The following is a 144,179-nucleotide window of genomic DNA, read 5'->3' as shown; positions in this document are numbered from 1 at the left end:
CTATGATGGGAACTATAGCTTTATAATAAGTCTTGAAGTTGGGTAGTGTCAGTCCTCTGACTTTGTTCTTAACCTTCAATATTCAGTTGGCTATTCTGGGTCTTTCACTTCTCCTCATAAATGTCAATATCCAAAAAATAACTTGCTAGGGCTTTGTTTGAGATAGTACTGAATCTATAAATCAAACTGGGAAGAAGTGACATCTTGACAATATTGAGTTTTCATATCCAGGAACAAGGAATTAATTTAGTTCTTCAATTTCATTCATCAGAGTTTTGTAGTTTTCCTAATATAGACCTTGTACATATTTTATTAGAGTTATGTCTATTTCATATTTGTGGTTCTAATGTAAATAAATGTGTTTTTAATTTCAAATTCCACTTATTAATTGCTCTTGGGACTGACTTTTGTATAATAATCTTCTGTCCTTCTACCACGGTATTCAGTTGGCCTTCCCTACCTGTGGATTACATATCTGCAGATTTAACCAACTGTGGGTTGAAAATATATATTTTTTAACTCCAGGAAGTTCCATAAAGCAAAATTTGAATTTGCCATGCATGAGCATATATTTTCATAACATTTATATTGCATTTACAACTTTTAATGTAGCATTTACATTTTATTAAGTGTTATAAATAATATAGAGATGATTGAAAGTACTCAAGAAGATGTCCACAGGTTACATGCAAATACTTCACTATTTTCTAAAAGGTATTTTCACATCCGCAAATATTAGTATCCATGAAGGTTCCTAAAACCAATTCCCTATGGATACCAAGGGATAATTTTAACTGCTTATTATTTGAGAAGTTTTTTATGTCAATTATTTTACATCTTCTAAAAAGACAATCACGTCATCTGCAAACGAAGCCAGTTTTATTTCTTTCTTTCCAATCAATAAACCTGTTTTTTTTCATCTTATTGCCTTGTTGCATTGGATAGCATTTTCTGTACCATGTCAAAAAACAGTGATGAGAGAGGACATCTGTATCTAGTTCCTGAATTTAATAGGAAAGCATTGAGTTTCTCACCATTAAGTATGTTAGCTGCAGAATTTTGTTGTTGTTGCTGATCTTCCTTTCTAAACTGAGGAAGTTTCCCCCATTCCTAGTTTGCTGAGAGGTTTTTTTGGGTTTTTTGTTTGTTTTTTTAAATCATGAATAAGTGCTAGATTTTTAAATGCTTTTTCTGCATTGATATGATAATGCGATTTTTCTTCTTTAGCCTGTTATGTGATGATGTAATTGATTTTGAAATATTTAACTAGCCTTGAATAACTTGAATAAATCTCATTCCTTTATGGTATTTACTTTTTTATAAATTGTCGAATATGATTTACTAATTTTTTGAGGGTTTTTTTTCATCAGTGTTCATGCTAGATATTGGTATGTAGGTTTTTTTTGGAAATGTTTTTGGTTTTTATTTTTAGAGTAATTTTGGTCTTATAGATTAGTGTATGCCCTCTGATTTGATCTTCTGGGAGAGATTATAATTTCTTCCTTATAATGGTAGAGTTTACTATTGAATCCATCTGGGCCTGGTCATCTTTTTAAAAATTTTTATTGGAGTATAGTTGACTTACAAAGTTGTGTTAGTTTCAGATGTACAACAAAGTAAATCAGTTATATATACACATATATCCAATCCTTTTTAGATTCTTTTCCCCTATAGATTATTACACAGTACTGAGTATATTTCTCTGTACTATACAGTAGATCCTTGTTGCTCATCTATTTTATATATAGTGGTATATATAAAATCTCAATCCCCCCCATTTTTCCCTCCCCACATTTCCCCTTTGGTAAACATAAATTTGGTTTTGAAATCCTTGAGTCTGTTTCTGTTTTGCAAGTTGTATTGTATAATTTCTATTAAATTCCACATGTTACTGATATCACATGGTATTCATCTTTCTCTGTCTGACTTCATTTAGTATGATAATTTATAGGTCCATCCATTTTGCTGCTAATGGTATTATTGAATTTTTGGGGTGGGGTAATGCCTGCAGCATGTGGAAGTTTCCAGGCCAGGGATCGCACCTGTGCCATATCAGCAACCCAAGCCACTGCAATGAAAATCCTTAACTCACTATGTCACAAAAAAACTCTTATCTCATGCTGAGTAATATTCCACTGTATATAGGTACCAACTATTTATTCAATCCTCTGTTGATCTACATCTAAGTTGCTTCCATGTCTTGGCTATTATAAATGGTGCTGCAATGAACACTGGGATGCATGTATCTTTTTGAATTATGATTTTCTCTGGATATATGCCCAGGAGTGGGATTTCTGGATCATTTCTATTTTTAGTTTTTTAAGGAAATTCCATACTGTTCTCCATATTAGTTGCACCAGCATACATTCCCACCAGCAGTGTAGGAGGGTTTCCTTTTATCCATATCCTTTCCGGCATCTATTGTTTGTAGACTGTTTTTTGGTTTTTGTTTTTTTTTTTTTTTGTCTTTTTACGGCCACACCTGTGGCATATGGGGGTTCCCAGGCTAGGAGTCTAATCAGAGCTGTTGTTGCCAGCCTATAGCCACAGCCATATCCGAGCCATGTCTGTGACCTATACCACAGCTCACGGCAATGCCAGATCCTTAACCCACTGAGCAAGGCCAGGGATCGAACCCACCACCTCATGGTTCCTAGTCAGATTCATTTCTGCTGCACCACAATGGGAACTCCTGTTTGTAGACTTTTTGATGATGGCCGTCTGGCTGGTGTGAGGTGGTACCTAATAGTAGTTTTGATTTGCATTTCTCTAATAATTGGCAATGTTGAAAATTTTTTCAGGGGTCTGTCTTTTGAAAAATATCTACTTAGATCTTTTGCCCATTTTTTGATGCCCATTTTTTGTTATATTTTGGAGATTAGTCCCTTGTCAGTTGCTTCATTTACAAATATTTTCTCCCATTCTGTGGGTTGTCTTTTCATTTTTTTATGGTTTCCTTTGTTGTGCAAAAGTCTTTAAGTTTATTTAGGTCCCATTTGTTTATTTTTGTTTTTATTTTCATTAGTCTAGGAGGTGGATCAAGAAATATATTGCTGCAATTTAAGTCAAAGATTGTTCTGCCTATGTTTTCCTCTAAGAGTTTTATAATATCTGGCCTTATGTTTAGCTCTTTAATCCATTTTGAGTTTATTTTTGTGTATGGTATTAGAGTTGCTTCAATTTCTGTAAATCAGTCAATATGATATATTACATTAATAAAATGAAGAATAAAAACCATATGATCATCCGAATATATGCAGAAAAACTTTTGACAAAATTCAACACCCATTTCTTTTCTTTTCTTTTTAGGGCTGAACCCACAGAATATGGAGGTTCCCAGGCCAGGGGTCCAATCAGAGCTACAGCTGACGGCCTATGCCACAGCCACAGCAATGCCAGATCTGAGCCCCATCTGTGACCTACACCACAACTCGTAGAAATGCCAGATCTTTAACCAACTGAGTAAGGCCGGGGATCAAACCCGCAACCTTATGATTCCTAGTCATATTCATTTCCACTGAGTCAGAATGGGAACTACTCAACGCCCATTTCTAATAATAGGCTTAGGTTTTCCTACCCTGGTATAGGTTCTTGCAGAGATTTCTGCTTGTGTGTTTCTGTTCAGGTTAAGTTTTGATCCCATGTATATACTTGTCTATCTCTCCAATTGCGGGCAGCAATTTGCTCTGTAACCTCACTTCTCTGACGGACCTAAGAAGAGTTGTTGATTTTTCAGTTTGTTTACCTTTTTATTTGTTAAGACAGAGTGAATATTTTCAAGATCTTTACATGCTGGCCATAAGACTTACTTTTTTTTTTTTTTTTTTTTTTTTGCCTTTTTAGGGCTGCACGTGCAGCATATGGAGGTTCTTGGGCTAAGGTTGATTTGGAGCTGCAGTTGCCAGCCTATGCTACAGCTACAACAACTCAGGATCTGAGCTGCATCTGTGACCTACACCACAGCTCATGGCAATACCAGATCCTTAACCCACTGAGCAAGGCCTGGGATCAAACCTGCATCCTCAGTGGGAACTCACAGAAGTCTTACTTTTGAAAAATACTACTTTAGATGATAGTATTCTTATTAATATACTCAAAATAACCCTCAAAATTGAAGAAATACAAATTCAACATTATTTATTCAATGTAAAATTTTCTCTTTTCCATGATTGATGCTCTATGCTTAGAATTACATTTGTGATAATTGTACAGGCTTTTTTGGTTACTACAATAATGGTAATAATATACAGATTTATTAATAACAAATAGCATAAAATATATAATCATTAGCAAAAAATCTTTATAGTCTTTGCTTTTATAATAGTATACAAATCCTGTACTTTAACAACATTCACTACATCTTCTTACACAGCATACAAGTATTTCCATTTCTACTTTGAAATGTTATATGTACATAGGCAAATATAAAGAAGTGATTGCATATAAACACGTTTGAGAGCATTATAGTGAAATTATTTTTAATTAAGTCCTAAACAGGGCATATGATATGACATAATAGAATGAGAATATATTATGTAACTAGAATAACAGGTTCAAATCCTAGATTCTGCCATTCTTTAGTTTCACAACTGCATGCACAATATAAGGGCTTTCTATTTCTCAGTTTTAAAAATCAAGATATTAGGTTTATGTCTTTCTTTGAGTTCCCTTCAAAGTAGTCCTTGAGACAAAGTCTGGGGTACAGTTATTCATTTAGAAGATGATTCCAGGAAGCACAAGAGTAGAGAAAGTGAGAGAGGGAAGGAAGTCAATTAGGGATATGTTGATGTGAGGGCTACTCATGTGAGCAACTGATGCCCAGTCTTGCTCTGAGATGTGCAGAACATGTCTCTGAAATGCTCTGCTGATGGACAAGAAAGATAGGATATTCATTGATTTATTATTCTTTCATTGTTGAGGATTATTTTGTGAGAATTAAATCCACTGCCCTTGATTCTACCCTGCCTTCATGCTAAGCAAGCTTCTGAACCACAGGAGAAAGGTCTAAGGCAGAGAAATAAACAGCCACATGTGTTTGAAGAGGGAAGTTTCCACCATCACTGCAGGTGAGCTTAGAGATGAGCCAAATGGATGCAGGATGAGATTATAATTTTTAATATCCTTGAAAAAAAACCTAAGATAATCTATCATATAATAGATACTAGATAATTTTAGCTATTATTTATTATTATTATTTATTTAATTAACTTAGAAAATAACTAAGATAGTATAATGCTTACATCAAAAGTCATTTATGAAATTGAATGTTATGGAATCTTTCAAATAGTACTATTTTCCTTGAGAGCTCAATAAACTTATTGGCAGATTTCCTCTGTGGAAGAGAAGATGGCATCTATATACCTAGGGGTAAAAGTTAAAAAGACCTTTTTACTCCACTCTTGTGACATCAGATTAGACTGTGCTGATTTTGCAAATATAGGCCTCCTTTTACCTCATTACCAGCAATACCCAATGTACATCATATGTAGATTTAGAGTTTAAAATGACACTAAGAACATATCCTGTCTTAATTTGATCTTAGATCCTGCATGGAAGAAGAAATCTAAGCTGATTGTAATAACATTACTTTCATGAGCATAAGAAACTATACCTAAATTCTCAGTCTCTTTGACAGTACAATATACCTCAATCAGGATTCTAGATTTGATTCTTTTAGCCATTTTAAGTGAATTAGGCACTCAGTTGACATCAGTGGAAATTGAAGTTCTCTGTACTCTTCCAGATATCAAGAATTCTGCCATGTAAGCTTTTCAAAGTTATCCTATAACCCTAATCTGGATAGATCTCTTCTAGCAAGGGTGCTACATTCCCTTCACCAGTCTTTCTAATCACTAAGCAGATGTTTTTTTTTTAAACCCATGACCAGAAAAAGATATCCTGCCGGTTATTCAAGGCCTATGGGCCTATGGGAGTCTTGGTGAGATAGACACACGCGCATACACACACACACACACACACACACACACACACACACACACACACAAACACACTAAAACATAGTTAAATAGGGACAAATCTATTCAAACTCCTTTCTAATTGCTTCGAATTTGAACATGGATATATAGTAATGGCTTCTGTATTACTATGGGAAACTGATTACTTCATTAGGAAATAACCATGTGCTCTGTTACAAGTCCTAGGAATCTGATTATTTTATCCTCCCCATGGCTTTCTGTTTTAACAAATGAAACAAAATTATTTGTTAAAATATGCTATAATGGCTTACTTCATAAAACTCCTTGATGATGAGAAGGTCTAGAACCTGTACTTGGATTACAGTACCATTGTATTCATTATGTTTACAGGTTAGCTACAATACTAGATTATGAAAATGTTTGGTTTCCACTCGATGATGAGAATATCATACTGCACTGTTGGAATAACAGTCTGCAATCAAATATTTGATAAAATTACAAAGTAATTTATCTATATATTTTAATATATTATGGGAGAGAAGCTTACTCTTTGCAACCAAGACCCGATATTGAATTTTCTTTTTTTTTCTTTTATTTTTTAACATCAGTATTTTTTTATTTGCCTGAAGTCTTTTGTATTTGGATCCCCCTCTCCACATAGCCTATTTTATTTTATTTTTTATATAGTGTTTTTTATTTTTTTTTAGCTGGCTTACAGTGTTCTGTCAATTTTCTGTATTTTTAACTAATATATTATTTTTCTAGATTTTATAATTTTTTGTAAATATTTCTAGAAAAACTGAAAGTCCAACAATTATTTTGAGATATTATTGTCTAGAAAGAATCTAGGAGGTACATTATACTAGAACATACTTTTGTTTATTTTTATTTGTTTTTATTGTGAGTTGTAACATATAAAAACTGCATAAAATATTTATGTATCTTAACATTTTATTACAAAGCAAACATCTTACAATTATTACTCAGGTCAAGAAATAGAGCACCTTCCTGATCTTATCTTTTAAGAGAGAGTCTCTCTCTCTCTCTCTCTCAGAGATAAACATTACCATATTTTTTGTGAAAATCATTTGTTTTCATTATAGTTTTGCTACCTACTCACATATCCCTAAATAACTACTGTTAATTATCACCTGTTTTTGAACTTCATAAAGTATTGAATATATGTATTCTCTTGAGTCTGGCCTTTTTTTATAATATCATGTTTATAAGATTAGTTCTGGTGTGTAATTTTATTTCATTTTCATTGCTTCATTTTTGATGGATATTTGGTTGTTTCCTTTTGGAGTTATTATGAACAGTGCTTTATTCTTGTTGACATGTATGCATTTAACATATATAATGAGGAGTGGAATTTCTGGATCATAGGATATGAGTGTCCTTAGTTTTATTGGTTAGTATGCAAACTAGTCTCCAAAGTGGTTTTAGGAGCTTACATCCTCACTATCATAATACAAAGTTCCACATCTTAAAGTGATAAGCTTTCAATGTTTTACCACTAAACATGATACTTTTCTAGCTTTAATTAAAAGATATTCCTTATTAAAGAAATTCCTTTGTATTAATAATATCCAAAGTAATCATTAGTAAATTTAGTTTTAAAATGTTATCACTAGTGGATTTACAGTAATTTTTCAGTGTGATGTTATTTTTTTTCTTGATTAATATGGTTAAGCAAATTTTCATATCTTTTGCTGTCCATTCTGATTTTCTTATGAGTTCCTATTCAAATCTATTGAACTTTTTTTTTTTTGGTCTTTTTAGGGCCACACCCACAGCATATGGATGTTCCCAGGCTATCAGTCGAAACAGAGCTGTAGCCACTGGCCTACACAATAGCCACAAGCAACATCAGATCTGAGCCGTGTCTGCAACCTACACCACAGCTCACAGCAACGCTGGGTCCTTAATTTACTGAGCGAAGCCAGGGATAGAACCCACAAACTCATGGTTCCTAGTCAGATTTGTTTCACTGAGTCATGACAGGAACTCTTGAATATATTTTTAAATGTTATTAAAGTATAGTTGATTTACAAACTTGTTTCTGCTATACAGTAAAGTGACTCAGTCATTCATATACACATATTCATTCTCTTTCAGATTCTCTTCCCACATAGATTATCACAGACTATTGGGTAAAGTTCTCTGTGCTGTATGGCAGGTCACCGTTGGCCAATCATTCCATATACCTTAATGTGCATATGCCAATCCCAAACCCCCAGTCCATACCTCCCCAACCCCACTTGTCTCCTTTGGTAACCATAAGTTTTTCAAAGTCTGTGAGTCTGTATCTGTTCTGCAAATAAGTTAATTTGTATCCTTTTTTTTAAAGATTCCACATATAAGTGATATCATATGATGTTTGTCTTTCCCTGCCTGACTACCTTCACTTAGTATGATAGTTTCTAGGTCCATCCATGTTGCTGAAAATGCCATTATTTCATTCTATTTTATGGCTAACATTCCATTGTATATAGTTACCACTTTTTTTTTTTTTTTTTTTTTTTTGCTTTTTAGGGCCGCATGCATGGCATGTGGAAGTTCCCAGGCTAGGGAGCAGATTGGAGCTACAGCTGCTGGCCTACTCCACAGCCACAGGAACATGGGATCCGAGCCACATCTGTGACCTATACCACAGCTCATGGCAATGCCAGATCCCTAATCCACTGAGCGAGGTCAGGGATCAAACCCACATCCTCATGGATACTAGTCGGATTTGTTTTCAGTGCATCACATTGGGAATGCCTGGTACCACACATCTTCTTTATCCATTCCTCTGTCAATGGACATTTAGTTGCTTCCATGTGTTGGCTATTTAAATAGTGCTTCAATGGACATTGGGGGCATGTATCTTTTTGAATTATGGTTTTTTTCTATAATCCCAAAAGTGGGATTGCTGGATCATATGGTACTTTTATTTTTAATTTTTTGAGGAACCTCCATATTTTTTTGCCAGAGTAGTTGTACAAATGAACATTCCCACCTGCAGTGTGAGAGGGTCCCCTTTTCTCCACACCCTCTACAGCATTTACTATTTGTAGACTTTTTGATGATGGCCATTCTGGCTGATGTAAGCTGGTTCTAACACCATATACAAAAATAAACTCAAAGTGGGTTAAAGACCTAAATGTAAGACTGGACACTATATCTTCTTAGATCTACCTCCTAGAGTAATGAAAACAAAAACAAAAATAAAAAAAAATGGGACCTAATTAAACTAAAATTTTTTGCACAGCAAAGGAAACCATAAACAAAATGAAAAGACAACCCACACAATGGGAGAAAATATTTGCAAATGAAGCAAGTGATAAGGGATTAATCTCCAAAATATACAAACATCTCCTGCAGCTCAAGATCAAAAAAACCAAAGAACCCAATAAAAATGGACAGAAGATCTAAAAAGACATTTCTCCAAGGAGGACATAATGATGGCCAAAAAACACATGAAAAGACACTCAATGTCATTAATTATTAGAAAAATGCAAATCAAAACTGCTATGAGGTACCATCTATTGAACATTTTTTAAAATTGGCATTGTTTTGTGTATTTCTAATCTGTATGAGTTTATTATATATTTTGAGGATTTATCATTGTTGGTTATGTGCACTTTGAATATCTACTATTACTCTGTGGCTTACATTTTAACGGTCTTTTTGATATCCTTTAATGAATATGTTTTAAATTTTAATATATTTTAATTTATCAAACTTTCCTTTGTTATAAAAATATTCTCTAACATTGTCTTTTTAAAAGCTCTTAATGATCTTATATCCAGTACACATCAAAAATCTTGTTTTCATTGTAATAGTTTATGTGCAGATTTATTTGGATTTCCAACATATAAAACTATATCTTCAGAGTTCCCCTCGTGGAGCAGAGGAAATGAATCCAACTAGGAACCATGAGCTTGAGGGTTCAATCCCTGGCCTCACTCAGTGGGTTAAGGATCCGATGTTGACATGAATTTTGGTGGAGGTTGCAGACATGGCTTGGATCTGGCATTGCTGTGGCTGTGGCGTAGGCTGGCAGCTATAGCTCTGATGCCACCCCAGCCTGGGAACCTCCATATGATGTGAGTGCAGCCCTAAAAAGCAAAAAATAAAATAAAATAATAAAATAAAATAAAAAAAGTGTCTTCTATAAATAATAGTAGTCTTATTTTTAGCCATTTATCTTTTATTTATTTATATACATAATCATTTATCTATGTATTTATGCCTTAATGAATTGCCTAAAACATATGGTACACTGTTAAATATAAACTGTTATAGCAGTGTTCTTGACTTCTGCTGCTGCTGAGAAAGTTGACTCTGGATTTAAAAAACAATGAAGAAATCTTTAAAAACATTAATATTAACTTGGAATGCAGTGAGTCCTAAAATAAATAAGTTAATGAAATCATCAAGTATATGACTTTTTCTTATTATTTATTGCCTCTTTACAAATTCGTAAATGTTTTTACTATTAACTTGGTTTTTACTGTTTTAAATTAACCTTTTTTCAATTATACTGTGTATGCCAAGTTTTCTTAATTGTAGATAGCTGAACCTTTTTGGAAAGAACTGGGCATCTTCATATTTGTATATTTCCATAGAGTATACTTATCTGATCTATGTAGACATCCCTGGAGGTAAACAGGAATATAGCTACATGGTAACCACAGGCTGCCTTGGGCTTCCTTAACTATGCAGAATGATTCAGTGTTACAGAGGAAGCTGGGAGTATGTAGCTATAAGAAAAAGGTTTGAAATTCTTTTTAGGATGAAATGGTGGTAGTCACAAATGGTTTTTGGGTCTGGATACCAATCCAACACTAATAGGTGCAGAAAAAGAAAACTTTTTTTTTCCTTTTTCTGCCACACCTGCAGCATATGGAAGTTCCCAGGCCACCTATGCCACAGCTGTAGCAAAGCTGGATCTATAATCCACTGTGCCAGAGCAGGAAATCCCAGAAAATCTCACTGTATAAGAATTTAATTTCAGGGAGGATGTCAGTATTTTTAGAAGGGCATATAGATTTTAAAATTGATTTGAATATTTATGCAGATTATTCACATAGTTGCTCATCTTCCCTCTATCAGAACAATTTTAAAGCAGTGGAAATTTCTAACCTATATTTAATGTTGGGAAACTGAATTATTTAACATGTCCTAAAGACAAAGATGTATAGACTCATGTTTACAAATATAGGCTTAATCTTGGGGAATAAATATACATATATTATTGATCATCCTCACATTTTTGTGAATACTGTTCCCCAGTTGTTATAGTGGTGATTATCTCTTCATCCCCTAAATGACCCAAATCTTTTATTCATAGATTAGGGGAAGTGTGACACTTTAGAATGGTTCAGGAGTTAAAAGCACTGTGACTGACACCTCAGGTTACCACTTACGACAAAATCAGAATTTAATTATACAATGTGTTTGTTGTCAAATATACTGGCAGATAAGAGAGAATGAATAGCCCAGAGGGCAACACTGCATATGCTGTCATGATTGGTGATAAGGACAACATTTATTACGTTTAAAGCTTTTCTAAAATATATGTATTTTCAAAGTATATATTTTGAAAGACTTATCTCCAAGTTTCCCTTTATATATATGTGTGTCTTTAAAAATTAAAGAAAAAAAAGATTTTCAATACTATGTAGTTTAGAAATAAGCATATATTAAGAAAAAGAAACACTAGATGCCATTTTAAATAACTGCTAATCTTTTCTTTAGATAGATGAAAAAAATTGCCAAGGAAGAGTGCTTAATTTGCAGCAAATGTAACCATTAGTCTCAGTTCTTGTCCTTTCTGAAATTAGATTAATGATATGCTTGTTTCATTTATTTATCAGTAATTGCTTTGTTGGTTAAACAATTCATTTTACCAGTGACTACAGATACCTATTGAGGGTAACATATACATCAGCCTCATTCCCAGGTGTCTGAATGCTATTTGCTTTTTTGGGGGAATTACATAGAATATTATGTTTCCTTTTTTTTTTTTTTTTTTGGCTTTTGTCTTTTTAGGGCCACACCCACAGCATATGGAAGTTCCCAGGCTAGGGATCAAATCAGAGCTGCATCTGTGAATTACACTACAGCTCATGGCAACGCCAGATCCTTAACCCACTGAGCCAGACCAGAGGTTGAAATTGCATCTTCATGAATGCTAGTCAGATTCGTTTCTGCTGAGCCATGATGGGAACTCTATGTTTCCTTCTCTAACCAGTGAAACAAAAACTATTTCTTTCAATAATGGTCTTTTAACACTTTTATTCTCTTCCAAATACACTTCATTTGGTAAAGCCTTTAAATTTTCATATCTTTATTCTTGCAGTTCTGAGTTAGTATACGCTAAAGTTGTCATAAAAAGTCAGAAAATATTGGAATATTATCTCTATTCTAATAACTCGTTCAAAGATTTTAATTACTTCAACCAGAAAACTAATAATTCGCCCTCTCCTCAAACACACAAACACATAAAAAGAAGCACATACACAAGACACACACGTGTGTGAAAGCTTGCTTATTTGGCATAAATGATCAAATCTATGTTTGTGTGATTTGGTGTTGAGTTGCACCCGGCAGGCCTGCGAGCCCTGTACTTGCCCAGCCTCAAGAATGAAGAAGAGCCCAGAGTCAGCAACAGAAACATCAATAGTTTAATGGATGGGAGAGCTTAGACATCTGAAGAAAAGTCCTGGAGGGATACCCCACTCTGTGTGGTGGGCAGGATTTGTTGGCAGTCTTTGCTGGGTGGTGGAGGTTACCAGTTATAGTGGGTTATAGGTTGGGTCATTGGTTACCAGGGAAACCAACAGAGGATCACTTCACTGCCCTTTGATGAGCTAGTGGAGATATTCTGTCTTAAAGGTTAGAACGACCACTAGCTGGAGCCTGGGGCAAAAATGTAGTCATGTACTGATTAGGTTCTATGATTGAGAGGGAAGGTCAGTCAGGTGAGTAGAATGTAGGTGAAGCAAGGACAGGTCCTGCAGGAGATGTATGAAGAGCAAAAGAATAGCCATCTTGGGTGGGATATGAGCATACTTTTGGATGCCACCATAAAGATAGTTTAAGATCAAGGTAAATTTGGGAGTTCTCACTGGGGCTCAGCAGTAATGAACCCGGGTAGTATCCATGAGGACATGGGTTTGATCCCCGGCCACACTCAGTGGATTAAGGATCTGATGTTTCTGTAAGCTGTGGTTGCAGATGTGGCTCAGATCCTGTGTTGCTATGGCTGTGGTGTAGGCCAGCAGCTGCAGCTCCAATTAGACCCCTAGCCTGCAAAATTTTAATATGCCAATAGTGCGGCCCTAAAAAGACAAAAAAAAAAAAAAAAAAAAAGATCGAGGTAAATTTATGAGTTCCAAGGTGGCAGATGCCAATTTCATTTAAATCTCTCTCTTCTTTCTGGATATTATCCTCCATTTGTAACAGTAAAAAACAAATGTTTGTGTGGTCTGAAGAGAATAGAATATGTGTTTTCCATAACTTGGTTCACAAATGGGTACTGCACACCTTCTATGATCTCAGCTCTGTGATAGATGTTGATAGATGTAACTATTTGAGAAAAGCAGAAAAGAGGGGATCATATTTGAAGAAAAGTGAGTTTTTTTCTGGCATGTAGTATTTAACCTTGTCAACATAATGCACATTTTTTCCTTGGAGATTGTGTTGTAGTGTGAGGATGTGGTATTGTTATGGCCATATAGAAGTGATAAGGCATAAATATTACTCGAGTTATCTACTGAGGGTTTGAGATTGGAGTTTTCCATTCTAATAGGGAACTGTACATATATGGGTTTTAAGATGGTAATCTCTTGTTCAAAAGCTAAAAACAACTTTAGGGACAATAAAGAAAATTGGCAAAATGATTTTAGAAGTGTTCTGAAAAGTTGAACTTTGATCAGCAATAGTTGAGAGTGCCTATTTTAACTACAAGTTCACCCACATTGACTAATTTTTAAACACTACAATTTGATAGGTGAAAATGTTCTCATTAAATCTGTATTTCTTAGCTAGTTACCTTATATACTTGCTATCCAGTTGTCATTTCCTTTTTAAAATATTTGTCTATTGATATATTTTCCCTGCAAACTACCTTTGCCCATGTACTCTTGTACTGATTTGTGTGATCCTTTATATAAAAATAAAGATTGTAACCATTGATCTGTCATAATTGGTGTGAATATTTTCCAGCTTCTAGTTGCCTTTAGATTTTCATTTGGTTAAGGGAAATATAGGAGTAAAATAATAATCTATAAAATGCTATTGAGCTTTAACTTTCATTTATTCTATTTTAAGAATTTCTTAAGTTCGTCCATGTTATCCATTATAAAATCACATTTTTCTTTAAATAAAATTTGGAATATCAAAAAAATAGAAAACTAAAAAAAAATCACACATCCTCCCAAATTCTAGAGAACCTTACTTCATAGCCACTATAAAAATTTTGCTGAATTTCCTTTAAGTACCATTTTTTTCCTCCATGGGAAGATTTTATATTGCTATTGCTGTTTCTTATTAGCAAAATGCATTCTGCTTCATTATATGATATGACATCATAGTATTATATAAGAATCTCTCTTTCTTATCATGTTATGCAATTTATTTATTAAATAAATATATTTATTTACCATCATTACATATCAGTCACTATTCTAGGCACTGGGATACTGCAATGAACAAAATCCCTTCTTACATGAAGAATACATTCTATTGGTAGTATGGTGGGGAAAACTGTGCAAATAACTATAAAATATATCAGGTATTTTTAAATGCTATGAAGAAAAATAAGTTCTCTTAAGTAAGAGGAGTAAAGGGTTTTGGAAGGGAACAGGGTTTGAAGTTTTATATAGGAGGGTGAAGTAAAGCCTTATTTTGTTTGGTGATATTTTAGCTGAGACCTGAGTGATTGAATACAACAATCCATGCCTATATCTGGGTAAAGAGAATTCCAGACAAAGGGATAGGGCAGAGACAGAGGAACTGAGTTAGGAAGATGCTGATTTTTCTGAGAATATTGAAACTATAATGTGATGGGAGTGAGAAGACAGAGGGGAAGAGCAGTAAGATTTAATCAGTGAGGATTAAACTTTGTTGAGTGTGAGACAGACCATCATTGGACATTAAGAGCCAGGAAGTCACATGATCTGACTTATAAAAACTCATCCTGCCAGTTGTGTGAAGAATAAAGTGTAAAATGAGAAAGGTGAGAGCAGAGAGCTCTACTAAGAGTCTGGTGAAATAATCTGAGTGGACGAACTTTAGAGATGATGGTGGTTTGAACTGGGTTGTTGGCAATAAATTTGATAAGTGATATATTTTGAATATATGTTCAAGGCTTAGTTATCCTAACTTCCTGACTGTATGTGAAATGTGAGAAAAATAAAAGAGTCAAGAACAACTCCAAAGTTTTTAGTCTAAAAACTTTGCAAGAAAGGAGCTGTTGCTTACTGAAATAGAGAAGAGAGAAGGAGCAGAATTAGAGATGAGGACATAAAAGTTCAGCTACTATGAAATTTTTATAATTATAGTTTTAAAACAGTTTTTCTATATTAAAAACATTCTACATTTTACTTATAAACTATGTGGAAAAAATAATGAAGAGAAGAAAACAAAAATCACCTACAATTTTATAACCAAAGAAAATTACTCAATGTTTTGATATAACTGTATAGTCTTTACACAAACACACACATATAACACACAGTATAAACACATACATATATACAGAGTATATACATGTATATACTGCATAACACATTTTTCTTACCCAGATGTGATGCTTTTTTACAACCTGATTGTTTTAGATACTTTCATCTACCATCAGTTAAGAAACATTTCTCTATCCAGACATTTGAGGAAAAAAATAACTTATACTGTGTTCTAGCACTTTTATTTTATTATTATTATTATTTTTGTTTAATTTTAAACCTGACTTCATTTTAATTTATTACTGAATGATATCAGTTAATAAGGTGTTTTTTGTTTGCTATGTTTTGTTTTCACTTATCCTAAGTAGCTAAATTTGAGATATACTTTATAGGCCAAAATCTCTAGACTACAGTTTATAGATCAGGAGTTAGAAAACTACGACTTGCAGGCCAAATTTGTGCCATCACTTGTTTTTGTATGGCCTATAAATTACAAAGGGTTTTTACAGATAACACATTTAAAATTGATTTGGTGATTGAGAAAACCAACTTTGAATCCTAATTTAACAAAATGTAATCTCCATAATTTTTCTCATGAGAATTGTATAAAAAATACTTTTCATTATCATTATCATCATTATATTTTGAATTTTGTCAATTTTAAAATGTGTAGGGAGATGTGCAGCTGCTGTGTGGTGCAGCAGTTTAAGGATCTGGTATTGTCTCCCTGTTGGCATGGGTTCAATCCCTAGCTTGATGCAGTAGGTTGAAGGATCTGGCATTGATGCAGACCATGTTGTAGGTCGCAGCTGTGGCTTGGATTGCATCCCTGGCCTGGGAACTTCTGTATGCCTTGGTATGGCCAAAAAAGTAAGTAAATAAATAAATAAATAAATAAATAAGTAAATAAAAATGAAATAAAATGTGTAAAAATTTGTTTTTTCTTGTCGTATAGGTTCCTGGATAATATCTTTGATGCTTCTTCTTGTCCCCCAAAGGTTATCTGGTCCTTTACAGAAAAATTTTACTGATTCATGTTCTTTCTAGATTTGTATAACTATGCATAAGAATCACCTGGGCGCTATGAGAAAAGTGCAGATTTCTGTTGTTCACTCCACCTTCATCACTCTGATAGAATTTGTTCTGGAATGTTAGAATTGCATTGTTTCCTCTGTCCCCGCCCTGCTGTAGCAAAGTGTTGAAACAGCAGGTGTGCTACAAATTTATTAAAGCGAAAGTGCATTTTCAGGGGGAGAGAGAGAGCACATGTATGCAGGCCACCCCATGAGTAAAAGAGGGCCTGCCTCGCTTTGCAATTGTTTTTATATCCCCATGTTGTGGACCTGAGTGGGGAACCAATTTCTCTCTCCCCAGGCCCACTAATTTCTCCTGCCCCTGCCCCCTATGCTGTGCATAAGGGCTGATTGTTGTTCGATCTCTATATGGGACATCTTTGATCTTTTGATTGGTTTATTTGCATGGGGAACAGGTTATACAGAAGCTGGATGAGGAATGGGTGACATTCCTTCCCTAGTAGGGAGTGAACAGCCCAGGTTGCTCAAGGTGGGGGAAGGGGCATTACAATGAGACCTGGCTAGAGGCTTTCGGGTTTAATCTCCTTGAAGGGGATTTGAAGCCTATAACAACAGCTACATCAATTTTTATTCAGTAATCCAAGAGCAATTCCCAGGAATCTCAATTTTAATGAAAACCCTGATGATTCTGATACACTCTGGATCGAATTTTGAGAAACACAGAACGCTGTCTTGTACTAAGCAAGTTTCAATACTGAATTTTTAACTACATGTGGGCCAGTACTTCACCACCAGCAGGCTGGTAAATATCAGCTCATTGTAAAGACATCACTGGTGTCAATTACCTCAGGGCTCATACTTGTCTCTGACTCTTTTCACCTGTTATCATTTGTCCTATCAGCTTTCTTTCAAACACAGCCTTGCCTGGGAACCAAAGCATTGTTTTTAGTGTAGGAGTTCTGAATTTGAACCCATATGATAGAATTCATTATTCCTGTGTTCCATGCATTTGTTCTTTTCTCCCTTAATAATGCCTATTATTGCTTATGCATATGTTTATGTATGTATGAACAAATTCATTCATCCATCCATCCATTAATCCATCCAATTTCCTTTAAACACAAGATTTTAACTTCACTAGAACTAGTACTGCCTCCCTGCCCAATCACCAAACAAAATTTTGATAGGAATGATCTACCATTGTGTCATAGTAAATTTAGAAATTTACCAATGCATGTTGAAAAGAGCAAACGTTGGGACAACTGACTACGAACAATAGAACATAGGGAACTTAAAAAAATCAAAACACTATAGACCATTTCTGAGTTATTGTTGTTGGAAGTTAGAAATTATTGCTGGAATATCTTAGTAAAAGTTAAGCCCTGATATTTTAGGTAGTAAATGCATAATTAAGAAAGGAAGAAATAATTTATCTTCTGAGTCAACTGTGAGCATTAAATCCTGACTCATCATAATGAAGTTTCCATGGGATACTACAAGTTGATATTTCTTTTCTTTTTCTTTCTTTTTTTCTTTTCTTTTTTTTTTGTCTTTTTTTTTTTTTTTTTTTTTTTTTTGTCTTTTTAGGGCTGCACCTATGGCATATCGAGGTTCCCAGGCTAGGGGTCTAATGGGAGCTATAGCTGCTGTCCTATACCACAGCCAAAGCAACTCAGGATCCAAGCGGCATCTGTGACCTACACTGCAGCTCATGCAACGCCAGATCCTTAACCCACTGAGTGAGGCCAGGAATCGAACCCACAACCTCATGGTTCCTAGTCAGATTTGTTTCTGCTGCACCATGATGGGAACTCCACAAGTTCATATTTTTAAGACCAAATATTTCCTCTTTTCTCCACCTCTATATTCCTTTGGGCATCCAGAGAAATGTGGCTCCCTTCTCTGAGTAGTTGTAAAAGTTTTCCATGGAATTTTTGCCCTTTTGTATCCACTCCTTACTTTTTATTTATTTATTTATTTATTTTGTGTGAACCGTCTACCTGGGGAAATGCATTAACTAGTATTAATTCTTTTTTTTGCGTTTCAAAATACGTGTTATTAATTTATCTGAAATTACTTTCTTTTTGCTGAGGGATTCCTAATACTGACTACAATCATTTAACATAGTGTTCTTTATTATATGATAAGCCTCAATTTTGATTTTAGAGACAGACTCTATATTGTTTCAAATATTTAATAACATTTCAATTTCATCTGGAAACCTGAAAGATAGCCTTTTACATTAAGCAAGATTAACAGTTCTACCAAACAATATTTTAAAATGTATGCTCCAAGACCGATTAAAACACAATTCTCACAGCTATAAAATCTTGACCCCAGATTAGAGATAAAATTTCAAGCATGCAATTACTCATATCAGTAATCCAACTTAAACGATCTGTGTGGTGAAACTTGCTATTGAGGAAAGGTTGAGACACCATTTCCTGGTTTATATATAGTCTTAAGAATAGAATATGCTGAGGAGATACATTTGTCTTTGAGAATCAAAATAGATTACATAAATGAATCTCTTACAATCTAAAGATAAAAAAATAGTGAAAACGAACCACTTGTCTAAGAAAATTGTTCTGCCTAAAGTGAAACTTTTTTTCATTCTTTCAGCTTGTTTCACTTTCATCAAGATATAATAGAAGTTTCAGAAAACTGTATCATCCTGTATATTTTTACTCTTTGCCTGAGTTCACATTACTGTGGTTGGTTTCCACATAACAACTAAAGTTTGCATACAGATTATATTCATTTCCTATGTTGCCTAGTCAGAAAATGGACAGTTTTTCTTAGCATTATCTCTTGTTATGCTTGGAAGGTTGCTTTCATATCTCAAAATTTGTCCCGCATTAGCAGTATATATTTTTAGTTCTATTACTTAGTTTTTGGTAATCAGATATTCCAGTCCCTGTATACAATCCAAACAGACCCCACAGCTTCATTGTTTTTTAAATTAGTATCATTTTAATATTTACACTTCTCAAAAAAACATCTTCAGCTAGGTATGTTCATCCACCTATAAGCAGTAGATATTTTATACCATCTACTGTGGCTTAACAAGCAAGTCCTAAAATTTTATCTCAACAAAATAATACCACATCACATACATGCACATCTAATACAAATTTTGAGGTAATGTTTTGGCAACTATGTAAACCAGAAATACCTTACATCAACTTGCGTGGTCCAACAAGGGTGGAGTTGAAATTAGGTGCTGATGCAAGAGAGGAGAGAGGAGCAGACTAGCTCCGATAATTATTTCAGAAATTCACTTAGGCAGAGGGGGCAGAGCAAGATGTCAGAGGAGTAAGCAGTTATGCTCACCTTCTCCCACAAACACATCAAAAAAACACATCTACATGTAAAATGGCTCACATAGAACATCAACTGAATGCTGGGAGAAAACTTAAACCTCCAAAAAGGGCAAGAAAATCTTGAAATTAAAAAAAAAAAGGAGAAATTAAGATAGAGGAAACCACAATTGGAAAGCAGTCATTTAAATAAGCCAGCATAGAGATCTAAACATGAAGATGTTAAAAAGACATCAAAATCATACAATGTGGGGAAGGAAAGTAAGAAAATACAGATTCTTTTTTTTTATTTTAATGATGTGTTTGAGCCTATATGACTATCAGGCAAAAGCAAGCAGATATAAGAAGGGGTTAACATACTTAAAAAACAGGGCAACCACAAATCAAAGCCAAACATTACATTCACAAAACTCAAGCATAAAATAAATGGAAACCACCCAACCAAAAAAAAAAGAAAAGAAGAAAAGAGAAACATAGAATCAACTGGAAAACAAGGTTTAAAATGGCAATAAATACATATCTATGAACAATCACCTTAAATATCAATGGACTGAATGCTCCAATCAAAAGACACAGAGTAGCAGATTGGATAAGAAAGCAAAAACGTTCAATCTGCTGTCTACAAGAAACTCACCTTAGGGCAAAGAACACATATAGATTGAAAGTGAGGGGATGGGAAAAGACATTTCATGCCAATGGACAAGACAGGAAAGCAGGAGTTACAATACTCATATCTGACAAAATAGACTTTAAAATGAGGCCATAAAGACAGACAAAGAAGGACACTATTTAATGGTTAAAGGATCCATTCAAGAAGAAGATATTACAATCATCAATATATATATGCCCCTAATATAGGTTCACCCAGATACCTACAACAAATACTAACAGACATAAAAGGAGAAATTGATGGGAACACAATCATAGTAGGAGACTTTAACACTCCACTCACATCCATGGACAGATCCTCTAGACAGAAAATCAATAAGGCAACAGAGATCCTAAAGGACACAATAGAAAAGTTAGACTTAATTGACATCTTCAGGCATTTTCGACATTACATCCCATAAAATCAGAATATGCATTCTTCTCAAGAGCACATGGAACATCCTCAAGAATTGATCACATAATGGGCACAAAGCTAACCTCAACAAATTTAAGAGTATATAAATTATTTCAAGTATCCTCTCTAACCACAATGGCATGAAACTAGAAATCAACCACAGGAAAAGAAATGGAAAAAAAACTTACTACATGGAAACTAAACAACATGCTACTAAAAAACCAATGGGTCAATGAGGAAATCAAGAAGGAAATAAAAAACTACCTCAAGACAAACAACAATGAAGACACAACCACTCTAAATCTATGGGATGCCACAAAAGCAGTGCTCAGAGGGAAATTCATAGCAATACAGGCCTTCCTCGAAAAAGAAGAAAAATCTCAAATTGACACCTTAACCCACCATCTAAATGAATTAGAAAAAGAAGAACAAACAAAGCCTAAAGTCACCAGAAGGAAGGAAATCATAAAGATCAAAGAGGAAATCAATAAAATAGAGATTATAAAAAACAATATAAAAATCAATCAAACCAAGAGCTGGTTCTTTGAAACGGTTAAAAAAAAAAAAATTGACAAACCTCTGGCTAGACTCACCAAGAAGAGGAGAGAAAAACCCCCAAAAAACTAAATAAGAAATGAAAAAGGAGAAGTCACAATGGACACTACAGAAATACAAAAAAACCATGCAGAACACTATGAATAATTGTATGCTAACAAATGTGACCACCTAGAAGAAATGGACAACTTTCTAGAGACTTATGGCCCACCAAAACTGAATCAAGAAGAAATAGACCAACTGAACAGACCAATCACTAGAAATGAAATTGAAGATGTCATAAACACACTCCCTACAAAGAAAAGTCCAGGGCCAAATGGCTTCACAGGTGAATTCTACCAAACATACAAAGAGGACCTTATACCCATCCTCCTTAAACTTTTCCAAAAGGTTGAAGAAGAAGGAGTGCTCCCAAAGACATTCTATGACGCCACCATCCCCTAATTGCAAAACTAGACAAACATACCACCAAAAAAAGAAAACTATAGGCCAATATCTTTGATGAATATAGATGCAAAAATTCTCAACAAAATTTTAGCCAACCGAATCCAACAACATATAAAAAAGATCATACACCACGACCAGGTGGGATTCATCCCAGGTGCACAAGGATGGTTCAACATATGCAAACACTCAACGTCATACACCGCATTAACAAAAGAAAAGTCAAAAGCCACACAATCCTCTCATTAGATGCAGAAAAAGCATTTGACAAAGCCCAACATCCATTCATGATCAAAACTCTTACCAAAGTGGGTATAGAGGGAACATTCCTGAACATAATCAAAGCCATTTATGACTAACCCACAGCAAATATAATACTCAATGGAGAAAAGCTGAAAACATTCCCACTAAAATCTGGAACAAGACAAGGACGCCCAATCTCACTGCTGTTATTCACCATAGTATTGGAAGTCCTAGCCACAGCAATCAGACAAACAAAAGAAATAAAAGACATCCAAATAGGAAGAAAAGAGGTAAAACTGTCACTCTATGCAGATGACATGATACTATATGTAGAAAACCCTAAGGACTCCACCCCAAAACTGCTTGAACTGATCCACAAATTCAACAAAGTAGCAGGATACAAGATTAACATTCAGAAATCTGTCACATTTCTGTATTCTACCAACGAAATATTAGAAAAAGAATACAAAAATACAATACCCTTTAAAATTGCACTCCAAGAAATCAAATACCTGGGAACAAACCTGACCAAGGAGGTAAAGGACCTATACGCTGAGAACTATAAAACATTAATTAATCAGGGAAATTAAAGAAGATGTAAAGAAATGGAAAGCTATCACATTCTCCTGTGTTGGAAAAAATAACATTGTAAAAATGGCCATTCTACCCAAAGCAATCTACAGATCCAATGCAATATCTATCAAATTACCCATGACATTTTTCACAGAACAAGAACAAACAATCCAAAAATTTATATGGAACCACAAAAGACCCAAAATTGCCAAAGCAAGCCTGAGGAACAAAAACCAAGCAGAAGCCATAACTCTCCCAGACTTCAGGAACTACTACAAAGCCACAGTCATCAAGACAGTGTGGTACCAAAACAGACATACAGACTAATGGAATGGAATAGACATCCCAGAGATAAAGCCAGACACTTACTGTCAATTACTCCTTGACAAAGGGGGCAAGAACATAAAATGGGAAAAACACAGTCTTTCAGCAAGTACTGCTGGGAAACCTGGACAGCCACATGCATATCAATGAAACTAGAACACACCCTCACACCATGCACCAAAACAAACTCAAAATGGCTGAAAGACCTAAATAGAAGACAAGACACCATCAAACTCCTAGAAGAGAACATAGGCAAAACATTCTCTGACATCAACCTTACAACTGTCTTCTCAGGTCCATCTCCCAAAGCAACAGAAATAAAAGCAAAACTAAACCAATGGGACCTCATCAAACTGACAAGCTTCTGCACAGCAAAGGAAACCAAAAAGCAAACAAAAAGACAACTTACAGAATGGGAGAAAATAGTTTCAAATGATGCAACTGACAAGGGCTTAATCTCTAATATATAGGAAGAACTTACACAAGCAACATCAAAAAAGCCAGCAACCCAATGGAAAAATGGGCAAAAGACCTGAATAGACATTTTTCCAAGGAAGATGTACAGATGGCCAATAAGCACATGAAAACATGCTTAACATCTCTCATTATTTGAGAAATGCAAATCAAAACAACCACAAGATACCACCTCACACCAGTCAGAATGGCCATCATCAACAAGTCCACAAATAACAAGTGCTGGAGGGGGGGTGGAGAAAAGGGAACCCTCCTTCATGCTTGGTGAGAATGTAAGCTGGTACAGCCACTATGGAGGTCAGTAGGGAGGTACCTTAGGAAACTATACATAGATCTACCATATGACCCAGCAATCCCATTCTTGGGCATATATCCAGACAAATCTTTCCTTGAAAAACACAGGCACCTGCATGTTCATCGCAGCACTATTCACATTAGCCAAGACGTGGAAACCACCCAAATGTCTAGCGACAGATGATTGGATTAGGACGACGTGGTATATACATACAATGGCATACTACTCAGCCATAAAAAAGCACAAAATAATGCCTATTGAAGCAACATGGATGGAACTAGAAACTCTCATACTGAGTGAAGTAAGTCAGAAAGAGAAAGTCAAATACCATATGATATCACATATCTGGAATCTAATATATGACACAAATGAACCTTTCCACAGAAAAGAAAACCATGGACTTGGAGAAGAGACTTGTGGTTGCCAAGGGGGAGCAGGAGGGGGAGGTTGTAGGGTGCATTGAGAGCTTGGGGTTAATAGCTGCAGACTATTGCCTTTGGAATGGATTAGCAATGAGATCCTGCTGGGTAGCACTGAGAACTATGTCTAGTCACTTATAATGGAGCATGAGAAAAAAGAATGTATACCTGTATGTGTAACTGGATCACTATGCTGTACAGTAGGAAAAAAAACAATGTATTATGGAAAGTAAAAAAAAAAAAAAAAAGATGAGAAATTCACTTATAAAAAGATAATACAAAAACATAAAAAGAGAAATTCACTTACAAATGAAAGATTCCCAAGTCTTAGTTTTACTATAGTTGTCAAATCAGTGTTACGAATAGTCATACATAGTGAATGAAAGTAAATCATGATGCTTTACTGTGAAGGAGATATAAAACTAGGTAGAACTTCATTATCTTGACAGGATTCATTTAGATTTATAATTTTTAAATTACTCTTTATTTCTCTATATTCCTTCTTTTAAATATTTTTGAGTTAATTCGCAAATCTCCCTTTTTAAAAATTCTTCAATGAACAGGGAAACACACATTCTTCATCTTGACTTGCATTGCTTTGTTACTATCCCTGCTATGATGTAATAAAGCTGCCCTGCAACACCAAAAAGTGAAGTATTTACTCCTTAATTTAGCAACATTGACATATAATTTTTTTGTGTGTGTGCAATGGAATGAATTAAGGATATAGGCTGAGCTTCCCGAAACGTTGAAAAAGAAAAGCTTGCAAATTCCTCTTTGTTTATTCTTTGCAGAGATTTTGTCTATCCCAAATCCTGAGAGGTAACTTGAAGAGTCCTTTGCCATTCTGTGTAAATTAGTTTAAAATTACCTTTTAAAAGCCCCTAAATATTGATTTAAAAATCATTGATTTTTCAGAAGCATAATTTACCCTTTTGGAAGTTTCAAATCATCTCAAAAGGATATAAAGTTATTTATTCTACCTCATAAAAGGGTTTATTTTTACAACAAAAAACTCCCATCATCTTGTGTTTTACTTACTATTAGTTCCAAAACAAAGAACTAATTTACTCTGATGATTGACTCATGCCACAGAATATTCGCACTCATCCCTTCTCTTGAAGTCTGTCTAAAGCACTAAATATTTTTTAAATTAAATAAGCTAAACTATGAAGGCCTCAAATTTTGATGAGGAATTTAATGAGAACGTTTGTGTTTGTGTGTGTGCCAAATGGGAGCTCTTTTAAAATTGACTTTTACTTTCAAGGGTGAAAATACTTGGAGCTGTTTTTTTTAAAGTTTTGTGAGAATTGTAACCTGTTTGTATGTTGTGTTAAGCTTTTCTCTTCTCAGATTTCCAGTGGTAGCTAGATTATTTCTAACTACTGGAGCCAAGTGGGATGCATTAACTCTCTTAAGGCTCCAAGAAACCATTTGTTAGGTTACACTCATAGGAAGTAAATACCACCCTTGAACCATGTAAGAATTACTTCATTTCACATGCACAAGCAGTAGTGTCTCAGGGATTACTGTCATTGCTTGGTTCAATGTAGGAGCAAAATCTTGTGTAATAGTCTTGGTTTTGAAGCACCAATCCATTAATTTATTTAAAAAGTGTTACTCTACAAATAAACTTTTATTTAAATTACACCAATTACTAGAAGCTCTATCTAAGGCAGGCTCACCTATCAAGTGTTCAACATTAATGAAAAAAGAAAGCATAAGTGTGAAAACATTGCTAACATCTTGGTATAAGCAGTCTGTTACCAGTAACACTATGTTAGAAGAAACTATGTAAGAACCAATCAGTTCATAATTATTTCTTTGTAGGATGAGTTTAATAAAAATGGCTTATTCTGTAATAATGCATATCTCTTGTCAAATACTAAGAGGATAATTGGAAAGCAAAGAAATGGAGGGGTATAATCCATAGATTATGAACTCATTCATTCAACAAATAATCATGGAATGGTAACTATATTCCAAGTATTGTCATAGGTGCTGGGAACAGCTGTGTCATCTATATTTATTCACTTATTGATACATTTCTAACTATTCCCTTAAATTAGGCCATTTATTAATAGGTAAGATAGTTTTCACACCATTCCTAAATATTCCCTTAAAGAAATCATTATTCTTTCTTTTTTTCACTGGGTTATAAATGTCACTTACACATGTAACATCTTATTTTTCCCCTAACCATAGATCCAACCAGAAAAGGACCAGTATGCTTGAAATGTCCCATACAGAAACTCCTCCTCCAATTAACCTTTACTATGATGTTTTGCAATCACAAAATATGTTCTTAATTTTCTTCTTCCTGGGCATATTTGAACTTTGTACATGTGACTGTTTTGAAAAGCTAAAAGAAAGGAGTTCCCATTGTGGCTCAGCAGAAACAAATCTGACTAGCCTCAATGAGGACGCAGGTTCGATCCCTGGCCTCGTTCAGAGGGTTAAGTATCCAGGGTTGCCATGAACTGTGGTATAGGAGGGCAACAGCAGCTCTGATTCAACCCCTAGCCTGGGAACCTCCATATGCCCAGGGTGTGGCCCTAAAAATGCCAAAAGAAAAAAGAAAATCTAAAAGAAGAAGGAGAAAAAAAAAAAAGCAAAACCTTGTATTAAGAGTCCACTATTAGGTTGATCATTAATAGCATAGTTTTATAATTTGACTAATTATCTTGTGCTAGAAAAAGAACAATAATCTATGCTTTGTCACTGATTTAAGCTGTTCAGTGCTTCCCCTTGGAAGTTTAATTACTAGAAGTGTATTCAATGTAGCTAAAAATGAAAAGTACAAGATTGAAAAACTACCCAGGTGTTTGTGTTTAAACAGAAATTACCTTTCCTTTATACTCCCCCTGCTTTTTACTGCCTGAATTTACAGAGTTCTTTTGACTGACTTGCAGAGTCCTAACATGTATGTTTTATGTATATTTGGCTAAATTTTAATTACTCTTTTTCTTTACACTAACTTTTGGAAAACTGTAATAATTCAACTACTTAAATAATTTCCCCAAAAGTATTAAATGCTTATACTTGAAGATTTTTACTTTCTAGAATCTTCCGTGATTGATCCTGAATCAAAGCATTTGTAAATATCTTAACACTGACAGTTCAGGTTTATAAATTTAAATGAAAACTGGCAAAGGGGTAAAAGGAATAGAGTACATATGAGTAAATAATTACCAGTGTGTTTTAAATTTTATTTGATGCTGCTTCGTTTTCATATATTTTAATGATCACAATGATGTAAAGCAAGTAGTCTCAAAAAATGTGAAAGATTAAATCCCATTAGTTTTCTCAGTTTAAGTGAAGAATATACCTTTAACACTTTTTAAACTTTTGATACATAGATATCAGTGTGATGTGTATTTTTATTTTTCTAGTAGATTTAAGCTTTTACATGCCATAGATATTTTTTATTAAGCTTATATAACTCATACTGTTTTAAGCAAGGATGTTCATCACAGCATTGTTTACGAATGTAGAAAACATTGAAAAACATATAAATCTCATTCAATAATGAACTACTTAGATAAGTGATAGTACATCCACACAATGGAATACTATGCAGTCACTAGTTTATGGTACAGATTGGTATTTATTGACATGAAAAGATTATTATGTTTTAGTTTAAAATAAAAAATATTAACAGTACATATAGTATGTTTCTTTTTGTCTGTAAAACAGTGTGTGTATACATGGGAAAAAAAGCATGGAAGGATATGTACGCACTTAAAATACTAATGCACACAATTAAAAAATTAATAGTGGTTATTTCTGAACTCTGGGAATTTTACTTCCTTCTTTATAAATTTCTGCATTGTGTACTTTTTTTTACAAGGAGTATGTATTATGTTTATAATCAATAAAAGCATCTGAAATATTTGATAATGAATATACAAGCAATTTGTAGATAAACAATACATAGGGATGATTTATTCTCATCATTTTATGGGCAAGTAGCCAATAAAAGTGTTAACAAAATTGTATATTTATATTGTATTATGTATGAAACCAAAGATTTCTATATAAAATAATAAACACTGAGATAGAGGCAAAACGTTTTCTTATGCTTGTATCTGTGGTATGAGTGAATCCTATTTTTTAAAAAATAATTATTTAAATTTTACATAAAGTGGGCATTTATTTCTCTAATTCCAAAATGGATTTGAATGGCATATATATAAAAAGAAAAGCAACCCAAAGAAAACATAAAAGTAAATGTAATATGGATGGAAGGTGGTGGGTGTGGAGAAGGGGGAAGTGGAATACGGAAAATCTGTAATGTACAAATTACAGGATAAATAACACAACTGCAATATAGAACATTTTGTCACAAATTCCAAGCAGTTGGACAAAAAAGAACCATAATGGATTAATAGCTCTCATATGATAGATGCAGGTATGTGATTTAATCAAGAGAGGCAAGCTTTTCTTTAATTTTGAAACAACTGTGAATATTATCTCATGGATATATTCAACAATTTACAATATATAATGACAAGTTTAATAGAAGATGTACTTCAAAAGTAGTTTTCAACATAATTACATGGATTATTTTCCTTTTATATTGACCCTTATTGACACTTAACAAAGGCTGAAGGTAATACTGAAGTTATCTATAAACAAAAGCAATTCAGTGCTGTTATTCACCATTCTTGTTAAACGCGATACAAGTATAGCTACTAAGGAGCTTAGCAAAATGAGAGATAAGACTTCTCCTTAGACTGTCTTAAGACTTCTCGTTAGACTGTCTTCAAATATCAAACCTCTCAGGAAAGGTTTTTAATGAAACTTGGAATCTAACTAACCAATGCCTAAAGTGTTCATTTTCTAAGGTACTCACTGAGGAAACACCAATATGCTTATTTCTCTGGGCATGAAATTAATAAAGAAAACTCTCAACACTTGGTCAAAGCCACTATCAAGTCTATGGTATGCCCACAATATATTAAAGAAAGAAATAATATATAAATAAATAAAAGGAAGAAAGCAAGCTCACATCTTTCAAAAAGAATTTTCATTTTAAATAATAATTTAAAGTGATATTATACACAAATATTTACTGGATCATATACACTTTCCCCTGCTCTACTGATTTCTTAAAAAGTAAGATAGAAGTTTTCACTGTGTAGATTCAGAAGTAAGAACCATTTTGAGGATATTGTCATTGAAGAAAGTAAATTTAGTAGTATTATTGAAATAAGGAAGGAAATATACTCTATTACTTCACCTTGATTGGTTTAGAAAAAAAAAAGGGGGGGGAGGATAAACTTTATTCTACATAGTCCTAAGGATATTATATCGAAAATAGTACAAAGTGACAGTTTTACAATTAGAAATTATGTTCTTCACTAAAATGAACAAGGTTTTCTAGTTCCTTTCACTTTTTTTTTCAAAAGAAAGTATTCACTTAATAAAAAAACCAAACAAACCTGTGAATTGGCATAAAATAAGCTCTTATCACAAAGTAGCCCAAACTAAGTAGGCACCAGCTTAAGGCTGAGACAAACTGAGCATTCTTCGTGTCTCACCACCTGCGCCTGGCCTGGCCCAGGGTGACATGCAGGGGCTTGGAGCCCACTACACGACCATTCATCTCATCTACTGCTTTGGTGGCCTCTTCAAAAGAGGAGAAACAGACGACACCAAACCCTTTGCCTTGCCCCACTTCCACCATCACTTTGGCCCGGGTAATTGACCCAAAGGAAGAAAATTGCTCCTTCAGTTTTTCATCATCGATGGTCTCATCCAGGTTCTTAATATAGATAGGTACCCCCGGAGGCCGACTCTTTTCTTTTAATCTCAGACGCTCAAACCTTCGCCTTAACTCGGCCAGACGTTCAATTTTCTTCTGCGCTCGCCCCACATACAAGACTTTACCATCAATGGACTTTCCATGTAGGTCTAACACAGCCTTTTGGGCAGCCTCATGTGTCTCATACCTCACAAATCCAAAGCCTTTTGATTTCCCACTGGCATCTCTAATTACCTTAACACTCTCGGTTGGCCCATACTCACTGAAGATTTCCTTCAGTTTGTCGTCATCCATGTCCTCGCCAAAGTTTTTAACAAAAACATTGGTGAAAGTTGCCCTATCCCTAGTTCTAACTTCAGCTGCCCGCTCTTCCGGAAATTTGAATCTGCCAACGTATACCTGGCGGTTGTTGAGCCGCACTCCGTTCATGTGCCAGATGGCCCTGTTGGCAGCGGCCAGGCTGTCAAAGTGCACATAGGCATAACCCTTGGAGCCGTTGTCATCGCACACGACTTTGCAAGAGAGAATGTTCCCAAATGCGGAAAATAAATAAAAAAGGGCCCTGTTGTCTATGGATTTGTCCAGGTTTTTGATGAATATATTTCCGACTCCAGACTTTCTTAAGCGGTCATCTGGCTGAGACCACATTAGGCGGAATGGTTTGCCGTTAATCAAATCAAAATTCATGGTGTTCAGGGCCCACTCAGCATCTGCAGGGAATCGGAAGTTAACATAGCCATAGCCCAAGGGGCTGCGGGTCACCGGGTCACGGCAGATGCGGGTGAAGCGCAGAGGGCCAGCAGGCCTGAACTTTTTATATAACATGTCCTCCGTGACATCTGGGGCCAAGTCACCCACATACAGGGCAGCCTTGAGGTACTTCTTTTTCTTGCCAGCAGGATTAGGCTCCCCACTCCCCATCTCTCTGAGCACAGGAAGGAGGCTCTCTCAGGAGAGTTAAAAAAAAAAAAAAAAAAAAAAAAAAAAAAAGGCTGCTTTTCCTAAGCTATGGGCCAAGCAGCTGTTCACAAACAGAAAAAAAGCCAAGGCGAAGGAAGCTAAAAGCAGACTCAGAATCACTGTTGAGGCTGAGAAAATGAAGTTCAGAAACAGCTGGTCAGCAGGCTCAGAACAAACGCATCAGACAAAAAAGCACCCCAATAACGAATCTCTTCTCCCTAAGGGGGCTTAGCATTTCCACCCATTAGTTTCAAAAGCCAGTTGTACCAGTTGTAGGAAATAAATGTCCCTTTCCCTGTTAAAATGTAAGAATCATCAAGCAGCTGTTGACTCCCCACATCTAGCCTTGCAGACAGAGGCCTCACGACCAGTTTTCTGCTTAAATACAGGCCTCAGTCTCATGTGGGGCTTAAAATGATATCAACAAGGGCAGAAGCAGAACGTGTATTCCTCCGCCGGCTGCCTAGCAGGTCTCTGGCGGGCTCGTGGCTCACTAAGGCCGCTACACGCACTCAGCGTCAGCGAAAAGGGCAGACTGGCTCTCCGTGCGCTGCAGCCGGCAGACAGGCTGCAGGCGGCGGATCGGACAGAGAGACAGACAAACAGACACACGCGCGGGGGACCGGAGACCGCCCAGATACCCAAGATGCCCACTGGGTACGGACCGAGTGACGCGCGGTGATTTCGGCAGCCCGAGACTCGCGGCGGGTCCGGAGGGACTGACTGGCAGACGCGCACTGGGTCAGCTCAGACGCGAGGCGGTTCCGCACAGATGCGGGGCGGAGTCTGGAGAGAAGGGCAGATGCGCGGCAGGCTGGCTGAGTGCTTAAGGGTGGACAGGAATTACTCCCCGCAGGACAGACCGACCCAGGGACTAAAAGCCTGTAGCTGTGGTAGGGCGGGCGGGGCACAAGGAAACCCGGAACCTTGCTAAGTAACTTCCCGCTTGCTCTGTGCCAAGATGTAAACAAACAAACAAACAAAGAGAGGGAGGGGAAAAAGAGAGAGAAAAAAAGATAATTGAAAAGGTTTCTAGACTTTTCTTATTTTTGAAAATTTATTTATTATTTAAAAATATCACTTTTAGTCTGCTGACCCCAAAATCAAAGATGGTGATGATCTAGGCAGAAGGAACCCTCATAAGTTGTTTTTCTTTTTCTTTTTTTTTTTTTAAACCAATTCCCTAAATTATTTCAGCTTAGGAAATAGCATGTAGGTTGCATACTTTGCTGAGACCATTGTGAAGTAAACTGACAGCTGCACTGGACTGGAAGTCCAGTTTTATCATAGGGTCAAATAAAACACAGGCTTATGCTGTGGTTGGCCTTTATTCTTACTCCATTAAACTTCTACATAATGGTAGCATTATCCCCAGGTAGTAGGGAGAGTTTTTTTCATTGCTTCAGTAATACTAAGGTTTTAATGATTGGAGACCCATAAACTGGCTTTTAATGTTACTTAGTGCCACAAAACGTTGAAAATGTGCTGCCTTCATAAACACAAATTACAAAATCTTAGTTAAAGAGATAAAAGCTGTAGAATTAACGCAAATATATAATTAATGTTCGCAGGTGAAATAAACATGTAAAGATATAGGCACTTTACATCATTAATTTCTCAGTTCAACTTGGGTTCTCAACTTTAAACCATCACAAGGAACAATGCTAAAAGATTAGATACAACTCAGAGGTTGCCCAAGATGTCTCTCTCTCTTCTTCTTTTTTTTTTTTTTTTTTTTGCTTTTTAGGGCCTCACTCATGGCCTATGGAGGTTCCCAGGCTATGGGTAGAATCCATATGTAAGTTCCCCCACTGGGGTGGAGTCGGAGCCACAGCTGCAGGCCTATGCCACAGGCACGGCCACGCAGGATCCAAGCCGCAACTGTGACCTACATCACAGCTCAGGTCAACACCGGATCCTTAACCCACTGAGCGAAGCCAGGGATTGAACCTGCAACCTCATGGTTCCTAGCCGGATTTTTTTCTGCTGCGCCACAATGGGAATTCTCCAAGATCTCTCTTTAGAATTTGTGGGAGATGGTTTTGGAAAGGAATATACCCTGTCTTGGGAATATTGCCAATGTCCGTAACACACAACTCAACCAGCCCTGTCCACAAGCCATCCCTTCCAAAAGAAAAGCCAAACAAGCATATATCAGTACTGTTAGGCTGGAAAAGATCCTGGCCATAAAAGAAAAAAAAAAGGGGGGGGGAATGCAAGATAGGAGTTCTTTTGTATTGCAGTGGGTTAAGGTTGCAGTGTTGTCACTGTAGCGGCTTGGGTACTTACACATGTTTCGGGCTCAGCAAAAAAAAAAAAAAAAAAAAGCAAAAAAAACAAAAAAACAAGTACTTCACCCTAAAAGGGTGTTGTCTTAAGGAGAAATTCTTAGAATAATAGACCAAATTCATGTGCTGCTTCATTTTCTACAATTTCTATTAGACGGTATGGTTGACTAAAGATGATGGTTTACCTTCATTATTTACTCAAGTATTTTGTCATTTTCTTCACTGAGCTCTTGTGCTTGCTTCCTAGGGTTCTTACTTAGCTAAGGCATGGAGACTATGTGAGAGAAGGCAAATACAAAATATTATAGAGATAGACTAATAAAAACTGGTCTTGAAATATGACACATTCACCAACATGTAGAAACACTTGCAAACATCTGCTTAGTATATTGTATTTTGAACATAACCTTTATAAACATCTTTCCCCATAAAGCTAATTAATAATGGGCTAGAACTTTTATTTTTCTCATTTAAAACTATTACTTCACTGAGAATGCTATATTCAAATAACATAAATCCAAGAGAATAATTACAATATTATCATTGAATCAATCACTATTTTATTTAACCAATTAAATATCCATATTCCAATTCATTTGTACATATTTTCTCTAAGATTATAGAAAGAATTGTGTTGCTAAAAATAGTTATTTTCAAAAGAAATCCCTCTCTACACTTAATAGCCATTTGGGGATCATTGCAGTATAAACATTCTAAACTGTAGTGATAATTTTATCAGGTGAAAAGTCAGAAATTTAGAACTGCTGTGACGTGAATGAATTTTAGTAGAGTTTCCTCTGAGAAGCAAAAGTTTATGGGGAAAAGGAAAGCCTTATCATCTATAATTTGTTTAGTCATTTTAATATTTACATTAAGAAGTGTCTCTGGAATAAAACTCAGATGTAGAACATTTTTCTGTCATTTTTATTATATATTAAAAGCAAGCTTATAGTCTATGTAAATCTTATATATTAAATCCATTAAAAATCCCCACCCAGATTCCTAAGGCAGTTGGTTGAAGCACATCTGAGTCTTTCTAAATCTGAGGAACGTTTTGCATGAAGAAAGAATCCCAGATAACTGGCATTCTAAGTGTATCCTACCACACATTGTTATTTACAGTTGATAGTAATGTGTCAGCATGAGTGGAAGAACAGGAGAGTTGGAAATTTATGTTTTTCAGCCTTGTCTTAACAGGCACTTGATCCTGTGTTTCCAATTAAAAGTCTGAGCTGTGCAATTTGCTGGGACTTCACAATTAAAGTAAATTTGCTGCTCTCTTGAATGAAGTCTGGGATGGCTGAACAAAATATTATAAAATAAAACCTTTATTACCTAAAACTTGGCTCATTTTTTTAGACAAAGAGAGGAAAACTGTCAAAAAAAATTGGCATTAAGAATATGGTATAATAGGCATTTCTACAATAAGTTTTGGAGCCAGTAGCAATTCTTTTTCTCTATTCCCCAGAATTTTATCTTGCACCATGAGTACTTTTGCTCCAGATGATAATCCTGAAGGGACTTTGATTAAATTTATTTTCAGAGTTTCCACCATGGTGCAGTGGGTTAAGAATCCAACTGCAGTGGCTTGAGTCACTGCTGAGGTTCAGGTTCGATCGTGGATGGAACGGTGGGTTAAAGGATCCAGTGTTTCCACAACTGAAGCATTATGTCACAGTTGTAGCTTGGATTCACTACCTGTGCCAGGGACCTCCATTATGCCATTAGTGCAGACACACACACACACCCACAAAAGATTTATTATTGAAGAAAGATTAAAATTGTGTTCATTGGAATGTACTTAAGTGAGAAAATGACCCAAACTGGAAAAGTTTCAACAGAGTTTGTAATGGAAAGGGATTTATGCTAAATTGTCAATAAACCAGAATGTATCATTCTTCAATATTAATGCAAAATTGCATTATTTTTAAATTGTAAAACTATAGTTTAGATATTTATTCAAAGGCTGTACTTATAATTCATGCATTTACAACCCTAGGTGTTTTGTTGGAAATTAAGATTCCTTTAAAAATTTTAACTTTTTTCCTTTTTTCATTTTTCTGATTAAATCCCTATAGAATTAAAAAGTCATTTATTCAGCCATGAAGAAATCTGAGTCTTAAAAACATATATAAAAATAACACAACTTTATGTATCATATATTTTGGTGTCTCCTTATGCTGCTCTTTTAATTAGATCTGTTTAAAGTAAATCCATAGAATACTACAGTGTAAATGTATGCAATTGCTAGGCATTCAAAATCCAGTGTATTTAGAATTTTAGATAGCATATATGATGTAGAGGCATTTTCTCTAATGATGCATTGAAATAGAGTGGGGGTATCACCTGCTTGGCAGATAGTCTTAGACAGATATTTCCTTACTAGGGCTTGTTTACTGAATATATGTCTCATACAGGGAAAACACAAACACACACCACATTCTTTGCTTAAAAATCCTGAGATACAGTCATTTCACTTGATCTAGAACAAGAAATAAAATAATAACTCTTTAAAAATGTAAACTTTATGCTTTATTTTCATTTTCATTTTTTAATTGTGGGAAGATATACATCACATTTGCCATGATAATGATTTTTAGGTGTACAGTTTGGTGGCATTAAGTACAATCATACTGTTGTGCAACCAATATCGTTACCTATCTCCAGAACTCTTTTCGTCTTGCTGAACTGAAACTCTGTACCCGTTAATCCATGCTTTTACTTATTTATTTGTTTTTTTAGGGCCACACCCGTGGCATATGGAGGTTCCCAGGCTAAGGGTCGAATCGGAGCTGTAGCTGCTGGCCTATAACACAGCCTTAGCAACACCAGATCTGAGCCCCATCTGCTACCTACTCCACAGCTCATGGCAATGCCAGATCCTTTACCCACTGAGCGAGGCTAGGGATTGAACCTGCGTCCTCATAGATACTAGTCAGATTTGTTTGCACTGAGCCATGGGAACTCCAATCCATGCTTTTAGATGACAAAAAAATGTGTTAAGCCATTTCTTTTTGTTGGGTATTAAAGCTACTTTTACCTATTTTATTGTCACAACACTGATGCTATTATAATCATCCTTATTCATAAACTTTTATTTATTGTTCTTATCTCTATTAACTAGATTCTCAGAAGTAGAAATTGCACACTTAAATGTTATGTGCATTATTAAATGTTAATAATAATACTGTCAGACTTACATCAAAAGTGCTGAATCAATTTACTTGTTTTACCAACAACATAAAAATTTAGAGGAAATGGTGCATTCTTAGTAAAACAGTAATTATCAAATTTTGATTCAATGGAAAATTGGAAGAACAATTGCCATAGAACAGATTAGAAAATGATTACACATATGCTATATTTAAAAAAGGCACAGATGATTTTGTATTTGAGTACTATTACATAATCTTTAAGAAAATACATGTAAAGCCAATGCTATTCAAACTATTCCCAGCCATAGAAAACTCCCTAATTCACTTTTATAAAATTATCTCCAAGAGAAACTGCTTATAAGCCTAGCTTATGTTTTCAAACCAGGATGAAGTTACAGATTAATGGCAGTCCATTTATTTACCAGTAAAACTTGGATATATATTGTGTCAATGTGTGTATGTGTGGGTGTGGGAACAGGCAGATTGCAGGAGTGAAGTATTACATAATAAGGATTTAGGAGGGGATATACGATGGGAAGATAATTAAAGTCTTCTGGTTTAGAGTGTCAAAACAAAATAAAACATATTCCAGATACTGACCATCCTATCTTGCACTTTTTTTCTTTCCTTCTGGACAATCTGCTCAGAAATGTATAACAGGAAGAATGGTTCTTCACAGATAACCAAAACTGAACACAGATAATTAAGTCAAATTTTTTGCTTGTTTTTCTTGGCATGAAAGTTCAAATGTAAAATAATACATTATTGTTTAATATGTATCAATGAGAGGGCCATAGAGTTTCTTTCTCTTAAAACATTTCACATCCCCAAATCCCTGTCTTGTGGCTGTAGGCTCACTGAGTACTCAGATAATCCCTGTGAAAGCTGTGGGGACTCTTCTTGTATACTTCTTGTTCATCCATATTAATCCTCATAATAAGTAACAGGAACTGTACACCCATTCTGTTCTGAAATCAATCATTATGTTCATGCTTTGATACATTTAGAAGAGTTTTATTAAGCTAACATCAGATTTACAAGGTGAAATACCCACATTTTCCATTTGGCCTTTAATTCCTTAGTACTTCTCCTTTGCCACAATTTCAAACACACTCTTAAAGATAAGCTTCTTTCATGATAGAATTTTCTTTCCATATATTCCTCTTTTTGGGTGAAGTGGCATAACAGAAATATTAATACCTTTATTTAAAAGGTTATGACTATTTTCATAATTATTTTACTAAATTTATATTTTTAATTCCTTACTATGTCCTTTAAATTTAATTTCTGTGCAGAGAGCCTAAATGACAGATTAGTATCTGACAGCATAAAAACTTGCAGAAACTCCAAGGCTTAAACTAATTCATCTGATCTGGAGAGAAGATACACATTCTAATTACTTTGATTTTCCTCAATAAAGAGTCATCAGTAATGCTTACTTTTTGATTTATAGTGTAATCAAAATAATTATGCATTGACTTGGAGCAACACCTAAGATCTAACACTTTTCCATCAGAAATACAGTCCTTTTTGGAATATTTATATTTAGATAGAAGGGATAAACCTACCACAAAATTTCAAAGGATATAAGAGTCCTGGAATTATTACTGTTAAGAATCCTGCTTATGATTCCAATTATTCTCTCATTTCTTTTTATAATACATGTAAGTCTTAATACTAGACTTTAGCTGCTGAAACATTCTTGAAACTGATTTACTACAAAGACTAAAAATCATTCATTAATAATGAGGGGACATTTCTCTTGGTTAATTTATTTACCTATTTGTGGCTCCAATAATATTGAAATGACCTTTAGAATGTTTGGATACATTATTCATCAACTTAAGTGAGCTCTCTGTTTCAATTTGACTGCTAGGCATTTTGTGTTTGCCTCAACTCTCCCCTTTCTCTGCCCCCCCTCCACATTTATTTTTCTTTATAAATTGTTTCAAGAAGTTATCCAGTTTTTAAGACATTTGATATATGATGGCATCCAGATATATTTTAAGGACTATATGTGGATTAGCTATTTACTTCAATAAAATGCAGTTTTTGAGGGTCCCCTATGTGCCAGATACTTTGGTGCTGGGGATAGAATGATGAACAAGATATACCCGGTGCCTGCTATGCATAATAGTTCTTACATTCCTGAGAGGGGAATATCCTAGAGAAAAAAAAATTAAACAAAACGAAGAAATTAATTTCAAATTGTGACAAGATCCATATAAGAGATACTAAACTGGGTGCTGTGATAGCAGTTAATAGTGCAGTGCTGACTAGCACAGTCTATATTAAAATAAAAGAGACCACCATAAACATTTTCAAATGAGCATCTATTTTAAAAACTTATAAAATACTTAAGTGAAATTTATGTTGATAGATATAATGAGAAATTATTACACTGAAGGAGATCTTTAGGTCCCAGATAAGAAGTCATTTCAGCTTCCCAGAATAGCTGCTGAGTGAGAAAGGATGCGGTCATATTGAAAGCAGTGTATGTTTATAATTGATTAAGTTCTTAGTATAGTTTACTAGCCATGGAAAATATAGGTCAATCATTAAATATGCTATATCTCTATTAGACTTTTTCACAAACTGAGTTCTTAGAAGAATTGCAGAGAAGTTAAAATAAAATAATAATTATATAAATAACTATCATAAGGAAATAGGAATAAAATGTTTTAAATTACTTTATAATGTCTTTTTATTTATTTCATAGACGAACCTTTTGAAAATTTTTCTATATGTTTTATAAGAATCCTCCTTCTCATCTTTCCCCTTCCTCTCTTCAGTAATTGCATTACTGAATTATTACATCTACTCTAATTGTAAGTACTATACAATTGCTACACTTGGAAAAATAACTAAAGATGTAAAAACCAAAAAGCAAAACAAATAAAACAAAACAAAAGAAGAAGCCTCTGAATGAAAGAATATTCACTTTTGAATTCAATCGTTTCTACTTAGGCAGCCTCAGAAAGGTATAAAAAGGAAATAGCATCTAGCGTTTGTTACTTATTCATTTTCCATTTTTTACATTTATTTTTCCTGTCTTCTCTCTGCCTTTATAAACACTTCTTCAAGGCCTAGTTTAATTCAATTATTTCAAGATTGGTTAAGGATCCAGTGTTGTCCCTGCTGCGACTTGGTTTGCTGTTCTGATGCAGGTTCCATTTCTGACCTGGGAACTTCTGCCATGCCCCAGGTGTGGCAAAAAAAAAAAAAAAAAAAAATTCTCTACTCCAGTTTTGGCCCCTTTAAATAACTTCCTTCTCATCTTTTAACTATCTTCCAATCTATTTTTTATCATTTGACCATGTTCTTTCTTTCTTATACATCCTTTACTTCTTTTGGGGTCTTGGACTTCTTTTCTGCTTGAGATATGAGATCCTTGTGAATGACTTTTAAATTCTGTACTGAAAACATCACTTTTCTTATTCATTTGGATAGAGTTGAAATGACCTTTATTGGATTGAATTGAGAAAAATTCATGCAGGATCAACACATATTTATAGTTAATGCTTTCTTATATATGAGTGAAAATGCTAAACAACCATGTCCATGAGCCTGGACCTGGTTTCATTATATTTGTAAGCAAAGTGCTATAGGCAGCTACTACTAATTGTAGTATTTAGTGTAATTTATTTGGCTTGAAAGGAAAAGTCTTGTGGGTATCACTCTCTGAGTGTCTTATTTCTTTCTTTAATGTAGAATAAAAAAAGCTATGTTTTTTAAGAAATTATAATTTCTATATCTTGCCATAGTACTGTTAAGAAGCAGGAAGAGTAACCATCATTTTCTGACTCCAAATAAACTTTTGGACCTAATATAATATGAAGATAAAGGATAATTATAAAGCCTGAATGTATACTCATCTTAAAGAAACATTGTTTTCAACTCTGAGTATTTTAACCACAACTAAGTGTTTTTTATTCACCATTTTGTTGGCAAGAAGCTATTGTCATACAACTGTGAACTTGAACATTTTTACTGAACATATATTTCTTTCCATATTATGTGATATCTTTACACCAAGAGACTTGAGATCCTGAAAAAGGGGATTATTTGTAAAAAAAAAAAAAAAAAGTTCTGATCTTATTAAAGGTGTAATGTTAATTTTTGAGGATTGCGAGAGGAAGAAAAACCAGTGAAAAACCAGTTTTGTATGCCAATGTGAGAATACTCACTGCTATAGGAACCAAAGTAAGAAGAGCTAGGACCAAATTATTTGTGGTCGCCACGTTGGGCACCTCTTGCCGAGGCCAGCTCAGCAGGATGGGGCTGAAGAACGGGTACTGTGGAACTTAAGGAAAAAGTTAACATAAAACAAGACACAGAGACATTTATCTTAAGTAAAGGTGGGAACCAGGGGACTCAAGGTCTCGGGGACCAAGAGCCCTGCCTCAAGAAACCACACTGCTTTTTTTGTGCTCTTTAGATGAGATCAAGTGAGGAGTGGCTATGGGTGGATGATATAGGGTTTGTTTACTATTATATAAGTTCTTTTACTATTTTAAAAGCCACTTACATGGTAAAAGGTTAAGCTCTTACTCTGACCTCTAGGCACATAACAGTTCTAAAGCTTAAGTCATTTACCAGCACTGTGACTGTTTTTCCAAGCAGGAAGATGGGATATAAAGTAAGGCAAGAAGATGGGATAAAGTAAAGAAGCTTTTCAAAGAAACGTCTGCACATCTCCCCCTTATTATTTTTGTGGGAAGACAAAAATAGATCTTGCAACTTCTTTTTTCATTACTTCTTAAATCACTCGCTTTGTACATCAGCTTCCAGGGGTGGCCAGAGCCAAGGCTTAGGGATCTCTGACGATGGTGAAGGGAGTCTCTGGAACTTGACCATGAGGAGATTCTTGAGTTGCTGTACAGCCTCCCGGGTGTCCATGTCAGCAGCAGATACAGCCTTCTTCACTCTGATGTGATGGATCCATGGGGAAATACCTGCAACCTTTATAGCAGCTGGGGTTGCCATGCCACCCTCAGTTTCCAAATGTTAATAAATAGCCACAAAGAATGTATCAAAGCCCATATCCCTACGCTGACTACCTGAGTTAAAAATCTGCCTTAATTACCTCCCTTTGAGTTGGAGACTCTAACTGTGGGAAAAGGGGTAACGACCGCTCTATCTTCTTCCTGCTGAAAAGGGGCATCGTTAGGGAAAGCAGTTAGGACTCCACTCACGGAATGGTCAAGTGGGCTTTGATACATTGCTTTGGACCTCAAAGATACATTTTCACCAGGAGAAGGAGGTCATCTGGTTCCACAGGGCAGCTCCAAAAGCTGGAGCTGGATTGGACAGCTCATGAATCTACTGTTGAAGATCTAGCAGGGAATTAGACACATTCTGTGAACAATCAGGAATACAACATTTAGATTTTATAATAGCACAGGTAACTCATATGATTTTTCTGATTTCTCTGGCTGGTTATGAAATATTTGTATGCCTTAGTCGGCATGTGATTGAAAGCTACCTTATGTCCTTGTGAACAGTATGATTTATGGCACCACCTTACTTTTAAAGTTAACTTACTCAAACATATTCTGAACAGTCCCCACATGCACAAAATTCTCTTCTCAGTGTCCATATTAAAAGCAGGCATAAACCTTAATTAGGCTCCATTTGCATGTGCATTGAGGCTTTAACCTCTCACAAAATCTCTTTCTAAAAGAGGAGTTGGACTCTGAAACAATCAGAAAGGTATTGAGAAAAGAAAATGGATTCCCAGTCACAACTCAAAAGTTGTATAAAGAATTTTGTAACTGGCTTGTCAGAAATATAAATGTGGCAGATTCATGAGAGAGGGGCCCAGGATTGGAGAGGAGGACTGAAAAGTGGCTCCATATTCCTACATTTAGAGTCACCCAGGGCTCCTGAGTGGTGATAAGGACAGGAGCCATTATGGAAACATCCTGTCAGTCTTGATCCTGGGCCTGAGGGGTCAACCACAGAGACCTTCGTCTTCAGGGGCAATCCCTCTTCCAGCAATCTCTGAGTCTTGGGGCATTCCCATTTAAAGGATCCCTCTTTTGCACAGAGGAAACATGCTCCAGGCATAGGTCTCTGCCCTAGTCCTCTCACCTTGGAAACTCCCAGGTTGACTCCCTGCAGCGCCATAACTAGAGCCTCAGCCTTTTCTCAGTCTCTCTTCTTGTTCTCCTTTCATTCTTCCTGGCCCTGATTATAACATACTCTGAGGAGGTGCTCCAGATCCTGACCAGGGCCAAAAGCCAATTTTTGGAGCTTTCTCCATATATCTGGCACCGACTGAGCTATGAATTTATCCTTAATAATTATTCAGCCCTCCATTGTTTCTGGGTTCCTTTGTATGTTTTTTCAATGCCTTTCTGAGTCTTTCTAAGAAAGCTGATGGACTCTCTTGTTCCCCTAGTAAACCTCTGATAGTTTTTAATAGGTTTTACTCATGACGCTTTTAATCCCTCTTCTATACAAGTAATAAAATGATTTCTATGCCAGTTGTGAGAATACTCACTGCGATGGAAACCAAAGTAAAGAGAGCCAGGACCAAATTATTTGGAGTGAGAGGCTTTCCTTCTCTTAGTAGATTTTCAGCTTCTTGGGTTAGATGTTTGATCTGACCCCAAGTGGGAAGATGAGCCCTTATCATCCTCCTTCTGGGGTCTGGAGTTGAGGGATGCTTCACAGGCTTGCTCATGATATGGTTTGATTCTTCTTGATGAAATCCATGACCTGGTGAAATAAAAGCATATCCCCTGCCCCACGTGATAAGTTTTCCTGGAGACCAGAAGTTTGTTAATGGATCCTGCCACCAAATCAAGGGCTGTTCAGCCTGAGGAAAGTTAATCTTATTTTGTTCTATATTAAAATGTCTCTCTGCAGCCAGTTTTTCTTCATCAGAGGACAAATTTAAAAAATTTAAAGTGAATAAGATTTTGTTTAAAAGTGTTTGTTGTGACAACTATTTCTGTGTCACCCCCTTTTTGTTTTTGAAGAGCCTGTTTTACATATAAATTGGCTCATTCCACAATAGCCTGTCCTTGGGGGTTGTAAGGGAGACCAGTAAAGTGAGCAATATGCCATGTATCCAGGAATATTTTAAGTTGAGAACTGATATAAGCTGGACCATTATCAGTTTTAATTCCTTGTGGCAGGCCCATAACTGCAAAACAAGCATATAAATGATGAATAACATGTTTAGCAGATTCACCAGGTTGAGCAGTAGCCCAAATAAATTTAGAGTAAGTGTCAATACATACATGAATAAATGACAGTTTTCCAAAAGATGAATGAGTAACATCCATTTGCCAGAGAGCATTTGGGACAAGTCCCCTAGGGTTAACTCCAGGCTCAGATTGAGAAGGATTGTTAATAATTTGACATGCAGGACATTGATGGACAATTGTCTTAGCTTTAGCCCATGTTATTCCAAATCTCTTTTCAAGGTCTCGAACATTTACATGTGTTAAATCATGAAAATGTTGAGCTTCTTGTAACACAGGTGTCACCAAGCAGTCAATTTCTTTATTTCTTGCAACTAGAGGCCCAATATATGTTCTGATACGAGTAATATAAAATGGATATCTTCTTTCCCTTACAACAGTTTTAGTACAACTTCTGCTCTAAGGGATGTGTATTTTTTGTTTGTAAATACACAGACAATAATAACACATTTTTCTTTCTGTGAAGAAAACATTATAATGACCGGGTGTGAGTAAATTAATACTAAGGGAATCTCATATCTGAAAAATGAAAACCTAAATAATTTTACTTTTATTTTTATCAACTCATACAATGTACTCCAACATCGAATTGTATTCTGAAGCAGGCTTCTAGTAAACAAATATTTTGTGTGCTTTTAAGGAAAGTTCTTTTAGAGGCTAACTATAAATTATACTATCCCACTATCACAAATGAAATCAGCCACTTCCGCAAAACCTATCTTCCCTGTTCTCCTGATACTCGGGGACTTGGTAAAAAGTGAATCTTTCTACTTTATTGCAATGTGTTTGTTGCCTTGGAAATCAATCCATCGAGGCAAAAGGTAGCAGCTAGTTACATTTATGAACTTTACAGAAAAATTAATAGACTTTATTTTAGAGAAGTTTTAGACTCACAGAAAAATTTAATGGAAAATGCAGAGTACCACACTCTAGCTCACTTCAAACATAGCCTCCCAGATCAATATACTGCACCATTTTTCTAATGATCAATGATGTTGAGCATTTTTTCATGTGCATGTTTGGCCATCAGTATATGTTCTTTGGAGAAATGTCTATTCAGGTATTTGCCCATTTTTCAATTGTTTATTTATTTGTTGTTGAGTTGTACAAGTTGTTTGTATATTGTATTTATTTATTTATTTATTTTTTACCACCGTACAGCATGAGGACCAAGTTACACATACATGTATACATACTTTTTCTTCCCATTGTTGTGTTGCGATGTAAGTATCTAGACATAATTGTCAATGCTACACAGCGGGATCTCATTGTAAATCCATTCCAAGAGCAATAGTTTGCATCCATTAACCCCAAGCTCCCGATTCCTCCCACTCCCTAACTCTCCCTGCAGTCAGGCACAAGTCTATTCTCCAAGTCTATGATTTTCTTTTCTGTGGAAAAGTTCATTTGTGCTGTATATTAGATTCCAGTCATGAGTGATATCATATGGTATTTATCTTTCTCTTTCTGACTTATTTCACTCAGGATGAGAGTCTCTAGCTCCATCCATGTTGCTCCAAATGGCATTATTTTTTAATTTTTTATGGCTGAGTAGTATTCCATTGTGTATATATACCACATCTTCCTAATACAATCGTCTGTCGATGAACATTTGGGTTGTTTCCATGTCTTGGCTATTGCGAATATTGCTGCAATGAACATGCAGGTGCATGTGTCTTTTTCAAGGAAAGTTTTGTCCAGATATATGCCCAAGAGTGGGATTGTGGGGTCATATGGCAGTTCTATGTATAGATTTCAAAGGTACCTCCGTACTGTTCTCCTTAGTGGCTGTACCAGCTTACATTCCCACCAGAAGTGCAGAAGGGTTCCCTTTTCCCCACACCCCCTCCAACATTTGTATTTGTGGATTTATTAATGATGGCCATTCCTAATGGTGTGAGGTGGTATCTCATGGTACTTTTGATTTGCATTTCTCTAATAATCAGGGATGTTGAGCATTATTTCATGTACTTTTTGGCCATCTGTATATCTTCCTTGGAGAAATGTCTATTCAGGTCTTTTGTCCATTTTTCCATTGGGTTGTTGGCTTTTTTGCTGTTGAGTTGTATAAGTTGTTTGTATATTTTAGAGATTAAGCCCTTTTAAGCCCTTGTCAGTTGCATTATTTGAAACTTTTCTCCCATTCTGGAAGTTGTCTTTTTGCTTGGTTTTCTTTTTGGTTTCCTTTGCTGTGCAGAAGCTTGTCAGTTTGATGAGGTCCCATTGGTTTATTTTTGCTCTCATTTCCTCACAACAGTTAGAATGGCCATCATTAACAAGTCAACAGATAACAAATGCTGGAGAGGGTGTGTAGAAGAAGGAACCCTCCTACCCTGTTGGTGGGAGTGTAAATTGGTACAACCACTATGGAAAACTGTATGGAGGTACCTCAGAAAACTAAATATAGAACTACTATATGATACAGAAATCCCACTCTTGGGCATATATCTAGACAAAACTTTTGCTGAAAAAGATACATGCATCCCTGTGTTTACTGCAGCACTATTCACAATAGCCAAGACATGGAAACAACATAAATGTCCATCCAGATGAATGAATTAAGAAGATGTAGTATGTATACACAATATAATACTACTCAGCCATAAAAAGAACAAAATAATGCCTATTGGAGCAACATGGATGGAGCTAGAGACTCTCATACTAAGTGAAGTAAGTCAGAAAGAGAAAGACAAGCACCATATAATAACACATATCTGGAATCTAATATATGGCACAGATGAACCTTTCCACCGAAAAGAAACTTATGGACTTGGAGAACAGACTTGTGGTTGCCAAGGGAGAAGGTGAGGGAGTGGGATAGACTGGGAGTCTGAGATTAATGGATGAAAACTATTGCATTTGGAATGGATAAGCAGTAAGATCCTGCTGTTAAGCACAGGGAACTACAGGTAGTCACTTGTGATGGAACATGATGGAGGATAATGTGAGAAAAATAATATATATATATATATATATATGTATATATATATATATATATATATACTTGTATCAATGGGTCACTTTGCTGTACACAAGAATTTCACAGAACACTGTAAATCAACTATACAGGAAAAAATAAAAATCATAAATAAAAAAAAAGAGAACCTACCAAAGATTCCATGTCACTAAGGGAAAATATTTCAAAGGTTTTTTTTTTTTTTTCTCAAAATGTTTGTTTCAGAGATAATGCAGTCTATATGTTCTGTACATTCTCATGTGACTGTACTTTAGTCACATTTTAAGTGATACTGTTTATAATTAAAACTGCAAAATAAGAGTCTTAAATACATTGTGAGTAAATAAAATTATTCCAAGCTGTTAAGCCCATGATTATGTCAAGGAACTGAGGCAATTTTGCCATTAAATGATTAAACACTATCTTCATTGTAGGAAAATTTTAATGAGTTCCTAATAAAGTATTATCTCATGCAAAAAAAAATATATATACTGCACCAGTGTGGTGCATGGTAACAATTGATGAAGCAACACTGACATATCATTATCAACCAAAGACCATAGTTTACATTATGGTTCATCCTTGGTGGTGTACCTTCTAAGAGTTTGGTAATATTACTCATGTACCATTACAATTTCATATATAATAGTTTCATTGTACTTGCTTTGCCTATGTATCCTATCCTCTTGTCCATACACTGACAATCACTGGTATCTTTACTGTCTCCATATTTTTGCTTTACCAGAATTTCATATAGACATAATCATGCAAAATACAGACTTTTCAGTCTTCTTTTACTTCATAATATATTTTTAAGGCTCTTCCATATCTTGAAATCTCATTTATTTTATAATACTGACAATGATATTCAATTGTCTAGATGTACTGTAGTTTATCCAACTGCCTACTGAAGGACATCTTGGTTGTTCCAAGTTTTAGAAATTATTAATAAAACATATATAAATATCTATGTGTGAGTTTTTGAGTGGATGTAAATTTTCACTTCATTTGGATATATATCAAGGAGCCCAGTTGCTGGATTCTATGTTAAGAATATGTTTCATTTTGTAAGAAATTACCAAACTGTCTTCCAAAGATTGTTTTATTTTTGCATTCTCATAAGAAATGAATGATAGTTCCTATTGCTCCATGTCTTTGTCGGCATCTTTTATTGTCCATATTTTGGATTTTCACTAGTCTAATAGGTGTATAGTGATATCTTATTATTATTTTAATTTGAAATCCCCAAATGACATATTCTGTTGAGCACCATTTTATGCATATTTGCCATCTCTAAATCATCTTTGGTGAGGTGTCTATTCACATTTTTTTGCCCATTTTTTTTTCATTAAAAAAGTACACATTATATGATCTACTCTCTTAAACTTTAAAGCTTACAGCATATTCTTATTGCCTACAGATATAATGCTATACAGTAGATCTCTAGGGCTTATTCATCTTTCTTGACTGAAACTTTATGTTTGTTGATAATTAACTCTCCATTTCCCTTTCTCTCTGGACTCTCGAAACCATTATTCTACTCTTTAATTCTATGAATTGAATTATTTTTAGCTACCTCATAAAAATGGAATAATGCAATATTTATCTTTCCACAATTGGCTTCACTCAGCATAATGTCAAGATTCACTCATGTCACATATTACAAATTTTCTTCCTTATCTTAAAGGATGAATAGTGTTCCATTGTATATATATATATATATATATATACTACATTTTTTAAATCTACTCATCTATTGATGGACTAGGTTTTTGTACATATTGGTTATTGTGAATAGCGCCTCGGTGAATATGGTTGTGCTATCTCTTCTATATAAGAGAAAATATTTGCAAACCATATTTCTGGTAAGATGTTAATTTCCAAAATATTTGAAGAACTCCTGCAACTGAATAGTGAAAACAAAACTAGTGACCCAATTAAAATGTGCAAAGGACTTGAATAGATATTTCTCAAAAAAAAGACATGCAAATGGTTAATGGTCAACATTGGTAATCTTTAGGGAAATTCAAATCAAAGCTATAGTGAGATATCACCCCACAATTGTCAGGATGACTATTATCAACAAAACAAGACATAAGTGTTGGAAAGAATGTAGAGAAATTGGAACATTTTCACACTGTTGGTGGGAATGCAAAATGTAAAACCATATGGATGTTCCTTAAAAATTTAAAAATAGAACTATCATAAGATCCAGCAATTCCATTTCTGGGTATTAGTCCAAAATAATTGATTTTTTTTCTATTTTTAACTGGGTTGTTTATTTTTTAATTGTTGAGTTTTAAGAATTCTTTGTAATTTAGGATCATTTTGGATAAAAGTTTTATCAGCCATATATTTTACAAATATTTTCTCCTAGACTGTGTCTTGCTTTTCATTCTTCTCACAGTGTATTTTGTAGATAAGATTTTTTATATTTGAATTTATTTTATTTTCATTGAAGTATAGTTGATTTACAGTGTTGTGCCTATTTCTTCTGTACAGTAAAGTGACCCAGGCATAATATATATACATTCTTCTCATTATCTCCCATAATGTTCTTGTAGATAAGATTTTTTTTTAAATTAGTGAATTCTAACTTGATCATTATTTTCTTAAAAGACTCATATCTTTTTCAATTGCCATGCTCAAGTCTATCTAGATTTTTCTCCTCTGTTATCTCTAGGAGTTTTATAGTTTTGCATTTTCTATTCATGTCTATGGTACACTATGAATTAATATTTGTGAAGGATGTAAGTTATGTGTCTGGCACTGCTTTTTAACTGACTCCTTGGGATGTATTTCAGGTAGTCACACTAGTTCAAAACTCAAAAGTGAGTAATTATAATCCATTACACATTAGGCTAAAGAAGAAAAATCACATGAGGGAAACTTTCTCAACTTGTTTAAGAATATCTAGAAAAAACCTATAGCTCAATCATACTTAATGGTGAGCTTGTAAACAAGGAAAATATGTCCCCTTGTCAACATTTCTACTCAACATTTTATTGGCATTAGCATTAACCATAGCTAATGCAATAAGACCAGAAAAGAAAATAAAAGATATACAAATTTGAAGGAAATAAATAAATCTTTGTTCATAAATGATATGACATCTTTATAGAAAATTCCAAATAATTGGCAAAAGACTCCTGAAAATAATAAGCCATTACAACAAGGATGTTGGATCAAAAATTAATATACAGAGGTACCACCTCACACATGTCAGAATGGCCAACATTAGTAAGTATGCAGATGACAAATGCTGGAGAGGGTGTGGAGTAAAGGGTACCCTTCAACACTGCTGGTAGGATTGTAAATTGGTACAACCACTATGGAAAACATTATGGAAGTACCTCAGAAAACTAAATATAGAAATACCATATGACCCAGAAATCCCACTCTTGGGCATATATACAGACAAAACTTTCCTTGAAAAAGACACATGCACCCATATGTTCACTGCAGCACTATTCACAATAGCCAAGACATGGAAACAACATAAATGTCCACTGACAGATCATTGGATAAGGAAGGTGTGGTATGTATACGCAATAGAATACTACTCAGCCATAAAAAGAACAAAATAATGCCTATTGGAGCAACATGGATGGAACTAGAGACTCTCATACTAAGTGAAGTAAGTCAGAAAGAGAAAGACAAGCACCATATAATAACACATATCTGGAATCTAATATATGGCACAGATGAACCTTTCCACCGAAAAGAAACTTATGGGCTTGGAGAACAGATTTGTGGTTGCTGGGGGAGAGGGGGAGGGAGTGGGATGGACCGAGAATCTGGAGTTAATAGATGCAAATGATTGCCTTTGGAATGGATAAGCAATGAGATCCTGCTGTATAGCACTGGGAACTATGTCTAGTCACTTGTGATGGAGGATAATGTGAGAAAAAGAATGTGTATATATATATATATATATATATATATATATATGTGTGTGTGTGTGTGTGTGTGTGTGTTTGACTGGGTCACTGCTACACAGTAGAAAATTGACAGAACACTGTAAACCAACTGTAAGGGAAAAATAAAATTATTATAAAAAGAAATTTAATATATAAAACATGATTGCTTTCCTGTATTCAATTGGAAGTTAAAAACACAATAGCATTTAAATTAGTACTAAAAATGAAGTACTTAGGAATCAATCTAAAAAAATAGGTATAGGATCTATGTGAAGTAAACTATAGAACTCTGAAAGAAATCAAAGATGATCTGAATGAATTGAGACTCTTTTATATATTGTATGTTCTTACCTCCATTATTATAGATTAAATGATCATTCATATGTGGATTTACTTCTGGGCTTTCTATGTTCTTCAACTGATCTATATTTCTGTTTTTCTGGCAATTCCATACTCCTTTGATTACTATAGTTTTGTAGTATAGTCTAAAGTCAGGGAGTGTGGTTCTTTCAGTTCCTTTCTCATGGTGTTTTGGTTATTTGGGTCTTTTGTATTTTCATACTGATTTTAAAATTATTTGTTCTAGTTCCATAAAAATTGTCATTGATATTTTGACAGAGATTGCATTGATTCTGTAGGTTGCCTTGGGTAATATGGTCATTTTAACAACTTTACTTCTTCCAGTCCAAGAACATGCTGTGTCTTTCCATCTGTTTGTATTGTTTTCAATTGCTTTCTTCAATGTCTTATAGTTTTCTAAGAACAGATCTTTTACCTTCTTAAATAGGTTTATTCCTATGTACTTTACTCTTCTTTAATGCAATGGAAAATAAGATTGCTCCCTTAATTTTTCTTTCTAATAGTTCATTGTTAGTATACATAAATGCAACAAATTTCTGTATCTTAATTTAGTATCCTACAAATTTAATGAGCTCATTGATGTGCTCTAGTAGTTTTCTGGTAATGTCTAGGATTTTCTATGTACAGTATCATGTCATCTGCAAACAGTGAGTTTTATTTCTTTTCCAATTTGAATTCCTTTTACTTGTTTTTCTTCTCTAATTGCTGTGGTTATGACTTCTAATACTATGTTGAATAAAATTGTTGAGAGTAGGAATCTTTGTCTTTTTAATAATCTTACAGGTAATGCTTTCAGATTTTCATCATTGCATGTGATGTTATCTGTGGGTTTGTTATACATGGCCTTTATTATATTGAGTTATGTTTCCTTTATGACCACTTTCTGGAGAGTTTTTTTTTAATCATAAATGGGTGTCAAATTTTGTCAAAGCTTTTTCTGCATCTATTGAGATGATTGTATTGTTTTTATTCTTCAATTTGTTACTGTGGTGTATCACATAGATTGATTTGCAAGTATTGAAAAATTTTTGCCCCTTTGGATAAATCCCACTTTATCATGATTTATAATCCTTATAATGTATTTTTGGTTCATTCTGTTAATACTTAGATGAAGATAGATGAAGATTTTTGCATTTATGTTCATCAGTTACATTGGCCTGTAATGATAAGACTGATAAAGGGTTAACATTCAAAAAGTAGAATGGCTCATACAGCTCAACATCAATAAAACAAACAACTCAATTAAAAAGTGGGTAGAAGATATGAATAGACATTTTTCCAAAGAGGAAGTGCAGATGACCAACAAATACATGAAAAGATGCTCAACATTGCTAATGGCCAGGGAAATGCAGATAAAAACCACAATAAGATATTACCTCTACACCTGTCAGAATGGATATCATCAAAAAGAAAACAAATAACAAATATGGAGGATGTGGAGAAAAATAAATACTTGTACACTCTTGTTGGGAATGTAAATTATTACCAGCACTTTGAGAAATGGTAGGGAGTTCTGTAAAAACAAACAAACAAAAAAATAGAACTAACATATGACCCAGCAATTCCACTCCTCTCCTGTCTATATATATCAGAAAAAAAAAGAAACAAACAGAAATACAAACTAAAAACCACGAATTTGAAAAAAATATATGCACCACAATGTTCATGAAAACATTATTTACAATTACAAAAATATAGAAGCCACCTAAGTGTCCAAAAATAGATGAAAGTATAAAGAAAAGTTGATATATATAAACAATGGGTTACTACTCAGCCATAAGAATGAATGGAATTTTGCAATTTGCAGTAACATGGATGGACCTGGAGGACATTATGCGAAATGACATATCAGACAGAGAAAAACAAATACAGTATGATATCACATATGTGGAATCTAAAAAATACAATAGACTAGTAAAATAACAAAAAAAGAAACAAACTCACAGATATAGAGAACAAACTAGTGGTTACCAGTGGTAGTGGGGGGCACTATAGGGGTGGGAGAGTGGAAGGTACATACTATCGGATGTAAGATAGGCTCAAGGATGTTTTGAACAACACTGGGAATATCACCAATATTTTGTAATAACTATAAATGGAAAATAACCTTTAAAAATTACGCAAAAGCTTCATTTTCCCTTAAGTAGCCTGAGGTGACCTCTAAAAATGGTTCGTTATTCACTTGACCCATAAAACCCTACAAAATCATGCAAATCAAGAGGTTAAAATCTTTGTATTCACCTTAAGAACACTCGTGAAACTGCCCAGGCCACTAATGGTATGCATATCTGAAGATCCACCAAGTATTTGAAGGATGTCACTTTATAAAAGAAATGTGTACCATTCTGCTGTTACAATGGTGGAGTTGGTAGGCGTGCCCAGGGAAAAGAGTGGGGCTGGGCATAGGGTTGGTGGCCCAAAAAGAGTGCTGAATTTTTATTGCACATTCTCAAAAATGAAGAGAGTAATGCTGAATTAAGGGCATAGATGTAGAGTCTCTGATCATTGAGCATATCAAGGTGAACAGAGCCCCCAGGAGCCCTTATAGAGCTCGTGATCAGTTCAACCCTTACATCCGTTCTCCTTGTCACATTGAGATGATCCTTACTGAGAAAGAGCAGATTGTTCCTAAGTCAGAAGATATCCCGGAAGAAACTGAAGAAACCAAACTTATGCCCCAGGAATAAATTCCGCAAAAAAATAAATGCAAATAAAAGTATAAAAAATTTGTGTAAAAATTTAAAAAATAAAAAATGCAAAACTATGGCAGTTTTAAAAGACTATATAGGAGGAAATCTTCTGGCACTAGGTTTATTGAACAGCTCTTTACTTGACACCAAAAACAATATCCACAAAAGAAAAATAAATCCAAAAAGGGTAATTCACAATTTAAAGCATTTGCCCTTAAAAGGTCCCTTCTAGGGAGTTCCTGCTGTGGTATAATGGGGTTGGTGGCATTTGTGCAGCATCAGGATATAGGTTCAATTCCTGGCCCTGCACAGTGGGTTAAAAGATTCGGCATTGCTGCAGCTGTGGCATAGGTTGCAACTGTAGCTCAAATATGATCCCTGCCCCAGGAACTTCCACAAGCCACAAGTTGGCCAAAAATGGAGGAAAACCCTGCTAGGTGATGAAAAATAAGTTACAGAGTAGGAGAAAGTATTTTGAATCCACATATCAGACAAGGAACTTTATCTAAAACATCTAAAGTATTCTTAAATGCAACAGTTTAAAAAAAAAGTAGGAAAAAATAATCCAATTAGAAAATGCCAAAATATTTGAAGTGATATTTCACAGAAAAGGATATACAAATGGTAGATAAATACACACAAAAAATGTTCAACACCATGAGCCATCAGGGAAATGGAAATTAATAGCACAATGGTATATCATCACACATCTATTAAAAAAGTAGAATAAATCATTGTGACAATATGTGGCAATATTGTGACAATATGTGTGACAATTATTAAATTATTATTTAATTATTATTATTAATTATTATTATTTAATTATTATTTAATAATTATTTAAATTATTAAATTAAATATTGTGACAATATGTGTGCCAGTGTGGATGCAAAGAAACTCTCTCTTACATATTGCTGGAAAGAATGTAAATGAAACAGCCACACTAGAAAATAGTGTCACGTGTTCTTAAAAAATTAAACCTATGCTTACAATATGAGCCACCAAATACATTTCTATTTCATATCCCAGAGAAATTAGAAGTTTCTATTTGGATCTCCCATCATGGCTCAGTGGTTAATGAACATGACTAGTATCCATGAGGACAAAAGTTTGATCCCTGGCCTCCCTCAGTGGGTTAAGGCTCTGGCGTTGCCCTGAGCTGTGGTTTAGGTCACAGACACAGCTTGGATCCGGCTTTGCTGGGGCTCTGGCATAGGCTAGCAGCTACAGCTCTGATTCGACCCCTAGTCTAGGAAACTCCACATGCTGTGGGTGCCGCCCTAAAAAGACAAAAAAAGAAAAAGAAATTTATATTCTCATAAAAATCTGTACATTATTGTTCTTTTCAGGTTTTTTTTTTTTTTTTTTTGTATTAGCTCCACATTGCAAAAAACCACAGTGTCCCACAACAGATGAACGGTGATTCTTTCACACCATCAAACACTACTTGGCAATAAAAGGAACTAAGAATTGGTACATACAGCAACTTTGATGAATGTTGAGTGTAAAAAAGGTTAAAAAGGTAAAAAAGATTAATTCAAAAAGGTCACACACACACTGTTACCATTTGTGTAACATTATCAAAAATGACAAAAACATGGTGATAGATAATAGTGGTTACCAGCTGTTAGAGAAACTGGGGAAACATTGAGGGTATGACTATAAAAAGGATAGAATGATAGATATATTTGTGATAATGGCATAGTTCTGTATTTTTATTTTGATGATGGTTACACAAATGTAAACATGGGACAAAAGTGGCATAGAACTGTACACCCATGTTGTCCTATGTAAAATTTTTTGGCTTTGGTACAATTGTTACAAAAGATGTAACCACTGGGGAAACCAAATAAAAGGTACAGAGGACCTTTCTCTATACTGTTTGCAACTGCCCATGAATTGATGATTATTTCAGAATAAAAGGTAAAATATGTCCCAGTGAAGTAGGACTTATTACAAGTACATATGGGTGGCTGAAAATGTAAAATCTCATCAATATATTTCACCCCATTAAGAGAAAAATGGAGAGAAATTATTATCTTGGCAAACACCAAAATAAGTTTGATAAAATTTAACTTACTTTTTCTAAATTAAAAATATTTGCAAAATAGTGGTAGAAAGGAAAGCTCAAAAACCAAACAAATGAACAAACAAACAAAAAAAAATACAAACTTCAGTTAAAGAAAGCCAGTTTGGGTTTTTCTTAACTTCCAAGTGCAATATTCCTATCACTGAAGTTAAATTTCACTATGCCCACCCATCCCCCCTTTTTCTTTGCAAAATATTAATGGTCATGAGACAAGGCTTAAGTTTTCCTATCACCAATGATACTATCATGGAATCTTTTTCTCTATGGAAAATTGTAATATAATCCTTGGTCTTTTAGCAAATAACCAAAGACTGTGCTCACTTATGATTATAAAAATCACATCTGCATCCTGACATTTTGAATTCTATTGCAGTTGGTAAACAATTATTTTGAAGTACCACAGGCATCTCATGTTCATGGTTTATGTGGCTATTGATAATATATATAGTATATGTCAACTTTAAAGTGCTTTTTCTATCAGCATTTTTCAATGTGAATGACATTGCCACACTGGTGGATACATCACAGTGTCTAGAGTGGTTGCCCTTAATCATGGAATTTTGCCTTATTTCCATTTCATTCACAGAGACTTCCACAAAAAAGTTGTTATAATGCTAAAAAGAGAACTGTGTATGTATTAATGAATGAATGTTTAACCTAGATTTTAAAGATGTCTGTACTAAATCTAGAGACACCGAATCAATGGGAATAATGGAAACTAGGCTCAAAGAAATATTAAAATATAATCATTGTTTACCAATTTCCACAAAAAAAAGTCTATAGATTTTTACTTCCAAACTGCTTTGTGACTATTCTGTAATCGGTTTCTTAAGCGTTGAAAATTGTTGTTGTAAGAAAGACGGCTGACTCTATAGCACTCCCATGGTTAGAAAAAAACACTTCAAAGAGATAAAACATCATTTGTTTACTATCCCAATTTCCATCCATGGTTAAAGAGTCTGAACAGGACTTAAAACTGGACTGCAGTCAAGGTGTTGGTTAGGGTGTAGTTCTTTGCGGAATTGTGTGTCCTTTTCAAAACTCATCTAGTTGTTCCTTACGGTTGTAGCACTAAGATTTCTATTTTCTTCCTGCATGTCAGCAGCTCTTAGAGGCCATTCACCTGCCCTTGCCACATATGCCCTATCAGAAAGTTGGCAGCTTGCTTTTTAAGGCCAGCAAGAGAATCTTTCATTTTAATCTGATAAAATGGAGTCTTTTATAACCTAATCAAAGAATTGACATTCCATCACATTTGCCATATTCTATTGGTAGAAGCAAGTCACAGACTCTACCCACACTTCAGGGGAAAGAAATGTAGAACAGTGTGAACTCATTAGAGGTCACCTTCATATGTTTCTGCCCATAGCGTATTGTCTTCAACATCACGATGGTTACCACAGATCATTAAAATGTAGGTAATGACAACTGCTAACACATAATTTGCAGAGGCCCTACATTTTCCTAAAAGACAATTTAAAAATACTCTTATTATTCCCACTTTTAGATAACAGAATCGTAAGTCAAAATTCTTAATTTGTGCAAAAGTAAACTAAATTCATAGACACCCATGTGATTAGATTTATCTTTCATCATCTGTTTTGAACTCTCCAAAAAGATGTTTCCTCTCATGCGTATTCTATTGCCTACCACTACCTAAAACAAGTATTTTGCTTCATGGTAGTCATTTAGCTCTTAGTAACAGGAAAGAGAAGTGTAAGTTCTCTGAAATATAGATGGTATTCAGCTTACAGAGAAGCTATCTCTTAAAATGGCCAGTGCGGTATCAGTCACAGAAACTGTGCAGGTGAAAAGCAGATGGATGGAAAAGCAGCCATTTATTTGCAGGGAGAAAGACTGCATCCTGAGGTTTGCCTTGTCAGACTCTCTGACATGCTCTTCACAATGTTTATAGATGTTTGTTCTTTCGTATGCCAAGTGAATTGCTGCACAGTGCTCTGTTGTGAACTGCCTGGTTTGAAGTTGTTTTTCTACCATCTAAATTCCAACTCTGGTTAAAACATCATTGAAGAATATAATTCCTGTTGCCTTTGAATATGTAATGTTCTTTATTGGCTATATTTATAAATTTGTACTCCCAGTTTTGAATTATACTTCTCTAATTATGTGGAAATCAACTTTTATTAAAGAGTAAAATCAATTCCCATTTTTCTCTGTTGTCAAGTCCATAACCATCATTTAGAGCATCTGACCTATCTTCCTCGCCAGGGGTTCTCTTTATTCTGTTCTTTTGATGGAAGTATTTTAAAGCAAAAATAAAAGGGAAAGTAACTATTTTAATTTTAGCTGTATATTGATGGGCCTTAAAGTTTTTTGTGCTTATGAATTAACTAAGATGGCTGACAAAATGTAGATTCCTGGGCTCAACTTCTGGACATCATTATCCAGTATGTTTTGGATGGGACCCAGAAATCTTCATTTTGACAACCTACTAGGGTTATTGAAAGGCAAATGATCCATAGATCCATAGATCCAAGAAACTTTGGAAAAACTTACCTTTGTAGTAGGTTTTTTGTTTTTTTTTTTTTTCATTTTACCTATCAACTCCTGATATGAAACCATAACTTGTTTTACTAGAACCTGTGATTGTGTAAGATTAATACCGGTCTTCTGTTTCCAGTAACACTGGTAGTTACATACCAGACTAACGCTCTTACTGAAAGTAGTCAAAGATGTTGGAAAAATATTTTTAAATATCTTCTTTAAAGGCATTGAAGAATGGACAAGTTAGTAAAAAATTATCATGTGAATGAAGAGCCAAAGATGGTAAGGAAATCACTGAGCTATGTGTGTCTTAAGATATTTTCCCTCAAATATGGCAACATTTAGCATAGATTTTCATAGTCTTGAAGGGTTTTAGGAACTGCAAGCAAAAGCCTGGGAATTCTAAAGATGGAGTGTCAAACAAGAGACACCTTCCCAACAAAACTGGGACCCCAAAGACCACCAGGATAAATTTAAATTAGAAATAAGCTGCTTGTATGTACCCCTATCTCTTCTGCCCTCCAAACAACAGGGAAAGTTGATAAGGTACCAAGCAGTATAGGACCAAAGTAAGGTACCCTAAACACAGTCATAAGCACAAACCAGTTCTTATAGTGTTTTTACCCCCAAATACGTACCATCAACTAAAACTTAAAATCTGTTACTGATAAAGACAAAATGGACAGTGAATGTAAGTGGATGTAGTTCTATAAATATCTTTAGATTTTTATGTCCAAAATTATATTGCTTTATTTTCCTTAGAATCCTTCTCCTCTTTCTGTATTACTAATGTAAATAAAATAATGATTCTTTTTGTAACAAACTAGAATATCTTTGATTCCTTCATTCCTCCCCATATCCAGTGTTTGAACAAATCATATTGATTCTCTATACAATACATATCTCTTACATTTTTTAAGATGTCTTTCAAATGCCAATGTATGTGAGCATTATTTGCTAACTCTTCTGTCTTCGGTTGAAGTTGTTTTTTTATGAGTTTAAAAATATGCCAACTTAATATGGTAAAAGATAAAGGCAGTAAACAGAAAGGAAAATAACTGTTTAATACCTTTATTTTATTTTCAATCTGTAACCTATAACATTTTGAACTTAATGTCAATGAACACTGGATAAAATGCACACCAATAATTGCCACACAGGCATATAGTTTTTTCAAAGTTTAGATAGTACAGCTATTTCTTTTAGGTTTGCTCCCTTAAGTACATCTCAGAACTCCATTGTGAAGCAAATGACATTAGAAAACAAAGAGAATAGATGCCAATCATAGGGAAATTTTAACTCTAGCTTAAGGCATTTTAAAATAAGTTAATGAAACATGATTTTTCTATTTAAAGTGGTATACAAATATTATCTATAATTTATGTATAATTTACTCATTCAGCTAACATTTAAAAAGTGCTTATGTCATTAGGAAAACACCAATCAAAAGCACTAGATACTATGTTACCCTTTTTAGAATGACTATAATCAAAAAGATGGATCACAGGAAGTATAAGCAAGGGTTGAAAAATTGGAACCATCATACACTCCTGGTGAAAATATAAAATTGTGTAGACATTCTGAAAGGACTTCTGGGAGTTCGTTTAAAAGTTAAAAAAAAGTTTCAGATGACCTAGCAGTTCTGCTCCTAGATATACCCAAGAGAAATGAAACTATTACATTCACACAAAAACAGGTACATGAATGTTTATAGCAGAATTACTCTTAATAGCCAGAAAAAGAAACCACCCAAAAGTCCGTCAACAGATGAATGGGTAGGCAAAAGGAGTTTAGTTATACAATGCAATGGAGTTCTGAGATGTACTTAAGGGAGCAAACCTAAAAGAAATAGCTGTACTATCTAAACTTTGAAAAAACTATATGCCTGTGTGGCAATTATTGGTGTGCATTTTATCCAGTGTTCATTGACATTAAGTTCAAAATGTTATAGGTTACAGATTGAAAATAAAATAAAGGTATTAAACAGTTATTTTCCTTTCTGTTTACTGCCTTTATCTTTTACCATATTAAGTTGGCATATTTTTAAACTCATAAAAAAACAACTTCAACCGAAGACAGAAGAGTTAGCAAATAATGCTCACACACATTGGCATTTGAAAGACATCTTAAAAAATGTAACAAAACTAGTGTGATTACACAAATGATAATAAAAACTATCACTGGTAATATGTGGGTTCTTTAATGAGCTTTGAAAGCTATTATTTATTTTTTATTCAATATGGCTATTTTTAGGCAATGAAGCTTATGTCTTCACACTAAAAAAAGAAAGAAAATCCTGTTTGCCTGTGGCAAGTTTAGTTATAAATTGTATCAGGAAACTTCTGACTGTGGTATGAGTGAAAAGTATATAAATCAAAGCTGTAGATGAACTGTTTTTTAAGGAAAACCAATTTGGTTATTTTACTTGCTAGTTCCCATTTTTAAAATGATTTCACTTATATCTGCGATCTAATATATGGCACAAATGAAACTTTCCACAGAAATCATGGACATGGAGATCAGACTTGTGGTTGCCAAGAGGGAGGAGGAAGGACTAGGGAGGACTGGGAATCTGGGGTAAATAGATGGAAACTATTGCCTTTGGAATGGATAAGCAATGGGATCCTTCTGTATAGCACTGGGAACTATATCTGGTCACTTCTGATGGAGCATGATAAAGTGAGAAAAAAGAATGTATACATGTATGTGTGACTGGGTCAACTTGCTGTGCAGTAGAAAATTGACAGAACACTGTAAATCAGATATGATGGAAAAAATAAAAATTATTATTAAAAAATTAAAAAAAGAATGATTTACCAAAAAAAAAAAAAAAAGCCAAGGAATAACATCAAACAAGACTAGGGTCTATAATACGATTCTAAAAAACAACTTTAGTTCAAAAATTGAGATGTTCTCTATTTTTGTCTTCTAGAGAAAAAACCCTGAAGCTAGTCATTGCACTGTGTTCAAAGCACCATCTTAAAATCAAGAGGTATTTTATACTTCAAGAAAACAATGAGTTAGCTATGAGCATTTTAAAAAACCCATCTTACAGCTAATGTGCTATGCCATTCTGCCTTAAGCCTCTCTAGAGAGGAATAAAACTAAGCTTTTATTTTCTAATGAAGTAGAAAGCTATTTATTATCTGTTCAGCCACAGTCTCAGAAGTTTAAAAACACTGAAAATTACTCATTTTTATCCATGCCAGTAAGCTTTTATGAAAGCAGAATTTAGTAAGCTGTTTTCAAATCTACTGACTTTAAAAAAAAACTGATGGATATAAAATTATTCCAATAAAATTTGATATAACCAATTATTGTAATCATTTAATAGTAGTATACTAGAATTCATTGTAATTAGTCTACTTAATATGGTGTACCTTAGGTTCTTGGAAGATCCTTAGCACTGGCAATAATAAACTTCATCACAATCATCTGAGTGGAAGCCATAGGCTCCGTTTGTTATTTCATTTTCATGAGTGAACAATTGAAAATAAGAAGAATGATATAATTTTAAACCTTAGGAAATTTGCCTAGACCTTTGTTCAAATTTTCTCTTTTTGCTAGCAAAATAGTGTAGATAGCTTAAGGTAATATCCAACGATGTTATTGTATTCTCCCCTTACAAATATAATCAACAGAACCACTAGCAAATCTTTATTGAAGGCATATCCTGTCTTTAAATTAGTATTTATGTATAATCACATAATTAAAGTGACTAAAGATTAAGATTAACTTTTATTACTAAACCATGAGTACTTATTATTATCAAGTTAATTAATTGATGTCAGATTTCTAATGTAATTACAGTAAGAGATAACACGCAGCTGCAGTGAGGTAGAAAAAGTATTTTCCTGGCAGTTAGACCTAGAATTGAGCCTTGGTTTTGCCACTAACTGTGTATTCTTGGAACAACTCCTTTTATTTTTCTAGACTTCATTTTCTTCATTTCTAATTTAAGGAGACTACATCCATTTGAATATTTTCAACTGCTGTGTTTTATGAGTCTATGAAAGGAATGTACTCGGTACGTCCCACAAGTGAATATCAGTTACATATTTGTCTTTTCAAGAAGTCTATCTTTAATTAAAAAAAAAAACTTCATAATATGCTAATTGATAGGAAGGCAAAATATCTTATTTGAACTAAAATTATCTTTCATAATATAACTCAAAACACAATCCTAATAAATAACTTACTAATAAATTCATTAATATAAAGTTTATCTTTTCTAGTAACTTAATTTGTTTTATTGGCACATAGTAAGGTCTAGTTGCCACTATATTCCATGCATAATCTACTCAATGAAATATGCTTAATTTGACAGCATTCTGACAGTCATATTTCTGGGCTTTCATTCTTTCAGGTACATGGAAGGATTGCAATTTTGGCTCCCATTGATGTTGATAGGGATCACATGACAAGTTGTGGTCAATTAGTTGTGAGTAGACATCACTTACAGAATGATTATTTAATTGTCGATAAATCAACATTCTCTTTTACTTCTGGTGTAGGAGTGACAATTTTTAAGCTGGTGGTTTCTCTGTCAGCTTTGTCCCTGAGTGACTATGAAGAGCAGAGGCAAGCCTGCGAAGGATGTATGAAAAGAGCAAGAAAAAAAACTGTATTGTTTTACACACACACACACACACACACACACGCACACACATTTATTTCATTTTCCATCAGGTTCTTTCTTACCCGAGACTAGATACAGTTCCCTGTGCTGTATGGGTGACTGGGTCACTTTGCTGTACAGCAGAAATTGAATGAACATTGTAAAACAACTATACTTTAATAAAAATTAAAATAAATACATAAAATAAATCGATACAACCAGTTTGGTGTGAGGCGGGAATGTACAAATAGATTAACAGAACAGAATAATCTATAGGAATTTTTTAAATTTAAAAACAGCTAGGTGCATTGCTGTAGGTAGAATAAAACTTTGAAATTAAAAAAAAACCTAAACAACACAAAACTACCTGTATTGTTTCTGTTACTTACATTTTGGATACTTTCCACAGCATAACTTAACCTGCCTTGATTAATACAGATGGAATATAAAGTGAAGCATTTTGAGTTGGTGCCTTTTCCAGATCTTTTAAAGTATTTCATGCAATATTAAAAAATATTTATTGGGTTTTGACTTTGTCCTAGGCAGAAATCTAGGCACTGAGGATACACCTAAATTGGTGAAAAAATTATACAGTCCCTGCCTTCATTAGAGCATACATTACAATCAAGGAGCATGATGGACAATTCCCCTTTCCTTTCCAGGTCTACTATCTTTCATCCTGTTCCGTGCTTAAGTACAAAATAACAAGCTTTCTCACTCATTGGCTGCTGATTAGATTTTGCCAGTGGAGTGTGAATGGATAGGCAGAGGTTCACAGTTGGGAAATGAAGTTGATGCACTTAACTCCTCCAGCACTCTTACTGCTGTTTAATCTGTGGTAAACTCTGTCCTTTTACCAAAGATCATGAAGGTTATAGCTCAGGTAAGGAGGCACCTTCCATGGAGCTTTCCAGTCTAGAGGCTTGTAGTCAATTTCTCCCTTTTGCCCCTTCAGGACTAACAGTGCAAAGTCTCCCCAGTATTGTCATCCCTGTGATACTGCACAGTCCATTCTTAGTTTCTCTAAATCTGTTCACACTCTGTCATTAATACCTTTATTAAACTCTCCTAAAATTTCTTCTTTTGAGCATTTCTTACCTCCTCCAAATGTCCAGTAAAACATCAGACTTAGTACAGGCACACCTTGGAGATACTGTGTATTTGGTTCCAGATCATTCCAATAAAGCAAATATCACAATAAATCAAGTCACACACATTTTTTGGTTTTCTTTTGCACATGGAAAGTTATGTTTTCACTATAAGTAGTCTACTAAGAGTACAATAGCATTATGTCTAAAAATATGCATACCTTATTTAAAAATATGTATACATGTAAGGATAACCTGACCCCCTTGCTGTACAGTGGGAAAATAAAATAAAAAAAATAGTTTATTTCTAAAATATGCTAATCTTCATCTGATAACACAGGGTTGCCACAAATCTTCTATTAAAAAAATGTAGTATCTGTGAAGTGCAATAAAGCAAAGCACAATAAAATGGGGTATGCAGGTACTTTATTTGCTTCATTAATTTAAATGTATTAATTTGTATCAAAGCATTAGAGTTTGCATCAACTCTCTCAAGATGCTTCAACTGTCACTCCAGTAACCTCTTTCCCCCACAGTACAGTGTTTCAGATACTTCATGGTAACGGTTTTCTCTTTGCATTTGGAGAGTTTCCCTCATGTTAGTCTTAAGTGGTAGAGTTTTTTTTAGATTTTCTTTTTATTCAGTTCTCGATTTCATTCCACTTAATTTAAATGCAAAAACTGAAACTGGTTTGAATTTTGTTTCTAAATTAGGCCCTTGAATCTAATTATCTGATACTGATGCATGTATGCCCTCCTAATCTCTTAGTAAACAAAGACTTTGAGAGCAGTATTTGTTTTTAATTCATCCATTACCACATCCAAACATTCAACATGTAACTAGTGAATGTTTCTATGTACCTTAAAATTGTTAAAGCTGTTATAGACAAGAAAATTATCTGAGCTGAGAAATAAGAGGTGACAAGAGACTGGTGGAATGAAATGTCATGATTTGATTCCTACACCATTTTAAATCATAGAATTTTACTTTGGTTTGAATTATAAATTTCCCTGTAAACTTTCATAGGAATAAAGGGTTCCAATTTTGAAATAATGTTTTATTTTTCTTTGGCAGTTAAAGTGTATACTTCATGTGGACTTCTAAGCTGTATATAATTCATATAAAACACTGGTTATGAATTTCACATGGAGTTAGCCATATATCACAAAATTCCTAGAATCTCAAGATTTTTTTTCTGTTTATAATCTACTGAAAAATATTTTTTTTGGTAAAAAAATCTGTCCACTTACATTACAAAAAGTCATCAAAATTAATAGGAGAATTCAATTATTATTTTTATTTTTTAAATATATGGCTACACCTGTGGCATAGGGAAGTTCCTAGGCTGGGGATTGAATCCAAGCTGCAGCTGTGACCTATGTAGCAGCTGCAGCAATGCAGGATCCTATTTAACCCACTATGCCATGCTGGGGATCAAACACCTCCACAGTGACCTGAGCCACTGCAGTCAGATTCTTAACCCACTGCACCATGGGGGAACTCCAAATAATACTTTATATACCAAGTACTAACCAAGCTAGTCAATGTAGGCAAGATTCCTTGCTCTAATGGAGCATGACAACATGCTATGGGAACAAACAGGTGATGCCGTTAATGCTTCATTATCTTAAAGTGTGTGTGAGGGGATAGGGAAGTCTTCACAAATAAGGTAATTTATTAAATTATTATTAAAATTGAACTAAATTATGGATTTTAAAATTGGTGTGAGTACATTAATTATGTCAGAAAAAATTAATTTTCATTAGAAATAGTATTATACAAATGGCCAGTTCAAGGATTACCAATAGAAATTTTAAGCTCCTTACTGGTTTTCAGACTATAATTGGATAAACTTTTATGTAAAACAAATTCCTCATAAAATGTAAAACAAATGAAAAAAGCAAGAAAACTACATTAAATAATTCAGACCAAACTTTCTGTTGGGGACAACTAAAAATAAACAATTTTTGTGTTTTTTAATTGATACATGATTGACATACTGTGTAAGTTTAAGGTGTACAATCTATTGGTTTTATACATTTGTGTATGACAATATATTTATTGCACCATAGCATTAACTATCACCTCTTTCACATCACATAATTATTTCTTTTTTAGGGTGAGAACTTTTAAGATATAGTTTTTTAAAAAACAATGTTGAAGTATATAATACAATATTGTTGGTTGTAATCACTATGTTGTGCATTAGATTTCCAGAACTTATTCATCTTCTAAATGTAAATTTATACCCTTTGACCAACATCTACCCAATTCCCCCACCCTGTAGCTCCTGGTAAACATCTTTCTACTCTCTGTTTCTCAAGTTTCAGCTTTTTTGATCTCACATAGATGTGATCATAAAATATTTGTCTTTCTCTCTCTGACTTTCCTCACAAACTAAGTGAACTAAAATTCTCTCAAGGTACATCCATGTAGTCACAAATGGCAGGGTTTCCTCATTTCTCATGGCTGAGTAATATTCCATTGCATACATATACCACACTTTCATTAACCATTCATTCATTGATAGACACTTAGGTGTTTCCATATCTTGGTTATCATGAATAATGCTGCAATAAACATGATAGTGAAGATATGTTTTTAATATGCTGATTTCATTTTCTTTGGGCATATACAAAGTGGGGATGCTGGATTATATAATAGTTCTATTTTTAATTTTTTGAGAAACATCTATACTGCTTTCCATAATGGCTATATCAATATACATTTCCTCCAATAGTAAACAAGTGTTTGCTTTTCTCTACATTCTGGTCAGCACTTGTTTTCTCTTTATTTCATAAAAACCTTTCTTACAAGTGTGAGGTGATAGCTTATGTGGTTTTGATTTACATTTCCCTGATGATGTGTGATATTGAGAATCTTTTCATGTACTTGTTGGGATTTGGATATCTCCTTTGGAAAAATGTCTGTTCTCTTCCCATGCCAAATTTTAATCACATTTTTTTGTTATTGATTTTGGGTTTTTTTTTTTTTTGTCTTTTCTGGGGCTGCACTCATGGCATATGAAGGTTCCTAGGCTAGGGGTCTAATCAGAGCTGTAGCTGCTGGCCTATGCCAGAGCCACAGTAACACCAGATCTGAGCTGTGTCTGTGACCTACACCACAGCTCATGGCAATGCTGGATCCTTAACGCATTCAGCGAGGCAAGGGAATGAATTCGCAACCTCATGGTTCCTAGTCGGATTTGTTAACCACTGAGCCATGACAGGAACTCCTATTATTGATTTTTTCGAGTTCTTCATATAATTTGGATAGTAAACTCTTATCTGACGCATAGTTTGCAAATGTTTTCTCACAGTCTATATGTTTCCTTTTCAGTTGGTTGATTGTTTCTTTTCCTATGTAAATGTCTTTTAATTTGGTCATCCCACTTGATTTTTACTTTTGTTACTTGTGCTTTTGGTGTCATATCCAAAAAAATCATTGCCAAAACCAATGTCAAGGAGCTGTTTCCTTGTGTTTTCTTCTATGAATTTTATGGGTTGGGTCTTATGTTTAAACTTTAATCCATTTTGAGTTAGTTTTTGTGAGTGGCATAAGGTAAGAGTCTAATTTTGTTCTGCCTGTGACTAACCAGTTTTTCTAACACTTTTTATTGAAGAGACTGTCCTTTTCCTGTTAAGTATTCTTGGCTCTCTTGTCAAAATATTAGTTGACTCTATATGTGAGAATTTATTTCTGAGCTCTTCATTCTGTTCAATTGGACTATTTCATGTTTTTATTTTTTTGTCAGTACCATAATGATTTAATTATTATAGCTTTGTAATATAATTTGAGATCAGGATATGAGATGCCTCTGGCTTTGTTCTTCTTTCTCAGAATTGCTTTGGCTTTAGTATACATTTTAGGATTTTTTTCTATTTCTGTGAAAAAGTCATTAGAATTTTGATAGAAATTTCATGGAATCCATAGATGGCTTTGGGTATCATGGACATTTTGCATTTGTTTTTCTTCAATTTCTCTCATCAAGATCTTATAGTTTTCATTATACAGATCTTTCACTTCCTTGGTTAAATTTAAAGTTTTTTTGATTGTTTGTTTCAATGATCTCTTTTTTCATGTGAGGGCTGACGCTTAATATAATTGGTTTTTTTAATAAAATGATTTTTATTTTTTTTCCATTACAGCTGGTTTATAGTGTTCTGTCAATTCTCTACTATACATCATGGTGACCCAGTTACACATAAATATATACATTCTTTTTTCTCACATTATCATGCTCCATCATGTTACTAGACATAGTTCCCAATGTCACACATCACATTAACAAAAGAAAAGTCAAAAACTACATGATATCTCAATAGATGCAGAAAAAGCATATGGCAAAGCCCAACATCCATTCATGATCAAAACTCTTACCAAAGTGGGTAAAGAGGGAACAGACCTTAACATAATAAAAGCCATTTATGACAAACCCACAGCAAATGTAATACTCAATGGAGAAAACCCAAAAAGCTTCCCACTAAAATCTGGAACAAGACAAGGATGCCCAATCTCACTGCTGTTATTCACCACAGTATTGGAAGTCCTAGCCACAGCAATCAGACAAACAAAATATTTAAAAGGCATCCAGATAGGAAGAGAAGAGGTAAAACTGTCACTGTATGCCGATGACATGATACTATATACAGAAAACCCTAAGACTCAACCTGTAAACTGCTTGAACTGATCCACAAATTCAGCAAAGTAGCAGGATATAAGATTAATATTCAGAAATCAGTTGCATTTATGTATACTAACAATGAAATTTTAAAAAAGGAATACAAAAAATACATTACCTTTTAAAATTGCACCCCAGAAAATCAAATACCTGGGAATATACCTGATTCAATGCAATGCCTATCAAATTACCCATGACATTTTTCACAGAACTAGAAAAAAAATCCAAAAATTTATACGTATTTTTTGTTGTTGTTTTTGATGTTACTGTGATTGGGATTGTTTTTCTTTATTTTTCAGATATTTCCTTGCTAGTGTTTTGAGATGCAATTAATTTCTGTATATTAATTTTATATCCTGCAACTTTACTGAATTCATTGATTTGTTACTTTTTTTTTTTGGTTGAGACTTAATGATTTTTTATATATAAGATTATTTCATCTGTAAATAATGACAATTTTTCTTTTTTCTTCTGGTGTTTTTTTAGGACTGCACCGGCAGCATATGGAAGTTACCAGGCTAGGGGTCAAATCGGAACTCCAGCTGCTTGCTTATGCCACAGCCACAGAAACATGGGATCCAAGCCATGTCTGCGATCTACACCACAGCTTGTGGCAACACCAGGTCCTTAACCTGTGTCCTCATGGATAATAGGTTCATTATGACTGAACCACGATGGGAACTCCCTACTTTTTTCTTTCTTATGGATGGCTTTTATTTATTTATCTTGCTTGATTGCACTAGCTATGACTTTCAGTACTATGTTGAATATGAGTGGTGAGAGTGAGCATCCTTGTATTGTTCGTGATCTTAGAGGTAATGTTTTCAATCTTTCACTGTAGAGTATGATGTTAGCTATGATTTCATTGTATATGGCCTTTGTTATACTGAGCCATGTTCATTCTATGCCCAATTTGTTGAGGGTTATTATCATGCAAGGATATTGGATTTTATACAATACTTTTTTTCTTCATCAATAGATGTGGTCGTATAATTTTTAACCTTTCATTATATTAGTGTCGTATATCATACTTATTGATTTGTTTATGTTAAATCTCTTTTGCATCTCAGGAATAAACGGACTTGATCATGGTGTATGATCCATTCAATGTGTTGTTGAATTCAGTTTCCTAATATTTTGTGGAGAATTTTGGCATTTACATTCATCAGGGATGTTGATCTATCATTTTCTTTTCTTGTGGTATCCTTATCTGGCTTTTCATCTGGATAACACTGGCATTGTAAAATGAGTTTAGGAATGTTTCCCCCTCTATAACTTTTTGAATGAGTTTGGGTATTAGTGTTAATTATTTAATTGTTTTGGTAGAATTCTCCAGTGCAACCATTTGATCTTAAGACCAGTGCTCTAACCCCTGAGCTATGGAGCCCTTGCTTGAAATCATTTGATCTTAGACATTTTTGTGTTAAGAGGTTTTTGATTGTTAATTCAGTCTGCTAACTACTTACAGGTCTCTTAATATTTTCTATATTTCATGATTCTGTCTTAGTAGGTTGTTTTAAGAATTTATTTCTTTTAGATTATACAATTTGTTGGCATTAATTGTTCATAGTATTATGTTACAACATTGTGTAAATTCTAATCTCTCCTCTTTCAGATTTTCTTTATTTCAGACTTCTCTTTTTTGTGTAACTAAAGATTTTTCAATTTTGTCTTTTTTGAAAAAAAATCAGGTCTTAGTTTCATTGATTTTTCTATTCTCTATTTCTTTATTTCAACCCTGTTATTTCCTCACTTCTGCTCATTTTGGGCTGTTTGTTCTTTTTTTGGTTCTTAAAGTATAAAGTTATGTTAATTCAGATATTTCTTTTTTCTTAATATATGTATTTATAATTATAAACATCCCTCTAAGAACTGCTTTTGCAGTATCCCATAGGTGTTGATATGTTGTGCCTTCATTTTCATTTGTTTCAAGATATTTCTTGATTTTGATTTTGATTTTCCCTTTGACCCATTGGTTGTTAAAGAAAGCATTGTTTGGTTTTCACATGATCATAAACTCTCCAACTTTCCTCTTGGTGTAGATTCCTAGTTTCACACCATTGTGTTTGAAAAAGGTAAACTTCCCTTAAAGGGCAAGTTAAAGTAAAGTGTTCCCTTTATTCATATTTGAGATTATTAATGTTGATGGCATCTAATTACAATAATAATAGTTGGCTTTCTGGTATTATTTAATGGAAATATAAGGATGTAAAATTCCCATGACATGGAGCAAGAGAAAAAGATGTTGCAGCATATCTTAATATCTTATGCCTTTTTGTCTATTATAACATAAATTATTTCTTGAAGATCATCCAGCTTAAGCTTTTCTGTACTCCCCAAGTGAGAGTATATCAAGGTCATCTGTTTTACTCAAATTCCAGACAGTATACCAAGAAGGTTTTACAAAAATTTTTCACATCTCTCAATTTTACCTGTTATTCTTAAATTTAGAGGTAACATTTTAAACCCAATGCAAACAGAAAAGATGGTAAAATATATTTTAAAAATTTTTAAAAATTTAGAGCCTTTGTCATTTACTACATTTTTGTAAAAGTTTATTATCTTACAGGGTACTTTAAAACTATTTTGTTTTGTTAAAAAGGTGGAGCTACATATTTAGCTCATTTAATTCATGGAAAATGTTCACTATGTAAATAAAATTCTCACTGTTAAGACAATCAATGAAGTCATATTTATTTCCTGTCACAGAAAGCCTGACATAAGTGTTCAATATATGATATTGTGTTAAAATATACCCTCATGACAACCACTGCAAGTCCACTTCAGTGTCTGGGTAAGAATTGAACCAATTTCTCACAAATTATTTTAAAATAATTTAAATTATTTTGAATAACTTTTATCATGCTAAAAGCAATGTCTAATGCTCTGTGCAAATTAGCACTCAACTTTCTGACATCTTCTCCTCGTCCCCCCCCAACATTTTCTCAATTTAAATTAGGCTTTAAAACATGACTTTGAAAAATAAAATATCTTATATCTGATTCCCTCAGTAGTCCCATCCATTGAGATATATCACACTATTTTCAATAAACTCTTAACTCAAAATTATATAAAATTTTGATAAACTATAAAATAGTTACATCTCTAGGATATACTTTGTATTATATTTTTTCTTCAGGAATACTGTTCAATTTGTTAATAGTCTAAAATTGATTATGAAATGAGAATGATTAGAAATGTTTTGTTAAGGCATATATTTTACCTAATGCAATTTTTGGCCATAAATGATAGAGTACTTTCTGCCTTACTATAATCTCTGTGAAATACAGTGCGTTTCAGTAGAAAATTATTTTAATTGAAGTGATAGGCTTTGTTTTTAGGGATTTTTAGCTATTAATAGTGCACCTAAATATTTTAATATTTTCTAAAATAACAAATGATTTCCTTGCTTTTACAGCAGGCATTTCCAATTTTATAATGTCTCCAAAACAACCTTAATATATCTACATGAAAATTTTAATTGTGTTTTTCTTTCTAGTCATAACTGTAGCCTCCCTCATGAAGAAAAAAGGTTTATTTATTTATTTAAAAAATTTTTGGATAATAGCTGATTTACAGTGTTGTGTTAGTTTCACCTTACAGCAAAGTGAATCAATTATACATATACATATATCTATTCTTTTCCAGATTATTTTCCCATATATGTTATCACAAGATACTTAGTAGATTCCCTGTGCTACGCAGTAATCCATTGTTACATATCAATTTTTATATGGTAATGTGTATATGTTAATCCCCATCTCCTAATTTATCCCTCTCCCTCCCTTGTTTCCCCTTTGGTAGCCATAATTTTGGTTTCTAAATCTTCAAGTCTGTTTCTGTTTTGTAAGTTCTTTTGTAATATTTTTAAAATTAAATTCCACACATTAGTGATCTCATATGATATTTGTCTTTGTGTGTCTGACTTACTTCACTTCATATGATAATTTCTAGGTCCATCCATATTGCTGCAAATTGCATTATTTCATTCTTTTTATGGTGAGTAATATTCCATTGTATATATGTGCCACTTCTTTATCCATTCCTCTGTCAATGGACATTACATTTCTTCCATGTGTTGACTATTTTAAATAGTGCTTCAATGAACATTGGGACCCATGTATCTTTTTTTTTTTTTTTTTGTCTTTTTGCCATTTCTTGGGCTGCTCCAGTGGCATATGGAGGTTCCCAGGCTAGGAGTCGAATCGGAGCTGTAGCCGCCGGCCTATGCCAGAGCCACAGCAACACAAGATCTGAGCCGTGTCTACAATCTACACCACAGCTCACGGCAACGCCGGATCATCAACCCACTGAGCAAGGGCAGGGATCGAACCCCCAACCTCATGGTTCCTAGTCGGATTCGTTAACCACTGCACCATGATGGGAACTCCACCCATATATCTTTTTGAATTATGGTTTTCTCTGGATAGATGCTCAGGAGTGGAATATCTGGATCATATGATAGTTCTATATTTATTTTTTTAAGGAACTTTCATACTGTTCTCCATAGTTGTTGCAATCAGCTTAAATTCCCACCAAGTGTGTAGGAGCAATCCCTTTTCTCAACATACTCTCCAGCATTCACTGCTTGTAGAGTTTTTGATGATGACCATACTGACAGATGTGAGGTGATATTTCATTGTAGTTTTGATTTAGGTTTATCTGACAATTAGTAATGTTGAGCATCTTTTCATGTGTGTTTTGGCCATATGTCTGTTTTCTTTGGAGAAATATCTGTTCAGATCTTCTGACCATTTTTTTGATTGGCTTATTTGTTTTTTTTTTGATACAAAGCTGTATGAGATGTTTTTATATTTTGGAGATTAATCCCTTATCAGTTGTTTGGTTTGCAAGGATTTTCTCCCATTCTGTGAATTGTCTTTACATTTTTCATGGTTTCCTTCACTGTGCAAGGCTTTGAGTTTAATTAGGTCTCATTCGTTTATTTTTGGTTTTATTTCATTACTCTAGGAGGTGGGTCAAATGAGATATTGCTGCAATTTATGCCAATGAGTGTTCTGCCTATGTTTTCTTCTAAGAGTTTTATAGTATCCCATCTTATATTTAGGTCTCTCTTGCATTTTGAGTTTATTTTTGTGTATGGTATTATAGCGTGTTGCAGTTTCATTCTTTTACATATAGCTGTCCAGTTTTCCCAGCTCCATTTATTGAAGAGACTGTCTTTCCTCCATTATTGTAGATTAATTGACCATACTGCATGGATTTATTTCTTGGCTTTCTATGATCTTCCACTGATCTATATTTCCATTTTTGTGCCAGAACCATAATGTTTTGATGACTGTAGCTTAGAAGACTAGTCTGAAGACTAGCCTGATTCCTCCAGTTCCATTTTTCCTTTTTATGATTGCTTTGAGGTCTATCACTATTCAGGGTCTTTTGTGTTTCCATGTAGATTTAATTTTTTTTTGTTCTGATTCTGTGAAATATTCCATTGGTAATTTAATAGGGATTGCACTGAATCTGTAGATTACCTCATGCACTATAGTCATTTTGATGATATTGATTCTCCCAATCCAAGAACATGGTATATCTTTTAATTTGTATATGTTATATTATATTTCCTTCATCAGTGTCTATAATTTTCAGAGTACAGGTTTTAGACGCTTTAGGTAGTTTTATTCCTATGTATTTTCTTCTCTTTGATGTAATGGCAAAGAGATTATTTCCTTAATTTCTTTTTCTGATCTCATTGTTAGTATGTAGGCATGCAAGAGATTTAATTAATCTCTTTGTATTAATCCTACAATGTTATCAAATTCATTGATGAACTCTAGTAGTTTTCTTGCAGCATCTTTTGGATTTTCTATGTATACTATAATGTCATCTGCAGTGACAGTTTTACTTCTTTTCCAATTTGAATACCTTTTATTTTTTTCTTCTCTGAGTGCCATAGCCAGGAATTCCAAACTATATTGAATAAAAGTAGTTAGATTTGACATCCTTGTCTTGTTTCTGATCTTAATGGAAATGTTTTCAGCTTTTCACCATTGAGAATGATATTAGCTTTGGGTTTGTCATACATGACCTTTATTATATTGAGGTAGGTTCCCCCTATGCACACTTTCTAGAGAGATTTTTTAATCATAAATAAGTGTTAAATTTTGTGAAAAGCTTTTTCTTTAAATATTGAGAAGACCATATGCATATGCATGTCGAGAAATCCTTGCATCCCTGGGATAAATCCCTCTTGATCATGGTGTATGATTCTTTTAATGAATCATTGTATTCAGTTTGCTAATATTTATTTAAGATTTTTGAATGTATATTAATCAATGATATTGGCCTGTAATTTTTTTTTTTGTGGTATCTTTATCTGGTTTCAATGTCAGTGTAATGGTGGCTTCCTAGAATGAGCTTGGGAATGTTTCTTCCTATGCAATTTTTTGGAAGAGTTTCTGGAGGACAAGTGTTAACACTTCTATAAATGTTTGTTATAATTTACCTGTGAAGCCATCTGGTCCTGGACTTTTGTTTTTTTGGAAGCTTTTAAATCATAGTTTCAATTTCAGTATTTGTGATTGGTCTATTCATACTTTCTTCCTGGTTCAGTCTTGGTAGGTGTTCCTCTGTACATTATTTGCTGCTTTTCTCTTGTTGATCTTAATATTTTTTCTTCATATTTAATTTTTGTAAGTTTGATTACTATGCAACTCACCATGTTCCTCCTTGGATTTATCCTGTGTGGGATTCTCTGTGCTTCCTCAACTTGAATGAGTGTTTTCTTTCCCATATTAGGGAAGTTTTGGGCTATAATCTCCTCAAATATTTTCTCTTGCAATTTCTCTCTCTTCTTCTGGCATGCCTATGATGTGAATGCTGGTATGTATATTGCTGTCCCAGAGGTCTCTTAGACTCTCCTCAAGTTTTTTCATTCTTTTTCATTTATTCTCTTCTGTGACAGTAATGTCCACTCTTCTGTCTTCCACCTCACTTATTCATTCTTCTGCCTCCATTATCCTGCTATTGATTCCATCTTGTGTATTTTTCCTCTCAAATATTGTGGTATTCATCTTTGCTTGCTTGTTCTTTAAATCTTCTAGCTCTTTTTAAAACATCTCTTATAGTTTCTCAATCTGTGTCTCCATTCCTTTTCTGATATCTTGGATCATCTTTACTATCTTTACAGAATCATTCTGAATTATTTTTCATGTAGATTGCCTACCTCTTCTTCATTTAGTTGTTCTTTTTGTGTTTTTATATTGTTTCATTGTCTGAAACATATTTATCTGTCATCTCATATTGTATAACTTTCTATATTTGTGCTCCCCTTTATAGCAGGTGTCTAGATGCAGTGGGTCATGCCTGGTCTTGGAGTTCTTGGTGGTAATGGCAGCTCACAAGCACCCAGCATGCAGCATAGGAACAGAAGTGGCTGACTGCCTCTCCTGGATATGGGTGGATGCTGGGGATGGGGTCCATTAAGGATGTAGTAGCAGTTCATAGGACTTGTTTTGGAGTGTGTGGGTGACAGCAGCTCTGAGGACCTCTCCCAGAGCAAGGCAGCTTTTGTGACCACTCTGAGTGGATTGCTCTGGCATCAGAAGCTCCTGCAGCCTGTCTGTTAGGCAGGTGACGCCAGTGACTGCTCCCTGTAGCTAACTGTGGCTGCTCCCCTCACCTCTCCTAGAGCCAGGCAGCTTCTTGTGGTATCACTCCTGGAGCTGGTCGTATGCAGTGTCCTGCCACCTGAAAGCATGTGCAGAGAACCAGGTCGTAGTGATGGATCCCACCCCTTCCCTCCTGTACCCCAAAACAATGGCATCTGGCCTCTATGCCAGTCTGAGTTTTCTTAGCTTACACTCTCAAATGTCACCCCAGACTCTAGCCCCTACAGGCTGTTTCTGTGCTGCCTACCCCAGTTCTCACCCTGAGTCTGATTTCCAAGGCCCAAGTTTCAGTTCCCAGCCCCTGGCAGACAGTCTTCTTGGGCTGGGGAGTGCAGGGTGATAGCACTGGCCATTTGTTCAGGACTGTTTCTATTTTTATTTGCTACAAACAAATAGCTGTGTTCTCCTCTGAGACTCTGAAGTTCATCTTCTGTCTTGGCTGATCTCCCCGCTGGTGGAGAGACATAACAGTGTCCAGGAACTTTTCTTCTTTCCCAGTTTCTTCCTAGGGGTGCAGGTACCATCCACTTCTTTTCTCAGTTTCTTTTTTTTTTTCCTTTTTTCCTTTCGTATTACCTGGTTACATGGAGATTTTTCTTGTTCTATGAGAATCCTGAGGTCTTTTGCCAGTTTTCAGTAAATTTTCTGTGTAAATTGTTCCACATGTAACTGTATTTTTGATGTATTATGGATTGAGATGTGCTTCACATCTTATAACTCCATCATCTTTGTTCTCCTGTCTTAAACATAATTTTAATTTTAGAGTCTGGATATTTTGTAAATAAATGATGGCTCAAGGGAGACTGATTCATATAAATATTTGAGCATAATCCTAAGAAATTTCACTTAGGATTTTTTTTCTTTTTTTGTCTTTTTGCCTTTTCTAAGGCTGCTCCTGAGGCATATGGAGGTTCCCAGGCTAGGGGTCTAATCAGAGCTGTAGCCACCAACCTACACCAGAGCCATAGCAACACAAGATCCGAGCCACGTATGCAACCTACACCACAGCTCATGGCAACGCCAGATCCTTAATCCACTGAGCAAGGCCAGGGATCGAACCTGCAACCTCATGGTTCCTAGTTGGATTCATTAATCACTGAGCCATGATGGGAACTCCTCACTTAGGATTTCTATACTCACTGTTTGTTATGGTAAGAACACATATAATGTGATCTACTATTTTGACAAATTTTAATATGATGTTCTTAATTATTTGCACAATGTTGTACAGTAAAACTCTAGAGCTTATTTTTGATTAACCAAAACAAGATACAACAAAAGTTGAGATGTTAAATGAAACTTTCTATTACTCTCATTATTCTATTTTATATCTGAATCTAGGACATATCAACATAGGCCAAGATGCCACATTTTCAATACCATGCTTTGCAAAAACTGAAATATGCATAAGTCAAAAAAAGAATCTATGTGCTGACCTGGGTTAATAGGGAATCTCCTGGTAGATTTCTTTCATCACAGGCTAGAAATTTAAATGGTCTAGGTTTGTTTTGTTTGTTTGTTTGTTTTGTCTTTTTAGGGCTGTACCCATGGCATATGGAAGTTTCCAGGCTAGGGGTTGAATTGGAGCTGTAGCTGCCAGACTATGCCACAGCAACAGCAACACCAGTTCCAAGCCATGTCTGTGATCTACACCACAACTCATGGTAACATCAGATCCTTAACCGAGGCCAGGTATTGAACCCACATCTTCAAGGATACTAGTTGGGTTCATTACTGCTGGGCCACAAGAGGAACTTCTTGGTTTGTTTTTTAGTGAAGTAACTCAGTTCCTCATGACTAAGGTGTTGTAATTGTTGGTTTTCTTAACTCCTTTTTTTTAAATGTGGTAAAATATACAAAATAAAAATTATCATTTCAACTATTTTTAATTAATTTAATTTTTATATTTTAAATGACATTTACTCATTTATTACAAGCAATATGTTTTCATTTCAGACAACCAGAAATACCTAAAATTAAAATTTAAAAATTAATAATCATCTATAATCTCCAACCCCCAAAATAACCATATTAGCATTTTAATGCCTTTCCTCTCTGTGTCTCCCACTTTTTTTTTAGGGCCACATATGCAGCAAACATAAGTTCCCAGGCTTGGTTTTGAATTGAAGCTGCAGCTTCTGGCCTATGCCACAGCAACAGCAATGCAAGATCTGAGCCATGTCTGCAGCCTACACAATAGCTCATAACAACCATAATCCTTAACCCACTGAGCGGGACCAGGGATCAAACCTGCTTCCTCATGGATACTAGTTGTGTTCATTACTGCTGAGCCACAATGGGAACTCCCTAGATTTTCAAAAGTTGAAGTATAATTAGCGTATAACTCTATGCTCATTCCAAGTACACAACATAGTAATTCAATATTTCTACACATTTTAAAAATGATTAGCATAATATGTATACTTACTATCTCTCACCATACAAACATTATAATTGTCTATATTTTCCATCTGTACATTTAATCACCATGACTCAGTTATTTTTTAAGTGGAAGTTTGTACTTCTTAATCTCCCTCATCTCTTTCACTCATTCTCCCAACTTCTCTGGTAACCTCTTGTTTGTTCTAGGTAGCTTTGAGTTTCTTCTGTTTTGTTATGTTTGTTCATTTGTTTTTCAGATTCCACATATTAGTGAAGTCATACAGATCTGTCTCATTCTGACTAATTCATTTAGCATAATATGGCTGATCCATGTTGTCAAATTGGCAAGATTTCATTCTTTCTTATGGCTGAGTAATATTATATGATATATATGTTATGTCTTCTTTATCCATTCATGTATCAATGAATACTTAGGTTACTTCCATATATTGGCTATTTTAAATAATTCTTCAGTGAACATGGAGGTGTATATAAACTTTTCAATTAGTGTTTTCTTTTTCTTTGGATAAATACCCAGAAGTGAAATTGCTGAATCATATGGTAGTTATATTTTTAAATTTTTGAGGTACTCTACACTGTTTTCTATAGGAATTATACAAATTTACCTTCTTGCTAACAGGGCATAAGTATTCCCCTTTGAGTACATCCTTGTCTAAAATTGTTATTTGTTGTTTTTTTTTGATAATAGACATTCTGATCAGATGCGAAGTAATATCCCATTGTGATTTTGGTTTGTGTTTCTCTAGTAATTAGTGATGTGCATCTTTTCATGTGCCTGTTGGCCATCTGTATTTCTTCTCTGAAGAAATGTCTATTCAGTTTTCTGCCAATTTTTAACTTGATTGTTTGATATTGAGTAATATGAGCTCTTTGTATATTTTGGATATTAACTCCTTATCAGACATATCATTTGAAAATATCTATTTCCATTCAGTAGGTTGTTTTTTCATCTTCTTAATTGTTTCCTTTGCTGTGTAAGTCTCTTTAGATCAATGTAGTCCCATTTGTTTTTGTTTTTATTTCCCTCGCCTGAGGAGAAACATCCAAAAAAAATTTGCTAAGGTAAAAGTGAAAAAGCATATTGCCTATGTTTTTATTCTTTGGGTTGTTATATTTAAGTCTTTAATCCATTCTGAGGTATTTTTGCATAAGATTAGAGAAAGTAGTCCAGTTTGATTGATTTGCATGTAGCTGTCCAATTTTCCCAAAACCATTTATTGAAGAAGTTGTCTTTTCCCCATTGTATATTTTTGCCTCCTATGTCATAGATTAACTGACCATATAAGCATTGCTTTATTTCTAGGCTTTTTATTTAGTTCCATTGGCATATCTGTTTTTGTGCCAGTACCATACTGTTTTGATTACTGTATCTCCGCAGTATAGTTTGAAATCAGGGATTATGATACATCCACCTTTGCTCTACTTTCTCAAGATTTTTTGGCTATTAAAATTTTTGTGTTTTCATACAAATTTTAGAGTTATTTGTTCCAGTTCTGTGAAAAATGCTATTGGTATTTTCATAAGGATTACATTGAATCTGTAGCTTGGCTTGGGTATTATGGTCATTTTACCATTATTAATTCTTCTAATCCATGAGTATTGTATATGTTTTCATTTGATTGTATCACCTTCAATTTCTCTCATCAATAATATAGTTTTCTGGTTACAGGTATTTTACTACATTGTGTATGTTTATTCCTAGGTATTTTATTTTTGTTTAGTGATTGTACATAAGATAGTTTTCTTAAAGTCTCTTTCTAATAGTTCATTGTTAATGTGTAAAAATGCAACAAATCTCTGTATATTAATTTTGTATCCTGCAACTTTACCCAGTTCATTTATGAAGTCTAATAGTTTTCTGGTGGCCTCTTTGGGAATTTCATTGTAAATTATCATGTCATCTTCAGTGACAGTCTTACTTCTTCCTTTCCAATTTGGATTTCTTTTATATATTTTTCTTGTCTGATTATTGTAGAAAGGACTTTTGATACCATGTTGAATAAAAGTGTCAATAGTTGTCATCCTTGTCTTGTACATGATCTTAGAGGAAACGCTTTGAGTTTTCCACTATTGGTTGTGATGCTATATCTAGGCTTGTCACAAATGACCCTTGTTATGTTGGGTGTTGTTCCTACTATACCCATTTTGTCGACAGTTTTTTTTAATCATAAATAAGTAGTCAATTTCATCAAAATCTTTTTTATTCAATTATTGAGATTATCCTCTAAATTTTATTTTTCAATTTTCTAATGTAATTTATCATGTAGATTGATTAATGGATATGGATGCAAACTTGCATCTCTGCGGTATTTCCTCCTTGAGCAAGGGGAATAATCTTTTTAATGTATTGTTGCATTTGGTTTGCTAATATTTCATTAAGGATTTCTGTGTCTATGGGCATTGGTAATATTGTCCTGTAATTTTATGCTTTTGTGGCAGCTTTTTCCAGTTTTTGTAACAGGATGATGCTGGTCTCATAGAATAAGTTTATAGAAGTTCCCTTCTCTGTAATTTTGAATTGTTTGAAAGGGTAGGTGTTTTTTTTTTTTTTAATATTCGATGATGGGTTTATTTAACTTACTGTGAACACAGGTACAATAAATTATATGTGGATTTTTGATAAAAGAAGAAATCTGTAATCCTTTCTATTAACTTGTATTCTCTGTACCTGTTAACCTTTAAGAGTCCCTAAGTCGTATTAGCCATTGTGTCAAGTAAAATTTCCTTATTTTTTTTTTTATTTTCCCACTGTACAGCAAGGGGGTCAGGTTATCCTTACATGTATACATTACAATTACAGTTTTTCCCCCACTATTTCTTCTGTTGCAACATGAGTATCTAGACATACTTCTCAATGCTATTCAGTGGGACCTCCTTGTAAATCTATTCTAGGTTGTGTCTGATAAGCCCAAGCTCCCGATCCCTCCCACTCCCTCCCCCTCCCATCAGGCAACCACAAGTCTCTTCTCCAAGTCCATGATTTTCTCTTCTGAGGAGATGTTCATTTGTGCTGGATATTAGATTCCAGTTATAAGTGATATCATATGGTATTTGTCTTTGTCTTTCTGGCTCATTTCACTCAGGATGAGAGTCTCTAGTTCCATCCATGTTGCTGCAAATGGCATGATGTCATCCTTTTTTATGGCTGAGTAGTATTCCATTGTGTATATATACCACTTCTTCCGAATCCAATCCTCTGTCGATGGACATTTGGATTGTTTCCATGTCCTGGCTATTGTGAATAGTGCTGCAATGAACATGCGGGTGCATGTGTCTCTTTTAAGTAGAGCTTTGTCCGGATAGATGCCCAAGAGTGGGATTGCAGGGTCATATGGAAGTTCTATGTATAGATTTCTAAGGTATCTCCAAACTGTTCTCCATAGTGGCTGTACCAGTTTACATTCCCACCAGCAGTGCAGGAGGGTTCCCTTTTCTCCACAGCCCTTCCAGCACTTGTTATTTGTGGATTTATTAATGATGGCCATTCTGACTGGTGTGAGGTGGTATCTCATGGTAGTTTTGATTTGCATTTCTCTTATAATCAGCGATGTTGAGCATTTTTTCATGTGTTTGCTGGCCATCTGTGTATCTTCTTTGGAGAAATGTCTATTCAGGTCTTTTGCCCATTTTTCCATTGATTGATTGGTTTTTTTGCTGTTGAGTTGTACAAGTTGTTTGTATATTTTAGAGATTAAGCCCTTGTCGGTTGCATCATTTGAAACTATTTTCTCCCATTCTGTAAGTTGTCTTTTTGTTTTCTTTTGGGTTTCCTTTGCTGTGCAAAAGCTTTTCAGTTTGATGAGGTCCCATGGGTTTATTTTTGCTCTCATTTCTATTGCTTTGAGAGACTGACCTGAGAAAATATTCATGAGGTTGATGTCAGAGAGTGTTTTGCGTATGTTTTCCTCTAGGAGTTTGATGGTGTCCTGTCATATATTTAAGTCTTTCAGCCATTTGGAGTTTCTTTTTGTGCATGGTGTGAGGGTGTGTTCTAGCTTCATTGCTTTGCATGCAGCTGTCCAGGTTTCCCAGCAATGCTTGCTGAATAGACTTTCCTTTTCCCATTTGATGTTCTTGCCTCCCTTGTCAAAGATTAATGGACCATAGGTGTCAGGGTTAATTTCCGGATTCTCTATTCTGTTCCATTGGTCTGTCTGTCTGTTTTAATACCAGTACCACACTGTTTTGATGACTGTGGCTTTGTAGTATTTCTTGAAGTCTGGGAGAGTTATGCCTCCTGCTTGGTTTTTGTTTCTCAGGATTGCTTTGGCGATTCTGGGTCTTTTGTGGTTCCATCTAAATGTTTGGATTGTTTGTTCTAGTTCTGTGAAAAATGTCCTGGGTAATTTGCTAGGGATTGCATTGAATCTGTAGATTGCTTTGGGTAGTATGGCCATTTTCACAATATTGATTTTTCCAATCCAGGAACATGGAATATCTTTCCATTTTGTTACATCTTCTTTGATTTCTTTGATTAAGGTTTTATAGTTCTCGGCATATAGGTCCTTTACCTCTTTGGTCAGGTGTATTCCGAGGTATTTGATTTTGTGAGGTACAATTTTAAAAGGTATCGTATTTTTGTATTCCTTTTCTAATGTTTCATTGCTGGTATACAGAAATGCAACTGACTTCTGAATGTTAATCTTAAATCCTGCTACTTTGCTGAATTTATTAATCAGTTCAAGTAGTTTTGGGGTTGAGTCCTTAGGGTTTTCTAGGTATAGAATCATGTCATCTGCATACAGTGACAGTTTGATCTCTTCTCTTCCTATATGGATGCCTTTGATTTCTTTTGTTTGTCTAATTGCTGTGGCTAAGACTTCCAAAACGATGTTGAAGAGCAGTGGTGAGAGTGGGCATCCCTGTCTTGTTCCAGATTTGAGTGAGAAGGCTTTCAGTTTTTCCCGATTGAGGATTATATTTGCTGTGGGTTTATGATAAATGGCTTTGATTATATTCAGGAATGTTCCCTCTATACCCACTTTGGCGAGGGTCTTGATCATGAATGGATGTTGGACTTTGTGAAATGCTTTTTCTGCGTCTATTGAGATGATCATACGATTTTGACTTTTTTTTTGTTAATGTGGTGTATGATGCTGATTGATTTGCGTATGTTGAACCATCCTTGTGAACCTGGGATGAACCCAACCTGGTCATGGTGTATAATTTTTTTGGTATGTTGTTGGAATCGGTTGGCTAAGATTTTGTTGAGAATTTTTGCATCTATATTCATCAAAGATATTGGGCGATAGTTTTCTTTTTTGGTGGTATCTCTGCCTGGTTTTGGAATGAGGGTGATGGTGGCCTCATAGAATGTCTTTGGGAGTATTCCTTCTTCTTCAACCTTTTGAAAGAGTTTAAGGAGGATGGGCACCAATTCCTCTTTATATGTTTGATAAAATTCACCTGTGAAGCCATCTGGTCCTGGACTTTTATTTGTAGGGAGTGATTTTATGACCTCTTCAATTTCATTTCTAGTGATCGGTCTGTTCAGTTGGTCTGTTTCTGCTTGATTCAGTTTTGGCAGGCTGTAAGATTCTAGAAAATTGTCCATTTCTTCCAGATTGTCAAACTTATTGCCATATAGTTGTTCATAGTATTCTCTTATGGTTTTTTGTATTTCTGCTGTATCCGTTGTGATTTCTCCTTTTTCATTTATACTTTTGGTGATTTGGGTTCTTTCTCTCCTCTTTTTAGTGAGTCTGGCCAGGGGTTTGTCAATTTTGTTCACCTTTTCAAAGAACCAGCTCTTGGTTTTATTAATTTTCTCTATTGTTTTTTGAGTCTCTATTTTATTGATTTCTTCTTTGATCTTTATAATTGCCTTCCTTCTGCTGACTTTAGGACTTTTTTGTTCTTCTTTTTCTAATTCGTTTAGGTGGAGGGTTAAGTTGTCAATTTGGGATCTTTCTTCTTTTTTGAGAAAGGCCTGTATTGCTATAAATTTCCCTCTGAGCACTGCTTTCGCAGCATCCCATAGATTCTGAGAGGTTGTGTCTTCATTATCATTTGTTTCAAGGTAGTTTTTAATTTCCTTCTTGATTTCCTCATTGACCCATTGGTTTTTTAGTAGCATGTTGTTTAGTCTCCATGGAGTAGGTTTTTTCTCTTTGCTTTTCCTGTGTTTGATTTCTAATTTCATGGCATTGTGGTCAGAGAAGATACTTGAGATAATTTCTATGTTCCTAAATTTATTGAGATTCGCTTTATGTCCCAATATGTGGTCGATTCTTGAGAATGTTCCATGAGCATTTGAGAAGAATGTGTATTCTGCTTTTTTGGATGTAGTGTCCTGAAGATATCAATTAAGTCTAACTTTTCTATTGTTTCCTTTAGGATCTCTGTTGCTTTATTGGTTTTCTGTCTAGAGGATCTGTCCATTGATGTGAGGGGGGTATTTAGGTCTCCTACTATGATGGTATTCTCATCAATATCTCCCTTTATGTCTGTTAATATTTGTTGTATGTATCTGGGTGCTCCTATGTTTGGGGCATATATGTTGATGATAGTAACATCCTCTCCTTGGATGGATCCCTTAATCATTAAGTGGTGTCCTTCTTTGTCTTTCTTTATGTCTTTTGTTTTAAAGTCTATTTTGTCTGATATGAGCGTTGCGACTCCTGCTTTTCTGTCATGTCTATTGGCATGAAATACTTTTCCCCAGCCTTTCACTTTCAATCTATATGTATCTTTTGTCCTAAGGTGAGTTTCTTGTAGGCAGCATATTGAAGGTTTTTGCCTTTTTATCCACTCAGCCATTCTGTGTCTTTTGATTGGGGCATTCAGTCCATTGACATTTAAGGTGATAATTGATAGATGATTATTTATTGCCATTTGATCCTCGTGTTCCAGTTGATTCTATGGTTCTCCATTCTTCTTTTTTTTTTTTTTTTTTTTTGGTTGGATGGTCTCCTGTTATTATCTGCTTGAGTGTATTTTTTTTTTCATTTTTTGCAAATGCAATATTTGGTTTTGGCTTGTGGTTGCCCTGTTTTTTAAGTATGCTAACCCCTTCCCATAATTGTGTGTTTTAGCCTGATGGTCCTGTAAGTTCAAACACTTCATTATTATATTAAAATTAAGAAGAGTGACATACATACAATCAAAAAGGATTATTTACCTCCTAACATCCCTTGCCCACATTTTATGGTTTTGATGACTCTTTTATTTTTTTCTTTTTAATTTTATTTTGTTTGAAGCATGTTCATGATTAAATCTGTATGCTGGCTTATTTGAGTGACTGCTCTCTGATTGCGGTTTCCTCAGTCCTAGTTCTTCCTCTTCTTCTTCTTCTTTTTTTTTTTTTTTCTTTTCTTTTTTGTTCCCTTTCCTTCCTTTCTTTTTGGTTTAGAGAAGCCCTTTCAATATTTCCTTTAACCTGGGTTTTGTGTTGCTGTATTCTTTAAGTTTTTGTTTGTTGGGAAATATTTTTATTTCCCCTTCTATTTTAAATGATATTCTTGCTGGATAAAGTATTCTAGGTTGCATATTGTTTCCTTTTAGCACTTTAAATATCTCTTGCCATTCCCTCCTGGCCTGTAGTGTTTCTGTAGAGAAATCTGCTGATATTCTTATGGGGGTTCCCTTGTAGGTAACATTCTGTTTTTCTCTTGCTGCCTTTAGGATCCTCTCTTTATCACTAACTTTTGCCATTTTTATTATGATGTGTCTTGGTGTGGGTCTGTTTGGGTTCAGTTTCTTTGGGGCCCTCTGTGCTTCTTGTATCTTGAATCCAGTATCCTTTAGATTTGGGAAGTTTCCAGTGATAATTTCTTCAAATATATTTTCCATTCCCTTATCTTTTTCTACTCCTTCTGGAATTCCTATTATGCGTAGATTGGCCCGTTTTATATTATCCCATAGGTCTCTTATATTGCTTTCCAGTTTTTAGATTCGGTTTTCTGTCTGTTGACCGAATTGAGTGATTTCCATTATTCTATCTTCCATATCACTGAATCGTTCTTCTGCATTATTCATTCTGGTTTTTACTGCCCCTAGTTCAGTTTGCATCTCTGCAAATGAATGTTCTAGTTTTTCTTGGCTCCTCCTTATATGTTCTAATTCCTTTCTGAGGGTATCTGCATTACTGTTCATATCTTCTCTTCATTCCTTCAGTATTTTCAGTATTTCTCTTTTGAACTCCAGGTCTGTCTGACTGCAGAGATCTGTTTCATTGTTGACTGTTTTAGGTGAGTTCTCCTGTTGGTTTGACTGGGGGTGGTTTCTCAGCTTCTTCATCTTGCTTGTTGTCTTCTTTCTCCTGAGGGAGTTGTACTCTCCGTGATCGGGTAGTGTTTGCCTTGTCACTGCCGTGGAATATTTCCTGAGGGCTGGCGTTTTTGGTCAATCTCTTTTGAGGCAGTGTGGCTTTTCTGGAGTGTTGATGGGACTAACAGTGTTTCTTTGAAGCAAAGGAGGACTTCCTGAGGGCAGACAGGACTGGGAGGTCCACCCCACGATGGTAGTAGATTTCACTTGGTTCTCAGCACCCCCTGGGGTCTTGGGCGGGGAGCAGGGCCCTTGGAGACTCAAGAGGCTCCTCCCCAGGGCAGCCTGACTCAGAAAGACCCTCTGAGATCTTTTCCCAACTTGGCCAGGCTTGTTGCAGCTTTTCTGGGCTGCAGGGTGTCCTGCCTGGAGCTGGCAGTCCTATGCAGCTGGTCCACTAGGTCTCAGCATTCCCTGGGGGCTTGGGCGGGTAGCAGGGCCCTTGGAGACCAAGAGGCTCCTCCCCAGGGCAGCCCGACTCAGAAAGACCGTCTGAGATCTTTTCCCAACTCGGCCAGGCTTGTTGCAGCTTTTCTGGGCTGCAGGGGGTCCTGCCTGGAGCTGGCAGTCCTATGCAGCTGGTCCACTAGGTCTTAGCACCCCCTGGGGTCTTGGGCGGGTAGCAGGGCCCTTGGAGACCCAAGAGGCTCCTCCCCGGGGGAGCCCGTCTCAGAAAAACTGTCGGACAATTAGGCCGATCTATTCACGGCCTGGCTAGGCTTGTTCTAGCTTTTCTGGGCTGCAGGCCTTTTCTCGGGGGCTGGTGGTGTTTGGTGCTGCTCTGTGGAAGTGTAGCCCCTCCAAAGGGCAAGCAGGCCTGTGCAGGGAGAGCCCCTGCGGTGGTAGGCTTCAGGCAATTGTTGAGGCCAGCCCTCCTGGATGGCAGGCAGCCCCAGGTTTGGCGAGAGCGTAGGGGGTGGTGGGGGTGGGGGGAGGGAATGCACTGGGAAGCACAGCTTTCTGCTAGCTAGCGGGCCTGTAAGCTTGCTGTGGCGTGGGGGGTATTCTATGGGAACCCACCCCTTCTTCTCTCCCCTCCCCAGCATGGGCGCAGACCAGGCTCTTCTCCCAGGTTCCCTCTGAGGCGGCTTTCCACTTCCCCGCCCCTAGAGTATTGCTCCCTTCCTCTGCAACGGCTTTGTTTTCTAGTCTCCCAGGCAGTCTCTGCCCTGTCAAATGGTTTAGAGACCTCCCAAGCAGTTTCCGCTCTTCCCCGCCCCCCTAGCCGGGGACTAATCTCTGGAGCCGAGGTCTCCATGCCCAACCCCCACCCAGGCATCCCCCCGGCCCTTTCTTGGGGACTAACCTTCGGAGGCGAGGTCTCGGTGCCCAGCCCCCACCCAGGCATCCCCCGGCCCCCTCTAGGGGACCAACCTTCAGAGGCGAGGTCTCGGTGCCCAGCCCCCACCCAGGTGTCCCCTGGCCCTTTCCCGGGGACTAACCTCCGGAGCCGAGGATTCGGTGCCCAGCCCCCACCCAGGCGTCTCAATTTTTGGTGACTGTGCCCGTAGTTCAGATGGTCCGTTGGGTTCTTGATCCGTTTTTCCGTACTCCGACTTACTGCTACACTCTTCTCTGCATCTGGGGATTCCTCCGGTTCATTTGATCTTTCACCCGGTAGGTGACTTTCCAGGGTGCGGGATCCCTTTCTCCTCCGCAGTTCCCTTTCGGGAGCGCCCGTCCCGCTGGGATTCACCTTCTCTCACTCTCCTCTTTTCTCCCGTTCTGCCCAATAATGTCACGAACTTCTTGCCGTTATTGGAGTTTAGGTTCCTCTGCCAGCGATTGGTTGCTGTTCTGTGCGAGTCATTTCTTCTGTAGATGTGCTTTTTTTTGTTGTGTTTGTGGGAGAGGGTGCGCGTGTCCCCCTACTCCTCCGCCATCTTGTCCTCTCTCCGGATAGGTGTTTTAACTCTTTTTCATGTTTGGTAGAATTCACCTGTGAAAACTTCTGGTCCTGGACTTGTTTATTGTGAATTTTAAAATTACTGATTCAATTTCATTACAGATGATTAGTGAACTCATAATCTTTATTTCTTCCTGACACAGTCTTGAGAGGATGTGCAATTCTAGAGATTTGTTTTTTTTTTTTCTGTGTTGTCCACTTTATTGGCATATAGGTGTTCATAATAATTTCCTATGTTCCTTTGTATTTCTGTAACTTCTATTTCATTTCTGATTTTCCTGGTTTGGGCCCTCACTCTTTTTTGCTGATGAATCTGGCTAAAGTTTTATAATTTTTAAAATCTTTTCAAAGAGCCACCTTTCATTTTCATTGATATTGTCTGTTTTTAATCCTTATTTCATTTATTTCTTATCTAATCTTTATTATTTCTTTCATTTTACTAACTTTTCCAGGTATTTTACAATTTAGTTTTTGATTTTCTTACTGAACCATTGGTTGTTTAGAAGCATATAGCCTCCATGTGTTTATATATTTTTTTGCAGTTTTCTCCCCCCTTGAGTTTGATTCCTTATCTTAGCGTTTTTGTTGGAAAAAAATTATTGATATAATTAAGTCTTCTTGAATCTCCTGAGACTAGTTTTGTGACCTAATATGTGATACATCCTGTAAAATGTTCCATGTATACTTGAAAAGAATGTGTATTCTGCTATTTTGCAATGGAATGATCTAAATAGCTATAAGCCATTTGGTATAATGTATTGGCATTGTTTCGTTATTGATTTTCTGTCTCCATGATCGGTCCATTGTCATAAGTGGGGTGTTAAAGTCTCCTATTATTAATGTGTTACTGTCATTTTTTTCCTTATATGTCATTTAATATTTGTTAATGTATTTAGGTGCTCCTTTGTGGGGTGCATATATATCTATAAATGCTACATCTTTTTGTTTGACCAATACCTTTATCTTTATGTAATGGCCTTCTTTGTACCTAGTTATAGGCTTTGTTTTAAAGTATTTATTCTGATATGAGTATTGCTACTCCAGCTTTCTAGCTTTCTTTCAGTTTTCTTTTGCATGTAATTCCATTTTCTATCTTCTCACTTCAGGCTTGTCTGTGTCTTTAGATCTGAAGTGAGTCTCTTGTAAATAGCATATATACAAGCATAAATATAATAGCATATATATATATGTGTATAAATACATATATATGGAATAAATCCAATAGTAAGAAGAAGGAAGGAATTAATAAAGATCAGAGAGAAAATAAATAAACACATGCTGTACAGTAGGAAAAAAAAACTGTATTGGTGAAATAAAAATTAAAAAAAATTTAAAAAAGAGACTCCCAAAAAAGAAAAAAGAGAGGAAAAATAGACAAAATGATAAACCTTTAGCCAGGCTTATCAAGAAGAAGAGAGAGGAGCCCCAAATAAAGAAAATTAAAAAAATGACAAGGAGAAATAACACAGACAGATACAAAAAGTCATAAGAATACTATGAGTAATTAAATGCCAACGAATTAGACAACCTTGAACTAATGGGCAAATTTCTAGGAACACACAACCTTAAAAGACCAAATCAGGTAGAAATAGACAATCTGAACTGACTGATCACTAGAAGTAAAATTGAATTTGTAATAATAATAATAAAATAACTCTCCTCTCAAACAAAAGTCCATGACAAGAGGACTACACAGGGAAAATCTATCAGACATATTAAGAATACCTATCCTTCATGAATACTATAAAAATTGAAGAGGCCACAACATTAATAAATTCATTTTATGAGGTTACTATAACCTGAAAACAAAACCAGAAAAAGAGACTACAAAAAGAAAATTACAGGCCAATATCTCTGATGAATATAGAGGTAAAAATTCTCAACAAAATATGAGCAAATCGAATTCATCAATATATAAAAAAGATCATGTACTACAATACAGTCAAGTGGGATTTGTTCCAGGGATATAAGGATGATTCATATTCATAGATGAATCAATGTGATATACCACATTAACAAAAGGAAGGATGAAAATCACATAATCATCTCAAAATACCCAGAGAAAGCATTTGACAAATTCCAAAACCCAACCATGATAAAAACTCTCATCAAAGTGAGCACAGAAGGAACATACCTCAACATAATAAAGGCTATTTATCGGAAACCCATAGCTGATATCATAATAAATAGTGAAAAGCTGAAAGTTTTTTCTCTAAAATCAAGAGCAAGGCATGGACACCCCCTCTCATGATATCTACTTAGCGGAGTATTAGAAATCCTAAAAACAGCAATCATATAAGAAAAAGAAATAAAAGGCATCCAAATTGGAAGAGAAGTAGTATAACTGTCTCTTTCTGAAGGTGACATGGTTCAATATATATAAACACCTAAAGTCTCCCCCCAGAAAAACTATTATAATTAATAAATGAATTCAGCAATGTTTCAGGATACATGTTTAATATACAGAAATCTGTTGCTTTTCATTATATCATTAATGAACATTCAGAAAGAAAAATTAAGAAAATGATAACATTTATAATCACATAAAAAAATAAAATACTGCAGTTCCCATTGTGGTACACTGGAAATGCATCCAACTAGGAACCATGAGGTTGTGGGTTTGATCCCTGGCCTCACTCAGTGGGTTAAGGATCCAGTGTTGCCATGAGCTGTGGTGTAGGTCCCAGAAGTGGCTCAGATCCTGCATTTATGTGGCTGTGGTATAGACTGGCAGCTGTAGCTCCAATTTGACCCCTAGCTTGGGAACCTCCATGTGCTGTGGGTGTGGCCCTAACAAAAATAAATAAATAAATAAAAACTAAAAAATAACTAGGATTAAGCTTAACCAAATAGGTTAAAGCCCTATACTCTGAAAATTATAAAACACTTATGAAGGAAATAGAAAAATGATACAAAGAGTTGGAAATATTTCCTGTCTTCTTGGATTATAAGAATTAGTATTGTTAAAGTGGACATATTACCCAAAATTATCTACAGATTTAATGCAATTGCTATAAAAATACACATGACATTTTTTAACATAACAAATCAAATAAGTTAAAAGTTAATATGGAACCACAAAAGCCTTAATTGCAAAACCAATCTTGAGAGAAAGAACAAAGCTGAAGTTATCTTATTCCTTGATTTCAGACTATAATACAAAGCTACTACTATGGTAGTAGTTTTGGTATATAAACTATCAAAATAGCACATTATTCACACACACACACACACACACACACACACACACACACACAACACCTAGATCAATGAAAGTGAATAGAGAGCCCAAAAACAAACCCACACTTTTATGGTGAAGTAATCTATGACAAAGGGGGCAAGACTATACAATGGAGAAAAGACGATCTCTTTTGTAAGTGGTTCTGAGAAAATTGGAGAGCTACATATAAAAGAATGACATTAGAATATTTCCTCACACCACATACAAAAATAAACTTGAAATGGATAAATTACCTTAATGTAAAGACCTGAAACCACAAAACTACAATTAAAGAAGATGGGCTGATAATCATTTGACATAAGATATAGAAATATTTTTGATCTATCTTCTAAGAAAAGGAAATAAAAGCAAAAATAATCAAATGGGCCATAATATTGAAAGCTTTTGCACAGCAATGGAAATAATCAACAAAACTAAAACACAACCTACTGAATGTGAGAAAGTATTTGCATATTATATGACCAATAGGAGGTTACTGTGCCAAATTTGTAAACAGCTTATATAACTCAATATCAAAACAAAGCACCAAATTAAAAATTAGAAGACATGTATAGATTTTTTTTTCAAGAAAGATGTAAAGATGGCCAGTAGGCACATGAAAAAATGCTCAACATTTCTAATCATCTGGGAAATGCAAATGAAAACCACAATGAAATATCACCTCATGCATGTCAAAGTGGCTATCATCAAGAAGTCTACAAATACAAATACTGACAAGGATATGGAGAAAAGGGAATCCTAGTACACTGTTGTTGGAATTATAAATTGGTGCAAACACCACATTAAGCGTAGTACTTTATAGTAGATTTGGTATATAAAATGTGTTAAAATATTTTTAGCATCAAATTATGAATGTGGGTTTTGTAACAATGAATCTATATGTGAGCTCATTTTCTGAACTGTGTGAGCTCACTTTCTGAACTCTGTCCTATTACACTTATCTATTTCATCCTTTCTGCCAAAATGACACTATTTTTCTTATATACCAGAAATTAACTATAAGAATTTGAAATTAAAAACACAGTGCCATTCACTTTTACATCTCAAAATGAAATACATTGGTATAAATCTAACAACATATATTCATGGAAAACTAAAAACCCTGATGAAAGAAAACAAAGGGGAACTAAATAAATGGAGAAATATTTCATATAATAGAGAGGAAGTCAATATAGTGTTAAAATGCCAGTTCCTGCCAACTTGATCCATAGATTTAATCAAATCACAATCAAAATGCCAGCAAAAATTTTAATTATTTTGTAGATATTGACAAACACACTAACATTTATATAAACAGGTAAAAGATCTTGAATAACCAACACAATATTAAAGAAGAACAAACTCAGAACATTGACATTGCCCAACTTCAAGACTTACTACAAAGCTACAGTAATCAAGACAGTGTGGCACTGACAAAGGTATGGGCCAGTGGAACAAAATAGAGAGCTCCAAAATAGGCCCATGCAAACATAGTCAACTGATTTTGACAAAGGAGCAAAGGCAATACAATAAAGGAAGGATGGTCTTTTCAACAAATGATACAGAACAACTTTTTTTTTTTTTTTTTTTTTTTTTTTTTTGCTTTTTAAGGCTGCACTTGCAGCATGTGGAAGTTCCCAGGCTAGGGGTGCAATAAGAGCTGCAGCTGCTGGCCTACACCACAGCCACAGTAATGCCGGATCCAAGCCATGTCTGAGGCCTACACCACAGCTCACAGCTGGATCCTTTAACCCACTGAGCCAGGGCAGGGACTGAACCCTCATCCTCATGGATACTAGTTGGGTTCAATACTGCTGAGCCACAATGGGAACTCTGAAACAACTTCATATTCACATGTAAAAAAAAAATAGAATCTAGACAGATCTTACACCCTTCACAAAAATTAACTTTAAATTTATCATAGATCTAAATGTAAAATGAAAAACTATAAAATGCGTAGAAGACTAGAAATAGTCCTGGCAAGACCTTTTGCCTTCTCCCCACGTTTGCTCATTTACAGCCCTGGGCTTGGAATATTCCCTTATATAGAGAGTGGTTGGATGCTTCTCCCTTAATAGGAGAAATCATTCCCTGCTCTAGGTATGCAGTAAACATGTTTTTTTTTTTTCTTTTCCTTTCTTCTTTTTCTTTTTTGTCTTTTTAAGGCCACACTTGAGGTATATGGAAGTGCTCAGGCTAGGGGTTGAATTGGAGCTGTAGCTGCTGGCCTATGCCACAGCCACAGCAATTCAGGATCTGAGCTGTGTCTGTGACCTACACCAAAGCTCACAGCAACACCAGAGCCTTAACCCACTGAGAGAGGCTAGGGATTGTCATGATGGATACTAGTCAGGTTCATTACATCTGAGCCACAATGGAAATTCCTTCAGTGAACTTCTTTGTACTGCTTAAACATTGTGCATCATATGGCAACTGGCCAACCCCAATGATATATCCTTCCCCCATGGGGAAGGAACAGTGCATATTTACCTATATCGCAAGTGAGGTGCATCAGCTCCATAGCCCTACATCAGCTCTTATGAGGGACTGATCATAGAGGACCAGTGCACATGACAAGAACTTACCTTGCTGAGTCTTTTCCTCTTTCTGTGAATTAAGTTTTGTCCCCACTAGCACCTTGCATGTCAACAGAAAAAGAAAAACATGAGCAAGATGAATAAGCTCAGAAACCATTCCCAGTTAAAGACATAGGATTCACATGAAGCAGACAACAATGAAACAGACATGGAGTTCAAAAAGGAGGTACCGAAAATATTTAAGGAATTAAGAGAGGATATGAACAGTAATGCAGATTCCTTTAGAAAGGAACTAGAAAACATGAGGAGCCAAGAAAAATTAGAAAATTAATTTGCAGAGATGCAAACTGAGCTAAAGGCAATAAAGAGCAAAACAAATAATGCAGAGCAACGAATCAGTGACATGGAAAATAGAATAATGGATATCACAAAATCGAGACAGCAGACAGAAAAACAAATGAAAAAACATAAAAGTAATATGAGACCTATAGGATAATAAAAGTGGGCCAATCTGTGCATAATAGGAATTCCAGAGGAGAAAAAAAATAAAAGGAGATTGAAAACATATTTGAAGAAATTATGGCTGAAAACTTTCCACATATAAAGGATATTAAGATACAGGAAGCACAGAGGGCACCAAACAAGTTGAACACAAACAGCCCAACACCAAGACATATTTAATAAAAATGGCAAAAGATAAAGAGAGGATTCCAAAGGCAGCAAGAGAAAATCAAAGCGTTAATTATAAGGGAACCCCCATAAGGCTATCAGCTGATTATTCTACAGAAGCACTCAGGCAAGGAGGGATGGGCAAATTTGTTTAAAGTGATGAAAGGAAAAAAATTGAAACCTAGAATACTCTATCCAGCAAGAATATCATTAAAAATAGAAGGGGAAATAAGGAATTCCTCCAACAAACAAAAGAAAAAAGAGTACAGCACTATGAAACTCATTCTTAAGAAATACTGAAAGGGCTTCTCTAAATTTAAGAAAAAAAGAGAGAAAAAAGAAAAAAAGAAAAATTAGGATGGAGGAAACCACAATTGGAAAGCAGTCATTTAAATAAGCCAGCATAGAGATCTAAACATGAAGATGTTAAAAAACAAAAACAAACCAGACATCAAAATCATACAATGTGGGGAAGGAAAGTAAGAAAATACAGATTCTTTTTTTTATTTTAATGATGTGTTTGAGCCTATGTGACTATCAGGCAAAAGCAAGCAGATATAAGAAGGGGTTAACATACTTAAAAAACAGGGCAACCACAAATCAAAGCCAAACATTACATTCACAAAACTCAAGCATAAAATAAATGGAAACCACCCAACCAAAAAAAAAAGAAAAGAAGAAAAGAGAAACATAGAATCAACTGGAAAACAAGGTTTAAAATGGCAATAAATACATATCTATGAACAATCACCTTAAATATCAATGGACTGAATGCTCCAATCAAAAGACACAGAGTAGCAGATTGGATAAGAAAGCAAAAACGTTCAATCTGCTGTCTACAAGAAACTCACCTTAGGGCAAAGAACACATATAGATTGAAAGTGAGGGGATGGGAAAAGACATTTCATGCCAATGGACAAGACAGGAAAGCAGGAGTTACAATACTCATATCTGACAAAATAGACTTTAAAATGAGGCCATAAAGACAGACAAAGAAGGACACTATTTAATGGTTAAAGGATCCATTCAAGAAGAAGATATTACAATCATCAATATATATATGCCCCTAATATAGGTTCACCCAGATACCTACAACAAATACTAACAGACATAAAAGGAGAAATTGATGGGAACACAATCATAGTAGGAGACTTTAACACTCCACTCACATCCATGGACAGATCCTCTAGACAGAAAATCAATAAGGCAACAGAGATCCTAAAGGACACAATAGAAAAGTTAGACTTAATTGACATCTTCAGGCATTTTCGACATTACATCCCATAAAATCAGAATATGCATTCTTCTCAAGAGCACATGGAACATCCTCAAGAATTGATCACATAATGGGCACAAAGCTAACCTCAACAAATTTAAGAGTATATAAATTATTTCAAGTATCCTCTCTAACCACAATGGCATGAAACTAGAAATCAACCACAGGAAAAGAAATGGAAAAAAAACTTACTACATGGAAACTAAACAACATGCTACTAAAAAACCAATGGGTCAATGAGGAAATCAAGAAGGAAATAAAAAACTACCTCAAGACAAACAACAATGAAGACACAACCACTCTAAATCTATGGGATGCCACAAAAGCAGTGCTCAGAGGGAAATTCATAGCAATACAGGCCTTCCTCGAAAAAGAAGAAAAATCTCAAATTGACACCTTAACCCACCATCTAAATGAATTAGAAAAAGAAGAACAAACAAAGCCTAAAGTCACCAGAAGGAAGGAAATCATAAAGATCAAAGAGGAAATCAATAAAATAGAGATTATAAAAAACAATATAAAAATCAATCAAACCAAGAGCTGGTTCTTTGAAACGGTTAAAAAAAAAAAATTGACAAACCTCTGGCTAGACTCACCAAGAAGAGGAGAGAAAAACCCCCAAAAAAACTAAATAAGAAATGAAAAAGGAGAAGTCACAATGGACACTACAGAAATACAAAAAAACCATGCAGAACACTATGAATAATTGTATGCTAACAAATGTGACCACCTAGAAGAAATGGACAACTTTCTAGAGACTTATGGCCCACCAAAACTGAATCAAGAAGAAATAGACCAACTGAACAGACCAATCACTAGAAATGAAATTGAAGATGTCATAAACACACTCCCTACAAAGAAAAGTCCAGGGCCAAATGGCTTCACAGGTGAATTCTACCAAACATACAAAGAGGACCTTATACCCATCCTCCTTAAACTTTTCCAAAAGGTTGAAGAAGAAGGAGTGCTCCCAAAGACATTCTATGACGCCACCATCCCCTAATTGCAAAACTAGACAAACATACCACCAAAAAAAGAAAACTATAGGCCAATATCTTTGATGAATATAGATGCAAAAATTCTCAACAAAATTTTAGCCAACCGAATCCAACAACATATAAAAAAGATCATACACCACGACCAGGTGGGATTCATCCCAGGTGCACAAGGATGGTTCAACATATGCAAACACTCAACGTCATACACCGCATTAACAAAAGAAAAGTCAAAAGCCACACAATCCTCTCATTAGATGCAGAAAAAGCATTTGACAAAGCCCAACATCCATTCATGATCAAAACTCTTACCAAAGTGGGTATAGAGGGAACATTCCTGAACATAATCAAAGCCATTTATGACTAACCCACAGCAAATATAATACTCAATGGAGAAAAGCTGAAAACATTCCCACTAAAATCTGGAACAAGACAAGGACGCCCAATCTCACTGCTGTTATTCACCATAGTATTGGAAGTCCTAGCCACAGCAATCAGACAAACAAAAGAAATAAAAGACATCCAAATAGGAAGAAAAGAGGTAAAACTGTCACTCTATGCAGATGACATGATACTATATGTAGAAAACCCTAAGGACTCCACCCCAAAACTGCTTGAACTGATCCACAAATTCAACAAAGTAGCAGGATACAAGATTAACATTCAGAAATCTGTCACATTTCTGTATTCTACCAACGAAATATTAGAAAAAGAATACAAAAATACAATACCCTTTAAAATTGCACTCCAAGAAATCAAATACCTGGGAACAAACCTGACCAAGGAGGTAAAGGACCTATACGCTGAGAACTATAAAACATTAATTAATCAGGGAAATTAAAGAAGATGTAAAGAAATGGAAAGCTATCACATTCTCCTGTGTTGGAAAAAATAACATTGTAAAAATGGCCATTCTACCCAAAGCAATCTACAGATCCAATGCAATATCTATCAAATTACCCATGACATTTTTCACAGAACAAGAACAAACAATCCAAAAATTTATATGGAACCACAAAAGACCCAAAATTGCCAAAGCAAGCCTGAGGAACAAAAACCAAGCAGAAGCCATAACTCTCCCAGACTTCAGGAACTACTACAAAGCCACAGTCATCAAGACATGTGGTACCAAAACAGACATACAGACTAATGGAATGGAATAGACATCCCAGAGATAAAGCCAGACACTTACTGTCAATTACTCCTTGACAAAGGGGGCAAGAACATAAAATGGGAAAAACACAGTCTTTCAGCAAGTACTGCTGGGAAACCTGGACAGCCACATGCATATCAATGAAACTAGAACACACCCTCACACCATGCACCAAAACAAACTCAAAATGGCTGAAAGACCTAAATAGAAGACAAGACACCATCAAACTCCTAGAAGAGAACATAGGCAAAACATTCTCTGACATCAACCTTACAACTGTCTTCTCAGGTCCGTCTCCCAAAGCAACAGAAATAAAAGCAAAACTAAACCAATGGGACCTCATCAAACTGACAAGCTTCTGCACAGCAAAGGAAACCAAAAAGCAAACAAAAAGACAACTTACAGAATGGGAGAAAATAGTTTCAAATGATGCAACTGACAAGGGCTTAATCTCTAATATATAGGAAGAACTTACACAAGCAACATCAAAAAAGCCAGCAACCCAATGGAAAAATGGGCAAAAGACCTGAATAGACATTTTTCCAAGGAAGATGTACAGATGGCCAATAAGCACATGAAAACATGCTTAACATCTCTCATTATTTGAGAAATGCAAATCAAAACAACCACAAGATACCACCTCACACCAGTCAGAATGGCCATCATCAACAAGTCCACAAACAACAAGTGCTGGAGGGGGGGTGGAGAAAAGGGAACCCTCCTTCATGCTTGGTGAGAATGTAAGCTGGTACAGCCACTATGAAGGTCAGTAGGGAGGTACCTTAGGAAACTATACATAGATCTACCATATGACCCAGCAATCCCATTCTTGGGCATATATCCAGACAAATCTTTCCTTGAAAAACACAGGCACCTGCATGTTCATCGCAGCACTATTCACATTAGCCAAGACGTGGAAACCACCCAAATGTCTAGCGACAGATGATTGGATTAGGACGACGTGGTATATACATACAATGGCATACTACTCAGCCATAAAAAAGCACAAAATAATGCCTATTGAAGCAACATGGATGGAACTAGAAACTCTCATACTGAGTGAAGTAAGTCAGAAAGAGAAAGTCAAATACCATATGATATCACATATCTGGAATCTAATATATGACACAAATGAACCTTTCCACAGAAAAGAAAACCATGGACTTGGAGAAGAGACTTGTGGTTGCCAAGGGGGAGCAGGAGGGGGAGGTTGTAGGGTGCATTGAGAGCTTGGGGTTAATAGCTGCAGACTATTGCCTTTGGAATGGATTAGCAATGAGATCCTGCTGGGTAGCACTGAGAACTATGTCTAGTCACTTATAATGGAGCATGATAGTGTGAGTAAAAAGAATCTATACACATATGTGTAACTGGGTCACCATATTGTACAGTAGAAAATTAAAAGAATACTGTAAACCAGTTATAATGAAAAACATAAAAATCTTTGTATAAAAATTTAAATATACAGAAATCAGTTATAATTCTATGTATTAGCATTGAATAAGTGGATTTTGAACCAATTGATTAATGATACCATTTACAATATCAGCAAAAAATCTGAAGTACTTGGGTATAATATGACCAAAAATCTCTATCCTGAAAATTAAAAAGCACTGATAAAATCAATCAAAGATGTAAATAAATGAAGGTGGATTGATAGTCCATGTCCATTGATTAGGAGATGCAATACTCTTAAGATGTCAAGTCTCCCTCATTTTATATATGCCTTTAATGCAATTTTGCAGTCATAATTCTAATAAGCTTTCATTCAGATATTAGCAAGATTTCATTCAGATATGTGGAAGCTATATATATATATATATATATATACACACACACACACACACACACACACACACATTATATATAGTTTACATATATACATATAAACAATGAAGTAGAATAAACAAAACAATTCAAAAAAGAAGAAAATTAACTAAAGGACTTACATTACCTTATTTCTAGACTTAACTACAAAACTACAGTACTAAAGACATTATGATCCTAGGCAAAGTATAAATATATACATCAATGGAGCAAAATAGAGAGTTGAGACTAAATCTATACAAATAAAATATGCTGCTCTTTTTTAAGAAGATGCGACTATTCAAAGGAGAAAAGATGGCTTTTCCAAGAAATATTATTGGATCATTGTAATTCTATCTGTAAAAAAAATATATAAACCTCAAAATATACCGGCTACATTTTCCAAAAATTAACAAGATGTATTATACACTAAACTGTAAGACAAAACTATTAAACCTCTAGAAGAATAACATCCTTCGTTACCTTCAGTTCAGAAATGAGACTTAAACATAAAGTGCACCCTAAAAGCACAGATAACAAAAGCAAAAAAAGACAAATGGAATTTCATCGAACTAAAAACCTTTTGCACAACATAGGAAATAATCAACAGAGTGATGAAACAGCTACAGAATGGGAGAAAATGTTTGCAAACCATATCTGATAAGGGGTTAATATCCAAAATACATTAGGGACTCAAACAATTCAATACCACAAAATCAAATAACTCAATTTAAAATTGGGCAAATGACCTGAATAAATACTTCTCAACAGAAGACCTGTAAGTGGCAAAGGTACATGAAAAGGTTCTTTACATCACCAACATCAGGGAGATGCAAATCAAAACTGTAGTGAGGTGTCACCACACACATTAGAATGGCTATCATCAAAAAGACAAGAGATAACAAGTATTGACAAGAATATGAAGAAAAGTTAAACTTGTGCATGTTGGTAGGAGTTTAAATTGGTACAATGATTATGGAAAACAGTATGGTGGTTCCTCAAAAATTAAATGGAACTGCCAAATGATGCAACAATCTCTCTTCAGGGCATATATCCAAAATAAATGAAATCAGTATCTTAAAGAGCTATCTGTATTCCTATGTTCATTATAGCATTATTTATAATAGCCTGGAAATGGAATCAGTGTAAATGTCCATTGATAGATAAGTGAATACAGAAAACTTGATAGATACAGATATATGAATATAAAATGGAATATAATTCAACCTAATAAAGAAGGAAACCCTGCCATTTGCAACAATATGGATGAACCTGGAGGACATTAAGCTAAGTAAAATAAACTAGACACAAATACTGCATGATCTCGCTTATATGTATAATCTAAAAAAAATCAAGCTCATAGAAACAGAGGGTATAATGGTGGTGCCAAGGGCTGGGGAAAAAGGAGGGGTGTTGTTCAAAGGGTACAAAATTTCAGTTACGCAGGAAGAATAAGTTCTGGAAATCTCATATATAGCATATTGAAAATGGTTTAAAATATTATACTTGAAATTTGCTAAGGCAGAAGATCTTATTCTGACCACACATACAAAAATTATAAATATGTGAGATGATAGATATGTTAATTAACCTGATTGTGACAATCATTTTACAGTGCATATGTATATCAAAACATTATGTTGTACATCATAAATATATACAAAATTGATTTATCAATTATGTGTCAATAAATCAGACAAGATAAAATGCAAAGCATGATCCACAAAAGAAAAAAACATTAAATTGGACTTTAGCAAAATTAAAATCTTTTGCTCTTCAAAAGATCTTGTTGGGGGTATGAAAAGGGAACATGCAAACTTAGAAAACATTTGCAAATCACATCCAATAAAGGTCTTACATCTAGAATATCTGAATAACACTTAAGTTTCAATGATAAGCAATAAAATAACACAGTGAAGTAATCAAAAAAATCATGACCAGATACTTTACAAAAAAAGATATATGAAAAGCATATTAAAAGATACTCAACATCATTATTATCATTAGTGAAATACAAATTAAAACCATATGAGATAGCACTATACAAGTATTCAAATGGCAAAAATTCTAGACAAAAATTCTGGCAATGATGCAGAACAATACAAATTTTAATTCATTACTGATGCCAAATTGTACAGCTACTTTTGAAAACAGGTTGGCAGTGTTCCCATTGTGGCTCAGCAGATGCAGTGGATGTGGCTTTGCTGCATCCTCACAGACACGTGACATTGTGTCTGTGAGGATGCAGGTTCAATCCCTGGCCTTGCTCAGTGGGTTAAGGATCTGGCATTGCCACAAGCTGGGATGTTGGTCACAGATAATGCTCAGATCCAGCATCGCTGTGGCTCTGTGGTTGTGGAATAGGCCTGCAGCTGCAGCTCTGATTTGACCCCTAGCCTGGGAAGTTCCATATGCCATAGGTATGGCCCTAAACAGAAGAAAGAAAGAAAGAAAGAAAGAAGGGAGGGAGGGAGGGAGGGAGGGAAGGAAGGAGGGAAGGAAGAGAGAGGAAGGAAGGAAGGAAGAAAAAACAGACTGGCAGTTTCTTATAAATTTAAATGTATATTTATCATGTGATCCATTGATTCATTTTTAGTTGTTTACCCAAGTGAACTTAAAACTTATGTTGATATAAAAGCCTGTAAAAAGTGTTTATAATACCATCATTCATAATCTCCAGGAAATGAGAAGAATTGAGAAATCTTTCAATACAAAAATAGATAGGCAAATCATGGTATTTCCATACAATGGAATACTACTCAGCAATAAAAAGGGAAAAAACAATTAATTCACACAAAAATATGGATGAATATTACATGCATTTTTCTAAGTGAAATAAATCAGATCCAAAAACTACATATTGTATGATTCCATTTATAAGTCACTCTGAAAACCATAAAACTGTAGGGATAGAAAACAGATCTTTGATTGCTAAGGGTTAGAGGAAGAAGGAAAATTTGAGCACAAAGAGGCCATATAGGGAAATTTTAGGATGGTGGAATTGTTCTGTATGATATTATGGTAATGGATACATGACCCTAAGCATTTGTCAAAAAGACACAGAAGTGTATACTCCAATGAGTAAATTTTACTGTATGCAAATTTAAAAACTAAGGACAAATTAATCCAACTATAATGCAAATGTATGACAACATTACACCATTGAAGGGGTATGGAGAAAAGGAACTGATCTGTGTATCTTTAGTAAACAGTGCTTTGACTAGCTATAGCAAGAAAAGAATGCTAGAATGAACACTGTGGTGTATAATTAGACTGGATATATCACATTTTCCTTAATAAAGACATACAGATATATAAGTACAAAGATAAGTATAGATATATGTGTGCATATATGGGCTAATATACATACATATACTTCCTGGTCCAGTTCACAGAGAAGGCCTAGAGGCAGCAACACCCCAGTAGCAATAAGCACACCTACTTCCATAACTATGTTTCAAATTATCATTCTCCAGTAAAGTGAACCAGGGCTCTTGAGGTAAATGGATGATTCTGAGCTTGGGCAGTCATGCTAAAAGAACACAGGAACCTAATTGAAAGAACTGTTCCAGTGACCAAATATGGAACAATTTAAACAACAAAATAAATAACTATGGTTTTGAATTATAGTCTAAAGATTAAAATAAGCATCAGTGATTCAATGTTGATAAATGATCAAATAAATAAATAGTAAATGGTAAAAAAGGGTTGGATCTCTCTTACAGAAGAATTCCATACAATAAATGTAGCTAGAATCATGGGAATAGAAAATCAAAAATCACCACTAGAAAACAGCAGTAGTAACTGCTTCCAGCAAGATCCACTAATAACTGCTAACAATTGTGGAAGAAACATTAAAGAGAAACAGGATATTTGCATAGCCTCGAATCATCACCCCAAACATATTTACTAATTACTTTATTTTGGGGGAAGGTAACTGTCTTCGATTTTTTTTCATTTTCTTATGTTTTATTGGAGTATAGTTGATTTACAATGTTGTGAAAATTTCTGCTGTACAACAAAGTGATTCAGTTATACTATACATATATCAATTATCTTTCAGATTCTTACCGTGATTTTTTTAACAAATGTCCACAAATTATTTGATACTTTTACCCTGAAAAGGTAGAGCTTACTTCCCCTCCCTTTGTGCATGGGCTGGATTTACTGACTCACTTCCAGAAAGGAGAATGGGCAGGAAGAAACAGTAACTTTATAGGGGAAAAACTTGAAAAACATCATTTCAACCCAGTGAGAAAATTTATCACCAATAAGTCATGTGGATATTATTTCCTTCCTGATATATGATGAGATGAGTCATTTACCTCTGTGATATTATTCTCCAAACCCATTACCCCATTCTACCATAAGAAAAGACCATACAAACCAATATGTGTGACATTTCAAAATACCTGACCAGTATTCTTCAAGTGTTGATGTCATGAAAGCAAGGAGGCTGCAATGCGTTTTCCCAAAGAAGATATACAGGCGGCCAACAGGCACATGAAAAGATGCTCAATATCATTAATTATCAGAGAAATGCAAATAAAAACTACAATAAGGTACCACCTCACACCAGTCACAATGGCCATCATTAAAAAGTCTACACAAAATAAACGCTGGAGAGAATGTGGAGACAATAGAACCCTCCTATACTGTTGGTGGGAATAGAAGCTGGTGCAACCACTATGGAGACCAGTATGGAAGTTCCTTAAAAGACCATATATAGAACTACCATATGACCCTGCAATCTTTCTCCTGGGCATATATCCAAAGATAACTCCAATTCAAAAAGTTATGTGCACCTCAATGTTCATAGCAACACTGTTTACAATAGCCAAAAACAAAGAAGCAATTTAAATATCCAATGACAGATGAATGGATAAAGAATATGGAATATTACTCAGCCATAAAAAAGAATGAAATAATGCCATTTGAAGCAACATGGATGTATGGACCTAGAGATTATTACACTAAGTGAAGTAAATCAGATGGAGAAAGACACATATCATAAGATATCACTTGTATATGGAATCTAAAATAATGATACAAATGAACTTATTTACAAAACAGAAACAGACTCATGACATAGGAAACAAATTTAGGGTTAAGAAAGGGGAGAGGTTGGGGATAGATAAATTAGAAGTTTGGGATTAACCTATACATACTACTATACATAAAATAGGTAAATGAGGACCTAGCACAGGGAACTATACTCAGTATCTTGAAATAACATATACTGGAAAAAAATCTGGAAAAAATAATATATATATAACTGAATCACTTTGCTATACACTTGAAACTAATGCAACACTATAATTTAATTATACTTCAATTTTAAAATGTTATAGAATACTCCATTTCAAAAAATCAAGGTTTTGAAAAGAATTAAGAGAATACAGTACTTGACATCCCCCATGCCATATGTATAATATACATATATAACCATTCCTAATAAAATCCATCCCAGAAAGATAGGACACCACAACCCTCTTTTTAGTGATTTTCTATTACCACAAAGAGTGAGAAATAAAATGCAAATCACTAGAGAGAATTCAGATACACATGTAATATAGGTGTCCACAGCTGTATAACTGAGACATGCATAGGTTAATCCTAGACAAACTCCCATAGGACTTAGTTCTCTAAAATGAGTACTCAGGGAATTCCCTCATGGCTTAGCAGGTTAAAGATCTGGCATCATCACTGCTGTGGCTCTGGTTACAGCTATGGTTTTGGTTTGAACCCTGGCCTGGGGAATCTCCATATGCCATAGGCATGGCCAAAATTTTTTAAAAATTAAAAAAAAATCAGTAACCATTTGGCTTTTTTACATATGCTCTGGCTCTTAAAGGCCAAATTGAATAAGCTGTTCTGAGAAGATTATTTATTCAATGGACTTCTCAGGATATTCTGTCAGTAGAATCTGATCAAATTTACACATCAACATAAAGTAAATTTTTTCAAGTTTATAACACTCAATTTCAGACTTCTGAGTTGAATATGAAGGGCTAGAGCCCCTATTACTTAATCCTGTATCAATATTTTGGCATCAAGTATTTCACCTGAAATAAGTAGGAAGAATCCTTGAATCCTCATGTGAGCTCCTCAAAATGATCTTGTTTTCCAAAAAAGAAATGATGCACAGAAAAAAAAATTAGTGTCATCAAAGAAGGGCAAAGGCTTTAACAGTTAAAATAAAGACAACAAGAAATGTGTTTGTCTTCATAGGAGATGTTTGATATGGTGAAATTATTAAACATGGGGAATCATAGATATGATGAAGTAGGTAAAAATGGAAGTAAATACACACACAAAAATGAAAATGGTTCATTTTTAAGAGATTTAGAGCTATCTAACTGGACAGAGTAAGAATAATTAGAATAAGGAAGAGTAGTCAATTGTGAAGAAAAGGTGATGATCTGGTCTTCAATAAGACAAACAAGGAGGTTTGGAAAAAGAGTAATTCGTTTTCTTCGCATATATGATGTCCATTCAAAACAATACCACTTAACATTTGTATATATTACACAGTGCTCATCTGAGTCTAAAGTCAATAACTTAGGATTATAAAATTTGAATATTGTTCATTCAAGTATATATTTAAGAGAGTTCCCAGAGATATATTGATAATTTAATATATATTTTATTTATATCTAAATATGAAAAATTTTCAAGCATATCTAAAATATATTTTGCTCATACGAATAGAAGCTAAGATGAATAGATTTTAACCATTTTTCTCATTTCTATTTTTTAATGCCAGTGAGGCAAGAGATAATTGTACCTTACTTATACTCTGGAATGTGTACTTAACAAAATAGTTTGCAGGAAAAATTTCTAAGAACTAGGTTGACTGTGATCAAATTCAGTCTCTATTGCATTTTTTGCTGCTTTACTTGGACAAGTGAATTAATTGGCCACTTAAACTATAAAATGAGGATTAAAATTAATACATATTGTCTTAGCTTGGGCTACTGTAACAAAATGTCATAAACTGTATGGTATATAGACAACAGAAATTTACTTATAGTTCTGGATGCTGGAAGTCTGAGATAAGGGTGCCAACATAGTCTAGTTCTGGTGAGAGCTGTCTTCTGGTTTGCAGACTGCTGTCTTCTCATTGCAGGCACACATGGAAAAGGGCAGAGAGGAGAAGCAAGCTCTCTCATGACTCTTATGAGGGCACTAATCCCATTCACGATGGCTCCACCCTTATGACCTCATCTAAGCCTAATTATCTCCCTAATTACCTCTTGGCCTAGCCTGGGAATTTCCATCTGCCATGGGTGCTCTAAAGAGAAAAATCAAGCTCAATGTATTTGATGGTTTCTTTGGATGTGCAGAGGGCACTGCTAACAACTCAAGGATTGGTAGGGAGTTTTACAGTGACCTACATTCTTTAATACATAGTAAGCAAAGTCAAGAGTGTGAGTTTAACCCCATGGATAACAAAGAATGAATGATTGGTAGTGAATGAATGGCAGGTAATTTTTAGGTAGCAAAATAAATTTCTATTAGCATTATCATACTCTATGCAACTAATCTACCAAGACAAGAATTCATTTATTAATAATTTCTATCTATGACAAACTAGATCAACTCCTAGTGTGCTAGAACATTTTTTTCCCTCCCTACTATCTGTTCCCAAATCACTTCCTAAGATGTGCATCTACTCCCAATCTGGACTTTAGCACATACCAAGCTAGGAGTAAGAGTTTCTTTTTTTCTTTTTTTCATTTTTTCGGGCTGCACCTATGGCATATGAAAATTCCTGGGCTAAGGGTCGAATCAGAGCTGCAGCTGCTGGCCTATGCCACAGCTAAAGCAATGTGGGATCCAAGTCACATCTGTGACCTATGCCACAGCTTGATGCAACACCAGATCCTTAATCCACTAAACAAGGCCAGGGATGGAACCTGCATCCTCACAGACACTACGATGTGTTCTTAACCCACTGAGCACAATAAGAATGCCTAGGAGAGAGATTTTCATAATGCGACCAAAAATGAAAAACAAACAAACAAACAACACTGATATTCTTTTTAAAAAAGCACTCAGGACTTACATTAAGTACTGTCCCATCATATAGCTTGTGGCAGTTATTCTTCAAAAATAACCTCCCAATGAAATATGAAACACAGTACCTGATATTAATGAGCTCTTATAATCCCCTCCACCACTGAAACTGGACTTGTTATATGGAACCAATAAGACGTAATGGAAGAAATGGGGACTAACCTCCAGAGATAAGTCACAATAAACTTGGAGTTTCTATCTTGGTCTCTTGGAAAATACTTAGTCAAAGTTAGCCACCATGTAAAAACTCCAACTACCTAGACAATTCCACACAGAAAAAAGATCCAGTTTAGCCACATGAAAAGGTCATGTATTGAGAAAGCAGGATACTCAGCTAATTTTCACCTCTTCTGGACTTCTCATCTAAGATGTTACCCATGGAAATGAAGAAGCCATATGGACATGCAGTCCTGTCTGACCTTCAGGTGATTCTAGTCCCGTGCAGTGAGTTAACATCTCACTGCAACTCACGAGAAACTTCAAACAAGAATCACCCAGCTGAACTAAAACAATACACAAAAATGTGAAATATGACTAAATAAAAATTATTATTCTAAGTCATTTTTTATGGTAGAATTTTATGCAGCAATAGAAGACTGAAACATTGATTCTTGACCTTGAAGCTGAACCTGTAAGAGTTCATTCATCCCTTTCTTGAGCATAGTATCTAAAGTTTTTCAAGTAGTATCCAGAATAAAATAAGACATAACTAAAAGCTCTAGAAACCTTAACAAAGGGCAAAGGGGCAATATGGCATCCATGGAGGAGAGGACTCAAGAGAAGGGAAGTCCTCAAGGGATGATTCCTAATAAAGTAAGATATGCAAACCCATGTAATCAGCTTCTAGAATCTGAAAAGAAGTCCAAGCAAGCTGTTTAAGAAGTGATAAGAGGAGTTCCCGTCGAGGCGCAGTGGTTAACAAATCCGACTAGGAACCATGAGGTTGCGGGTTCGGTCCCTGCCCTTGCACAGTGGGTTAACGATCTGGTGTTACCGTGAGCTGTGGTGTAGGTTGCAGACGCGGCTTGGATCCCGCGTTGCTGTGGCTCTGGTGTAGGCCGGTGGCTACAGCTCCGATTCAACCCCTAGCCTGGGAACCTCCATATGCCGCGGGAGCGGCCCAAGAAATAGCAACAACAACAACAACAACAACAAAAGACAAAAAGACAAAAAAAAAAAAAAAAAAGAAGTGATAAGATACTCTGGAATTTCTCACTCCTGCTTGACTTTGTATTGGTTGCAAGAAATGACTTGAGCTTAAAGAAAATAACTATTGTAATCATTGTGGAATTCCATATTTGATCAAAACTAAGATTCTTTTCCAGTAAATAATAATACTGTCCTTTTTTTCTGATATTAATAGCAGAGTAAAGCAGTTATGCCAAATGCCAAGAAATATTTCTGCTGTAAGGAATGCATCCCTTATGACCATTTGCACTCTCTCTGAGTCCTTGGTGAAACAACCCTATCATAAATATATACTGAGTTAAACAATAGATAAAATATAAATATTTACTATTTTAAACAGTTTTTTTATATACTGTTAAAAAAGGAATTTTAAGGAGAAACAGAATTGCACATATCTTGGGTCCTTTTGGTCTTTGATGTTTGTATAAATTCAAAAAAGTTATGTGACTTTTAAGTTGTTAATATTGTTGATTTTTTTTCACTTAAAAAGGAGAACAAAATACAAGAGGCAACTCTAAATGTTCTATGAGACAACTGAATGTAATTTTTAAAATTAAAGTTTTTTTTTTCAATGAGAAAAAGTAATTTTTTCAAAACATTTAGATAGGAAGTAGATCACACAAAAAAAAGAATGCTTACTGGAAAAGCAAGATGTTTTCAAAAATAAGGTTATTATATCTAAAACAGGTTTTAAAAGAATAATATTTTTAAATTCTATTATTGAAAAAAGTGGAAAAAAAATCCATGATTTGATTTCTGCTTCTCAATAAGATGCTTAGTGTGACCAGTTAATACTACTATTGCAACAACTAGAAAAAGCCATAAATTTTAAAAATTATGATTTTAAAGAGATGTGAGAGATGTGGAAGCAAGGATTAGTAAATGAAATAAAAATCTAAATAAGGAAAGAAGCTTTCTACGATGAGTTCATCAACTCCAGCTTTTCTTTTTCTAGAGGGCATATGCCCATTCTATGTGTTAGCAATCTATCAGACTTTCTCATATTTCAAACTTCCCCAAGCAGAGTGTTCCTGCTGGAGGAAGGTAAAATTAGCAAAGCTTTCAATGGTTGTTTGTCAGCTGGCTTAGATGACAAATTGAACAATTAAGGAAATTGGAACACATGATCAGATTTCAACAAAAGACATTTCCTTAATTCTGGTACAATGCAGGAAGCTGAGAACATAGAAAGTTTCTAAAAAGCAGAGAAAAATCTTCACAATTGTGCTGGGCACAGGAAACAGATTTTTCTCAAGTACACTGCTGGTCTCTTTTAAGACATTTGCCAGAATGTGAAGCAATCAGATTTAGGCAGCTAGCAAACTAAGATAAAATATCCCAAGGGCAGAGCTAGAATCTCATGAAGATCCAGGAGACAGATACCCACCAAGGTCCCAGTTGGCAGCCCAGAGAGGCCACCATTATTACCATGGGAAAAATATAGGTAAACAGAGTCTCACAAACTGAAGCCTACCCTCAATCAGCTCAGTGTTGGATTTAAGTTATAAGTAACTCATGTTATAAATCCAACAAGGAAAAGGGAGAATCTTTTCTGGTAAAAAACAAAATCATCTGGAGCCAGTATAGTTCTCTACACATAACACCCAGCATGCAATGATAGAAATTCAAAGAGATAGAAAAATATTGCAGACAATCAAGATAAAAGACAAACAAGAGATGCAGATACTCATGTGTTATAGATACTAGTGTTAGGAGAAATGAATTTAAAATAATTATATTAATATGTAAAAGAAAAGTTATTTAAAAATTGATGAGGTGGATGAAAAGAGAGAATTTCAACAGAGATTTTTTTTTTCTTTTTAGAACTGCTCCTGAAGCATATGGAAGATCCCAGGCTAGGGGTTGAATCAGAGCTGCAGCTGCTGGCCTACTCCACAGCCACAGCAACATCAGATCTAAACCACATTTGCAACCTACACTGCAGCTTGTGGCAGTGCCAAATCCTTACTTAACCCACTGAGGGAGGCCAGGGATCGAATCCATATCCTCAAGGCTACTAGTTGGGTTCATAACCCACTAAGGCACAATGGGAACTCCCTCAACAGAGATTTTAGATACAAATGTAATGATCAAGAGGAATCTCAGAACCAAAACATATAATATCTGTAATTAGGAATATAGTGTGTGGGTTTAATAGCAGATAGGACAGAACAACACATGATTAATAAACTTAAACACAAGTAAATAAAAAATACCCAAATAGCAGAACAGAAATAACAAGTAATGGGGCGGGGGAACAACAGAGCATAAAGTAATAGCTAAGTGGGAAATGCAATAACAAGCATAAAATTGAAATCCTAGAAAGAAAGGAAAGAATGTGACAGAAGCAATAGTCAAACGAGTTAATGGCAAAAAAAATTTCCAAACCCAATGGAAGATATTGGCCCACCGATTTAGGAAGCTAAGTAAAATCCAAGAAAGATAAACACAAAGATAACCATATATAGATAAATCATAGTAAAACTTTTGAAAACTGAAGACAAACGAAAACTAAAACAGGCAGAGTAAACATGCAAAAATATAAACTGTTGTCAAAATAAAATAATATGCCCGGAAGAAAGACTTCTCTATAGAAATAATAGAAATAATAATAATAATGATAATATAATAATAATGTTAAACAAAATTAACATTAAAAAGGGTTGAAAAGATATGTGGCAAACTAGAATTTCTTGCCCAGTGAAAATGTTAATCATGAATCAAGATTAGAGAGGCTAAAGAGTCATTCCCATGCAGAAATATTAAAATTTATGTTTTTTAACCCAATCACATCATTCTGAAACATATAAGCCAAAAATTAAAATAATTAAAAGGAGAAATAGATTATGATTTAAATTTCCATCTAAAAATAGAAAAGAGTAAAACAAACTTAAGAAACATAGCAGGAGTTCCCGTCATAGCTCAATGGTTAAAGAATCCAACTAGGAACAAGGAGGTTGTGGGTTCGATCCCTGGCCTTGCTCAGTGGGTTAAGGATCCGGTGTTGCCGTGAGCTGTCGTGTAGGTTGCAGACCCGTCTCAGATCCCGTGTTGCTGTGGCTCTGGCATAGGCTGGTGGCTACAGCTCCAATTCAACCCCTAGCCTGAGGACCTCCATATGCCGCAGGAGCAGCCCAAGAAAATGGCAAAAAGACAAAAAAAAAAAAAAAAAAAAAAAAAGAAAGAAAGAAAGAAAAAAGAAACATAGCAGCAAAGAAATAATACAGATGAGTAAAAAATTTAAAAATTAAGTTAAATTTAAAAAGAAAAATGAAGTATAGAATATCTATAAGTAAACCAGTTAATTCTTCAAAACATTAAGAACATTGATAACCTAGTGTGACAAATCAAGAAAAAGAGACAAGTATCCCTTTCTTCAGGAATGAAAAAATGAGTGCAATTACAGATTCTTTCAACATCAGAAAGATAAGAATATATTATGAATATCATTTTGCTAATAACTTTAACCATTGGATGAAATAAATTCCTCAAAATTACAACCTACAAAAGCTAATAGGAAAAGAAAAAATATGACCGGTCAAAAATCACTTAAAAGTTTAAATTCTTTATTAGAAAATTTTCCCACAGAGAATACTATAGATCCAAATGACTTTGTTTGTGATTACTGCTAAATCTTCAATGAAGAAATAACAGATACAGAAAAATGTTTCCAGAGAATAGGAAAGAAGGGAATATTTCATAACATTTATTTAATGGGGGAAGCATAATCTTTATCCCAAATTCTGACAAGCATATTAAAAGAAAGAAAAATTTTAAACCAATTTCTATCATTTGAATAGAGGCAAAAATTCCTAACAAATTGAATGTATCACAGAATTTCTCCCTAGTAGTCAAAGCTGTTTTGACACAATTATCAGTTAATTCACATGTCCAAAAAGATAAGATAAAATTATGTGATCACATCAATAGGACTCAAAAAAGTATGATCATATTAATAGATATAAAAAAAATAAAAGCATTTGGAAATTTCTGCACCAATTCATGACTACATTTTTAAAACTATGAAAATTCTTAAATGGAATTTATTCTGATAATAACAATATGGAATCTATAGTAAATATTATATTCAATGGGAAAATAATGTAGGTGTAGAGTAAGCTGAGGAAGTGTACATGATGCAATGGGGAGATGGAGAACTTGTAAAACTCAAGGTATGCCTCCTTCCTTTTCCACTTTATAACCTTTTTCCTATACTCTCCTGGCCCTGCACCATACTTCTCTTCTGACTGTGATAGGTCACTATTTCTTCAGAGGGTCAGTTTATCCAAGTCTTATAAACTCAAATATGTTGAGAGGCTACATAATATCATGAACCAGAAATAAATCAAAACTGATTTTGCTTTAGTATCTAAGAAATAATAGGTAGTGAGCAAGACTATATGTAGAGGAGTTCCCTTGGTGGCTCAGTGGAAATGAATTCAACTATGAACCATGTGGGTTCTATCCCTGGCTTTGCTCAGGGGGTTAAGGATCTGTGGTGTAGATCACAGACATGGCTCATTTTTGGTGTTGCTGTGGCTTTGGTGTAGGCTGGCATCTGTAGCTCTGATTAGACCCCTAGTCCAGGGAATCTCCATATTCCACAGGCACAGCCATACAAAGCAAAAAAAAAAAAAAAAAAAAAAAAAAAAAAAAAAAAAAAAAAAAAGGAGTATACATAGAATTAATTACCCTTCTAAAGAGAGCAGGGTCTAAATATTGATGTATCCTGAGAGATGTGAAAATAGAGTAATTTTCAGTTTCTTAAAAATATCTGCTATCAATTTGACTGTTGGATTCTCAATTTTAAGGCAAGGTATTACTTTTAGTTATTGAACATTTACCTTGCATCAGATTACATTCCATTGGAACAGTCCTAGGTGTTCCTTATTTTAAAATTCAAAAGTAGAAATTGTTTAATTGTGAATATCCAATGGTGCTGAGTATCAAAATCTAAAAAGGGCTTCAGAATATCCACATTTCTTCAATGTTGGCACATAATAAACCATGTTGTTGAAGTAGCTCCCTGGTGGCACAGAAGGTTAAGGATCTAGCATTGTTACTGCAGCAGCCTGGGTTGCTGCTGTAATGCAGGTTCACTCCCTGGCCTGAGAACTTCCACATGCTGCAGGACTGGCCAAAAAAAAAAAAAAAAAAAGCGTGTAATTAACATTTAGATGGAATGAACTCAACAATTAAATATTAAGAACTGAATATTAAGACTGGTATTTGCTGTTTTTTTTTTACTATGTATGTACACCAGTAAAAATAGCATCAATATATTTTTCTATTAAAGTGATGTGAGAGTCAAATGGGATGATATATGTCTAAACTAACTGAAAATTGTATGTATCTGCTACAAAAGCATTCATCCTGAAATTTAAGCTATAAAATATTATGACCTCAAGGATTTCCTAACAAAATGTTTTAAGTATTTTAAGAAGTGATGACCATGAGTTTACTTTTGACGAAATCTTTTTAATGGAAAATAAGACCATCCCTGGAGAGAAAGCTTCAAATTCTGATTACAAATAGAGCATTAATGTTGTTAATTTTGTTGTGCTTTAGAGATTTTCTCAAATTTCAGTTTAAAGACTTTGTAGGCTTAAAGGCTTAAAAATTAATTCAAAATTCTCACTAGGTAGATTTGCGACATTTCAAGATTCAAATGAATGCATATAGGTGATGATAGGCAACAGGCTATTTTCTAAACTATTGATTTGCTTTATCTCTTATTGTCTTCTATTTTGTCTCACTGAGTTGTGGTGGAAATGGTTTCATATTAATAGAACTTTCTCCCTCTTTAGGCCTTAGAGGAACTGAATGTCTGTGCTTTTTCTACTGAAAAATTGCTCTTAGTGAAATACTTAGAAATGAAGTAATAATTTATAACTCGAAATTTTTTTAAAACCCGACTCAAGTACATATATTTCCACACTTTCATATGGGAAGTTCAGCACTTCTACTACTAAAATTCTACATTTAAAGATGTATTACATTACTGGATTTTCAAAACCAAAGTCTACAATGACTTCCATTTAAGAGGGCTAAATTAGACAGAAAATACATTTTTTTTTTTAAATTTTCAGGGCATCAGCCACTACTTTCAGAAAGATATGGCATTATGCAATACATGAGTGTTAATTTAAGTAAACCAAAGTATCTATTACCTCCATGTTTTGTGTCTCTGTAATTGTATCCTTTCTTCCTGGCTTTAATATAACAAATTATATATCAAAGAATAGCATAATCTGAGATAATCTTTGATAGAAATATGAAGTTTCTCATTGTTAACTGAATGATATCTCCTTTTGTAATATTTGGACCAGGCATTTAACTTTATTTAGAAAAGAACTAGGAGTTCCCTTCCTGGCTCAGTGGTTGGTGAACCCGACTAGCATACATGAGGATGCGGTTTTGATCCCTGGGCTCACTCAGTGGGTTAAGGATCTGGTGTTGCTGTGAGCTGTGGTGTGGTGTGTCATAGATGTGGCTCAGATCCCACATTGCTGTGGCTATGGCGTAGGCCAGCAGGTGCAGCTCCGATTTGACCCCTTAGCCTGGGAACCTCCATATGTCCAGGTGTGGCCCTAAAAAGACAAAAGACAAAAAAAAAAAAAAAAAAGAAAAGAAAAGAACTATATCATTGCAAATACTGGCATATTTCATGGAGTTTATTTAAGGTAAAGTCTTTCATAATTAGCATAAGAATTTTTTAGGTAACGAAAAATTCTCAGGCATAGAAATCAAAACAAATTGTGTTTTGAACTGAAAGTGTTTTGATTCTTAGGGTTTTAGATTAAGAGAAAATTAAACTTGTCTGGAGCTTGCTTGCATTAGAGTTTCAGTGAAAACATCAAGAAAACAATCCTTCCAAGTTATTTAGTAAATATATCTAATTAAATTGTCTGTCTTTCAGAGCTCTCATTTTTTGCTGCTTACAAAATGAAAGAAAGCAGATCCTTCATGAGGAAATGGTCTAAGAACCACTCACAAATATGTCATATCCTGATAGAGAACAAGTCCTGGTGGAATAGAACAAGGACAACCTTTGTACTTTTGCTTGAAATTTATTATGTTTATAATCATTATTCTTCAAGGCATCAACAGTTATACTATGATATATGCAACAAATTCAAGAAAATATCATGCTAATTAAAATTCTGCAAATTGAAGTTCATTTTACCATTAATTGGCAAAAGGAGAAATACAACAGGACAGAGATAACCTTTATATATAACACTGATCGTTTAACACAATGCTAATGTGGGCTTACTGTATAAAAAGTTTTATGTGCAAGATCTAACTTACTAGGTCTACAATAACTATATGAAGTAGGTACTGTAATTATCTCTGTTTAGAGGTAAAGAAACAGAGATTCAGGTGGAAAAGTAATCTGCCTAAATTACACACCTCATAAGTTCAGGGAGTAGCAATTTCAGAGTGGAGTAATGGATTTACCCCTCCATAAAAGGAAAAACTACTATTCCAAAATTAAAATGTCAAGAACTCTGGAAGATAACCAAAAACTTGAAAAAAATATGACAAGCAAGCATTTATTCAGGAAAAATGATGAACTTTGACAGGAAAAGCAAGCTTTGAGGCATTGTAACTTGAGCAACATCTTTCTCCCAAAGCCAGCAGACTTACACCCACCAAAGGGGGCAGACAGAGTGAAAAAGTTCCATCCCCAGAGCACTGTCACTATTTAACCTATCTTGCAACTCCCTAGAAGACATCTATGCCAGGATGTTTTTATTATTCGACTGACTAGGAGATTGCCTCCAGAAGTTTGTCAAAAACAATTAATGGCCTGAGGCATACAGGAGTCTTGTCAAAAACTATTTTAAGTTTCCTTTTATGAAGATCTGAGGAAGAAATTGTCCATAGGTGCTCCTATAAACTGAATGCTTATTATGTCCCTTCAAAGCTCAAATGTTAAATACTAATGCTCAAAGTGATGGTATTTGGATGTTTTGGGAATTGATTAAAAACCCGACTAGACTAAGATAGAAAATTGGTACCAAGGAGTGAGATACATCTGCAGTAAATACTTAAAATGTAGAAGCAGCTTTGGAATTACATACTGCATAGAGGCTAGAAAACTTTTGATGTGCATGCTAGGAAAAAAACCTACATTGTGGAAAATAGACCTTTAAGGTTATTCTCATGAGGACTTTGAAAGAAAAGAGGAAAGCTATAGAGAAAGCCTCAGTCTTCTTAGAGAATGTCTAAAGTAATCCTGAACTAAATGTTGGTAGAAATATGGACAGTAAATGCCATTCTGAAAAGGTCTCAGATGAAAATGGGGGGAAAGGTGATCTTTGCTATAAAGTAGCAAAGAACCTGGCTGAATTAAGTCCATGTTATTTCTTGTATATTGTGGAAAGTAGAACTTGCAAGCAATAGAATTAGATATTTAGCTGAAATGATTTCTTTTCTTTAAGTTTTATTGAAGTATAGTTAATTTACAAGGCTGTAATAATTTATGCTGTACAACAAAATAACCCAGTCATACATATACACATATTTCATTCTCTCTCAATTTCCAAGCAAAATGTTGAAGGATCAGTTTGGGTCCTGTGTACTGCTTATAGTTAATAAAAGAGAGAGAGCAAGAGAAGCAGAAATGGATTAAAGATGAAATTGTTAATTTAAAAGGAAGCAGAACTAAAGATTTGGGCAATTGGAAGCCTATACACATTGAAAAGAATAAGAAAGCATGTCTGGGAGAGAACACTAAAGGTGTGGCCAAAGGATCATTTGATAAGGAGATTGGTCAGCCATCTCAAAGGAAGCCAGGAGCCATTGTTCAAAACAATGGAAGAGGGGTCCCCTTCATAGCTCAGCAGTTAACAAACCTGACTAGGATCCATGAGGATGTTCCCCTAGCCTGGGAACCTCCATATGCTGCAGGTTTGGCCCTAAAAACCAAAAAAAAAAAAAAAAAAGGAAGAATGCAAAGGAGGGGCCCCCTCTGCATGCTCTTCTCATCACTACCTCACATGGTGAGTTCCCAGACTCCCATGACAGGCTCCTTGGCTGCCCTCAACACTGCTCTGACAGGCCCTGGTCTGGTAGAGTCCACGGTGATTGCCCCTCCAAAGAGCAAGTGCTAAAATTTTTGGCAGCATTCTTGTGGTGCTATCTCTGTTGGCAGGCACAGTGGAAGGGGTTCTGTGGTATGGCTGCCTCCACCTAGATTTCAAAGGATGCCAGGAAGATCCATAAGCATGGGACACCACCTCAGGAAAATTGTGGGCAGGGGCCATAAGGGTAGAGCTACCCAAACCTTGGAGGTTAAAGCCCTGCCTGGTAAGGCTATAGGGGCAGGACAACTGTACCAGTGGATCTGTAACTTGAGACCCCTGCCCTGGTGTATCTTGAAGGTGGGAATTCTATAGCTGTGGGCTGAGAGGGCAGAAAACTGAGTCAGGGAGAATTATTCTCAAACTGAGAAAGAAAATTTGCCTCATTAGTTTTTAGACTTAAAGGGGAAATGTTAACCTTTTCTTCTTTCCTATTTTTCTGTTTTGGAATGGGAATGTCTATACTATGCCTGTCCCACCATTATGTTTTGGAAGCACCTAACATAACTGATCTCACAGGATCATAGCAGTTTGCTTCAGAATAAACAATACCTTGATTTTTTTTCACCCATATCTAATTTAAATAATATTTAGAAGAGATTTTAGTCTTTAGAGTTGATGATGGAACAAGTTAAGACTTTTGAAACTATTGGGATGTAACAAATGTATTTTGCATGTAAGAAAGAAATGAATTTTTGGGTTCTAGGTAACAAATCCTGTAAACTTGAATGTTTGAATCCCTTCAAAATTCATATATTCAATCCTAATGCCCCATGTATGTTATTTGAGGTGGAGACTTTAGAAAGTGATTAGGTCATGAGGGTGGTCCTCATGAATAGGATTAGTGCCCTTATAAAAGAGATCCTGGAGTTCCCATTGTAGCTCAGTGAGTTAAGAACCTGACCGAACCATGAGGATTTGAGTTAAGTCCTTGGCCTCACTCAGTGGCTTAAGGATCTGGTGTTGCTGCAAGCTGCAGCATAGGTCGCAGATGCAGCTCAGATCCATTGTTGCTGTGGCTGTGGCACAGGCCTGCAGCTGCAGCTCAGATTTAACCCTTAGCCTGGGAACTTCTACATGCTGCAGGTGGTAGCCCTAAAAAGAAAAAAAAAAAAAAAAACGATCCAGAAAGCTCCCTCATCGGCTTCCACCATGTGAGGTAACTGTGAGAAGACAGCCATCAATGAATCAGGAAGAAGAGCCTCATCATGCATTGGATCTGCTGGCATGATCTTGGACTACTCAGCTTCCAGAATTGTAAAGAATTAATTTCCATTCCTTATTAAGAAATCTAGTTTATGATATGTATTTATAGAAGCCCAAATGGACCAAACAGGAGCTTTAAAAACTCTGTTTCTAAAAAAAAAAATAAATAAATAAAAAAAAGAAAAAAATAAAATAAAAACTCTGTTTCTGCATATCTGGAAGACCACATACATGTTCATAGCAGTAGCATGCCAAAGAAGGACCCAAAAGGACCCTAATTGGTCACTTCTTGCTGACCTTGAGCTTTGTACTAGGAAGAAGTGAAGGCTTGGGAAGAATCAAATATAGTCCCCCTCCACACATACCTACACACTAGGAAAATGTCTCATTGTTTCAAGACATTTAATAAAAACTGTCTAATCATTAGTTGAACACAAAATTAACTCTTCAGAGACTTTGGCATCACATATCACAAGGAACACAGACTTTACCAAGTTAGTCCAAGAAAGATACTAACAAACAAATGTTAATAACTACAACAATAGCAATAAATTTTATTAAAAAACACCACAAACCCTGGGTGAGGGTTGGGGGGATTTATATAAAATGTAAAATGTGTGATAGTAATAATATAAAGAAGGTAAGAAGGAACTAGGATATATTATAGTAAAATTTATTTAAACTATTGAAGTTATATTAATCACAACATTGTTTTAAGTTAAGATGCTGATTATAGAAGCAATATGGTGGACCATAATGCTCCAAACTCTTGGTCCCCACAGAAACATCAAAAAACAATCAGAAACTACATAAAATAACTTTATAGGAACCCTGGATAGCTAACACCCTACCACAGAAAAGTAAACACCTCATCAAGCTAAAGCCGCATTTAAAACTTTACTAAATTTCTCAGCATTTTTTCTCACACTTGCCCTACTTTTTCACTAGCATGGTGCAGTTTGTTCTGGAGGAGACAGTAGCCCTGATCCCAGGTCTCTCTGTGAAACTTCAGGGAACAGAATGCATATTATTTGCAACATAGTAGCATTTGCAGGAACTGCCTGAAGGACAATTCTCTGTCTTGCTTAACTCAGATCTTAGCTGGAGAGAAGTGACAGATACTGAAAATTAAGGAGCATTCACAGAGGCCTGGGGAAAGAGATTACCTGTAGAAACATACAGGGTAAATTCTAAGGCCCTAAGGAGAAGTTATAGTGATACCACTTGGGAAATTAAGATATTCAAAAGGAGCCATGTACAGGGGAAACCATAAAAGTAAGACATGGGTCCAATCAAGAAGCATTCTCATAAAATACCTGAGAAGATTTTAAGCTTTCACCTTGGGTTGATCCTTCACCTCAGAGCAAGTCCAGCTACTTAGTGAAGGACTTCCCAGGCACAGAGTCAATCTGCATAGACTGGAAGACTTGGAGGTTTTTGAAAATGTTCAACATTCAAACAAATGAAAAAGCATAAGAGAAACAAGGAAACCCACCCAATTCCAAAGTAAGAAAATAAATAGGCAGAAAATTTTGCTTCAATGGACATGGATAACAACAAAAAAAAACCAACACAACCTATGTAATTGGAGAAAATATTTGCAAGTCCTATATTAGATAAAGGAATTGTATGCAGGATATAAAAAGAACTCTTCCATCTAAATAATAAAATGACTTCCCATTAAAAAGATTTAAATAGATACATTTCCTAAGAAGATACATTAGCTAATAAACTTATGAAAAGACACTCAGTATAATTAGTCATTAGGAAAATACAAATACAAGTCATCCTGTGCTATCATATCATACCTACTGGAACAGCATAATAAAAAAGACAGGTTGGAGAAGATGCGGATAAATTTGAACATTCATAAACCACTGGTGGCAATGTGAAATGGTGCAGTCACTTTGGAAAACTGGTTGTCAAAAAGTGAACTGGTCATCAGTGATTATATATAGATATAGATTTAGATATAGAGATTCAATAAAAATTTTAAAATGTGGCTACACTAAACTTATACATGAATATTCATTCAGCATTATTAATAATAACCAAAGGTGGAAACAATGCAAATGTGCATTAATTGAAGACTATGGAAATAAAATGCACTATATTTTACAATGGAATAGTATTAGACAATATAAAGAAATATCCATGTAACATGGATAAACCTTAAAAACATTATGCTTGCTAAGTGTAAGAGGCTAACCACAAAGAAGCCAATCACAAATATTGTAGAATTCCATTTTAATGAAATGTTTAGAATAGGCAAGTCTACAGAGACAGATAATGGTATAGTTATTGTCCAGGGCTGGGGGGTGATACAGGGATTGAGAATGATGGCTGGGAGATGCAGGCTACTTTGGATGATAATTAAAATTTTCCAAAAATTAATTGTGATAGATATAAAACTCTGTGAATATACAAAAATCATTTGAATAGTATAATATAAAGGATGAATTTTATGATATATTAGTTATATCTCAGTAAAACTTTAAAAAGAAGAGAGACTAGCCTATAGCAACATGACACCAATGAAATTAGTAACTCAGATTATTACAGTATAGTATATATAGTGTGTATGTGTGCGTGTGTGTGTGTGTATATATATATATATATATATATATATATAGTGTAAGTATAGTAAAATTGAATGGTACTTTTTAAAATTTGGTAAAAACTTTCCACTGATTTTTATGAGTACAAGATTGTCCTTATAAAAGACACCTTTCAGCAATAACCATAAGGAATGTTTGAAAAAAAATAGTAATTTACTACTTACAAGACATGAAAATTACACCACACACCTACAGCCAAACAACAAGGTCACAGGTAGAGAAGATCACATGAGCCTGGATTTCTGCCTTTATTGGGGTCTAGGGCAGAGGCCTAGGGTTTCACAGGATCACTCTTTATTAGTGAATTTAAAATATTAGAACAAGAATTTAAACACTGGAAATGAAAAAAAAATCAAGTAGTCCAAATTGTCAGTTACTGAAATCAGCCAAGTTCTTTAACACAAATGAGCCTCAGAATAGGGAGTTGACCTAACTCTATCTAGTCCTGTGGCTGGCAATGTGTTTATTGCAGATAGTCATCTTTGAAGTGAATGCCTCCTTGAAATGCATGCCTTAGTAATTCACAAAAAAGAAACAGATTCAAAGATTTTTGAAACCAATCTTATGGTTACCAAAAGTGAGGAGGGATAAATTGGGAGGTTGGGATTGACATATACACACTACTATATATGGAATGGATGAGTAACAAAGACCTACTGTAAGCACAGGGAAATCTACTCAATACTCTGTAGTGACCTACATGGGAAAATAACTTGAAAAGGCATGGGTGTGTGAATATTCATATTCATATATATCTGAATCACTTTGCTGTGCGCCTGAACCTAACACAACATTGTAAGTTAACTACATCCCAATAAAGTTTAAAAAACCCTGAAGTCAGGCATTTTCATTACAAACAAACAAACAAACAAAAAAAAAAACAGAAAACAAACCAAAATAAACAAACAAAACTGCCAGGGCTTACAGTGCAATCCACTCTATGATGCAGAGGCATCAGAGCCAATGGTGAGAAAACTAAAAGCTAGAAGTAAGGGATAGGACATGTTTTAACCTAGAAAGTAAATATATAAATAGGTTTATAGTAGAAAGTTCTAGAAAAATTTTATAGGCAATGATCTAAAATCCAGTTTGTAACTATTGTCCCAAAATTGAAGTATCTTCCAATGAAACTAAGTTAGTAATCTCAGGATTCCTAGGATTTTGTTTAAAGATTTGGGTAATGTTGTGACATATTTTAACACCTTGAGTCATTTGGCACAAGTAGGTTTGAACCTGTCCTGAGTTGGTAGATTTTTCCATATCTCATTGAACTTTTTAGTCCTGGTCAGTTCAAATAAAAATTATGTTTCATTTAGGGAGTCAATGATACAAGTGGGTTCCTAAAGTTAGGTTTATGGTACAAGCAATCAGGTATTTAATAAGATGAATTTCTATGGATCTAAAAGAAAAACAATAATGATTGGCTCAGTATATAAACCAAATTTTTGAGCCCAAGAGACAACCAGTCAAGAAGATTTCTAGGGGTCAGTGACTAAGCCTCTTCAAATGGATTGAAAGTAGGCAGTGACAATCTGATAGCTTTTCCTAGTTTGTGATATGAATGTCTCTGGTGATCTTTCTGAGTGCCCATATAACAACAGGCATGAATATTGTCCACACATGAGCTGTTGCAATGATTTCTCTGAAGTTTAAAGTTGTGTCCCACTTTAGTTTACATGGTTTTAGGAAAAGGGAGGTTTTGGTTCTCAATGATTACAAATAACAAGGGTAAAAGAAAAATTGCAAATGTTAGTTTGGAGATGTCTAACCAAAGAGTGGAGGATACAAAAAAATTCAGGAAAAATCTGGTCCTGTTTACAGATAGCAAACCCCAAAGACAATGGACAATATTAGATTCTAACATCCACAGAGGTACACTATTGAAAAATAATTTTCCTCTCTAAAATCACTCTTATTTATACCAAATATAGTCAAATTGAGACTAATTTTTTGCAAAATGTCATTTCAATAAACTTGGCCCAATTGTTATTTGTTTGTTTGTTTTCATTTTTATTGAAGCACAGCAAGACTAATAATTGATCAAATAGACTCTTTTAAATCTGCTTTGTTAAAACTTTTCATAAAGAATCTCAGATTGAACTTTTAAAGGCCTCTCAAGGCCAGGAAAGCCAAGCTAAGTTCTTACTATCAGACTTTGCCTATAATACCTATAAATTTGGGCAAATTCCTCTTTAATCAGAGTTCCAAAAATATCCTGAGTTTTCTGGACCTGCCAAGGAGTGAGATCCTCTTACTCATCTGATAAGACTACTAGGAACTTTGTAAGCAATGTACCAAACTGTTCTGAGGGGCTTTATTAGTTTCATAAAGTTAACTTTAGTTGCTTATAGCTGTCTGGTTATATCTGAGTCTATGCATGTCTTTTTCAAAGATGGCATTCCAATCAAAGCCTTGCTAATAAAACCAATGTTTCCAATTGCATTCTGCTACAAGAAGATCAGATGCTTATTGAATTTATGCACATAACTATACTGCCACAAAACAAAAATATTCACTGGGATTTTCTTTCTGGACAAATCAGGTAGGGATAAAGAGTAAATATTTCATCTTTGTTCACAAAGTTAAGTCTTGCCAAATTGTTGATAGCTTAAAACAAAAGAGGAAAAAGTTTCTTAAAATTTGGAAAAGCCAAATATTAGAGAACCAACAATAAAACAAAATGCTACAAAAATTATTAATCACCCTCATCAGTGTATTTAGTCCCAAGTAGTTAATCCTTTTTGATACTGATATTTTTGTTAGCAGTTTTATGAATCCAGTTTTTCCATAGAGATCTGTGAATTCTTATCCAGATTAGTTTTATGATCTTAGATTATCAAAAACCTATATTTGTTAAAAATCCTTTTCATGAATTTCCTTGAAGATGAAGAATTTTTGCAGGAATACTTTTGTAAAAAAATAACTGCAAATGATAAAAATCTTTAATAAAGTACCATGACTAAAGATCTGATTGTGGTTAATCAAAATGCAATTGACAAGGAAATTTGGTTATTTCTGTGACATAAACATTTTAAGATAATAATTAGAATTATGACCTATAACTTTATACAAGGATATATATCAGGTTTAATGAATTTCATATAATTTCTAGAACATTTATGTTAGCAATATTTATCAATATGACTTAACCTAAGAAGGTTTATCATTTCTTATTTAACAATGATTCCTGGAGTTCCCATTGAGGCTCAGTGGTTATCGAATCCAACTAGGAACCATGAGGTTGTGGGTTTGATCCCTGGCCTTGCTCAGTGGGTTAAGGATCCCCTCATTGCTGTGAGCTATGGTGTAGGTTGCAGACACGGCTCTGATCCCACATTGCTGTGGCTCTGGCGTAGGCTGGTGGCTGTGGCTCCGATTGGACCCTTAGCCTGGGAACCTCCATGTGCCATGGGAGCGGCCCTAGAAAAGACAAAAAAAAGATTCCTATGTAATTTAACATACCAAATATGTAATTACAATTAGTTTTATATCTCTCATTTATAAGGAGAGAAAATCAACCTTTTGAGGTAATCAAGAGGTCCTCCTCTGGAAAACCATAGTTATTTCCAGGTCAATACAGTTTCATTTAGAATTTAATTTGGGGGCAGTTTGTCAAAAGTATTAAAAAGGTTTTAAAACATTTGGTCAAAAATGTAATAGGTCACTGTGAAACAATACTTTGTTATCTAGTTAATCACAGTGACAAAGACTTCACAAGAAAGTTAAAAAGTTAAAGAGTTATGTGCAAAACCCAGCTCTTAATATTGAGAAGGTTAGGTTTACTTAAGTAACCAAAGACCTTATAAAAAAGAATATGAGCTTATTTGAACCTAAGCAGAATAAAAGTTATTATACTTAATACTAATAACTCTGAAGACATGTCTGTATTAATTAAACCAACAAACTTAAACTAGATTTTGTTTACCAAAATTTTTCCTAGATCATGTGACCATGAAAAAAAATTTGGGTTAGTTTTTCATTCATAAGAGCTCATTTTTAAGCCAATTAATTAGATCTCTTATAAATTAATTTTGGCAATGCCATGAAGAGGTAGAGGGAGAAAAAGGAAAAAAAATCACTTATACACAATATAAATCCATAGACATACAAAAATATCACATAGACAGGTACAGAGACCCTATAGCTTTCACTTAATTTTTGTAGTCATGAATCAAGTATAACAATATAAAACTCACTAGTTTATAAATGACAATTAGAATAAGTTTTCCCTCTCAGATGGCTGAAACATTATATTTTTTGTTAAGAAGACTTTTAAGATTTGTATTTGTTCTTGACAAATTATCTTAAGGAAACTGTGATTTAGAGTTTGGTCCAAAGAGCTCTTTGAGTAGTTGTATTGCACTTTTCTTTTATAATGATTTTTATTTTTGCCATTTTAGCTGATTTACAGTGTTCTGTCTATTTCCCACTGCATAGCAAGGTGACCCAGTCACACATACATATATACCTTCTTTTTTCTCACATTATCATGCTCCATCACAATTGACCAGACATAGTTCCCAGTGCTATACAGCAGGATCCCATTGCTTATCCATTCCAAAGGTAATAGTTTGCATCTATTAACCCCAGATTCCCTATACTTTCAGGGATCATTTCTATAGTTTGTATTTTACTTTTTATCTTTAATTTAATTTTATTGTAGTATAGTCGATTTACAATGTTGTATTACTTTCTGGTGTACAGCAAAATGAATCAGTCAAATATATAAATACATCCATTTTTTTTGTCCCACATAAGTTATTACAAAATATTGAGTAGATTTTCCTGTGCTATACAGTAGGTTCTCATTAATCATCTATTTCATACAGTAATGGGTATATGTTATTCTCACCTTCCCAATTCTTCCTCCCCCCAATGGTTTCACCTATGGTAACTGTAAGATTGATTTCAAAATCTGTGAGTTTTGCTTCAGTTTTTTCAATATGTTATTTTGTATTATTTTTTAACAGAAGTTTGTTTTAAAAAATCCTCTTTCTCTTTTATTTCCTGCAGTCTCAAGCAAGTTTTAATTACCTCCTGTGGTATTTACCATCCAAAGACAGGGTAAGATTTACATCTTCATAGAACAGAAAGAATATGTAAGTTTTTTCCTAGGCACTTTAGTGCCTTTTGAACAGTTTTGGCAGTCCTGGTATAAGGTAATAGGGCAGCCCTGTAATTAGGGGACTGCCCTTTAAAAAAAATAATCCTCTGGACTCATAGTCAAATGGGGTTTCTTCAAGTTTCAAATGAAGAAAACATCAGTTGGGTCACTGTGGTCATGCAAATTATAAACCCATTGGACCATGCTAATTATGAGCAGCAGTACATGGGCTTCATATTAATATTTTCTATTCACTATGAAACTTAGTGGTGATCACAGTGATGGAAGAATGAGGAGGGCACCAGACAATAAATATCCAAGTGAGGAGAGGGAAAATCCTGTTATGAGTATTGGTGGCTCTAGGAGCCTTAGCCTTCCAATTTCTCCTTTTCTTCCTCACTAGGATCCTAGATAACCATGTCAGCTTTTCCCTTAGAGGGAGGGGCACCTCATGAGGTGGATTTCTTGGCTCTGTCCTATTGAAGGGGGGAAACATGAGGACTTAGGATCCATGATATTTTGGAATCAGCCAGCATATAGCTCGGATGGATTTTTTTGGTTGTTGTTTTGGAAATAGGGACTTAGAGATACTGGCCAATTGACACATTTTAGCAGCTGTGAATAACAATTCAGAGCCTATTACAAACAAAAAACTAAAATATCCACAATAACCAATTAGTTCCCCTCTCTCCTCCCTACTGTATGAAATCTTAGAAAAGTTTTCATTTCAGTTAAAGTATAGTTTCTGATCTCAGTTTCTACTTCTTGATTTTCTCCTTTGAACCTAATCTTACCTGTTAACAGCAATTTTGGCTGGTATCACTGTGAGCCTGCTTTGTAGGTGGATATTTTCCTTTCCAGGGTGTCCAAAGAAACCTCTCTGAGATTAGAGTCTGCCTCCATTAGTGCAATAGGCACAGGGTCTATGGTAAAATCTCCTAGGCCTCTGGTTTGTAATACCAGGGTTTTGGCATATTGGTATGCATGGCATTGAATAACACCCAAGAAGATCCCAAGGGATTTTGCATTTATCAAAGAGCTAGTGTACTTCCACAGGGTTCTTAGAAGGCATAGGTACCAGATGTTCATGACATTTATATTTGTCTGCTGGGCACAATTTCCTTTGTCCCCATCTCTCTATAGAAAACCATTGTAATGGTGGGAAGTTTTACAAATTTATTAAGGTGAAAGTACATTTTCAGAGAGACAGCATGTGTGAGTTAAAAAAGAGGGTCTGGCTCACTCTATAATTGCTTTTATATCCCTCAATATGGACCTGAGTGGGGACCCAATTTCTCCTGCCCCAGCCCCCTACACCATGCATAAGGGATGAGTGTTGTTTGATCTCTGTATGGGGCATATTTGATCTTCTGACTGGTTTAGGCAGGATACTTTATTTGTATGGGAAACAGGTTATATAGAGGTGGAATGAGGAATGGGCATGAGAAGTCTAGGCTGGTCAAGGTGGAGGAAGGGGTATTACAATGACACATGGCCAGAGGCTTTTTGTTTTAATATCCTTGAAGGGAACTTGAAGCCTATAATATGCCCATTACATTTTTAATAACATCACTCCAAGGATTGGACATGCAATATACCCTCAGCTCAGGGACTGAAGAGCAACAGTAGTGAATCAAGGGGCAACACAGAGACCCTCTGTTGTATTTCCCTCTAGTACTGCCACTGATTTGAAGTTGCAAGGGTATTTCACTCTTCTGGGTTTAAAACACATAGTCCTGGCATGACCCATCAACTCTATGGTTACAGGTGAGGTCTCATGTCCTCCTCACCTATGGGAATCCTTCTTCTTGCCTTTAGCTCAGAGAATTTTCTAGGGCAACAAAAATAACCCTGTGATCAAATTCACCCTCTTTAGCTCTCCTTGGCTTGGAGCTGTGGAGGATACTTACATACATTCATAGTCAGTTAAGGATAAACAACTAGGTCCTACTGTACAACACAAGGAACCATACCAAATATCCCAGGATAAGTAATCATAATGGGAAAGAATATGAAAAAGACTATATATGTAAAATGGAGTCATTTTTCTATACAGCAGAAATGAACGCAACTTTGGAAATCAGCCATGTTTCAATAAAAATGAATAAATAAATAAATAAATAAATAAAATTAGTGGTCTAGTTATCATACATGCCTTGATCGCAGTGCTCTGGAGAGGTTGTTGGATTATTTTGGTAGCCATGACGTTTTGGGATGGAGACCCCAGGCATACACAACAGAAACAATATGAGAAAGCACATTATCAGCTCAACAGACCCCAAGTCAGCAGTGGTCCTTTCCCAGATGGTGTATTACCTACCTGAGTTTAATGGTTAGTAAGCAAGTTCAGCTAAAGGACATTCTCTTTGGTTAATTGCCAGGAACTATTATGCAATCCTGCCAGCTATTCAAATTGTTTTGTGCCAGTCTCATTCTATCAATAACCAGTGTTGTGATTGGACCCGCCCTTGTAGTTTTTATTATGATTTCAGTCACTCCTCAGCAATAACCATCAGGAAACTTTGAAAAAAGAGAAGTTTATTACTTTCGAGACCTGGAAATTACACAGCACAACTGGGGCACACAGCAAGGTTGCAGGGTAGAGAGAGAGAAAGAGAACACAGGGACCTGAGGTTCTGCTTTAATTGGGGGTTGAGCATGGGGCCTAGGGTTTCACTTTTTTTTAGATTCCTACCCATGGCATGTGGAAGTTCCCTGGCTAGGGGTCGAATTGGAGCTTCAACTGCAGGCCTATGGCATAGCCACAGCAATGCAGGATCCAAGCCAAACTGCATCTGCAACCTATACCACAGCTCATGACAACACTGCATCCTTAACCCACTGAGCAAGCTCAGGGATTGAACTTGCATCCTCATGGATACTAGTCTGGTTTGTGACCTGCTGAGCCATGAGAATTCCCCAAGTTTTCACTCTTTATTGGTATTTTTTTTTTTTTTTTAGAATTGGTAAATTTAAAAATTGAGTGGGAATTTATTTATTTATTATCAAAGCATAGTTGATTTACAGTGTTGGGCCAATTTCTTATGTACAGCAAAGTGACCCAGTCACGCATGAATTCTCCTTCCCACACTATCTTCCATCGTGTTCTATCCCAAGAGATTACATATAGTTCTCTGTGTTGTACAGTAGGACCTCATTGCTTATCCATTCTAAATGGAATAGTTTGCATCTACCAACCCCAAAGTCCTTATCTATCCCATTCTTTCCCTCCTCCCCCTCAGCAACCACAAGTCCGTTTTCTGTGTCCTGAGTATGCTTCTGTTTTGTAGATAGGTTCACTTGTGCCATATTTTATATTACGCATATAAGTGATATTTTATGGTATTTATCTTTCTCTTTCTGACTTACTTCACTTAGTATGATAATCTCTAGTTGCATCCATGTTGCTGATATTGGCATTATTTTGTTCTTTTTTATGGCTGAGTAGTATTCCATTGAGTATATGTACCACCTCTTCCGAATCCAATCATCTGTCGATGGACATTTGGGTTGTTTCCATGTCCTGGCTATTGTGAATAGTGCTGCAATGAACATGCGGGTGCATGTGTCTCTTTTAAGTAGAGTTTTGTCCGGATAGGTGCCCAAGAGTGGGATTGTGGGGTCATATGAGTATATGTACATCTTTTTAATTCATTCATCTGTCAAAGGGCATTTATGTCATTTTCATGTCTTGGCTTTTGCAAATAGTGCTGCTGTGAACATACTGGTACATGTATCTTTTTGAATTGTAGTTTTGTCCAGATATATGCCCAGGAGTAGGATTGCTGGATCATATGGTGGTTCTGTATCTAGATTTCTGAGGAACCTCCATATTACTTTCCATAGTGGTTGTACCAGTTTATATTCCCACCAACAGTGAAAGAGGGTTCCTTTTATCTACACCTTCTCTAGCATTTTTTTGTTATTTGTAGATTTATTAATGATAACCATTCTGACTGGTGTGAGGTGGTACCTCATTATAGTTTTGATTTGCATTTATCTAATAATTATTGGTAGAGTAGAAAAGTGGGAATTTAAATTGTGGGAAGAGGGAAAACAAGTAGCACAAATGGTCAGTTATTAAATCTATTAAGATCTCTAAAACAAAGAAGCCTCCTTTTGGGGAGGCACCTTGGCCCTTTAAATCTGTGGCTGGTAATGTGTTTATTGGAGCTAGCCATCTTTGAAGTGTATACCTCCTTGAAATGGATACCTCAGCAATCAGTGTGTGTCAAGAACTCACATTACAAAAAGGAAAAAAAGAAGCAACAACAGCTCTCAGGGCTTTTATTACAATATGGAAATGCCCTAAGATAGCTAAAACAATCTTGAAAAATAGTTAAATAAGAGGAATCCCCCTACTTAATATTAAGGCATACCATATAGCTATAGCATGTGGTGTTGATAGAGGCATAGACATATGGGTGAATGAGACAGAATAGAGAACTCATAAATGGGCCAACACAACTATGCCCAACTGAATTTTGACAAAGGTGCAAAAGTAATTCAATGTGAGATTAATTACTTTTTCAACAAATGCTATTAGAGCAATTAATATCTGACACAAAAAAGAACCTGAACCTAAATTTAACACCTTATACAGAAATTAATTAATTATGTATAGAATGAATAAATGACAAGATCCTATTATATAGCACAGGGAACTATATTCAATATCCTGTAATAAACTCTAATGGAAAAGAATAGGGAAAAAGTATATATATATCTGAAACAATTTGGTGTAGAGCAGAGATTAACACAACGTTGTAAAGCAACTATACTTCAATAAAATAATTTTTTTAAATAAAACTTAAAGCTATAACAATTTTAGAATACATAGGTGAAAAATTTCTGGACCGGCACATTCCGAACAGTCCTTAGAATTGTCACTAAAAGCACAAAGAATAAAAGAAAACAATTGATAAATTGAACTTCTTCAAAATTAATGTTTGTTCTACAAATGACACTGTAAAGAGGATAAAAATAAGCTACAAAGTGGAATAAAATATTTGCAAATTGCATACTTGACCGAAGACTTGAATCAGACATATATTTTTAAACAGATGGAATTGGGAAATAGGAGTAGATGTGACTCTAAAGGGATAAATTGAGGGAGATATTTGTGGTGATGGAATACATTTGTGTCTTAACCTTGATGGTGGCTACTTGAATTTACACATATGATGTGATGGAATATTACTATAAATACACATTTTACCAATATCAAATCCCTGCTTTTGATATTGTAAAACTATAACATAAGATGAACCCATTAGAAGAAACTGGATGAAAAGTACAGGGGCTAAATCTCTTGGCTCTTCACAGTTTCCTAAGATGCTATAATTATTTCAAAACGAAAAAAATTTAAAAGAAAAAGACCATACATCACAGCCAAGTAGGATTTGGTCCACGTTGTTAAGGGTGATTGAAAATTTAAAAACTCATCACTGTAATTCATGTCATTAACAAAAATGAAAGAAAGGATCTGGTTATCTCTTGATGCAAAAATAGCATTTGATAAAACCAACTTTTTTTTCCTTCTTTTTAGGGCCACATTTGTGGCATATGGAAGTTCCCAGGCTAGGGGTTGACTAGGAGCTGCAGCTGCTGGCCTATACCACAGCCACAGCAATGCGGGATCCTTATGGAGGCCAGGGATCGAATCCACATCCTAATGGATACTAGTCAGATTCATTTCTGCTGAGTCACAACAGGAACTCCAAACCAGCCACTTTTGATAAAGCAAACATTTTAGCAAACATGTATAAGAGAAATATCTCAATTTGATAAAAAACATCTATACTAAACCTAAACCTAGTATCATATTGAATCATGTTCCTTGAGATTTGAAGTGTGAAATGCATGCACACACTACCTTCACTTCTATTCAGTGTTTTACTGGAAGTCCTAAATTATGCATCATGATATGGAAAAGAAACAATGCAGTTGTAGGAGAAAATGTCCTGATAAAAAGGTAAAAAGGAGAGACCCTGGCCATGATGACTAAGCAAAGTCCAGCCAACTGCCCCTAACCAACCCCTCCCCCACTCATCTGCTTCTGTAAACTTGCTTCCACATCTACTACCTTGCCTGACCTCACTCTGGTCCGACCAGCCAAGCATGGACCTGGAAGAGGTAGCCCATCAAAACCTTGTGAAACCCTTTTTGGGGGCTCAGACTCTGGAGAGCCATCTCCTCTGAGCCTGCTGGTATAATAAACCTGAGTTCTCCAACTCTCCGAGTGCTTGCTTGGTTTCTCGCCAGGTAAAAGAGCTGATACACTGTAGCCATGGGGCTGCTTGGCAGCTGCAGTAACTTTTCTGGAGACTCCAGTGAGATTCCAACTGTTCTGGCCCCTTGAGCCACCAGAGCGGCAGCAAGGCTGCACAGAAGCTGGGGAGCTGTGAACCGAACAAGGCAGTGTGCCACTCGACGATATTCCAGGTCCTCCTTCATGAGTAGCATTCCTGCCTAGTGGGCAACTGAACCCCAACCAGACTCAGTGGAGAGAGGGACCAACTCACCAGGAAGGCATCCAGACAAGGTAAGGCCCCAGGGCCAACCCCAGTCAGATCCTGCCCCAATGGGCAGAAGAGGGGACTAATCATCCTCTTAGGGAGACCCCCCGGGTCAGAAGCTGTGCCTGACCAGAGCAGTTGTCCTAGTGCTCCAGATTGAAGTGGAGGAACCTGCTTGCTTGGGTGGAGCAACTCTCAGGAGTAGCCAATTGAAAGTTGTGCTTGATTGAGCTACTAGTTAGAGACTCCTGGGGAGCAGGATGCATTGTGATAACCTCTGAGTGTGTGTGAGGGTGAACGTGTAGCCTGATTTACATGCATTTCAAGTTCGAGTTTGTGGCTCCATGGTCTTAGTGGCTACAGAGTCTGAGTGGGTCCTAACTGCAGTTCCATGGTAACTTCATACAGCTTATGGCTGTAGTGGACTCTGAGAGTTCTATTCCCTCCCTGTGAGTCCAATCCAAGTTCAGGGCTTATACAAACGAGCCAATTGCTAAGAGACACCTAAACTCCTGAGAGGGGGGCAGTCAGGTGGACATCTGAATGGCCACCTTCTGAGAAGGGGGCACCCTCCCTTATTTTGTCTGTGACACCGGCACAGGGCCACACAAGTTGGGACCTAACCCAGAAGTCCATGAGCTAGAGAACCCTGTGCTCCTGCCATTTGGGCCATAAATTCCTCTGAGGAGATAATCTGACTTGACCTTGCCCCCAGGCCTCCAGGAACTCCTGTCCCAGATTCTAAACCTGCTGAAGGACTGCCCATTTTGTCAGTTCATGGAGGCCCAGGATCTGAGTCAGGGAGACTTCCCCAAAAGTTGGGTACAGCCTCAGTTGGAAGTTCTTCTATTGGAACACCTATTTTGCCATAAACCTGTCATCACCCTCTCCTCCTACATCAGTTCAGGGTATCAGGAGGATTTGGTATTGGTCCCCTGTCCTTTGCCCAAACATTAGAACTTGTCTGAGAGTGCCTTCCTGAGACCCAGATCCCAGATGGATCAGAGACACTTGCAACAAAGCAGGTGCTCTCCCCGGCCATAGAGCGAGCTGAGCTGGAACTGTTTTGCTTTCAGGAGTGGCAGAGGCAACGCTATTGGGGATACTGCCCATGAGGTCAGAGAAGCTCTCATAATATCATGCCATAGACAAGATACATGGAAAGACACCATGGGCTCACCCAACTCCAAACCCACAGTCCTAGACTGTGTGATCAAAGATTTCAAAAACGGGTTTTCTGGAGATTATGGTGTAAAACTAACCTGATCTTACATTATTTCCTTTGCTATTACCTCAAATAGAGCTGTGGGGGCAAAGGAAACAGACCTCTAGATATTAAGACCATCCTGAGTTGTTACCATGCCCGTGGGGGAAAAGGAGTTCATAACTAATATTCATCCAATTTAGGCCAAGTGTTTAGACTCAGAGCCTGGGCATAGTCAGTTTTGCTTTTTGTTATTTACTTTCACCCTGGTTGGAGAAATCAATGGCTGGTTCATCCAATTTACCTGTTAACTCTGGCTTAGGAACTTTTCTAATATTAATATTAATAGAGGGCATATTAATAGAGGGCATGTCAGGATTTGAAAACTCAGGGCAAGACCTGTATGCCTGAGTTTTTCTCACCTCTGTCCAGAGGCAAGTAATGGGCAGGGATGATGGGAAGAGAGACTATGCTAGTAAAGAGTGGTTAATTCCAGTCAGCCTAAGTGGGATGGGACATTTGACCACTAATGTCTGGCTGCTCCATATAAGAGAGGGGATGCCCTCACATAACTGAGAAAGGAAAATGGGTGCTGGACACTGGTCTTTTCTCCTTTTCAGATGGGAGCCACATCCTCAAGCCTGGTGCATGGCTCAACAGTAACTCCTCTGACATGTGCCTTGAAGAACTGGGAAAAGTTGACCCTGAGACTCTAAAAATGAAAAAAATTAATTATCTTTTGCACAAAAGACTGGCTGCTATAATCTGTCAGATGGAGAGCAATGGCCATCTGAAGACTCTCTAGACTATAATACTCTTCTCCAATTAGACCTATTTTGTAGATGAGAAGGAAAGTGGTCAGGGGTGCCTTATGTTCAAATCTTCTTTACAATGAGGGAAGACACTACACTGAGGAAGGCTTGTGGACTTCCTCAGTACATTATGCCAACTCCCTCAGGACTTAGGTGCCCACCCTATCCTCCCCCAACTGAGTAAGACCCTCCAGAAGTTAATAAGCCTTTTCCAATACTGCCAAAGGCTCCTCCTCTTCCCCCTCCAGTGCCAAAGTTATATCCCTCTGTACTCCCTTTACAAGAAGTAGAAAACAGAGAATGGTGACCAATACAAGTCCATACGCCTTTTTCACTTCAGGACTTAAGACAAATAAAAACAGATTTGAGAAAATTTGCTGATGACCCAGATAGATATATTGAGGTCTATCAGGGTCTCACATAGTCCTTTGAGTTAGCCTGGAAGTATGTAATATTATTACTAAAACAGACATTGACCATAAGTGGAAAAAAAGTCCTAGAAAATTCTCAAAGCTGGGGAGATGAATGGTATACTATGAATGCCAGAGGCAGATGAGAAGAGGATTGAACAAGATTCCAAACAGGGTGTCAGGCAGTTCCTATGAGTGATCTAATTGGTCTGTTGATGAGAAGGATAAAGACAATTAGCATATAAATCATTTTATTACTTGTATAGTTGAGGAACTAAAAGCTGCACAAGTAAAGCCCATTAACTACACCAAACTATAGGAGGTTTATCTAGGGAAACAAGAGAGTCCATCAGCTTTCTTAGAATGAATCAGAGAGGCATTGAGAAAATATACACCAAGGAACCCAGAAACAATGGAAGGCCAAATAATTCTTACGGAAAAATTCATAGCTCAATCAGTACCAGATATATGGAGAAGGCCCCAAAAATTGATTTTTGGCCCTGACCAGGACCTGAAGCACCTCCTCAGAGTAGCAACTCAAGTATATTATAATAGGGGCCAGGAAGAATGAAAGGAGAATAAGAGGAGAGGCAGAGAAAAGGCTGAAGCTCTAGTTATGGCTACAGGGAGTCAACCTAGGAGATTCCAAGGAGAGAGGACTAGGGCAGAGACCTATGCCTGGAGCCTGTTTCCTCTGTGGAAAAGAGGGACATTTTAAATGGGAATGCCCGAAGGCTCAGGCCGCAGCACTGAGGCTGTTCCCCATATGTTAGGGAGATCAATGGAAGAGGGACTGCCCCCGAAGATGAAGCTCTCTGGGGTGGACCCCTCAGGCCCAGGATCAAGACTGATGAGACATTTCCATAATGGCTCCTGTCCTTATCACCACTGAGGAGCCCTGGATGACTCTAAATGTAGGAAGACAGCCTATCCTTGTGGAAATGGGAGCCACCTTTTCAGTCCTCCTCTCCAACCCTGGGCCCCTCCCTCATGAATCTGCCACATTCATGGTATTTCTGGCAAGCTGATTACAAAATTCTTTACACGACTTTTGAGTTGTGACTGGGAATCCATTTTCTTCTCTCATGGCTTTCTGATTTTTCCAGAGAGTCCAACTCCTCTTTTAGAAAGAGATATTTTGTAAGAGGTTAAAGCCTCAGTTTGCATGGCAGTGGAGGAGTTCCCATCATGGCACAGAGGAAACGAATCCAACTAGGAACCATGAGGTTGCAAGTTTGATCCCTGGCTTTGCTCAGTGGGTTAAGGATCCAGCATTGCCGTGAGCTGTGGTGTAGTTCACAGACGTGGCTTGGATCCGACTTTGCTGCTGAGGCTGTGGCTGTTGCCAGCAGCTGTAGCTCCGATTTGACCCCTAGCCTGGGAACCTCCATATGCTGTGGGTGCGGCCCTAAAAAAAAAAAAAAAAAAAGGACTTGGCAATGGCGCCTAGTCAAGGTTTATGCCTGCCTTTGATGGAGGTAGTTATTGACCCAGAAGTCTGGGTCATAGGAGAAAAGATAGGAAGAGCAAAGAATACTCAACTGGTGGGAAAAAGTCTTAAAGATCAGAATTTCTTTCTGAGACCCATGGCATGACAAGGACTTATCCCAATTAAAAGAAACACAAGAGAACAGAGATTATTAATCAAATGTAACAGCCCTTGCAACACTCCTATATTGGAGTGCAAAAGCCTAACAGGGATTGGTGCCTAGTACAAGACCTTTGTCTAATAAATGAGACACTGGTCCAATTACATACAGTGGACAATCTTCTCTCACAAATTCCAAAAACAGCAGCATAGTATACTGTATTAGATTTAAAATATGCCTTTTTTCCTGCATTCCCTTGACTAAGGCTTCACATATATAAATTCTCAAAATATAGATAGTAACTAACTGGCCAGAATTAATTTTAGGTTCAAGTAAACTGGGAAATATTCAGTATTAAATTAATATCTTAAATTAGAATAGAAGTTTGCTTATCTAATTAATACAGACATGTTGTTACAGCTGTAAACATTAGGTATAATATCTTATTGTACCTAGATTTAACAGAAGTCAAATGGGATACTGAGACATCAGTTGCTAAACAGAAACTAAAGGTATTTAGAATGATTAATCAATATGTTTAGTGACACCCTGAGATATTCTTATACAGAAAAACATGTGTTTTTAGAAATTATAAAGGACAGTCATGGTTGCTTTAGAAACAGAATGTGTGTGCTTTCAATAAAGAAGGAAGGAGGAATGGAATTGCATTTATTAAGGCAAAAGAAAGTCTGTCTTTAGCTGATTGCTCTAGTTGGAAAATAAAGGACACACTAATATGGATACAGAAAGTGATACAAGGTGTGTGGGAAATGGACACTGAGAAGAGAATTTAGTGTAAGATGAGGACTAAGTTTAGAATAAATTTGAGTAAGTTAACTTTAAAAGTAAGATGGCGCCATAAATCATATGCCTCACAAGGACATAAGGTAGCTTTCAATTATATGCTGACCAAGGAAACGACATACAAATGTTTCATAACCAGCCAGAGAAATCAGAAAAATCATACAAGTTACCTGTGCTATTATAAAATCTAAATGTTGTATTCCTGATTGTTCACAGAATGTGTCTAATTCCCTGCTAGATCTTCAACAGTAGATTCATGAGATGTACCCAATGCAATATATTGAAGCCCACTCAACTGTCCCATGAGTGGAGACCTAACCGCTTTCCCCAATCATGCCCCTTTTCAGCAGGAAGAAGTCAGAGTGGTCGTGGAGTTACTGACCACAGAAAAGGGGAACTCTGTCTATTCCTTAAGGAAAAATGCTCTTTTTATGCCAACAAGTCAGGAGCAGTCAGGGGCATGGCACAACAATTAAAAGAGTGAATAACCAAGAGGAGACAAGAACTGGCAGAGTCTTCAAACTACTGGAATAAGATCTGGAACTGGGCTTCATGGCTCCTACACTTAACTGGACCTCTGACTGTACTCATCATTGCCCTCTTGTTTGGACCCTGTATTCTTAATGCAATTACTTGTTTCATAACCACATGAATCAAGTCTATAAGGTTGCAAATGTTAGGACAGAGTATACCTCCCCCAGACACATCAGACACCGACAACTTGACCTCTAAAAATTGATGCTTGCTCCAAGAAGGTGGAAAAGCATCAGGAGGGGGGAATGGAGGAGAAAATGTCCCAATGAAAAGGTAGAAAGGAGAGACCCTGGCCATGATGACTAAGCAAAGTCCAGCCAACTGCCCCTAACCAACCCCTCCCCCACTCATCTGCTTCTGTAAACTTGCTTCCACATCTACTACCTTGCCTGACCTCACTCTGGTCCGACCAGCCAAGCATGGACCTGGAAGAGGTAGCCCATCAAAGCCTTGTGAAACCCTTTTTGGGGGCTCAGACTCTGGAGAGCCATCTCCTCTGAGCCTGCTGGTACAATAAACCTGAGTTCTCCAACTCTCCGAGTGCTTGCTTGGTTTCTCGCCAGGTAAAGAGCTGATACACTGCAGCCACAGAGCTGCTGGAGCTGGTACACTATAGCCACAGGGCTGCCACCAGAGCTGGTACATTACAGCCACAGGGCTGTCACTAGAGCTGATACACTGTGGCTGCAGGGCTGCTGGGCAGCTGCTGTAACACAGTATCAAAAAGAAAGAAAATCTTCATGTGTATAAATTCATAGACATTCTGAAAAAATCCACACACAGAATATCAGAATTCATTAGAGAATATACTGCATTTTGTATGCGGAGTAGATAGACAAAAATGAATTTTCTTTCTATATAGAAACAATAACACAAATTAAAAATGAAGATTTAAAATTGATAGTAATTACATCATCAAAAATATCAAATATCCATAAGGGCATGTCCAACCTCTAGGATGAAAACAAAATAAAAACAAAAACCCACTATAAAGTGCTTTATTATATGTGAATTGTATCTCAGCAAAGCTGTTAGAAAATAAATTAGTACAACCCAGATTAAGGACATGGTTTTATGCCACAGTATATACACTTACCACTAAGTACAGAGGGGAATTTCTTTTCCTTGCAACTCATTTACTCAAGGAGAGATTTTCACCACATTTATTTATAAGCTCTCGCAGTCCATTTACTTACTTCATCCTCGGGGAGATGTAGTGATGTTTTCACTAGTAAATTTAAGAATAATTGAGCATTTTAATTTCATTCTGACTTAGGAGTAAGCACTTGTTTGTCTCTAGTACTCCACCACAGCATACATGAAAACAGCAGCTTGAGTGAGTATGTTTTTTAATAACGGTGTTCAGTATCACTGGTTGTATTTCCTTGTTGATATAATACATGTCTGCCAACCTAATCTCTGTCAGTAATAAATGCAAGATTTTGTCTCAGACTGCTAATCTCTTTTTTAATTAGCCTTTTTTTTTAGATTGGAGCAGGGAATATGATTCTTACTAATTGGATTTTCAGAGAATTCAATGTATACTGATATTAATGTAATAGAACATTAATAAATCATTTGTATCATAATTTTATTATGTTCTACTCTTGTAATGAATGCAGAAAAAATGTTTGATATTTGATAGCATTGCTGAAATAGCTAAAGCAAAGTTAACTATACTTCTTTATATATAAAACTTTGGAAAATATTTTACCTCCTTTCAAATCCTATGACTCCAAACTCATTATTTATGGCATTGAAACTTAAAGCTGACTGGCATTTCAAAGACTGTTTCCTAGTGTTTTATGGAAGCTGGTAACTTTCAAAAATGATCAAATAAATCTAGGTTGAAGGAAGTAAACTGAGCACAAAGGTTAGGAAATTATTCAAATTGTTAAACATACAGAAATCTGAAAGGGACAGTGTTTCTTGAAGTACAGATTTAAACCAAATGGGAAATTATAAAAGTATGATGTCAAGAATATATTAAAAAATGATTTCCTTACTTAAGACATTTTAGTGACAATTTTTATTATACACTTTAAATGAAAGGCACATGTTCAAGTATTATCATTTTATAGTTGGTGCTGTGATAGACTTATTCAAAAGAATTTAATGCTCATATTTGTTCTTCACAATAATATCCCTAATTGATGAAAAAATACATGATGATGACTTGTTACCTCACTGATAAGTTAGTTCATTCCCTATGTATTACGCAGTTATCATGTCACACAACATAAGAAATATAAATATTAATAAGACATGTCTTACCCTCAAGAGAATAACAGCCAGCTAATCTCTTGATATCAACATGAGGAGATATCAAGTAATGCCAAGACCAGCTCAGCAGGTGAGGGCTAAATAACAGGTGCTGTGAAACTTAAGAAAAAGTTAACATAATATGAGACAGAGACATTTATCTTAATTAAAGGTGGGAACTGAGGGACTCAAGGTCTCAGGGACCAAGAGCGCCCCCTCAAGAAACCACACTGCTTTTATTGTGCTCTTTAGGATTACATCAAGTGAGGAAGGGGTGTAGGTGCAGGATATAGTTCTTTCATTATTTTAAAAATCACCTAGCTGGTAGCTGGTTAAGCTTCTATTCTGACCTTTAGGCATTTAACAATCATTAGCATTGAGGAAGCCTAGTGTTAGCTGTCTATGCATAACATCTAGAGAATAATCATTGTGCTTCTGCAGATATCATGCCTATCTGAGGTGTGCCTAGGTTTGCATCTCATTCTCCTTGCTGATGCATATTCTGCTAATGACCACATGTAAACCCCCTGGGCCCTGAGGTTTCTTTCTCTTATTTTAACAGGACATATCATGCTGTGCAAGCAGTGTGCCAATCTGCACAGGTCCAGCATGCCTAGACCAAGGCATTATTTCCTCATTCAGCTACCCACATGAATAATTTATGCCTTTTGGTCTTTGTTCTTAAGCTTAAGTTATTTACCAGCACTGTGACTGTTTTTTCAAGCAGGAATATGGGGTAAAGTAAAGCAGGACAAGATGGAGTTTTCAGCATAGAAAATAGAAGTGAAGAGGCTAAGGAAAGATTGTAGAAACATGTCTCCTGACAAAGTAAAGCAAAATATCTCAGTTCAAAAATTTCTTCAGTGAAGGGTATGAGAAGGTATCAACAGGATAGAGAAGGAGAAGTGGGATAATTTTAGTTGGAATTCTGAAGAAGAACATGAGGATGAAGCACATGCATAAGTATCAATGGCAGCTGATATACAGCAATTAGGCACTAGGCTCTGCAGAGAGGTGTAGGATAGAATATCAAAATTTTGAATGAAGGGTAAGTAGAGGAAGCTATGAGGGAACACAAAAGACTATCCACTGACTTTATAATTGTGCTTACATGTCTTAGTAGCCAAAACAGAGCCCCTAGGACAAGTTTTCCCAATTGGTTGTATATCATTAACACTAGTCATGGAAGCACCAAGGGATACTTCAGTGAATCCACCAAATTTCATACATATTAATCCCTTCCCTCATTATACAACACCAATCCTATCTCTTTGTAATAATGAAAGTCTATTATCTTTGATTGAGAAATTCTTTCTTTGCCTGCTTGTCCACTGCATTGAGAACCTCTGAGACAAAGTGACAATCACAACTTTAAGTTCCATGGAAAAATTACTGTGTCCCTTGGAGGAAGAATTTCTCCCTTTGGAGGCAGGACCTTCTAATTAGTAGAGCCCTAGAATTGTAGCAAATGGAAACACATTCTGGAAGTAAATGAGCAGATGTGATGGTAAGAAGGACCAATCCTTCATCCCTCCTTTGCTTCCCAAACCAATGTTATTTTGCACTTGGCCACAGAACCATATGTCAATGATTGGTTCAATGAACATGCTATATTCTGTAAGACATCACCCCAACCTTAACAAGATGCTATCCACAAGATGTTGCTTTAGCAAAGCCTTTAACAAATTATTCAAAAGGTCTGTCTGGCCAACTGATTCCAGGTGATATGGCAAATAGTAGAAATTGTAAATTATTTTTCAAAACAAAATGGATCCCTAGGTCTGAAGCATTTACTTTGGATCTGATGTAGATATATCAGACAGTTGCATGTGATTGGACAGTGGAACTCCAAAGGCACTGTAGGCAAGGAAGGCAAACTCAATTCAGAGTAGATGTCAAGTTTTGCAAGAGTGAATTATTGTCCCTATCAGTGCGGAAGGAGTCTGATATGAATGCCTTGAAACCAAATGGATAGCTGGTCTCCTTGATGAATGGTAATCTATCAAGTGTTTAGCACTGATTTCTACTATTGAAAGTGCTGGTATTCATCCATATAAGTGGTTACATGAGAGGGATCTTAGGCCCTAACAATCACATATTGTCTCCATTCCTGCCACCATGCTTACTCTTTTATAGACCCATTGTGCAAGCACATGAGTCATCAAGTATAGAATCTGGTTAACATCCACTGGATGTTGACAGTGTCTTCTTGGTGAATACACTCTCATGAGCACTATTGTGAGGGATAAAATTAT

The 144,179-nt window shown here is 35.4% G+C and overlaps 1 protein-coding gene and 1 pseudogene across 1 annotated transcript; one reads left to right on the top strand and one right to left on the bottom strand.

Annotated features, from left to right (window-relative positions):
* On the bottom strand, nucleotides 27,726-31,960 carry LOC100518351 (polyadenylate-binding protein 5). The gene is made up of 2 exons (XM_005674568.3): nucleotides 31,747-31,960; nucleotides 27,726-31,209 (listed from the first exon to the last, which is right to left on the bottom strand). The coding sequence occupies exon 2, from the start codon at nucleotides 31,040-31,042 to the stop codon at nucleotides 29,894-29,896; it is 1,149 nt and encodes a 382-aa protein (XP_005674625.2). The 5' UTR covers nucleotides 31,043-31,209; nucleotides 31,747-31,960; the 3' UTR covers nucleotides 27,726-29,893.
* LOC100519070 lies at nucleotides 53,141-135,266 on the top strand (annotated as a pseudogene).

This window comes from Sus scrofa, chromosome X (genome assembly GCF_000003025.6).
Source record: "Sus scrofa isolate TJ Tabasco breed Duroc chromosome X, Sscrofa11.1, whole genome shotgun sequence".
Taxonomy (NCBI): Eukaryota; Metazoa; Chordata; class Mammalia; order Artiodactyla; family Suidae; genus Sus; species Sus scrofa.
This window is presented reverse-complemented; position numbering and strand designations above follow the sequence as displayed.

Excerpts from the sequence above, each read along its gene's own strand:
- LOC100518351 (XM_005674568.3), bottom strand. The coding sequence starts at position 31,042 with ATGGGGAGTGGGGAGCCTAATCCTGCTGGCAAGAAAAAGAAGTACCTC.